The following is a 144,179-nucleotide window of genomic DNA, read 5'->3' on the forward strand; positions in this document are numbered from 1 at the left end:
CAAATGATGGGGTTTTTAAACCATGGGGAAGGAACTGTGATAGGGTAGGAAATAGGAGGAGGTGTGTCTTCTGATTGATGATTGATTGTTGACTGATTGGGGAGTGATGATTCTCACCTGTGAGGGGAGAAGGAGAGAAAAGAAACACACACACACAGGATACACACACACACAGGATAACTGTATCCGTAACACCTTTGTATCTAATTGTTCTCATGGAAGATGAACTTGAGATATGTCTTAATTGCAGATTGGACCCCAGGTGTTTATTTTGTCCTAGTTTAATCTTTTTTTTTTTATGGGGGAATGCACTTTTCTTATGTTGGAGCTAGCTTCCATCCCATTTTTTTGTTGTTCAGAAAACGAGCTGTTTGTTCAGGAAAATTTGAGCAACTTTAAACGTTTCTAATTGTTTTAGTATTATGTATTCTGCTTATAATCTATATAAAACTGATCACATATGACTTTATTGCTTTATATGAAATTAACGTGAGAAAAAAAACATTGAAAAATTGTATCACAGAATTTCTGAAAAGCTTCCACAAAATCAAGCATTTCTGGAAGTAGGAATCAGAAAAGAATGTCGCGAAATCCTGTATTGTGTTGGTAGATTGTCTTTATTGATGTCAGTATAGTCGCTTTAAATAATGCCACTTTAATGTTTACATATCTTATTTTACTCATCTCATGTGTAATTGTGTGTTTGTATGTTATACAATGTATTGCATCGTGCCTATGCCTCTCGGTCAACTCATCCATATATATGTACATATTCTTATTTCATCCCTTTAGATTTGTGTGTATTGGGTAGTTGTTGTGGAATTGTTAGATTACTTGTTAGGTATTACTGCACTGTCGGAACTAGAAGACAAGCCTTTCGCTACACTCGCATTAACATCTGCTAACCATCTGTGACCCATACAATGGATTTGATAGTGACATGAGGATAATAAAGGATAACAAATGCTGTACACTGTTGTAATAATATAACATCACACTGCAGATATAATGTAATGACAGCTGTCTTGTTTTGGTTGAAATATCTATTTTCGTTTTTTTTGCCTGACTTCTTTCCGTCGGAGGCCTGTAAAACATGCACAATGACTACGCTGATACGACGCTCACGAACATTTCCTGCAGCATCTCATAATCCAGACCAAACTCACTCGGAAAGTGGATACATTTTTCCCGCTGCTCTACGAGACCTCACCATTTCCTCAAGTTCTTTTCAGCCAAACAATTAGCTACAGGAAATCAGTTCCAGGTAACCTATTGCTAATGATTATTATTTGTTTTAATGATGCTTGTAACACGGTCTGTAAACCAACGCATTCCAGGATGAAACCGCACTGGTTTCCGCGGCCTGCTTTTGTTGTTCCCCCAGCTAGTTAGCTGTTAGCCTGTTAGCAACACATCTCCCGTCCAACCCGTTTGTGCAGCTAGCTAGCTAACATGCTAACTTTATTTCAGGGTCACGGTTGAAGTGTGACTTTTATTTCATAGTTAGCCAGCTGCCGACTCGCCTTCAATAAAATGACTGTACCGAGGAATTAGCTAACCGGTTGCTCATTGTTTAGCCACAGGCGTTTTGGTAGGCCGTCGTTGTAAATAAGAATTTGTTGTTAACTGATTTTCCTAGTTAAATAAATAAAACACATATTTGGTTTAGCTACTTAGGTAACCAGCTCGCAAAATTAGCACGACTAAACGTTTCAAAACTAACGTTATTCTTAATTTTCTTGCCTGCCGAAATCCCCCCCCCCCTCCTCTCTAATTTCCTCTTTTTTGTGCCTAGAGTCAAATACTTCCTGTGACAGACACTACTGGTCAACACGAGCCACCAAAATCCTGTCAAATACTTTATATAGAACAAACTTCGCAACCGAAATGAATAAATAATGTATGTGTGTTATATTAAATATTAAACATGCCTTCTGGATGGTAGCGGGGTGAACAGGCAGTGGCTTGGGTGGTTGTCGTCCTTGATGATCTTTTTGGCCTTCCTGTGACATCGGGTGGGGGACGTGCCCTGGAGGGCAGGTAGTTTGTCCCCCCCCCCCCCCCACGCATGTCACGTGTCCTACTTATATCAGTACATTCGTAACGACTTAAGGATGACACAACTTCTATTCGATCAAGTAAACCTTGTGTAGGAAATAAGCCATTACTTTTTTTGTTGACCAAAATTGACACACTTATTGACCTCCATACAAAAACTCCCTGCTTGGTGGGCAAAACAACAAGAAAAACGCCACCTATTGGAGGGAGACAGATTTGCAGCCGCGTTGGGCCTCTCTCTTCCTCTTCCTCTGGGTATACTTTGTAAATAAAAGTATTTCTATAAGATATTATGTGATTTATTTGTTTATTTTTTCCAGACTAAATGCTCAACAATGTGTTCTGTGTGTAGACCTGTTAATTATTGTCCACAATTATCAATATATTTTATACTAGTTATCATACAAAGAATAACTAAAATATTGTTATAAAATATTGTTATTATTATTTTATTTTTTTCAAGTCTAAATGGTCAACAATGTGTGTCCTCCTATCATTTATTGCACCTTACACAATTATCTGTATGTTGTGCTGCAGTAACAGGTCCATTCTACCCAGGAACACTTCTAGTTTCCAAATCCACTGAGTCTACACCCCCAGGAACACTTGTAGTTTCCAAGTCCACTGAGTTTACACCCCCAGGAACACTTGTAGTTTCCAAGTCCACTGAGTTTACACCCCCAGGAACACTTCTAGTTTCCAAGTCCACTGAGTTTACACCCCCAGGAACACTTCTAGTCTCCAAATCCACTGAGTTTACACCCCCAGGAACACTTGTAGTTTCCAAGTCCACTGAGTTTACACCCCCAGGAACACTTCTAGTCTCCAAGTCCACTGAGTTTACACCCCCAGGAGCGTCTCTTTTTTCGTAATTGAATCGCAATTGTATATCTTGAAATTGGGGAGAAAAAGGGGGTAAAATACACACAAAAAAACAATTCTAAACAACTTTTAACAATTTCCACTGAAAATTATACAAACACAGTGCAGATTGACAGTTTTTGCTGTTTGGTGCTGTCCTTGTTACCAAACTTTGCAGAATTTTCTGTGGAAATTGTTCAAATTAGTCCTTGTGCTTGGAGTTGTATGGTTTGTTTAACTTTGTATTCATTGGTTTTTCATACATTTTAAAGTGACATCTCTGTGTCTACATCACTCTGTTACCTATAATTAGGGGCAATTCCTAACACATGAAAATTCTTGTGTTGCCTAATAGCCTATAGGCGAATGTTTGAATAGGCTACTGAGGATGGAGTGGTCATTTCAATCACTGTATGTATCATATATTAGTAATGAATTTGAACTGAATATGCTTGTGTTTCTTATAGGGTGATGTTTGAATAGGCTACTGAGGATGGGGTGGTCATTTCAATCACTGTATGTATCATATATTAGTAATGAATTTGAACTGAATATGCTTGTGTTGCTTATAGGGTGATGTTTGAATAGGCTACTGAGGATGGGGTGGTCATTTCAATCACTGTATGTATCATATATTAGTAATGAATTTGAACTGAATATGCTTGTACCCAACAGCCAGTGTGTTTCTTCAGTTATGGCCTAATCTGACTTGCTGTTGCCGTCAATCCTATGTTTATTTTATGGAAAAAGGTTTTCTGCTGGACGGGATGTGTGGTTAGCTAGCTTAGATACATTTTTGCTGTCTTTTCTGGAGCCATACCACGATCGAGGTTTGTGAAAATCACCCTGAACTCTTTCGGTCTTCTCTTCTTTTAGATCCACCTCTAGCCTACCATGTCTGAACCAGGTTCTGGTTGTGGTGTTCCAGCCCAGAGAAGCTCACAGCGGGCTCCAGAGATGCTATTAGTGAAGCTGGGGGACTGCAGTCAAACACTGGAACTCAATGTGATTGTCAAAGAGGAGGAGGAGGAGAGAGAAATCAATGAGGGGGAGGAGGAAGAGAGAGAGGAGGACAGGGCCTCTGTTGACTCAGGTAAATTCAGGCTAAAATCATCTTTGGTTTAGAGAGTTGAACAACCCAAAATAGCTATTGATTTTCTGGTTTATTAAGAAATGTAAACTTAGATATGTTTTTGGTTGTTAAGTCAATTAGAGCATGCCAATTTCAAGTTAATCTTTCCAAAAATATATATATTTCTGAATATTTCGGCAAGTTAGCTGGCTAACTCATTGATTATTTGTATTATACCCCTCAGGCTTCTGTATGTGTAAGAGGGAAGGCGAGTGTCTACCGACCATTTGGCAATGCATTGTAATTTCACAATGCCATTATCTATGTGCGATGCTATGCAACAAGCCCCTTGCAAAGTATTCATCTCAATACTCCTTTAATCCAAATTAATGTTGAATCCTGCATTGGTAAGCTTAAAGCCTTTGTTTCTTTGTCAGTTTCTGACCATATATATGTTCATATTCTTACAGGAGAGATCCCCAACCCAGACTCAGTCAACAAGCCCAGTTCCACAGCATCAAGACTGCCTGGTAGTGGGAGTTATTCGTGCCCTCAATGTGAGAAGAGTTTCAGTTCCTCAACTATTCTAAAGAATCATCAAAGAGTACACACTGGAGAAAAACCTTTCCACTGCTCTGCATGTGGGAAGAGTTTCAGTGAGAAAGTAAACCTTAAGAGACACGAGAGAGTACATAGTGGAGAGAAGCCTTACCACTGCACCCAATGTGGGAAGAGCTTCAATCATTCTGGAAGCCTTAAGGAACACCAAAGAGTACATACAGGGGAGAAACCTTACCACTGTGCTCTTTGTAGGAAGCATTTCAGTCAGCCAGGAAGCCTTAAGAAACACCAGAGAATTCATACAGGGGAGAAACCTTACCACTGCTCACAGTGTGGAAAGAATTTTCGTTTCGCAGGAGACCTAAAGAGTCACCAGAGATCACACAGTGGAGAGAAGCCTTACCACTGTTCTCAGTGTGGCGAGGGATTCACTCAGCTCAGGCGTCTTAAACGTCATCAGAGGATACACATTGGAGGGAAGCCTGTCTGTGTTTTAAATGTGATTGTCAAAGAGGAGGAGGTTGAGAGGGAAATCAAAGAGGAGGAAAAGCGAGAAGTTGAGGAAGAGGAGGACAATAGTGGTATAGTTGACCCAGATACATCAACATTACCTGGTTGTAGTCTTTACCCCTGCCATCAATGTGGGAAGAGTTTCCGTTCCTCAAGTAATCTACAGAATCATCAAAAAGTACACATTGGAGAAAAGCCTTACCACTGCTCTGAGTGTGGGGAGGGATTCACTCAGCTACTACGTCTTAAAAGTCATCAGATAATACACAATGGAGGGAAGCCTGTTTGTGCGTTAAATGTGATTGTCAAAGAGGAGGAGGTTGAGAGGGAAATCAAAGAGGAGGAAAAGCGAGAAGTTGAGGAAGAGGACGACAATAGTAGTGTAGTTGACCCAGATACACCAAGACTGCCTGATCGTGGTCGTTACCCATGTCATCAATGTGGGAAGAGTTTCCGTTCCTCAAGTAATCTAAAGAATCATCAAAGAGTACACACAGGAGAGAAACCTTACCACTGCTCCCAATGTGGGAGGGGTTTCAGTGAGAAGGTAAATCTTAAGAGACATGGCAAAGTACATAGTGGAAAGAAGCCTTATCACTGCACCCAATGTGAGAAGAGCTTTAATTATTCAGGAAGCCTTAAGGAACACCAGAGAATACATACAGGGGAGAAGCCTTACCACTGCTCTCTATGTGGTAAGAGTTTCAGTCAGCCAGGAAACCTTAAGAAACATCAGAGAATACATACAGGGGAGAAGCCTTACCACTGCTCTCTTTGCGGTAAGAGTTTCAGTCAGCCAGGAAACCTTAAGAAACATCAGAGAGTACATACAGGCGAGAAGCTTTACCACTGCTCTCATTGTGGGGGGGGTTTCACTCAGCTAAGAAGTCTTAAAAGTCATGAGAAAATACACATTGGAGGGAAGCCTGCCTGTGCTTTCAATGTGATTGTCAAGGAGGAGGAGGAGGAGGAGGAAGAAAAGAAATAAGTTGAGGGAGAGGAGAGTGACGTGAAATAAAGGTGAAGTGAGAATACATAAGCAACTCTATAGTTATTGAAATTCACACCTATCCTTGCAATGGCATCTTCCGTGACGGCATGGTCATGGGCAGCACCATTTGAGTTTTAAAAATCAGTAAGGGTTTTTCCTGCACAACTGTAAAACCAGACTGTAGCCTTGTCACAGCCAGGTCAGCAGTCGGGGTAATTCCATAACGTAATAGTGTCATCCGTATTTAGATGAGATCGAGACAAGATCGTTAACAACTATAGTGGTTGCTGTAATAGTGCTATTCCCAGGCCTAAAGCCTGGTTTACGTTAACAATACGTGTCTCATTGTAAACCAGGTTGCCAGTCCGGGTCAAAGCCTGTGTTCCTGGCCTTGACCCAAGCATAATTTATTTAATGAATTGTTTCTGAACAGGATACCACCTCCTAATGTGCTACAGTGTGTATAGTCTGAACAAGATCCCTCCTCCTAATGTACTGCAGTGTGTACAGTCTGAACAGGATACCACCTAATGTACTGCAGTGTGTACAGTCTGAACAGGTACAAAGCCAAGGTTGGTGATTTACTGCTACCTGCAGTTATGGAATGTTATCTCAGGACTATAAATTAATTGGTTGACTCCTCCTCCTGACCTCCTCCTGACCTGGATGGAATTATACGACCTGGATATAGTGCACTACATTTGACCATGATTTTTGGAATGAGATGTTGGACGAGCAGGTGTCACACTACATCGGTAACCACTACAAACGTATCTTCCTCTATCTACTACCAAACAGAGAAACGCTCCATTTTCACATCTGCTGATGTTGGGTTGGTGCTTGAGGTTCTGAATATGTAGTAGAATGTTTTTGAAATGTCCCTTTTAAAGGTACGTATGCCCATGTACACGACTAACATTTAAATGTAAAACAGTTGACAGTAGCATAATCTATATTTGACTTGAGCTGAATACTGGGGCTGAGTCTATATATAGTATATACTGGGGGCTGAGTCTGTATATAGTATATACTGGGGGCCGAGTCTATATATAGTATATACTGGGGGCTGAGTCTATATATAGTATATACTGGGGCTGAGTCTGTATATAGTATATACTGGGGGCTGAGTCTATATATAGTATATACTGGGGCTGAGTCTATATATAGTATATACTGGGGGCTGAGTCTATATATAGTATATACTGGGGGCTGAGTCTACATATAGTATATACTGGGGCTGAGTCTGTATATAGTATATACTGGGGGCTGAGTCTGTATATAGTATATACTGGGGCTGAGTCTGTATATAGTATATACTGGGGGCTGAGTCTATATATAGTATATACTGGGGGCTGAGTCTATATATAGTATATACTGGGGGCTGAGTCTATATATAGTATATACTGGGGGCTGAGTCTGTATATAGTATATACTGGGGGCTGAGTCTATATATAGTATATACTGGGGCTGAGTCTGTATATAGTATATACTGGGGCTGAGTCTGTATATAGTATATACTGGGGGCTGAGTCTGTATATAGTATATACTGGGGGCTGTGTCTATATATAGTATATACTGGGGCTGAGTCTAGAGGCCTGAATACTGGGGCTGAGTCTGTATATAGTATATACTGGGGGCTGAGTCTATATATAGTATATACTGGGGGCTGAGTCTGTATATAGTATATACTGGGGGCCGAGTCTATATATAGTATATACTGGGGGCTGAGTCTATATATAGTATATACTGGGGGCTGAGTCTACATATAGTATATACTGGGGCTGAGTCTGTATATAGTATATACTGGGGGCTGAGTCTGTATATAGTATATACTGGGGGCTGAGTCTGTATATAGTATATACTGGGGCTGAGTCTATATATAGTATATACTGGGGGCTGAGTCTGTATATAGTATATACTGGGGGCCGAGTCTATATATAGTATATACTGGGGGCTGAGTCTATATATAGTATATACTGGGGCTGAGTCTGTATATAGTATATACTGGGGGCTGAGTCTATATATAGTATATACTGGGGCTGAGTCTATATATAGTATATACTGGGGGCTGAGTCTATATATAGTATATACTGGGGGCTGAGTCTACATATAGTATATACTGGGGCTGAGTCTGTATATAGTATATACTGGGGGCTGAGTCTGTATATAGTATATACTGGGGCTGAGTCTGTATATAGTATATACTGGGGGCTGAGTCTATATATAGTATATACTGGGGGCTGAGTCTATATATAGTATATACTGGGGGCTGAGTCTATATATAGTATATACTGGGGGCTGAGTCTGTATATAGTATATACTGGGGGCTGAGTCTATATATAGTATATACTGGGGCTGAGTCTGTATATAGTATATACTGGGGCTGAGTCTGTATATAGTATATACTGGGGGCTGAGTCTGTATATAGTATATACTGGGGGCTGTGTCTATATATAGTATATACTGGGGCTGAGTCTAGAGGCCTGAATACTGGGGCTGAGTCTGTATATAGTATATACTGGGGGCTGAGTCTATATATAGTATATACTGGGGGCTGAGTCTGTATATAGTATATACTGGGGGCCGAGTCTATATATAGTATATACTGGGGGCTGAGTCTATATATAGTATATACTGGGGGCTGAGTCTACATATAGTATATACTGGGGCTGAGTCTGTATATAGTATATACTGGGGGCTGAGTCTGTATATAGTATATACTGGGGGCTGAGTCTGTATATAGTATATACTGGGGCTGAGTCTGTATATAGTATATACTGGGGGCTGAGTCTATATATAGTATATACTGGGGGCTGAGTCTATATATAGTATATACTGGGGGCTGAGTCTATATATAGTATATACTGGGGGCTGAGTCTGTATATAGTATATACTGGGGGCTGAGTCTATATATAGTATATACTGGGGCTGAGTCTGTATATAGTATATACTGGGGCTGAGTCTGTATATAGTATATACTGGGGGCTGAGTCTGTATATAGTATATACTGGGGGCTGTGTCTATATATAGTATATACTGGGGCTGAGTCTATAGAGGCCTGAATACTGGGGCTGAGTCTGTATATAGTATATACTGGGGGCTGAGTCTATATATAGTATATACTGGGGGCTGAGTCTATATATAGTATATACTGGGGGCTGAGTCTATATATAGTATATACTGGGGGCTGAGTCTATATATAGTATATACTAGGGGCTGAGTCTATATATAGTATATACTGGGGGCTGAGTCTATATATAGTATATACTGGGGCTGAGTCTATATATAGTATATACTGGGGGCTGAGTCTATATATAGTATATACTGGGACTGAGTCTATATATAGTATATACTGGGGGCTGAGTCTATATATAGTATATACTGGGACTGAGTCTATATATAGTATATACTGGGGGCCGAGTCTATATATAGTATATACTGGGACTGAGTCTATATATAGTATATACTGGGGGCCGAGTCTATATATATTATATACTGGGGCTGAGTCGATATAGTATATACTGGGGGCTGAATGTCCCAAATGGCGCGCTATTCACCCTGTAGTGCACTACTTTCGACTATGGGCCCTATTCTGTAGTGCACTACATTTGACTATGGGCCCTATTCTGTAGTGCACTACATTTGACTATGGGCCCTATTCTGTAGTGCACTGCATTTGACCATGGGCCCAATTCAGTTGTGGATATTTTTTTATACCTGATTAAACTCAGTAGAAGGGCTGGTTTGTAATTGACATAAAATGTATTGTTATGTCATGATCTGGATGGAACCGGTGTTCCTTTCAGGGTTTGGAACCTGAAAGTATTTTCCAATTATTTTGTTCTGAACAGAACCGTTATTGTTTTTTTTGTTCCATTCCAGCAAAGTAAAGTTCTGAACCGGTTCGAACCATGACTCGCTGGGCATCTTGTTGTTATGACACGTATTATCTGTTATGACACGTAATATCTGTTATGACACGTATTATCTGTTATGACACGTATTATCTGTTATGACACGTAATATCTGTTATGACACGTATTATCTGTTATGACACGTATTATCTGTTATGACACGTATTATCTGTTATGACACGTATTATCTGTTATGACAGGTATTATCTGTTATGACACGTATTATCTGTTATGACATGTATTATCTGTTATGACACGTATTATCTGTTATGACACGTATTATCTGTTATGACACGTATTATTTGTTATGAGGTATACCTACGGAGGAGCGGCTTCTATGATGAAACTTTGAATGTCTTTGAACTTCAGAGAGTTGACTCTAACTAACTTTGGACCAGAACTATCCCTTAATCATGACTCTCAGTTCTATTACAGTACAGATAATGCCTCCTAGAGTTTTGGAAAGGTAGACCAGAGCTAGCTAACAAGCTATCTAGCTAACAAGCTATCTAGCTAACAAGCTTGTGTGTGCAGAACAGCACCAGAATTCAAATAAAATCTTACCTTTTTCATAGTTAATGAATCCAATGTGAAAAGTGATAACTATAGTATCCTTAACTAGCATTGAAATAGTTCATCAATGTTCTCTAATTAAACCTCTCTCTCCGTAATGTCTGAATCACGCCTGTAATGTCAGTAGCTACAGTAGTCTATGCATGCTTCGGTGGGAGGGGAGGGGGAATGTAGCCTACACACACTGGCAAATATTTTCAGCAGGCAGACACTGGGATACGTTTCTGAGTGTATAGGGACTGAAATAAAATGCCTGGAATGTAAAAGAACATTATTAACCAGTTCCCATACTTTTAAAATCACTGTTCTGTTCCGGAACAGTATAGATCCCTTTTGTTGTCAGTTCTGGTTCTGTTCCTTGAAATTCCGGTTTTCTTTTCTGTTCCCTGAACTGGTTCCAACCCCTGGTTTAGAATATTGTTCTGTTCCAGAACAGTATAGATCCCTTTCGTTGTCAGTTCTGGTTCTGTTCCTTGAAATTCCGGTTTTCTTTTCTGTTCCCTGAACTGGTTCCAACCCCTGGTTTAGAATATTGCTCTGTTCCGGAACAGTATAGATCCCTTTCGTTGTCAGTTCTGGTTCTGTTCCTTGAAATTCCGTTTTTCTTTTCTGTTCCCTGAACTGGTTCCAACTACTGGTTTAGAATATTGTTAAGTATCCATTAATTAAATAATAAATGCTAACAAACTGTAATCTTCTTCTTCATTAAAGGTGGATGATGTTGGTAGATTGTCTTTATCCATGAAAAGTCAGTATTGTATCATGGTGATGATAAATCACAAGAATAAAAGATGCCAGACATTAATTGTTGGAATAATATAACATCACACTGCAGGCCTGTGTAGGATGATCTACTTTACACACAGTCTCTCCTCTACTCGTTCATCTGCCCAGAGAAGACGGTACTCTGGTGAATGTCTGTGATGAATAAAGAGTGGTGCTCGTTTAATACAGTTAGATCAACGTTTAATACAGTTAGATCAACATTTAATACAGTTAGATCAACGCTTAATACAGTTAGATCAACGCTTAATACAGTTAGATCAACGCTTAATACAGTTAGATCAACATTTAATACAGTTAGATCAACATTTAATACAGTTAGATCAACATTTAATACAGTTATATCAACATTTAATACAGTTAGATCAACGTTTAATACAGTTAGATCAACGTTTAATACAGTTAGATCAACGCTTAATACAGTTAGATCAACATTTAATACAGTTAGATCAACGCTTAATACAGTTAGATCAACATTTAATACAGTTAGATCAACGCTTAATACAGTTAGATCAACGCTTAATACAGTTAGATCAACATTTAATACAGTTAGATCAACATTTAATACAGTTATATCAACATTTAATACAGTTAGATCAACGCTTAATACAGTTAGATCAAAATCAAATTTTCGAGCTCTACCCAGTAGATTTTGCGGTGACGTAGTGTCCCCATGAGTGACAGAACACTGAGCCAATCACGGAGCAACTAGAGAACATTACCAGACCCCTATGCTTCGTATTTTCCGCTGGTTGTCCCACCACCACAGAAGGCACTGAGCTCGGCTGAAACACCTGCATTTTGGAGCTGCCTTACTCAAGAAAGCAAAAAAAAAGAGACCAAGTTTGCATGTGGCTTTTATTAACTCAATGCTTTATTTATTTATTTTACATTGTTTGCAAACTGAAATGTGACACGTATTAATGCCAAAATAACACGCAAAACAGGCAACAATAAAAACATATACATATATATATATATACATACACATACCATACCAGTCAAAAGTTTGGACACACCTACTCATTCCAGGGTTTTTCTTTATTTTTACTATTTTCTACATTTTATAATACTAATGAAGACACCAAAACTATGAAATAGCACATATGGAATCATATAGTAACCAAAGAAGTGTTAAACAAATCAAAATATTTCTTATATTTGAGATTCTTCAAAAAGAACGCAGCACAACTATGCAGTTACCCATACTTGGGACTGGGCAAAAACTCCCTATTTTCAGCCACAGACTAATTTTTTAAAATGTATCTGTCAGATGGCCAAAACATGCACAACTACAACAGCTGATATGACAATCACAAGCATGTATCGCAGTGCTCCATTAATCCAGACCAGACACAGTCAGCAGGGTTAGGGGGTCATGGCAGCAACACACTAGCTGTATCCTATCCACATTAAGACTTCAGGTTTTCGGAATTTGATTTCAAAATAAAAGTCCCGGGGATAAACTTTTTTTGCAGCTTTGTATAGGGCATAATGTTAAAATGATGTTAAAATAATAATAATTAGTCCAGCAACACTGTATTATTCAGTGCCCCATGAAATGACACCATATGTACACTGAGTCTACAGAACATTAGGAACACCTTCCTAATATTGAGTTGCACCCCCTTTTGCCCTCAGAACAGCATCAATTTGTCTGGGAATGGACTCTACAAGGTGTCGAAAGCATTCTATAGGGATGCTGAGCCATGTTGAATCCAATGCTTCCCACAGTTGTGTGAAGTTGGCTGGATGTCCTTTGGGTGATGGAGCATTCTTTATCTACACACAATACCGCATAAAGACAAAGCGAGAATAGGTTTTTAGACATTTTTGCAAATGTATTAAAAATAAAATACAGAAATAGCTTATTTACATAAATATTAATCCTTGAGATGTTTCGACAACTTGGAGTCCACCTGTTGATTGATTGGACATGATTTGGAAAGGATAACACCTGTCTATATAAGGTCCCACAGTTGACAGTGCATCAGAGAGCAAAAAACAAGTCATGAGCTCGAAGGAATTGTCCACAGAGCTCCGAGACAGGATTCTGTCGAGACATACATCTGGGGAAGGGTACCAAAACATTTCTGCAGCATTGAAGGTCCCCAAGAACACAGTGGCCTCATCATTCTTAAATGGAAGAAGTTTGGAACCACCAAGACTCTTCCTAGAGCTGGCCACCCGGCCAAACTGACAACTATCTCTGCTGCACTACACCAATCAGTAAAAGGCACATGACAGCCCGCTTGGAGTTGGCACCTAAATGTCTCTCAGACCATGAGAAACAAGATTCTCTGCTCTGATGAAACCAAGATTGAACTCTTTGGCCTGAATGCCAATCGTCACGTCTGGAAGAAACCTGGCAGCATCCCTACGGTGAAGCATAGTGGTGGCAGCATCATGCTGTGGGGATGTTTGTCAGCGGCAAGGACCTGGAGACTAGTCAGGATCGAGGGACAGATGAACGGAGCAATGTATAGAGAGATCCCAATGAAAACCTGCTCCAGATCACTCAGGACTTCAGTCCGGGGTTGAAGGTTCACATTCCAACAGGTCAACAACCATAAGCACACAGCTGAGACAAAGCAGGAGTGGCAACGGGACAAGACTTTGAATGTCCTTGAGTAGCCCTGCCAGAGCCCGGACTTGAACCCCATCGATGCCTGGAATGTAAAAGAACATTATTAACCAGTTCCCATACTTTTAAAATCACTGTTCTGTTCCGGAACAGTATAGATCCCTTTCGTTGTCAGTTCTGGTTCTGTTCCTTGAAATTCTGGGTTTTCTGTGAGAGACCTGTCTCTGGAGAGACCTGAAAATAGCTGTGCAGCAACGCTCCCCATCCAACCTGACAGAGATTGAGAGGATCGGCAGAGAAGAATGTGAGAAACTCCCCAAATACAGGTGTGCCAAACTTGTAGCGTCTTACCCAAGAAGGCTTGAGGCTGTAATCACTGCCAAAGGTGCTTCAACAAAGTACTGAGTAAAGGGTCTGAATACTTATGTCAATGTATTATTTACGTTTTTTAGTTTTAATAAATGTGCAAAATTTTCTAGAAACCTGTTTTTGCTTTGTCATTATGGGGTATTATGTGTAAATTGATGTGGGAAAAGTCAAGGGGTCTGAATACTTTTACGAATGCTCTGTACACAATCCATGTCTCAAGGCATCACATTTCTTCTTTAACTTGTCTCCTCCCCTTCATCTACACTGATTGAAGTGGATTTAACAAGTGACATCAATAAGGGTTCATAGCTTTCACCTGGTTTCACCTGGATTTATTTCACCAGTCTATGTAGGCCATCATTGAAAAATAAGAATTTGTTCTCAACTGACTTGCCTAGTTAAATAAAGGTTAGACGTGTCAAATTTCACCTGGATTTATTTAACCAGTTTTTGTCATGGAAAGAGAAGGTGTTCCTAATGTTTTGTACAATGGATTGGGTGGAGTAGAAGGCCAGCAACACGCCATATAATTGAGTCTCCCATGAAATAATACCTTATATACATTCTACAGACCCTACTGAGGATTCCCTAGTGCAGCGCCTAGAATAGTTTTCACTCTATCAGCCAATATGTATTTCATATACCTGGTCTGGGCTCGGGGGCCTGATGGGTGTCACACTTTTCCCCTATCCCTAGCGTTTAACACTTTTCCCCTGTCCCTAGCGTTTAGACACTTTTCCCCTATCCCTAGCGTTTACACACTTTTTTCTATATCTCAACTAAATACGGGTTATTGACACTTTTCTACTATTACATGGGGGGGACTTTTATTTTTGAAAGTTTCCGAAATTCCGTGACCCGGAAGTACTTCATTATTGTTGCTGACTAGACGCTGATGTCGAGATGCAGGTGGATGATTGATTCTGCTTGCGCTCTCACGGGATCTCATCAACCAAACACTTAGCCAAAGGAAATCAGTATCAAGTAGCCTACTGCTAACATTTTAAATGTGAGCTTGTAAATTTGGTCTGTACACTAACGCATTCCGTGAATCGTTAGTGGTTGCCGCGGCCTGTCTTTGTTGTTATCCAAACTAGCACTCCAATCCAACCCGTTTGTGTAGCTAGCTAACTAGATTCAGTCAGAGTTGAAGTGTGTCTTTTATTTTATATTTAGTCATCTATCATTGCATTGTGGGTAAAATGTCTAGCGAGGAATAAGATAGCTGGCGACTAGCTAGGTAGTTAGCTAAATTATCTTGACCAACCGTTGCTAAACTAATTGGCTAATTGGTTTGTGTTAATCCCTGTTGGACGGGATGAGTTGTTAGCTATTTTAGATACCTACATATTTTTGGAACTATCCCACGATCAACGTTAGTGAAAATCCCCCAGAACTTGTTGAGGTCTCCTCTTTTAGATCCACCTCCAGCCGACCATGTCTGAGCCGGGTTCTGGCTGTGGTGATCCGGCCCAGAGGAGCTCACAACAGGGTCCGGAGGTGGTGTCAGTGAAGCTGGAGGACTGCAGTCAAACACTGGAGCTCAATGTGATTGTGAAAGAGGAGGAGGAGAGAGAAATCAAGGAGGAAGAAAACAGTGACTCCGGTAAATTCAAGCTAACAACATCTTTGTTTTAGAGCGCTATACAAATCAGGATCAATGAGTTAACCAGCTAATTTTGCTAAACAACCCCACATTACAGTTGTTTTTCTGGTACATTAAGAAATCTAAACTTGTATGTGTGTTTTGGGTTGTTGAGTCAAATTAGACCATGCCAATATCAAGCTTCAAGTTATTTCTGAATATTTAGGCAAGTTTGTATTTATTATGGATCTCTTCCTGAGGTCCAGCAAAATGAAGGCAGTTATACATTTTAAAAACATTACAATACATTCATAAGAGATTTCACAACATATTACGCGTGTGCCCTCGGGCCTCTACTCCACTACCACATATCTACAACACAAAATACATGTGTGTATGATTGTTGCGTCACAGTCCCAGCTGTTCAATAGCGTGTATTTTTAAAAATCCTTTTAAAAATTATTTCAGTTAAATACGGAACCATTCCGTATTTTATCTAACGGGTGGCATCCATAAGCCTAAATATTGCCGTTACTTTGCACAACCTTCAATGTTATATCATAATTATGTAAAATTAGTTGGCAATGAGCCAGGTGGCCCAAACTGTTGCATATACCCTGACTCTGTGCAATGAACGCAAGAGAAGTGACACAATTTCCCTAGTTTAATATTGCCTGCTAACATGAATTTCTTTTAACTAAATATGCAGGTTTAAAAATATATACTTCTGTGTATTGATTTTAAGAAAGGCATTGAGGTTTATGCTTAGGTACATTCATGCAACGATTGTGTTTTTTCGCAAATGCGCTTTTGTTAAATCATCCCCCGTTTGGCGAAGTTGGCTGTCTTTGTTAGGAAGAAATTATCTTCACACAGTTCGCAACGAGCCAGGCAGCCCAAACTGCTACATATACCCTGACTCTGCTGCACAGAACGCAAGAGAAGTGACACAATTTCCCTAGATAAAAGAAATTCATGTTAGCAGGCAATATTAACTAAATATGTAGGTTTAAAAATATATACTTGTGTTTTGATTTTAAGAAAGGCGTTGATGTTTATGGTTAGGTACACATTGCTTTTTTCGCGAATGCACTTGTTAAATCACACTTTTGGAGAAGTAGGCTGTGATTCAATGATAAATTACCAGGCACCGCATCGATTATATGCAACGCAGGACAAGCTAGTTAACCCAGTAATATCAACATAATAGTGATTATGTTAAGATTGATTGTGTTTTATAAGATATGTTTAATGCTAGCTAGCACCTTACCTTGGCTCCTTGCTGCACTCGCATAAGAGGTAGTCAGCCTGCCACGCAGTCTCCTCGTGGAGCGCAATGTAATCCAAAAATGCCGGATTACCGATTGTTAGGAAAACATTCCGATTAATCGGTCGACCTCTAGCATGAGTGTCCGAGCTGTGTGCCAGTAGTTTAAACAGACAGCTCAGTGCTTTTAACATGCCAATACCACTTGAGCTATGAGAGATTGACATGCATATTATTAATACTCTCTGTGTACATCCAAAGGCCAAGCAGCGACTGAACAGTATTCAGGTGCGACAAAACTAGGGCCTGTAGGACCTGTCTTGTTGATAGTGCTGTTAAGAATGAAGAGCAGCGCTTTATTATGGACAGACTTCTCCCCATCTTAGCTACTGTTGTATCAATGTGTTTTGACCATGACAGTTTACAATCCAGGGTTACTCCATGCAGTTTAGTCTCCTCAACCTGCTCGATTTCCACACTATTCATTACAAGATTTAGTTGAGGTTTAGTGAATGATTTGTCCCAAAATACAATGCTTTTGGTTTTTGATTCCTTGCCACCTATTCTGAAACTAACTGCAGCTCTATGTTAAGTGTTGCTGTCATTTCAGACGCTGTGGTAGCTGACGTGTGTAGTGTTGAGTCATCCTCATACATAGACACACTGGCTTTACTCAAAGTCAATTAGACCATGCCAATATCAAGCTTAAAGTTATTTCTGAATATTTAGGCAAGTTAACTGGCTAAACTCATTGATCCTGCTTTGTAGTATAAACCCTCAGGCTTCTGAATGTGGGAGGATGAGCGCCAAAACAAATGACTGTCCAGTAACTCACCAGTGTGCAATGCATTGTAATGTATCTGTGTGTGATGCAAAGCAACAAGCCCCTTGTAAAGTCTGTTCATTGCTCTGTTAATGTACACACACTCCAGCTCACATCCCACCAAATTCATGTTGAATCCTGCATTTTTTAAACCCAAAATCCTTTGTTCCTCTTTCTGGTTCTTACCCAATATGTGTTCATATTCTTACAGGAAAGAGCTCCAACCCAGACTCAGACAGCAAGCCCAGTCCCACAGCATCAGGAAACCGCAGACAGAAGCCCCAACCCTGCTCTAGCGACAGTTTTATTTGTCCAACTCACCTCAAATCATACCAACCAACTCCCAAAATAAATAAGACTTACCTTTGCCGTAAATGTGGGAAGAGTTTTCAGACACCAAGCAAGCTAAAGGCTCATCAGAGTATGCACAATGGAGAGAATCCTTACCCCTGCTCCCAGTGTGAGAAGAGCTTCAATCATTCAGGAAGACTTAAGGACCATCAAAGAGTACATACTGGGGAGAAGCCTTACCACTGCTCTCTTTGTGGGAAGAGTTTCAGTCAGTTAGGAAACCTGAAGACTCATCAGAAAAATCACAAGCCTTACCACTGCTCACAATGTGGGAAGAGTTTCAGTGAGAAAGTAAAACTTACGGGACACGAGAGAGTACATAGTGGAGAGAAACCTTACCACTGTACCCAATGTGGGAAAAGCTTCAATTATTATTCAGTACTTAAGGAACATCAAAGAGTACATACAGGGGAGAAGCCTTACCACTGCACACTTTGTGGGAAGAGTTTCAGTTGGGCAACAAACATAAGGAATCATCAGTTAAGACACATTGGAGAGAAACCTACATGTACTCTCAATGTGATTGTCAAAGAGGAGGAGGGCGAACAGAGACACATTAAGGCAGAAGAGCGAGAAGTTGAGGTAGAGGTGAAGGAAGAGGCTACATAAGCTAACTCCATAGGAATGTAAAGGAACACCTATCCTTGCAATGCTGTCTTCTGTGACAGGGCATAGGCAGCAACATTGAGGGCTATCTTTTAAAGTAATGTCTATTCTACTTCTATAAGTGTATTGGAAGGTAGAAAATCAACTCCAGAAGGTACATACCACCACTTACTTTGATAGTGTACAAAGCCAAGATTGGTGATTTACTGCCAGCTGTAGTTATGGAAGGTCAGCTCCATATAATTCACTGGTTGACCCCTCCTGCTGACCTGGATGGAATTCTGTGATCCTTCCTAAACGCATAAGGGACCACGTTAGAGACAAGTGAGTTTCGCTTTAAACATGTTATCCACTGGGTTGTACTCGGTGCTTGTTTTTTCCTCAGTCAATCAATCAATCAGTAGTAAGTCCCCACCCAGTTGACTACTTTAAAGTGTTGAAAACCCTCAACGGCGCTGCCTGTGAGCCTTCTATCCACCTCTATGGTGGACTGCCTGTGAGCCTTCTATCCACCTCTATGGTGGACTGCCTGTGAGCCTTCTATCCACCTCTATGGTGGACTGCCTGTGAGCCTTCTATCCACCTCTATGGTGGGAGAACAAAGTGCTGCTGGATATATATGACACAGTCCCCTTTAAAAACATATTTGTGTTTTCCACCCTGGGTTTAACTGAGACAGGAAGTAAAGTTGTTTTTAAATTCTCTACTGGCCCTGGTGTATTCCATATACATTGGACGGGGGACAATGGAGGGGGGCGGGACACGAAGTGCAGCTGGATGTATACGACACAGTCCCTCTCAAAAACGAAACATATTTGGTTAGTAGAGACCTTAATGAATTATTTCCAACACACTTTAACTGAGGAGACAGGGCCTACAGACAGGGCCTACAGACAGGGTCCTACAGACAGGGGCCTACAGACAGGGGCCTACAGACAGGGGCCTACAGACAAGGGCCTACAGACAGGTCCTACAGACAGGGGCCTACAGACAGGGCCTGCAGCCCAATATTTCAACATTGTATTTTTCAATATTGGTCCTAAAAAGTTGTCTTTGAAGCAATTTTTTTCCATAAGTAACTTATTGCATTTTCTTATTAGCACAATAAAAGGTGGCCATTGATTAAAATTGAATCTTTTGAATCAGTTATTGATGTTGAAATTCAGGCTTTTATGTTGAAGATTTTTAATAGAAATTGTATTTTTTTGTGAAATAAGGTGTCAAGAATGTGTATTTTAATTGACCTGCCTGATAAAGTTAAGGTAAATAAACGCATTATATGAGAGTGATGTCATTGTTTGTGCTGCTGGCAGAACAAAAGGTCAAACTGTGTGGTTTGTAATGATTCTGTGAACTCTTAGATCAAATAGCCAAAAGGGTGATAAAACATGATTCAATAGATTCTCCACTGGGTCGAGCTGAGGCTCAATGTAAGATCAGAGACATGTTGGTAGATGTGTGGCAGAAGGGTTTGGATTCAGAGACCAAGGGCCGGCATTTATAATCCCTCCAAAGGAAGGTTGGAGGACCAAGATTCCAAGGTCAGACTAGGAAAGAAGAGGTGGCTCCCTCCAAAGGAAGGTTGGAGGACCAAGATTCCAAGGTCAGACTAGGAAAGAAGAGGTGGCTCCCTCCAAAGGAAGGTTGGAGGACCAAGATTCCAAGGTCAGACTAGGAAAGAAGAGGTGGCTCCCTCCAAAGGAAGGTTGGAGGACCAAGATTCCAAGGTCAGACTAGGAAAGAAGAGGTGGCTCCCTCCAAAGGAAGGTTGGAGGACCAAGATTCCAAGGTCAGACTAGGAAAGAAGAGGTGGCTCCCTCCAAAGGAAGGTTGGAGGACCAAGATTCCAAGGTCAGACTAGGAAAGAAGAGTTGGCTCCCTCCAAAGGAAGGTTGGTGGATGAAGATTCCAAGGTCAGACTAGGAAAGAAGAGGTGGCTCCAATACCAAATCGTCCCTTAAGCCCTGCTGCACCCCATGTACTTGTGTAGATCTGAGAGGATTTGATAACACTGTAGAGGGGAGAGACCATTGTTAAGAGACCATTGTTAATTGAATTCATCATTCCATTTGGTTGGCCTTCATGTGAATGGTTTGTGTCTGGACTCTATGGTTTTCTTGTATTGTTCTACATACAGTTCCTACAGTCTTTCAGCAAGTGTTCATACCCTTTGACCATTCCAAATTGTGTGTTACAGCCTGAATTCAAAATGGATTCAAGAACAACATTTCTCTCACCCATCTACACACACTAACCCATAATGACAAATTGAAACCCTGTTTTTGGAAATGTTTGCAAATTTAGTGAAAATAACATTTCAGATAAGCCTCCATTTTGATTTACATGTTGAATGTCTCAGTAGTATAGGGCCAACACCCTGTGTAGCCTACTGAAAGAAGTAGACAAACGTTCACTCTGCTATCATTACTCGGGTAGACTTCCATTTTGTTTTACATGTTGAATTTACTCAGATAGACTTCCATTTTGTTTTACATGTTGAATGTCGCACTAGTATAGGACCAAAACTGTGTAGCCTTCTAAAGTAGACAAGCGTTGATTTGATATAAAACAACAGTTGGTGATGTATACAGTTACATTTCAGATACTTTATTTTGTACATTTTCAGCTACATTTTTTTGACAGCTGACATTGCTAAGCTAGTTATCATAGTAATGGCAGGTGTGTGGAGCGGTGGTGGAGGCTGCTTGGTGGTGGTGCTCGTGCTTCCTATCACTCAGAAGTTATGTAACAAGCTACGGTGACAACAACGCCTGCCATGGACGTCTCCAATGCTTTGAATGACCAAAATCATAGTGTAAGAACACTTTTAAAGCTTCAAGGGATAAGATGATCTAACGTTCAGAACGACCTTTTTTTGGGCTAGCCACTACAGTCAAATAGCTAGCCGCAGCAGTCCACTAGCTAGCCACTACAGTCAAATAGCTAGCCGCAGCAGTCCACTAGCTAGCCACTACAGTCAAATAGCTAGCCGCAGCAGTCCGCTAGCTAGCCGCAGCAGTCCGCTAGCTAGCCACTACAGTCAAATAGCTAGCCGCAGCAGTCCACTAGCTAGCCACTACAGTCAAATAGCTAGCCGCAGCAGTCCACTAGCTAGCCGCAGCAGTCCACTAGCTAGCCACTACAGTCAAATAGCTAGCCGCAGCAGTCCGCTAGCTAGCCGCAGCAGTCCGCTAGCTAGCCACTACAGTCAAATAGCTAGCCGCAGCAGTCCACTAGCTAGCCACTACAGTCAAATAGCTAGCCGCAGCAGTCCACTAGCTAGCCACTACAGTCAAATAGCTAGCCGCAGCAGTCCGCTAGCTAGCCGCAGCAGTCCACTAGCTAGCCACTACAGTCAAATAGCTAGCCGCAGCAGTCCGCTAGCTAGCCACTACAGTCAAATAGCTAGCCGCAGCAGTCCACTAGCTAGCCACTACAGTCAAATAGCTAGCCGCAGCAGTCCACTAGCTAGCCACTACAGTCAAATAGCTAGCCGCAGCAGTCCACTAGCTAGCCGCAGCAGTCCACTAGCTAGCCACTACAGTCAAATAGCTAGCCGCAGCAGTCCACTAGCTAGCCACTACAGTCAAATAGCTAGCCGCAGCAGTCCACTAGCTAGCCACTACAGTCAAATAGCTAGCCGCAGCAGTCCACTAGCTAGCCACTACAGTCAAATAGCTAGCCGCAGCAGTCCACTAGCTAGCCGCAGCAGTCCACTAGCTAGCCACTACAGTCAAATAGCTAGCCGCAGCAGTCCGCTAGCTAGCCGCAGCAGTCCGCTAGCTAGCCACTACAGTCAAATAGCTAGCCGCAGCAGTCCACTAGCTAGCCACTACAGTCAAATAGCTAGCCGCAGCAGTCCACTAGCTAGCCACTACAGTCAAATAGCTAGCCGCAGCAGTCCACTAGCTAGCCGCAGCAGTCCACTAGCTAGCCGCAGCAGTCCACTAGCTAGCCACTACAGTCAAATAGCTAGCCGCAGCAGTCCACTAGCTAGCCACTACAGTCAAATAGCTAGCCGCAGCAGTCCACTAGCTAGCCACTACAGTCAAATAGCTAGCCGCAGCAGTCCACTAGCTAGCCACTACAGTCAAATAGCTAGCCGCAGCAGTCCACTAGCTAGCCGCAGCAGTCCACTAGCTAGCCGCAGCAGTCCACTAGCTAGCCACTACAGTCAAATAGCTAGCCGCAGCAGTCCACTAGCTAGCCACTACAGTCAAATAGCTAGCCGCAGCAGTCCACTAGCTAGCCACTACAGTCAAATAGCTAGCCGCAGCAGTCCACTAGCTAGCCGCAGCAGTCAAATAGCTAGCCGCAGCAGTCCGCTAGCTAGCCACTACAGTCAAATAGCTAGCCGCAGCAGTCCACTAGCTAGCCGCAGCAGTCCGCTAGCTAGCCACTACAGTCAAATAGCTAGCCGCAGCAGTCCACTAGCTAGCCGCAGCAGTCCACTAGCTAGCCGCAGCAGTCCACTAGCTAGCCACTACAGTCAAATAGCTAGCCACTACAGTCAAATAGCTAGCCGCAGCAGTCCACTAGCTAGCCGCAGCAGTCCACTAGCTAGCCGCAGCAGTCCACTAGCTAGCCACTACAGTCAAATAGCTAGCCGCAGCAGTCCACTAGCTAGCCGCAGCAGTCCACTAGCTAGCCGCAGCAGTCCACTAGCTAGCCACTACAGTCAAATAGCTAGCCGCAGCAGTCCACTAGCTAGCCGCAGCAGTCCACTAGCTAGCCACTACAGTCAAATAGCTAGCCGCAGCAGTCCACTAGCTAGCCACTACAGTCAAATAGCTAGCCGCAGCAGTCCACTAGCTAGCCGCAGCAGTCCACTAGCTAGCCACTACAGTCAAATAGCTAGCCGCAGCAGTCCACTAGCTAGCCGCAGCAGTCCACTAGCTAGCCACTACAGTCAAATAGCTAGCCGCAGCAGTCCACTAGCTAGCCACTACAGTCAAATAGCTAGCCGCAGCAGTCCACTAGCTAGCCACTACAGTCAAATAGCTAGCCGCAGCAGTCCACTAGCTAGCCACTACAGTCAAATAGCTAGCCGCAGCAGTCCACTAGCTAGCCGCAGCAGTCCACTAGCTAGCCACTACAGTCAAATAGCTAGCCGCAGCAGTCCACTAGCTAGCCACTACAGTCAAATAGCTAGCCGCAGCAGTCCACTAGCTAGCCACTACAGTCAAATAGCTAGCCGCAGCAGTCCACTAGCTAGCCACTACAGTCCACTAGCTAGCCACTACAGTCAAATAGCTAGCCACTACAGTCAAATAGCTAGCCACAACAGTCCACTAGCTAGCCGCAGCAGTCCGCTAGCTAGCCACAACAGTCCACTAGCTAGCCGCAGCAGTCCGCTAGCTAGCCGCAGCAGTCCGCTAGCTAGCCGCAACAATCCACTAGCTAGCAGCAGCAGTCCGCTAGCTAGCCGCAACAATCCACTAGCTAGCAGCAGCAGTCAGCTAGCTAGCCGCAGCAGTCAGCTAGCTAGCCACACCAGAGAAGACAGAGGAAGTGACAGAAGAGGGTAAATTTAGAGACACCAGAGAAGAGAACAGAGAAAGTGTCATAAGAGTGCAGATGGAGAGACAACAGAGAAGACAACAGAGAAAGTGTCATAAGAGGGCAGATGGAGAGAGACACCAGAGAAGAGAACAGAGAAAGTGTCAGAAGAGTGCAGATGGAGAGGGCAACAGAAGACAGAGAAAGTGTCAGAAGAGTGCAGATGGAGAGGGCAACAGAGAAGACAACAGAGAAAGTGTCATAAGAGGGCAGATGGAGAGAGACACCAGAGAAGAGAACAGAGAAAGTGTCAGAAGAGTGCAGATGGAGAGGGCAACAGAGAAGAGAAAGTGTCATAAGAGTGCAGATGGAGGGGGCAACAGAAGACAGAGAAAGTGTCATAAGAGGGCAGATAGAGAGAGACACCAGAGAAGACAGAGAAAGTGTCATAAGAGTGCAGATGGAGAGGGCAACAGAGAAGACAACAGAGAAAGTGTCATAAGAGGGCAGATGGAGAGACAACAGAGAAAGTGTCATAAGAGGGCAGATGGAGAGACACCAGAGAAGACAACAGAGAAAGTGTCATAAGAGGGCAGATGGAGAGACAACAGAGAAGACAACAGAGAAAGTGTCATAAGAGGGCAGATGGAGAGGGCAACAGAGAAAGTGTCATAAGAGGGCAGATGGAGAGAGACCAGAGAAGACAACAGAGAAAGTGTCAGAAGAGTGCAGATGGAGAGGGCAACAGAGAAGACAACAGAGAAAGTGTCATAAGAGGGCAGATGGAGAGACAACAGAGAAGACAACAGAGAAAGTGTCAGAAGAGTGCAGATGGAGAGAGACCAGAGAAGACAACAGAGAAAGTGTCAGAAGAGTGCAGATGGAGAGACACCAGAGAAGACAACAGAGAAAGTGTCATAAGAGGGCAGATGGAGAGACAACAGAGAAGACAACAGAGAAAGTGTCAGAAGAGTGCAGATGGAGAGGGCAACAGAAGACAGAGAAAGTGTCAGAAGAGTGCAGATGGAGAGACAACAGAGAAGACAACAGAGAAAGTGTCATAAGAGGGCAGATGGAGAGAGAACAGAGAAGAGAACAGAGAAAGTGTCATAAGAGGGCAGATGGAGAGGGCAACAGAGAAAGTGTCATAAGAGGGCAGATGGAGAGAGACCAGAGAAGACAACAGAGAAAGTGTCATAAGAGGGCAGATGGAGAGGGCAACAGAAGACAGAGAAAGTGTCAGAAGAGTGCAGGGCAACAGAGAAGACAACAGAGAAAGTGTCATAAGAGGGCAGATGGAGAGAGAATATAGGTGGGTTGAGTACAGTAACAGTATTACTTCAAGCTGCTCTATAGATTCTAATGAACAAAAAATATGAATGAAACATGTAAAGTGTTGGTCCCGTGTTTCATGAGCCGAAGTAAAATATCCCAGACGTTTTCCACAATCAGATAGACTCTGGCTTGTCTAATGAGCCAAAGTTTGAAGTCTTTTTGGCAACATACTGTAGAGTAAAGAGGAGATAGTTTTCCAGAGTAGAGAGACCCATAGTAGCTCCTGTAATTGGTTGTTTCTCCTGTGGCAGGTGGGAAGGTGCAAAATTACCTGAAAAAATATCTAATCTCTCAAAATGAATCTCAAAGTGCGCCAAATTCATGCTGTTGAAATTCCTTATTTTTCTTGTTGGGGTAGAATGCCTCCGGACTCCCCTACTGGCTTTGGGCTAAAACCCCAATGTCTTCAAATCCTATATATATTTATTAAATTAACCTTTATATAACTAGGCAGGTCAGTTAAGAACAAATGATTATTTACAATGACGGCCTACACCAGCCAAACCTGGGCCAATTGTACACCACCCTATGGGACTCCCAATCACGACCAGTTGTAATACAGCCTGGATTCGAACCAAGGTGTCTGTAGTGACACCTCTAGCACTGAGATGCAAGAGGTTTCACTCTCTTCAACATCTGTCCACTTGGTAATACAGCATTATTCAATGCGTTTCTATGGGCTTTTTTATTTTATTTAACCTTTATTTAACTAGACAAGTCAGTTAAGAACAAATTCTAATTTACAATGACGGCCTACTGGGGAACAGTGGGTTAACTGCCTTGTTCAGGGGCAGAACAATCTAGCAACCTTTCGGTTACTGGCCCAACACTCTAACCACTAGGCTACCTGCGGTGTGTGTTAATTGTAGGCCCATGAGGCTGGGCATCAGAAATGTCCGGTGAGAGAGAGGCAGATTGAGGTTTCCAGGGTTAGATTAGTGCAGAAGTTGTCATATGCTGAGGCAGTAAAGGAAGTAGAGGAAGATGGGTCACGGGGAGGGATCCCGAGAGGAGTGGTGTGAGTAGTAGATCTGTAACAGTACAGAGGGAGGGATCCTGAGAGGAGTGGTGTGAGTAGTAGATCTGTAACAGTACAGAGGGAGGGATCCTGAGAGGAGTGGTGTGAGTAGTAGATCTGTAACAGTACAGAGGGAGGGATCCTGAGAGGAGTGTTATGTTTCAGTAAGATTGGATTTTTAGAATTTATAGCAATGGTTATTAACTGTACTGCAGGGATGGAATATAAGTAGCAGAAAATTGAAGTTGTGGTGGCAGCTGCAGAGAAGTATTTGGTTGAATGACGTTTGACATCATAAGAGTTACAGGGTGTGTTGAGTGGTGGTGTCCTTTCAGGCTGTTGGCCTGAGCGACGACTACATAGATTTAGTGGAGTAGGGTGGTGGGTTTTTAATTAGTGTAGGGTTAGATGGTAGGGTATTTGTTCATTTATTAACTTTTTTTAAAAGCAAACTATAAGGGTGTTTTACTCCAGTCTAGTAGGTGGCGGTATTGCAACATGTGTTGGATGCCACCCGCCGTTAAACCACATCGAAGAAGAAGACGATCCCGTCATACAGATGTGTTTATACCATATAGAATAATACATTGAACGATTCTGATTGCTCCCACAGGATCTCATAATTTGCATTTACAGCCAAACAATTACAGAAAAGTAACTGTTCAGGTATTTACATTTTTAAATGTGACCTTGTAGTTGGGTTTGTAAACTAACGCATTCCATGAATCTGCAGTGGTTTCCGCGGCCTGTCTTTGTTATTGTTTTTCCCAGCAAGTTAGCCATTAGTCAGCTAGATAGTTCGCTAGTTACAACCTCCAATCTGTTACTATAGCTAATGTTAGTTAGTTAACTACAGTTCAGGATAACGGTTTAAGTGTGCCTTGCTTTTGGTAGCCAGCTAACGTCTCATTGTGAGCAAAATGACTTAGCGAGGAATTAGCTAGCTAGCTAAATTAGCTGGACCAACCGTTGCTAATGGCTACCGATTTACGCTAAAGAAAATCCCTGTTGGACGTTATGTGTGGTTAGCTCGTTTAGCAAACGTTACATATGTGTTGTCTTTTCTGTAGCAATCACACGAAAGATCCATCTGTGAAAACCATCCTGAACTTGTTGAGGTCTCCTCTTTTAGATCCACCTCTAGCCGACCATGTCTGAGCCGGGTTCTGGCTGTGGTGATCCGGCCCAGAGAAGCTCACAACAGGGTCCAGAGGTGGTGTCAGTGAAGCTGGAGGACTGCAGTCAAACACTGGAACTCAATGTGATTGTGAAAGAGGAGGAGGAGAGAGAAATCAAGGAGGAAGAAAACAGTGACTCCGGTGAGTTCTGGCTGTCTTTTCCCACGAGCACAGACTTTGCTGATATCTATTTTATGGAGGAGACATGTACTTACTATGATTGAGAAATATGGTGGTCTCACCTACTTAAGATGGATGCACTAACTGCAAGTCGCTCTGGTTAAGCGCGTCTGCTGAAGGACTAAAATGGAAGACTTGCATACTCTTTGACTTGAGTTCAGGCTGTGTTTCGTAGGGAGGGAGAACAAATAGCTTTATCCCCAAACATTATAATAATTTATATATTTCATTTGTGTTATGACTGTGTGATTTAAAGCAACAAGCCCCTTGTAAAAAGCCTTTCTTTCAATGCTCTGTTAATGTACCAGCCCTCTGGCTGACATCCCAACAAAATTAAAGAGCAACTTCAATCAAAAACCAACTTCTCTGGTTGAAAATGGCTTCTGTGGCATCGATATTAGTCAAACATTTATTCCACTTTCAATATTGACTAAAGTGTAAGTAGGATCATATTGGTCATAAACTATATTCCAAAACAGTTGTGAGATTTGTGTAACTGAGGTCATCATGACGTACATGAGGGTTGTGTTTGGATTCCAATCGTCCCCCACTAACACAACAGTGGTAGACCTGATCACTGACAATGATGAGACAGCCTGTAGGGAGGAGGTCAGAGACCTGACCGTATGGTGCAAGGACAACAACCTCTCCCTCAATGTGATCAAGACTAAGGAGATGATTGTGGACTACAGGAAAAAGGCGGACCGAGCCACGCCCCCATTCTCATCGACGGGGCTGCGGTGGAGCAGGTTGAGAGCTTCAAGTTCCTTTGGTGTCCACATCACCAACAAACTAACATGGTCCAAGCACACCAAGACAGTCGTGAAGAGGGCACGACAAAACCTATTCCCCCCACAGGAGACACAAAGATTTGGCATGGGTCATCAGATTTTTACAGCTGCACCATCGAGAGCATCCTGACGGGTTGCATCACTGCCTGGTATGGCAACTGCTCGGCCGCAAGGCACTACAGAGGGTAGTGCGTACGGCCCAGTACATCACCAGGGCCAAGTCTCCTGCCATCCAGGACCTCTATACCAGGCGGTGTCAGAGGAAGGCCCTAAAAATTGTAAAAGACTCCAGTCTCCCTAGTCATAGACTGTTCTCTCTGCTACCGCACAGGAAGTAGTACCAGAGCGCCAAATCTAGGTTCAAGAGACTCCTAAATAGCTTCTACCCCCAAGCCATAAGACTCCTGAACAGCTAATCAAATGGCTACGCAGTCTATTTGCATAGTCTGGGTAGCCATTCCCTTCTCCTAGCTGCCAACCGCCTTGCTCCGAAGCACCTCTCACTCACATGGCTCTCTCAGATATCTCAATTCCTATTAGCCAATTCCCGTCACGTGATCGGGTCCATCTCACAGTCATCGCAGCCCCGAGGTAGGCTACCAGTGAAGAGCGACACATCGGGCTAGGCTGCTAGCGAAGAGCGACACATTGGGCTAGGCTGCTAGCGAAGAGCGACACATTGGGCTAGGCTGCTAGCGAAGAGCGGCACATCGGGCTAGGCTGCTAGTGAAGACCGACACATCGGGCTAGGCTGCTAGCGAAGAGCGACACATCGGGCTAGGCTGCTAGCGAAGACCGACACATCGAGCTAGGCAGTTAGCGAAGAGCGACACATCGGACTAGGCTGCAACGGTCTTATCGGATTCCAAGACGCATATTGAAGATGTTAGAAGAAATGTCCATTTTTTGGTCAACAAGATGAGCAACGAACAGGCTGCTGCTTTTACTACGTCAATGTGCTATCCTCCCCATAGTTCAAAGGTTGACCTCTTCTATTGGTCAGCTTGTCAGCGAACAAGATGAGTAACAAACAGGCTGCTGTTTTTACTACGTCAATATACTATACCCCCCCATAGTTCAAAGGTTGACCTCTTCTATTGGTCAGCTTGTTGTTCTGTGCGAGAAGTAAATATTCCAAACCAGACTCTGGGACAGTTGTGGGGTGATAGATCCCAAATGAATCCAACCACTGTACATCAAAACACCATTTAATAGTAATGAGGCTGATCAGAACGTTTAGTTACAATCATCTTTGTAAAGTATTTTTTCTTCACGTTATAAGCTCAGCAATGTCCACATGGCAGTAGGCTATAAGCTCAGCAATGTCCACGCGGCAGTAGGCTATAAGCTCAGCAATGTCCACACGGCAGTAGGCTATAAGCTCAGCAATGTCCACATGGCAGTAGGCTATAAGCCCAGCAATGTCCACATGGCAGTAGGCTATAAGCTCAGCAATGTCCACGCGGCAGTAGGCTATAAGCCCAGCAATGTCCACACGGCAGTAGGCTATAAGCCCAGCAATGTCCACATGGCAGTAGGCTATAAGCCCAGCAATGTCCACATGGCAGTAGGCTATAAGCTCAGCAATGTCCACACGGCAGTAAATCAAATCAAATTGTATTGTCACATACACATGGTTAGCAGATGTTAATGCGAGTGTAGCGAAATGCTTGTGCTTCTAGTTCTGACCGTGCAGTAATATCTAACAAGTAATCTCACAACAACTACCTTATACACACAAGTGGAGAGGAATGATTAAGAATATGTACATATAAATATATGGATGAGCGATGCCCGAACGGCATAGGCAAGATGCAGTAGAAGTAGAAGTTGTGCAGGCCTTTCTAGGGAGTTTTTCCTAGCCACCGTGCTTCTACACCTGCATTGCTTGCTGTTTGGGGTTTTAGGCTGGGTTTCTGTACAGCACTTTGAGATATCAGCTGATGTACGAAGGGCTATATAAATAAATTTGAAGTAGAGTACAGTATATACATATGAGATGAGTAATGTAGGGTATGTATACATTATATAAAGTGACATTGTTTAAGTGACTAGTGATACATTTATTACATCCAAATGTTAATTATAAAAGTGGCTAGAGATTGAGTCTGTATGTTGGCAGAAGCCACTCAATGTTAGTGATGGCTGTTTAACAGTCTGATGTCCTTGAGATAGAAGCTGTTTTTCAGTCTCTCGGTCCTAGCTATGATGCACCTGTGCTGACCTCGCCTTCTGGATGATAGCGGGGTGAACAGGCAGTGTCCGGGTGGTTGTTGTCCTTGAGGATCTTTTTGGCCTTCCTGTGACATCTGGTGGTGTAGGTGACCTGGAGGGCAGGTAGTTTGCCCCCAGTGATGTGTTGTGCAGACCTCTACCCTCTGGAGAGCCTTACGGTTGTGGGTGGAGCAGTTGCCGTACCAGGCGGTGATACAGCCCGACAGGATGCTGTCGATTGTGCATCTGTAAACGTTTGAGTGTTTTTGGTGACAAGACAAATTTCTTCAGCCTCCTGAGGTTGAAGAGGCGCTGTTGCGCCTTCTTCACCACGCTGTCTGTGTGGGTGGACCATTTCAGTTTGTCTTTGATGGGTACGCCAAGGAACTTAAAACTCTCCACCTTCTCCACTGCTGTCCCGTCGATGTAGATAGTTGAGTGCTCCCTCTGCTGTTTCCTGAAGTCCACGATCATCTCCTTTGTTTTGTTGACATTGAGTGAGAGGTTATTTTCCTGACACCACACTCCGAGGGCCCTCACCTCCTCCCTGTAGGCCGTCTCATCATTGTTGGTAATCAAGCCTACCACTGTAGTGTCGTCTGCAAACTTGATGATTGAGTTGGAAGCGTGCATGGCCACGCAGTCATGGGTGAACACGGAGTACAGGAGAGGGCTGAGAACATATCCTTGTGGGGCCCCAGTGTTGAGGATCAGCGGGGTGGAGATGTTGTTTCCTACCCTCGCCACCTAGGGGCGGCCCGTCAAAGTCCAGGACCAAGTTGCACAGGGCGGGATCGAGACCCAGGGTCTCGAGCTTAATGATGAGTTTGGAGGCTACTATGGTGTTAAATGCTGAGCTGTAATCGATGAACAGCATTCTTACATAGGTATTCCTCTTGTCCAGACGGGATAGGGCAGTGTGGTTGCGATTGCGTTGTCTGTGGACCTATTGGGGCGGTAAGCAAATTGAAGTGGGTCTAGGTTGTTAAGTAGGGTGGAGGTGATATGATCCTTGACTAGTCTCTCAAAGCACTTCATGATGAAAGAAGTGGGTGCTACAGGGCGATAGTCATCTAGTTCAGTTACCTTAGATTTCATGGGAACAGGAACAATGGTGGCCCTCTTGAAGCATGTGGACACAGCAGACTGGGATAGGGATTGATTGAATATGTCCGTAAACACAACAGCCAGCTGGTCTGCGCATGCTCTGAGGACGCGGCTAGGGATGCCGTCTGGGCCTTTAACACGTTTAAATGTTTTACTTACGTTGGCTGCGGTGAACGAGAGCCCGCAGGTTTTGGTAGTGGGCCGTGTCAGTGGCACTGTATTGTCCTCAAAGCGAGCAAAGAAGTTGTTTAGTTTGTCTGGGAGCAAGACATTGGTGTCAGCGACAGGGCTGGTTTTCTTTTTGTAGTCCGTGATTGACTGTAGACCCTGCCACATACATTTTGTGTCTGAGCCGTTGAATTGCAACTCTACTTTGTCTCTATACTGACGCTTAGCTTGTTTGATTGCCTTGTGGAGGGAATAGCTACACTGTTTGTGTTCAGTCATCTTTCCGGTCGCCTTGCCACGATTAAAAGCAGTGGTTCGCGCTTTCAGTTTTGCACGAATGCTGCCATCAATCCACGGTTTCTGGTTGGGGAAGGATTTAATCGTCACCGTGGGTACCACATCACCGAAGCACTTGCTAACCGAATAAGTATATACATCAATGTAATTGTCCGATGCTATCCGGAACATATCCCAGTCCACGTGATCGAAGCAATCTTGAAGCGTGGAATCAGATTGGTCGGACCAGTATTGAACAGACCTGAGCATGGGCGTTTCCTGTTTTAGTTTCTGTCTATAAGCTGGGAGCAACAAAATGGAGTCGTGGTCAGATTTGCCGACGGAGGGCTTTGTATGCGTCACAGAAATTAGAGTAGCAATGATCCAGAGTGTTGCCAGCCCGAGTCGCGCATTCAATATGCTGATAAAATTTAGAGAGCCTTGTTTTCAGATGAGCCTTTTTTAAATCCCCAGCTACAATAAACGCAGCCTCAGGATATGTGGTTTCCAGTTTACATAGTCCAATGAAGTTCTTTCAGGGCCGTCAAGGTGTCTGCTTGAGGGGGATGTACACGGCTGTGATTATCATCGAAGACAATTCTCTTGGTAGATAATGCGGTCGGCATTTGATCGTAAGGAATTCTAGGTCAGGTGAACAAAAGGACTTGAGTTCCTGTATGTTGTTGTGATCACACCACGACTCGTTAATCATAAGGTATACACCCCACCCTTCTTCTTCCCAGAGAGATGTTTGTTTCTGTCAGCGCGATGCACGAAGAAACCGGGTGGGCTATAAGCTCAGCAATGTGCACACAGCAGTAGGCTATAAGCTCAGCAATGTTCACACGGCAGTAGGCTATAAGCTCAGCAATGTTCACACGGCAGTAGGCTATAAGCTCAGCAATGTTCACACGGCAGTAGGCTATAAGCTCAGCAATGTTCACACGGCAGTAGGCTATAAGCTCAGCAATGTTCACACGGCAGTAGGCTATAAGCTCAGCAATGTTCACACGGCAGTAGGCTATAAGCTCAGCAATGTTCACACGGCAGTAGGCTATAAGCTCAGCAATGTTCACATGGCAGTAGGCTATAAGCTCAGCAATGTTCACACGGCAGTAGGCTATAAGCTCAGCAATGTGAACACGGCAGTAGGCTATAAGCTCAGCAATGTTCACACGGCAGTAGGCTATAAGCTCAGCAATGTTCACACGGCAGTAGGCTATAAGCTCAGCAATGTTCACACGGCAGTAGGCTATAAGCTCAGCAATGTTCACACGGCAGTAGGCTATAAGCTCAGCAATGTTCACACGGCAGTAGGCTATAAGCTCAGCAATGTTCACACGGCAGTAGGCTATAAGCTCAGCAATGTTCACACGGCAGTAGGCTATAAGCTCAGCAATGTTCACATGGCAGTAGGCTATAAGCTCAGCAATGTTCACACGGCAGTAGGCTATAAGCTCAGCAATGTGAACACGGCAGTAGGCTATAAGCTCTGCAATGTGAACACGGCAGTAGGCTATAAGCTCAGCAATGTTCACACGGCAGTAGGCTATAAGCTCAGCAATGTTCACACGGCAGTAGGCTATAAGCTCAGCAATGTTCACACGGCAGTAGGCTATAAGCTCAGCAATGTTCACACGGTAGTAGGCTATAAGCTCAGCAATGTTCACACGGCAGTAGGCTATAAGCTCAGCAATGTTCACACGGCAGTAGGCTATAAGCTCAGCAATGTTCACACGGCAGTAGGCTATAAGCTCAAATGTTCCAAATTGCATTTAGCATTTATGGTTACATAGTTTTAAATGTTGACTGCCTCAGATTGCAAGGTGGGTGATGTTGCCGTGCGCAACAGCCTCTCCCGTCTGAATGAACAGCCTCTCCCGTCTGAATGAACAGCCTCTCCCGTCTGAATGAACAGCCTCTCCCGTCTGAATGAACAGCCTCTCCCGTCTGAATGAACAGCCTCTCCCGTCTGAATGAACAGCCTCTCCCGTCTGAATGAACAGCCTCTCCCGTCTGAAGAGCTAGTGTTTTTCTTTTCAAATCAATTTAATTGTCTATTTTGGTTAATTTCCTTGGTGTCCTAGCAGATTGCCTTGGTGCTCTAGCAGATTGCCTTGGTGCCCTAGCAGATTGCCTTGGTGCCCTAGCAGATTGCCTTGGTGCTCTAGCAGATTGCCTTGGTGCTCTAGCAGATTGCCTTTGTGCTCTAGCAGATGGCCATGGTGCCCTGGCAGATTGGGCACCTCTTGGAAGGCCAAATTGCCTTGCCCCTAACATCAGGAAACTCCAGGCCTGGTGATCACTCCAGTCTGCCATTGTTTTGGGCAAATGGGGAATTGAGATGATGCGCACTTGCATCCCAACTGCCACTTGTCAATATTCCAAAATTCCGAACATCTTAGTGTCCCGCCGCAACCTGTTTTATAACATGATTTGCTATGTAACACTGCCAGACTTACAACTTTCTCGCTCTCCATTACCAGAGTGTGTAAGAAACAAAACTGTACTGAAGCACATGTGTCGCCAGTGACTTGATAAGCTGATTGAGCTAATGTGGCCTGCCTGCTCAATGTACCTGCTTCATTGACAAACACAGAGATGGAACTTGGCTAGCTGGCTAGTGATTTTAGGAACTAATAAATGTTGTTGGTGAAGGGTATGGAATCCTGGTCTCTGGTGGGGAGTCTTAAATGTGATTGGTGTAGGGGAGTTTTATCACTACATCAGGGCTCTACGCTAATTACAGATTTCTTGATTGATCTGAGATTATTTCGGACTATTTTGAGGAATTGGTAGGATATGTTGTTGCTACCGTGACTAGTTTTTTAGCCATTATTTAAGGTAAAATCCTGTATTTTTAAGCCTAAAAGCCTTTGTACCTCTTTCTGTTTCTTACCCAATATGTCTTCATATTCTTACAGGAAAGAGCTCCAACCCAGACTCAGACAGCAAGCCCAGTCCCACAGCATCAGGAAATCATAAACAATGCAGACAGAAGCCCCAACCCTGCTGTACCGACAGTTTTATTTGTCCAACTCACCTCAAATCCCTCAAACAGACTCCCAAAATAAAGAAGACATACCTCTGCTCCCAATGTGGGAAGAGTTTCAGTCGGACAGGAGACCTAAAGAGTCACGAGAGATCACACAGTAAAAAAAAGCCTTACCACTGCGCTCGATGTGGGGAGGGATTCACTCAGCTTGGAAGTCTAAAAAGTCACCAGAGAATACATACAGGGGAAAAGCCTTACCACTGCTCCCAGTGTGGGAAGAGCTTTAATCGTTCAGGAAACCTTACAGAACATCAAAGAATACATACAGGGGAGAAGCCTCACCACTGCACCCAATGTGGGAAGAGTTTCAGTCGGGCAGGAATTCTAAAGAATCATAAGAGAACTCACACAGGAGAGAAACCTTTCCACTGCTCTGCTTGTGGGAAGAGTTTTACAAGAGAAGTAAGCCTAAAAAATCATCAAAGGGTACACACTGGAGAGAAACCTTTCCATTGCGCCACATGTGGGAGGGGTTTCAGTGAGAAAGTAAATCTTAATAGACATGAGCGAGTACATAGTGAAGAGAAGCCTTACCACTGCACCACATGTGGGAAGAGCTTTAATCATTCAGGAAGCCTTAAGGAACACCAGAGAATACATACAGGGGAGAAACCTTACCACTGCACTGAGTGTGGAAAGAAATTCCGTTTTGCGGGAGATCTAAAGAATCACCAGAGATCACACAGTAGGGAGAAGCCTTACCACTGCTCTCTTTGTGGGAAGAGTTTCAATCAACCCGGAAACCTAAAGAGTCATCAGCGAATACACATTGAAGAGAAGCCTATCAGTACTGTCAATGTGATTGTCAAAGAGGAGGTGGGTGAGAGGAAAATCAATGATAAGGTAAAGAGAGAAGTTGAGGAAAGTAATGGTGTAGTTGACTCAGGTACATCAAGACTACCTGGTCGTGGGAGTTATCCCTGTCCTCAATGTGGGAAGAATTTTAGTTCCTCAAGTAATCTAAAGAATCATCAAAGAGTTCACACTGGAGAGAAACCTTTCCACTGCTCAGCATGTGGGAAGCGTTTCCGTGAGAAAGCACACCTTAAGAGACATGAGAGGGTACATGATGGAGAGAAGCCTTACAACTGCTTCGAATGTGGGAAGAATTTCCGTGTGGAAGATACCCTACAGAAACACCAGAGAATCCACACAGGAGAGAAGCCTCACCACTGCTCTCTTTGTGAGAAGAGCTTTAATCATTCAGGAAGCCTTAAAGAACATCAAAGAATACATAGTGGAGAAAAGCCTTACCACTGCTCTCTTTGCGGGAAGAGCTTCCATCATTCAGGAACCTTTAAGAAACATCAGCAAAAACACATTGGAGTGAAACCTACCTGTAATCTCAATGTGATTGTCAAAGAGGAGGATGGTGACTGTACTCCCAATGTGATTGTCAAAGAGGAGGATGATGACTGTACTCCCAATGTTATTGTCAAAGAGGAGGATGATGACTGTACTCCCAATGTGATTGTCAAAGAGGAGGATGATGACTGTACTCTCAATGTGATTGTCAAAGAGGAGGAGGATGACCCAGATACATCAAGACTACCTGATTGTGGTCGTTACCCCTGTCCTCAATGTGGAAAGAATTTTAGTTCCTCGAGTAATCTAAAGAATCATCAAAGAGTACACACTGGAGAGAAACCTTTCCACTGCTCTGCATGTGGGAAGAGTTTCAGTGAGAAAGCAAACCTTAAGAGACATGAGAGAGTACATGAGAAGGAAAAGATAGAAGTTGAGGAAGAGGAGAAAACTGGTAGTGTAGTTGACCCAGGGACATCAAGACTACCTGGCCGTGGGAGTTACCCCTGTCCTCAATGTGGGAAGAGTTTCAGTTCCTTAGGTAATCTAAATAATCACCAAAAAGTACACACGGGAGAGAAGCCTTACCACTGCACCCAATGTGGGAAGAGCTTCAGTGAGAAAGCAAACCTAAAGAGACATGAGATAGTACATAGTGGAGAGAAGCCTTACCACTGCACCCAATGTGGGAAGAATTTCCGTGCGGCAGATACCCTACAGAAACACCAGAGAATCCACACAGGAGAGAAGCCTAACCACTGCTATTTTTGTGGGAAGAGCTTTGATAATTTAGGCAGCCTTAAGGAACATAAAAAAATACATAATGGAGAGAAGCCTTACCACTGCACTCAATGTGGGAAGAGCTTCAATTACTCAGGAAATTTTAAGAAACATCAAAGAATACATATTGGAGAGAATCCTACCTTTATTCTCAATGTGATTGTCAAAGAGGAGGAGGAAGATGGAAAAGAGAGAGAAGTTGAGGAGAGAGAAGTGAAGGAAGAGGCTACATAAGCTAACTAGGAAGGGAGAGTTATACCTCATATCTTTGCAATGCTGTCTTCTGTGTCAGTATGGGATTGGGCAGCACCATTGAGAGCGATCTCCTTTTTAAAATAGTCCATATCTTCTACTTCTATGAGTGTATTGGAAGGTAGCAAATCAACTGAAAAAGAACACACCACCACCTAATGTGCTGCAGTGTGTACAGTCTGAACAGGATACCACCTCCTAATGTGCTGCAGTGTGTACAGTCTGAACAGGATACCACCTCCTAATGTACTGCAGTGTGTACAGTCTGAACAGGATACCACCTCCTAATGTACTGCAGTGTGTACAGTCTGAACAGGATACCACCTAATGTATTGCAGTGTGTACAGTCTGAACAGGATACCACCTAATGTACTGCAGTGTGTACAGTCTGAACAGGATACCACCTCCTAATGTACTGCAGTGTGTACAGTCTGAACAGGATACCACCTCCTAATGTGCTGCAGTGTGTACAGTCTGAACAGGATACCACCTCCTCATGTACTGCAGTGTGTACAGTCTGAACAGGTCCAAAGCCAATGGTGATTTACTGCTACCTGCAGTTATGGAATGTTATCTCAGGACTATAATTCTTTGGTTAACTCCTTCTGCTGACCTGGATGGAATTATAGCATCCTTCCTTAACCCACAGGAAGTTTTGACTACTTCAAAATGGTGAAAGTCCTCAATGGTGCTGCTCGTTAGACAATACAGTGGAAAAGCCTCACCATTGCTCTCATTATATAAAATCTCTTATTCACTAAAGCATGTGATAAATATATCTGTATAGAATCTGCGTTCTAGGACACAGATTCATGCTCGGAGTTCATTTGACTGTGGGTTGTCGACAATGCAGCTTTTAAAAAGGCAATTTCCGACTGTGCGAAAACATATGCTGCATTTACCACGAATAAGAAATACGCGATAGTGGGAACATTGCCTTTAAAAGTCCGATTGAATCCCAGCTTCTGTTTAGTCATGGTAAAAACATTACATCTTTCTTCCATTTATTTTCTTCCATTTAGCAGAAGTCTTTATCCAAAGTGATTTGTTCTGGATGTAAAGCACAGACAACACAAACAACAATATCTAAACGCATTAAAGGACCAATCCAAAGTTGAACCAATAACAAAGCGAGGCACCCTTGTTTTGGTATAAAGCTTAGGGATGGACCTGGAGAAGTGTAACCACTTCCAAATTCATAGACAGAGCTATGGACTGACCATTCATGATCTCAAAATGATCTGCTATGGATTGACCATTCATGATCTCAAAATGATCTGCTATGGATTGACCATTCATGATCTCAAAATGATCTGCTATGGATTGACCATTCATGATCTCAAAATTATAATTTTAGCTATGGACTGACCATTCATGATCTCAAAATGATCTGCTATGGACTGACCATTCATGATCTCAAAATGATCTGCTATGGATTGACCATTCATGATCTCAAAATAATCTGCTATGGACTGACCATTCATGATTTCAAAATGATCTTCTATGGACTGACCATTCATGATCTCAAAATGATCTGCTATGGATTGACCATTCATGATCTCAAAATTATAATTTTAGCTATGGACTGACCATGATTTCAAAATGATCTGCTATGGATTGACCATTCATGATCTCAAAATGATCCGCTATGGATTGACCATTCATGATCTCAAAATGATCTGCTATGGACTGACCATTCATGATATCAAAATGATCTGCTATGGACTGACCATTCATGATCTCAAAATGATCTGCTATGGTCTGGATTGACCATTCATGATCTCAAAACGATCTGCTATGGATTGACCATTCATGATCTCAAAATGATCTGCTATGGACTGACCATTCATGATCTCAAAATGATCTGCTATGGACTGACCATTCATGATCTCAAAATGATCTGCTATGGACTGACCATTCATGATCTCAAAATGATCTGCTATGGATTGACCATTCATGATCTCAAAATTATAATTTTAGCTATGGACTGACCATTCATGATTTCAAAATGATCTGCTATGGATTGACCATTCATGATCTCAAAATTATTTGCTAAGGATTGACCATTCATGATCTCAAAATTATCTGCTATGGATTGACCATTCATGATCTCAAAATGATCTGCTATGGATTGACCATTCATGATTTCAAAATGATCTGCTATGGATTGACCATTCATGATCTCAAAACGATCTGCTATGGATTGACCATCCATGATCTCAAAATGATCTGCTATGGACTGACCATTCATGATCTCAAAATGATCAGCTATGTACTGGCCATTCATGATCTCAAAATGATAATTTTAACCATGTTTTAGGCTATACGGGGTTTGTTTACATTTACAATGTTTCCAAACATTGGAGGAAAACAAACGTATATTTTGTGGTTCTGATGGAGTGTGACAGTTGAAATAATCTTATGAGTGATTATAAATGAATAGTTTTCAAGAATCAATAGGGATATACAGTATCATTCATTTATATAAGTCTAAAAATGTATGTTACAACTGCAGAGCCCCCCTTTAAACACTACAGTATCATTACATATTTACATATACCATTACAACTGCAGATCCCCCCTTTAATCACTACAGTATCATAACAACAGTAGATCCCCCCTTTAATCACTACAGTACCATTACAACTGCAGATCCCCCCCCCCCTTTAATCACTACAGTATCATTACATATTTACCAATACCATTACAACAGTTCACAGTAACAGAGGTCAGATAGGCCTACAGTTTACGTTGTTGAACAGTGTCTGTGTCCATCAATGTGAAATCAACAAAACATTTCACCATGTCTTTGGATTTAGGTCAAAATATATATTTTTTAATTAAATTCCCAAAACATTTAAATACTTTTTTTCAAATCCAATCAGTTTTCCACGTTGATTCAACGTCATCGCATTGACGTTTTTTGGTTGAAATGACGTGGAAACGACGTTGATTCAACCAGTTTTTTTTTGCCCAGTAGGATTATGACAGAATTCAGCCATTCTTTTTTAACCTCAGGAGAAGGGCTGGTCTGGATTGACATCAGAAGTAAACAATATGAGTGTATTGTTATGTCCTCATCTGGATGTAACCGGTGTGTGTAAAAAATATATTGCCAATTATCCTTGAATTGAATTATAAATACAAAAGAACAAACTGTCTGTGTAATGCCTCTTCTTCATTGACATTGTATTATGTTGGTTGGCATGGCAACCACAACAATGCCTTTTTGTACACTTTCAGGAAGGTCAGGAAAATGGCATCCCTTCAGAGGGCAAGAAGGAGAGGTTAGGAGAAGTGTAATATAAGGCAGGGTTCCCCAACTGGCATCCCACAGGTGGTTTTATTTGGCCCCTAAGTTAAATGTTTATCAGCTCCAAACTATTTTAATTTAAAATAAAATCTGTTCCCAAGTATTCCCACGCGTCAGAGACGTCCTCGTAGACAAAGGTAAGCAAAGTTTGAAGTTGTTTGTCAAACATCTGTTTGGGCTTCTTGCGGTCAATTTGCAATTATGTTTCAGCCCACAGCTGAATCTAGTTCATGATCCCTGTCATAAGGAGACGGATACTTGAAATACGGAAGGAGGAATGGAGGGGAAAAGAAAGGCAGAGGAGGTCAAAGAGAGGAAGAGGAAGGAAGAGGGGGAGCTTGAAGCGGTTTAAAAATGGCAGGGGAAAAAGGGAGATGGTTTGTTCGAAGAAGAATGATAGAAAGTGTAAGCAGAGTGAGCTGTATGCCGGATCAAACTCTGGAGGAGAAATGGAAGTGAATGAGGGTGAATTATAGGGTTAGGTGGTGAATTATAGGGTTAGGTGGTGAATTATAGGGTTAGGTGGTGAACTATAGGGTTAGGTGGTGAATTATAGGTTTAGGGTTAGGTGGTGAATTATAGGGTTAGGTGGTGAATTATAGGGTTAGGTGGTGAATTATAGGGTTAGGTGATGAATTATAGGGTTAGGTGGTGAATTATAGGGTTAGGTGGTGAATTATAGGGTTAGGTGATGAATTATAGGGTTAGGTGATGAATTATAGGGTTAGGTGGTGAATTATAGGGTTAGGTGGTGAATTATAGGGTTAGGGTTAGGTGGTGAATTATAGGGTTATAGGGTTAGGGTTAGGTGGTGAATTATAGGAGGTGGTAGAGTTCTCGGAGCCTGAAGCTTGCAATGATGAATCTGTTACTGTAGGAGTGATATAATGATGATAATGATGGTCAGGATAAAGATGAGTCTGTTACTGTAGGAGTGATATAATGATGGTCAGGATAAAGATGAATGTTACTGTAGGAGTGATACAATGATGATAATGATGGTCAGGATAAAGAGGAATCTGTTACTGTAGGAGTGATTATAATGATGGTCAGGATAAAGATGAGTCTGTGACTGTAGGAGTGACATGATGATAATGATGGTCAGGATATAGATGAGTCTGTCACTGTAGGAGTGATATAATGATGGTCAGGATAATGATGAATCTGTGACTGTAGGAGTGACATGTTTGGAGAAAGTGGAGCCCTGCCTTTTGGCTGATCCATTAGAGGTTTCAGGGTGGGTGCTGTGGAATCGGTGAGGGTAACCAGAAGTGGTCTTGTGATAATTGTTTGTGTTTCTGCTGGTCAGAGGGAGAAGGCGCTCCACGTTGAATGGGGGCAATAAATGTGAATTGTTTTTGTTCTCAAGAAAAGAGCACCATTGAAGGGACTGATAACTGAGGTAGTGGTGAATGTGGACCAACTGAAGGGGAAGACTCCCAGTGTTGGTGATGTTTGTTGTTATGGTGATTACTGAGGTAGTGGTAAATGTGGACCAACTGAAGGGGAAGACTCCCAGTGTTGGTGATGGTTGTTGTTATGGTGATTACTGAGGTAGTGGTAAATGTGGACCCACTGAAGGGGAAGACTCCCAGTGTTGGTGATGTTTGTTGTTATGGTGATTACTGAGGTAGTGGTAAATGTGGACCAACTGAAGGGGAAGACTCCCAGTGTTGGTGATGTTTGTTGTTATGGTGATTACTGAGGTAGTGGTAAATGTGGACCAACTGAAGGGGAAGACTCCCAGTGTTGGTGATGTTTGTTGTTATGGTGATAACTGAGGTAGTGGTAAATGTGGACCAACTGAAGGGGAAGACTCCCAGTGTTGGTGATGTTTGTTGTTATGGTGATTACTGAGGTAGTGGTAAATGTGGACCAACTGAAGGGGAAGACTCCCAGTGTTGGTGATGTTTGTTGTTATGGTGATTACTGAGGTAGTGGTAAATGTGGACCAACTGAAGGGGAAGACTCCCAGTGTTGGTGATGTTTGTTGTTATGGTGATTACTGAGGTAGTGGTAAATGTGGACCAACTGAAGGGGAAGACTCCCAGTGTTGGTGATGTTTGTTGTTATGGTGATTACTGAGGTAGTGGTAAATGTGGACCAACTGAAGGGGAAGACTCCCAGTGTTGGTGATGTTTGTTGTTATGGTGATTACTGAGGTAGTGGTAAATGTGGACCAACTGAAGGGGAAGACTCCCAGTGTTGGTGATGTTTGTTGTTATGGTGATTACTGAGGTAGTGGTAAATGTGGACCCACTGAAGGGGAAGACTCCCAGTGTTGGTGATGTTTGTTGTTATGGTGATTACTGAGGTAGTGGTAAATGTGGACCAACTGAAGGGGAAGACTCCCAGTGTTGGTGATGTTTGTTGTTATGGTGATTACTGAGGTAGTGGTAAATGTGGACCAACTGAAGGGGAAGACTCCCAGTGTTGGTGATGTTTGTTGTTATGGTGATTACTGAGGTAGTGGTAAATGTGGACCAACTGAAGGGGAAGACTCCCAGTGTTGGTGATGTTTGTTGTTATGGTGATTACTGAGGTAGTGGTAAATGTGGACCAACTGAAGGGGAAGACTCCCAGTGTTGGTGATGTTTGTTGTTATGGTGATTACTGAGGTAGTGGTAAATGTGGACCAACTGAAGGGGAAGACTCCCAGTGTTGGTGATGTTTGTTGTTATGGTGATTACTGAGGTAGTGGTAAATGTGGACCAACTGAAGGGGAAGACTCCCAGTGTTGGTGATGTTTGTTGTTATGGTGATTACTGAGGTAAGCGGTAAATGTGGACCCACTGAAGGGGAAGACTCCCAGTGTTGGTGATGTTTGTTGTTATGGTGATTACTGAGGTAAGCGGTAAATGTGGACCCACTGAAGGGGAAGACTCCCAGTGTTGGTGATGTTTGTTGTTATGGTGCGACGCAGACAGGGTGGCGAAACAGAAGAGTCATCGTCTGTCGTTCTGATATGGAGTCTTTGCCCGACCAAGTGATGTTAGGATATTTCAGTTACACCGTACAAGCTTTTGTGCCAAATACATTATGTTGTTACAGGTACCAAGCTTATGGGCAGCAGTGTGTAGGAGGGAGATTCCTAGGTGGCAGCAGTGTGTAGGAGGGAGGTTCCTAGGTGGCAGCAGTGTGTAGAAGTTTACATACACTTAGGTTGGAGTCATTAAAACTCGTTGTTCAACCACTCCACAAATTTCTTGTTAACAAACTATAGTTTTGGCAAGTCAGTTAGGACATCTACTTTGTGCGTGACACAAGTAATTTTTCCAACAATTGTTTACAGACAGATTATTTCACTTCACTCACTGTATCACAATTCCAGTGGGTTAGAAGTTTACATACACTAAGTTGACTGTGCCTTTGGAAAATTCCAGAAAATGTCATGGCTTTAGAAGCTTCTGATAGGCTAATTGACATAATTTGAGTCAATTGGAGGTGTACTTACCTGTGGATGTATTCCAAATGGACAATGACCCCAAGCATACTTCCAAAGTTGTGACAAAATGGCTTAAGGACAACAAAGTCAAGGTATTGGAGTGGCCATCACAAAGCCCTGACCTCATTCCTATAGAAAATGTGTGGGCAGAACTGAAAAAGCATATGCGAGCAAGGAGGCCTTACAATCCTGACTCAGTTACACCAGCTCTGTCAGGAGGAATGGGCCAAAATTCACCCAAATTATTGTGGGAAGCTTGTGGAAGGCTACCTGAAACGTTTGACCCAAGTTCAACAATTTAAAGGCAATGCTACCAAATACCAATTGAGTGTATGTAAACTTATGACCCACTGGGAATGTGATGAAAGAAATCAAAACTGAAATAAATCATTCTCTCTCCAATTATTTTGGCATTTCACATTCTTAAAATAAAGTGGTGATTTTAACTGACCAAAAACAGGGAATGTCAGGAATGGTGAAAAACGGAGTTTAAATGTAATTGGTTAAGGTGTATAAACTTCCGACTTCACCTGTAAACGGATTTGGTGCACTTTGAGATTAGAACATTGAGAGATCAGATATTTTTCAGGTAACTTGTACCTGCCACAGGAGACACTGCCCGTACTAAATTACAGTAGCTACTGTGGGTCTCTCTACTTTGAAACACTATAGTCTACAGTGTATTGCCAAAAAAAACTCCATACCACTCAACAACTTCAAACAAACTCTGACCTGTCTAACGAGACAAACTGATTAAAGAATCCCACAGTACCCAAACACCCTCTCTCTCTCACATACAGTACCAGTCACAAGTTTGGACACACCACATTCAAGGGTTTTTTCTTTATTTTTCTACTATGTTCTACATTGTAGAATAATAGTGAAGACATCAAAACTATGAAATAACACATATGGAATCATGTAGTAACCAAAAAAGTGTTAAGCCCTCTTCTGTCCCCTAGTCTTCTATGCATTACTGTGTGCACATGTGATTTTGGAGACCCTTCTGGCAAAGTAGTATTTTATAGATTAGAACACAATATCCCAGAATCCCCAGCTCTCATTGTTAGTCCCTGCTGAGACTTTGTGGCAACTAGTGACAACCCAACAGAGTCGGGATGTTTGAGTCTGTGGATGCCGATGTGATAACAGGTATGGATAAGATTGAAAATGATTCGATTACATGTTTTTGCAACAATGTCTCCAGAACAGGTACAAAAAATATTACACACTGGGTATAATTCTCGTTTGCAGATTGTGTAATAAAAACATTTCACCTTGTCAGAGAGAAAGGTAGCTAATGTTAGCATTGTCAAGGTAGCTAGCTAGCTACATAGTTGATGATAGCTACCGTGAATTATTCTAAAAATGGATTAGATTGTTTATTCTCAATCTACACACAATACCCCATACCGACAAATCCAAAAAACATATATTTTTTTAAACATTTATAAAAAATAAATTACAAATACCTTATTTACAAAAGTATTCAGACCCTTTGCTTTGGGACATGAAATTGAGCTCAGGTGCATCCTGTTTCCATTTTATGGTAGTGTGTCCAGACAGAAGCCACTCCTCAGTAAAAGGCCCATGACAGCCCGCTTGGAGTTTGCCAAAAGACACTTAAAGGACTCTGACCATGAGAAACAAGATTCCCTAAATGGCAAGCGTCACGTCTGGAGGAAACCTGGCACGACCCCTACGGTGAAGCATGGTGGTGGCAGCATCATGGTGTGGGGATGTTTTTCAGCAGCAGGGAGACTAGTCAGGATTGAGGGAAAGATGAACAAAGTACAGAGATCCTTGATGAAAACCTGCTCCAGAGCACTCAGGACCTCAGACTGGGGTGAAGGTTCACCTTTCAACAGGACAATGACCCTAAAGCAAACAGCCAAGACAATACAGGAGTGCCTTCGGGACATGTCTCTGATTGTCCATGAGTGGCCTAGAGCCCGGTCTGGAACCCAATCGAACATCTCTGGAGAGACCTGAAAATAGCTGTGCAGCGACGCTCCCCATCCAACTTGGCAGAGCTTCTACAGAGAAGAATGGGAGAAACTCACAAAATACAGGTGTGCCAAACTTGTACCGTCATACCCAAGAAGACTCAAGGCTGTAATCGCTGCCAAAGGTGTTTCAACAAAGTACTAAGTAAAGGGTCTGAATACTTATGGAAATGTCAACAGTATTATTTTTTATACATTTGCTAAAAAAAAATTATCTACAAATATTTTTTTTTTTTTTGATTTGTCATTATGGGGTATTGTGATGTCATTATGGGGTATTGTGATGTCATTATGGGGTATTGTGTGTAGATTGATAAAAAAAAAGTTTCATCCATTTTAGAATGAGGCTGTAATGTGGAAAAACTCAAGGGGGCAGACATGTCAATAGGTACCAGTCATGGTGAGTAGAGACCTCATGTCAATAGGTACCAGTCATGGTGAGTAGAGACCTCATGTCAATAGGTACCAGTCATGGTGAGTAGAGACCTCATGTCAATAGGTACCAGTCATGGTGAGTAGAGACATGTCAATAGCCTCCAGTCATGGTGAGTAGAGACCTCATGTCAATAAGTACCAGTCATGGTGGGTAGAGACATCATGCCAATAGGTACCAGTCATGGTGAGTAGAGAGAGACATCATGTCAATAGGTACCAGTCATGGTGAGTAGAGACATCATGTCAATAGGTACCAGCCATGGTGAGTAGAGACATCATGTCAATAGGTACCAGTCATGGTGAGTAGAGACATCATGTCAATAGGTACCAGTCATGGTGAGTAGAGACATCATGTCAATAGGTACCAGCCATGGTGAGTAGAGACATCATGCCAATAGGTACCAGTCATGGTGAGTAGAGAGAGACCTCATGTCAATAGGTACCAGTCATGGTGAGTAGAGACCTCATGTCAATAGGTACCAGCCATGGTGAGTAGAGACATCATGTCAATAGGTACCAGTCATGGTGAGTAGAGAGAGACCTCATGTCAATAGGTACCAGTCATGGTGAGTAGAGACATCGTGTCAATAGGTACCAGTCATGGTGAGTAGAGACCTCGTGTCAATAGGTACCAGTCATGGTGAGTAGAGACCTCATGTCAATAGGTACCAGTCATGGTGAGTAGAGAGAGACATCATGCCAATAGGTACCAGTCATGGTGAGTAGAGAGAGACATCATGTCAATAGGTACCAGTCATGGTGAGTAGAGACATCATGCCAATAGGTACCAGTCATGGTGAGTAGAGAGAGACCTCATGTCAATAGGTACCAGTCATGGTGAGTAGAGACCTCATGTCAATAGGTACCAGCCATGGTGAGTAGAGACATCATGTCAATAGGTACCAGTCATGGTGAGTAGAGACATCATGTCAATAGGTACCAGTCATGGTGAGTAGAGAGAGACCTCATGTCAATAGGTACCAGTCATGGTGAGTAGAGAGAGACATCATGTCAATAGGTACCAGTCATGGTGAGTAGAGACATCATGCCAATAGGTACCAGTCATGGTGAGTAGAGAGAGACCTCATGTCAATAGGTACCAGTCATGGTGAGTAGAGACCTCATGTCAATAGGTACCAGCCATGGTGAGTAGAGACATCATGTCAATAGGTACCAGTCATGGTGAGTAGAGACCTCATGTCAATAGGTACCAGTCATGGTGAGTAGAGAGAGACATCATGTCAATAGGTATCAGTCATGGTGAGTATAGACCTCATGCCAATAGGTACCAGTCATGGTGAGTAGAGACATCATGTCAATAGGTACCAGTCATGGTGAGTAGAGACATCATGCCAATAGGTACCAGTCATGGTGAGTAGAGAGAGACATCATGCCAATAGGTACCAGTCATGGTGAGTAGAGACATCATGCCAATAGGTACCAGTCAAGGTGAGTAGAGAGAGACATCATGTCAATAGGTACCAGTCATGGTGAGTAGAGACATCATGCCAATAGGTACCAGTCATGGTGAGTAGAGACCTCATGTCAATAGGTACCAGTCATGGTGAGTAGAGAGAGACCTCATGTCAATAGGTACCAGTCATGGTGAGTAGAGACATCGTGTCAATAGGTACCAGTCATGGTGAGTAGAGACATCATGCCAATAGGTACCAGTCATGGTGAGTAGAGACATCATACCAATAGGTACCAGTCATGGTGAGTAGAGACATCGTGTCAATAGGTACCAGTCATGGTGAGTAGAGACATCATGTCAATAGGTACCAGTCATGGTGAGTAGAGACATCATGTCAATAGGTACCAGCCATGGTGAGGAGAGACATCATGTCAATAGGTACCAGTCATGGTGAGTAGAGAGAGACATCATGTCAATAGGTATCAGTCATGGTGAGTATAGACATCATGTCAATAGGTACCAGTCATGGTGAGTAGAGACATCATGCCAATAGGTACCAGTCATGGTGAGTAGAGACATCATGTCAATAGGTACCAGTCATGGTGAGTAGAGACATCATGTCAATAGGTACCAGTCATGGTGAGTAGAGAGAGACCTCATGTCAATAGGTACCAGTCATGGTGAGTAGAGACCTCATGTCAATAGGTACCAGCCATGGTGAGTAGAGACATCATGTCAATAGGTACCAGTCATGGTGAGTAGAGACATCATGTCAATAGGTACCAGTCATGGTGAGTAGAGAGAGACCTCATGTCAATAGGTACCAGTCATGGTGAGTAGAGACATCGTGTCAATAGGTACCAGTCATGGTGAGTAGAGACCTCGTGTCAATAGGTACCAGTCATGGTGAGTAGAGACCTCATGTCAATAGGTACCAGTCATGGTGAGTAGAGAGAGACATCATGCCAATAGGTACCAGTCATGGTGAGTAGAGAGAGACATCATGTCAATAGGTACCAGTCATGGTGAGTAGAGACATCATGCCAATAGGTACCAGTCATGGTGAGTAGAGAGAGACCTCATGTCAATAGGTACCAGTCATGGTGAGTAGAGACCTCATGTCAATAGGTACCAGCCATGGTGAGTAGAGACATCATGTCAATAGGTACCAGTCATGGTGAGTAGAGAGAGACCTCATGTCAATAGGTACCAGCCATGGTGAGTAGAGACATCATGTCAATAGGTACCAGTCATGGTGAGTAGAGACATCATGTCAATAGGTACCAGTCATGGTGAGTAGAGAGAGACCTCATGTCAATAGGTACCAGTCATGGTGAGTAGAGACATCATGCCAATAGGTACCAGTCATGGTGAGTAGAGAGAGACCTCATTTCAATAGGTACCAGTCATGGTGAGTAGAGACCTCATGTCAATAGGTACCAGCCATGGTGAGTAGAGACATCATGTCAATAGGTACCAGTCATGGTGAGTAGAGAGAGACCTCATGTCAATAGGTACCAGCCATGGTGAGTAGAGACATCATGTCAATAGGTACCAGTCATGGTGAGTAGAGAGAGACATCATGTCAATAGGTACCAGTCATGGTGAGTAGAGACATCATACCAATAGGTACCAGTCATGGTGAGTAGAGACATCGTGTCAATAGGTACCAGTCATGGTGAGTAGAGACATCATGTCAATAGGTACCAGTCATGGTGAGTAGAGACATCATGTCAATAGGTACCAGCCATGGTGAGGAGAGACATCATGTCAATAGGTACCAGTCATGGTGAGTAGAGAGAGACATCATGTCAATAGGTATCAGTCATGGTGAGTATAGACATCATGTCAATAGGTATCAGTCATGGTGAGTATAGACATCATGTCAATAGGTACCAGTCATGGTGAGTAGAGACATCATGCCAATAGGTACCAGTCATGGTGAGTAGAGACATCATGTCAATAGGTACCAGTCATGGTGAGTAGAGACATCATGTCAATAGGTACCAGTCATGGTGAGTAGAGACATCATGCCAATAGGTACCAGTCATGGTGAGTAGAGAGAGACCTCATGTCAATAGGTACCAGTCATGGTGAGTAGAGACCTCATGTCAATAGGTACCAGCCATGGTGAGTAGAGACATCATGTCAATAGGTACCAGTCATGGTGAGTAGAGACATCATGTCAATAGGTACCAGTCATGGTGAGTAGAGAGAGACCTCATGTCAATAGGTACCAGTCATGGTGAGTAGAGACATCGTGTCAATAGGTACCAGTCATGGTGAGTAGAGACCTCGTGTCAATAGGTACCAGTCATGGTGAGTAGAGACCTCATGTCAATAGGTACCAGTCATGGTGAGTAGAGAGAGACATCATGCCAATAGGTACCAGTCATGGTGAGTAGAGAGAGACATCATGTCAATAGGTACCAGTCATGGTGAGTAGAGACATCATGCCAATAGGTACCAGTCATGGTGAGTAGAGAGAGACCTCATGTCAATAGGTACCAGTCATGGTGAGTAGAGACCTCATGTCAATAGGTACCAGCCACGGTGAGTAGAGACATCATGTCAATAGGTACCAGTCATGGTGAGTAGAGAGAGACCTCATGTCAATAGGTACCAGTCATGGTGAGTAGAGAGAGACCTCATGTCAATAGGTACCAGTCATGGTGAGTAGAGACCTCATGTCAATAGGTACCAGTCATGGTGAGTAGAGACATGTCAATAGGTACCAGTCATGGTGAGTAGAGAGAGACATCATGTCAATAGGTATCAGTCATGGTGAGTATAGACCTCATGCCAATAGGTACCAGTCATGGTGAGTAGAGACATCATGTCAATAGGTACCAGTCATGGTGAGTAGAGACATCATGCCAATAGGTACCAGTCATGGTGAGTAGAGAGAGACATCATGCCAATAGGTACCAGTCATGGTGAGTAGAGACATCATGCCAATAGGTACCATTCAAGGTGAGTAGAGAGAGACATCATGTCAATAGGTACCAGTCATGGTGAGTAGAGACATCATGCCAATAGGTACCAGTCATGGTGAGTAGAGACCTCATGTCAATAGGTACCAGTCATGGTGAGTAGAGAGAGACCTCATGTCAATAGGTACCAGTCATGGTGAGTAGAGACATCGTGTCAATAGGTACCAGTCATGGTGAGTAGAGACATCATGCCAATAGGTACCAGTCATGGTGAGTAGAGACATCATACCAATAGGTACCAGTCATGGTGAGTAGAGACATCGTGTCAATAGGTACCAGTCATGGTGAGTAGAGACCTCATGTCAATAGGTACCAGTCATGGTGAGTAGAGACATCATGTCAATAGGTACCAGTCATGGTGAGTAGAGACATCATGTCAATAGGTACCAGTCATGGTGAGTAGAGACATCGTGTCAATAGGTACCAGTCATGGTGAGTAGAGACATCATGCCAATAGGTACCAGTCATGGTGAGTATAGACATCATGCCAATAGGTACCAGTCATGGTGAGTAGAGACATCATGTCAATAGGTACCAGTCATGGTGAGTAGAGACATCATGTCAATAGGTACCAGTCATGGTGAGTATAGACCTCATGCCAATAGGTACCAGTCATGGTGAGTAGAGACATCATGTCAATAGGTACCAGTCATGGTGAGTAGAGACATCATGCCAATAGGTACCAGTCATGGTGAGTAGAGAGAGACATCATGCCAATAGGTACCAGTCATGGTGAGTAGAGACATCATGCCAATAGGTACCAGTCATGGTGAGTAGAGACATCATGCCAATAGGTACCAGTCATGGTGAGTAGAGACCTCATGTCAATAGGTACCAGTCATGGTGAGTAGAGAGAGACCTCATGTCAATAGGTACCAGTCATGGTGAGTAGAGACATCGTGTCAATAGGTACCAGTCATGGTGAGTAGAGACATCATGCCAATAGGTACCAGTCATGGTGAGTAGAGACATCATACCAATAGGTACCAGTCATGGTGAGTAGAGACATCGTGTCAATAGGTACCAGTCATGGTGAGTAGAGACCTCATGTCAATAGGTACCAGTCATGGTGAGTAGAGACATCATGTCAATAGGTACCAGTCATGGTGAGTAGAGACATCATGTCAATAGGTACCAGTCATGGTGAGTAGAGACATCGTGTCAATAGGTACCAGTCATGGTGAGTAGAGAGAGACCTCATGTCAATAGGTACCAGTCATGGTGAGTAGAGACATCATGCCAATAGGTACCAGTCATGGTGAGTATAGACATCATGCCAATAGGTACCAGTCATGGTGAGTAGAGACATCATGTCAATAGGTACCAGTCATGGTGAGTAGAGACATCATGTCAATAGGTACCAGTCATGGTGAGTAGAGAGTAGAGACATCATGTCAATAGGTACCAGTCATGGTGAGTAGAGACATCATGTCAATAGGTACCAGTCATGGTGAGTAGAGACATGTCAATAGGTACCAGTCATGGTGAGTAGAGACATGTCAATAGGTACCAGTCATGGTGAGTAGAGACATGTCAATAGGTACCAGTCATGGTGAGAGAGACATCATGTCAATAGGTACCAGTCATGGTGAGTAGAGAGAGACATCATGCCAATAGGTACCAGTCATGGTGAGTAGAGACCTCATGTCAATTAGGTACCAGTCATGGTGAGTAGAGACCTATCATGTCAATAGGTACCAGTCATGGTGAGTAGAGACCTATCATGTCAATAGGTACCAGTCATGGTGAGTAGAGAGAGACATCATGCCAATAGGTACCAGTCATGGTGAGTAGAGAGAGACATCATGTCAATAGGTACCAGTCATGGTGAGTAGAGACATCATGCCAATAGGTACCAGTCATGGTGAGTAGAGAGAGACCTCATGTCAATAGGTACCAGTCATGGTGAGTAGAGACCTCATGTCAATAGGTACCAGCCATGGTGAGTAGAGACATCATGTCAATAGGTACCAGTCATGGTGAGTAGAGAGAGACCTCATGTCAATAGGTACCAGTCATGGTGAGTAGAGACATCATGTCAATAGGTACCAGTCATGGTGAGTAGAGAGAGACATCATGTCAATAGGTACCAGTCATGGTGAGTAGAGACATCATGCCAATAGGTACCAGTCATGGTGAGTAGAGACATCATGTCAATAGGTACCAGTCATGGTGAGTAGAGACATCATGTCAATAGGTACCAGTCATGGTGAGTAGAGACATCATGTCAATAGGTACCAGCCATGGTGAGAGAGAGACATCATGTCAATAGGTACCAGTCATGGTGAGTAGAGAGAGACATCATGTCAATAGGTATCAGTCATGGTGAGTATAGACATCATGTCAATAGGTATCAGTCATGGTGAGTATAGACATCATGTCAATAGGTACCAGTCATGGTGAGTAGAGACATCATGCCAATAGGTACCAGTCATGGTGAGTAGAGACATCATGTCAATAGGTACCAGTCATGGTGAGTAGAGACATCATGTCAATAGGTACCAGTCATGGTGAGTAGAGACATCATGCCAATAGGTACCAGTCATGGTGAGTAGAGAGAGACCTCATGTCAATAGGTACCAGTCATGGTGAGTAGAGACCTCATGTCAATAGGTACCAGCCATGGTGAGTAGAGACATCATGTCAATAGGTACCAGTCATGGTGAGTAGAGACATCATGTCAATAGGTACCAGTCATGGTGAGTAGAGAGAGACCTCATGTCAATAGGTACCAGTCATGGTGAGTAGAGACATCGTGTCAATAGGTACCAGTCATGGTGAGTAGAGACCTCGTGTCAATAGGTACCAGTCATGGTGAGTAGAGACCTCATGTCAATAGGTACCAGTCATGGTGAGTAGAGAGAGACATCATGCCAATAGGTACCAGTCATGGTGAGTAGAGAGAGACATCATGTCAATAGGTACCAGTCATGGTGAGTAGAGACATCATGCCAATAGGTACCAGTCATGGTGAGTAGAGAGAGACCTCATGTCAATAGGTACCAGTCATGGTGAGTAGAGACCTCATGTCAATAGGTACCAGCCATGGTGAGTAGAGACATCATGTCAATAGGTACCAGTCATGGTGAGTAGAGAGAGACCTCATGTCAATAGGTACCAGTCATGGTGAGTAGAGAGAGACCTCATGTCAATAGGTACCAGTCATGGTGAGTAGAGACCTCATGTCAATAGGTACCAGTCATGGTGAGTAGAGACATGTCAATAGGTACCAGTCATGGTGAGTAGAGAGAGACATCATGTCAATAGGTATCAGTCATGGTGAGTATAGACCTCATGCCAATAGGTACCAGTCATGGTGAGTAGAGACATCATGTCAATAGGTACCAGTCATGGTGAGTAGAGACATCATGCCAATAGGTACCAGTCATGGTGAGTAGAGAGAGACATCATGCCAATAGGTACCAGTCATGGTGAGTAGAGACATCATGCCAATAGGTACCATTCAAGGTGAGTAGAGAGAGACATCATGTCAATAGGTACCAGTCATGGTGAGTAGAGACATCATGCCAATAGGTACCAGTCATGGTGAGTAGAGACCTCATGCCAATAGGTACCAGTCATGGTGAGTAGAGAGAGACCTCATGTCAATAGGTACCAGTCATGGTGAGTAGAGACATCGTGTCAATAGGTACCAGTCATGGTGAGTAGAGACATCATGCCAATAGGTACCAGTCATGGTGAGTAGAGACATCATACCAATAGGTACCAGTCATGGTGAGTAGAGACATCGTGTCAATAGGTACCAGTCATGGTGAGTAGAGACCTCATGTCAATAGGTACCAGTCATGGTGAGTAGAGACATCATGTCAATAGGTACCAGTCATGGTGAGTAGAGACATCATGTCAATAGGTACCAGTCATGGTGAGTAGAGACATCGTGTCAATAGGTACCAGTCATGGTGAGTAGAGACATCATGCCAATAGGTACCAGTCATGGTGAGTATAGACATCATGCCAATAGGTACCAGTCATGGTGAGTAGAGACATCATGTCAATAGGTACCAGTCATGGTGAGTAGAGACATCATGTCAATAGGTACCAGTCATGGTGAGTATAGACCTCATGCCAATAGGTACCAGTCATGGTGAGTAGAGACATCATGTCAATAGGTACCAGTCATGGTGAGTAGAGACATCATGCCAATAGGTACCAGTCATGGTGAGTAGAGAGAGACATCATGCCAATAGGTACCAGTCATGGTGAGTAGAGACATCATGCCAATAGGTACCATTCAAGGTGAGTAGAGAGAGACATCATGTCAATAGGTACCAGTCATGGTGAGTAGAGACATCATGCCAATAGGTACCAGTCATGGTGAGTAGAGACCTCATGTCAATAGGTACCAGTCATGGTGAGTAGAGAGAGACCTCATGTCAATAGGTACCAGTCATGGTGAGTAGAGACATCGTGTCAATAGGTACCAGTCATGGTGAGTAGAGACATCATGCCAATAGGTACCAGTCATGGTGAGTAGAGACATCATACCAATAGGTACCAGTCATGGTGAGTAGAGACATCGTGTCAATAGGTACCAGTCATGGTGAGTAGAGACCTCATGTCAATAGGTACCAGTCATGGTGAGTAGAGACATCATGTCAATAGGTACCAGTCATGGTGAGTAGAGACATCATGTCAATAGGTACCAGTCATGGTGAGTAGAGACATCGTGTCAATAGGTACCAGTCATGGTGAGTAGAGAGAGACCTCATGTCAATAGGTACCAGTCATGGTGAGTAGAGACATCATGCCAATAGGTACCAGTCATGGTGAGTATAGACATCATGCCAATAGGTACCAGTCATGGTGAGTAGAGACATCATGTCAATAGGTACCAGTCATGGTGAGTAGAGACATCATGTCAATAGGTACCAGTCATGGTGAGTAGAGACATCATGTCAATAGGTACCAGTCATGGTGAGTAGAGACATCATGTCAATAGGTACCAGTCATGGTGAGTAGAGACATGTCAATAGGTACCAGTCATGGTGAGTAGAGACATGTCAATAGGTACCAGTCATGGTGAGTAGAGACATGTCAATAGGTACCAGTCATGGTGAGAGAGACATCATGTCAATAGGTACCAGTCATGGTGAGTAGAGAGAGACATCATGCCAATAGGTACCAGTCATGGTGAGTAGAGACCTCATGTCAATTAGGTACCAGTCATGGTGAGTAGAGACCTATCATGTCAATAGGTACCAGTCATGGTGAGTAGAGACAACATGCCAGGTTTAAATGTATTATTGTCATAATGTGTCATATCATGCCATACATAATCATATCATCCTGTCAATTCATATCTGACATTAAGATACAACCTCAATAACGTTTCTGTAGAGTATCTTACAGACTGAATAGCTAGTGCTTAGTTGGATGATACAACCTCAGTTTCTGTAGAGTATCTTACAGACTGAATAGCTAGTGGTTAGTTTGGTGATACAACCTCAGAGTTTCTGTAGAGTACCACTAAACTAACCACTAGCTATACTGTCATGGTGAGTGATGTCTAATGGCACATTTAGAGTACAATTACATGGATGCATGTAGGGGGGGGGGGACTTTTATTTTGAAAAAAAACATGTCCTCAATGGGAGCAGCAGGTAAAACCTGCAGCAGGCCTCGACTATTTCTCAATTCATCATTCCCCGATTCCTCTTTCTCTTCGTCTCCTCCTCCAAATGGAGAATAAAGTCAGAGAGGAGGGACCTCGGAACTTCTCCTCTATTACAGTTGAGAGGAGAGTGGAGCGAGGAATCACAGAAAGACAGTCTTTTCCTATCTCCCGTCAAACTAGACGGTAGTTTCTTTCATATGTTTCTGTTGGTGTGTCTTTAGTGCTTTGGGTACAATGAACCCTTTCCCACACAGGCTACAGACGTACGGCTTCTCCCCTGTATGAAACCTCCTCATGTGCACCTTCAGACTCCCAGAGGTGGTGAACCCCTTATCACAGACAGTACAAGGGTACGGTCTCTCTTTAGTGTGCTTGATCTGATGCACTCTCAAGTTCCCCGATTGGGCGAAACTTTTCCCGCAGATGGCGCAGACAAAGGGTTTCTCTCCGGTGTGTGTTCTCTGGTGACTCTTTAGATCCCCGTCCCGCAGGAACATTCTCCCGCAGTATGAGCAGCAGTACTTCTTTTCCAGGCTCTTGTAGTGCATTCTCGCGTGCACCTCCAACCTCTTCATGTCCGGGAAACTCTTCCCGCACTCGCACATGTGATGGCGGACCTCTGCCATGTGTATCCTCTTGTGTTTCTTCAGGCTTTCGCTTCTGGCAAAACGTTGGCCACACACAGAGCACTGGTGCGGTTTTTCCTTGGTGTGGATCAGTATGTGGGTCGCCAAGGACGTTTTCTGAGTGAAGCCCCTCCCACAGTAGGAGCAGTGGAGGAGGTTCTCCCCTGTGTGGATTGACCGGTGGGTCTTGAGGGTGTAGAAGTGGGTGAACGTCTGGCCGCATTGGTCACAAAGGTACGGTTTCTTGTTATTGTGTGTCTGCTTGTGCTCCCTGTACTCCAACAGGTTGCCAAAGCTCTCTGGGCACTTGGAGCAGTGGTATGGTTTCTCTCCTGTATGGGTGCGCTGGTGAGTCTTTAGGTCCTGCAGCAGAGTGAAGGTCTTTCCACATGGTTGGCAGATGTGCTTGGTCTTCTCTCCTGTGTGGATCGTCACGTGAATGTTCAAGTCGTCGAGCTTCAAGAAACTCTCCTCGCAGACAGAGCACTGGTGGGGTTTTTCTGTGCTGGCGCCCTCTCCTGTTTCAATGACAACATTACAAGACAGAGAGGAGAACATTTAATTGGTGCAGAAACAAAGCATTTCTTACTGGAAAAGCTCTGGTAGACCATCCCTGTTTCTGCCTGTTTGCTTCAGTGTGGTTTCCTAGTAAACATGACTCAGGTGTGTGGGTCTCTCTTACCTTTGTGGATCACCTGGTGTCTCTTCAGGTCCTGGTATCGCAGGAAACACTTCCCACAGACGGAGCACTGGTGGGGTTTCTTTCCACTGTGCGTCATTGTGTGTGTCTTCAGGCTGCTGGCTGCAGTGAACCTCTTACCGCACTGGGAGCAGAAATATGGCTTCAGCTCCTGGTCAGGATCCCCTGGACTGTCAGGGTCAGAGCTGGTGCCCTCTCCTGTTTCAATGACAACATTAGAAGGGTTTAACACAGGAGGAAAATGATAAGGATAGCGCAACTCCAACTTGGTGTTCCTCTCACCTTTATGGGTCACCAGGTGTCTTTTAAGGTCGTAGGGTCGAAGGAAGGCCTTGCCACAGACGGAGCACTGGTGGGGTTTCTCTCCGCTGTGGATCTTCATGTGTGCCTTAAGCCTGAAGGCTGCGGTGAACCTCTTACCACACACAGAGCAGGGGAACGGTCTCTCCAGATCTGCTTCCCCTGGACTGTCTGCGTCAGAGTTGTTGCCCCCTTCAATGACAACATTACAGGGGTTCAAATGCTGCACTGTCAATAAATGACAGTTTATTACAGACTAATACACATATAAATACCCAGCTACTTTATGGAAAGAAGCACTGCTGTGGATATGTTGATGTTTCTTCAAGTCACCTGTCTTCCAGCAGAGATCTCAGGGTCCTGTTCATTACTGTTGCAAAATGTTTTGCAAACGGAAAACAAGTGTATTATTATTGGATAGTCCCTCCCACTTCGGGCCCATTTGTTTCTGTTTGGTTCCTAATGAATATGACCCAAGTGTGTGAGCATAGACTTCAGGGGTGTATTCACTAGGAACAAAAATAGAAGCAAACAGAACAAAATGGAGAAGGAACCTGAATTTGTCCAATAGAATTTTTGCACAAAAATTTCCGTTGCAAAATGTTAACAGTGTGCGAATCAGTGTGTTTGAGTCTCTCTCACCTTTGTGTATCTCCTGGTGTCTCTTGAGGTCCTGGAACAGCAGGAAACACTTCCCACAGACGGAGCACTGGTGGTGTATCTCCCCACTGTGAGACTTCATGTGAGACTTTAGTAAAGGCGCTGTGGTGAACCTCTTGCCACACTCTGAGCAGAGGTACAGTCTTTTAGGGTCCGGGTACGGCTTCTGCCCCTGTTCGGGATCCCCTGGGCTGTCTGGGTCCGAGGTGGCGCTCTCTCCTGCTTCAATGACCACGTCACAGGGTTTAGAACACATCGAGACAGAAACAAGAACAGCAAGTACACATACAGTAGACTTACACCCTATGGTAACTGTTCTCTGAGCCTCTATATCCACACCCTATGGTAACTGTACCTCTGAGCCTCTATAACCACACCCTATGGTAACTGTCCTCTGAGCCTCTACAACCACACCCTATGGTAACTGTCCTCTGAGCCTCTATAACCACACCCTATGGTAACTGTCCTCTGAGCCTCTATAACCACAACCTATGGTAACTGTCCTCTGAGCCTCTATAACCACACCCTATGGTAACTGTCCTCTGAGCCTCTATAACCACACCCTATGGTAACTGTTCTCTGAGCCTCTATAACCACACCCTATGGTAACTGTCCTCTGGGCCTCTAATCACACCCTATGATAACTGTCCTCTGAGCCTCTATATCCACACCCTATGGTAACTGTCCTCTGAGCCTCTATAACCACACCCTATGGTAACTGTCCTCTGAGCCTCTATAACTACACCCTATGGTAACTGTCCTCTGAGCCTCTATAACCACACCCTATGGTAACTGTCCTCTGAGCCTCTATAACCACACCCTATGGTAACTGTCCTCTGAGCCTCTATAACCACACCCTATGGTAACTGTCCTCTGAGCCTCTATAACCACACCCTATGGTAACTGTCCTCCGAGCCTCTATAACCACACCCTATGGTAACTGTCCTCCGAGCCACCATAATCACACCCTATGGTAACTGTCCTCTGAGCCTCTATAACCTCACCCTATGGTAACTGTCCTCTGAGCCACCATAATCACAACCGGTTGTACAGTACTCTTTCCGTTGAATTCAACGATGCACCGTTCTGTCATTCCGAACACGATCCTGGGGCTTGCGAAGGTCAAGTTCTACCAACGAGCCACACAGGACGTGTCTTCCAGCAGAGAGATGTTTCTCTCACCTTTGTGCACCACCTGGTGTCTCTTCAGAACACACAGCCACAGGAAACGCTTCCCGCAGACGGAACACTGGTGGGGTTTGTCTTCGCTGTGGATCTTCAGGTGGATCCTCAGGCTGGTCGGCGAGGTGAACGTCTTGCCGCACTCCGAACAGCGGTACGGTCTGTCCGAGGTGACTGCTTTAAATGACAACATCACAGAGGTTAAACCGCTGCAGTACACAAAAGGAGAGAACAGCACCACCAGCGCATACAGTATTAGGCATATATGGGCAATTACATTTTAACTGAATGGAGACAGATTTTTTTTTTTTTTACGTAAAATGTATGCTCTACAAAAAATTAAAAATTAAAGTTTTTCAACAAACATACAACTTTATGCACAAGGACTACATTTACACTGAACATTTGACCCCCCAAAAAAACACATTTACTGGAAGAACTGTGAGGGAGTTTGGTAGGAGTTGTGAGGGAGTTTGGTAGGAGTTGTGAGGGAGTTTGGTAGGAGTTGTGAGGGAGTTTGGTAGGAGTTGTGAGGGAGTTTGGTAGGAGTTGTGAGGGAGTTTGGTAGGAGTTGTGAGGGAGTTTGGTAGGAGTTGTGAGGGAGTTTGGTAGGAGTTGTGAGGGAGTTTGGTAGGAGTTTTGAGGGAGTTTGGTAGGAGTTTTGAGTCAGTTTGGGAGGAGTTGTGAGGGAGTTTGGTAGGAGTTGTGAGGGAGTTTGGTAGGAGTTGTGAGGGAGTTTGGTAGGAGTTTTGAGTCAGTTTGGGAGGAGTTGTGAGGGAGTTTGGTAGGAGTTGTGAGGGAGTTTGGTAGGAGTTGTGAGGGAGTTTGGTAGGAGTTGTGAGGGAGTTTGGTAGGAGTTTTGAGTCAGTTTGGGAGGAGTTGTGAGGGAGTTTGGTAGGAGTTGTGAGGGAGTTTGGTAGGAGTTGTGAGGGAGTTTGGTAGGAGTTGTGAGGGAGTTTGGTAGGAGTTTTGAGGGAGTTTGGTAGGAGTTTTGAGTCAGTTTGGGAGGAGTTGTGAGGGAGTTTGGTAGGAGTTGTGAGGGAGTTTGGTAGGAGTTGTGAGGGAGTTTGGTAGGAGTTTTGAGGGAGTTTGGTAGGAGTTTTGAGTCAGTTTGGGAGGAGTTGTGAGGGAGTTTGGTAGGAGTTGTGAGGGAGTTTGGTAGGAGTTGTGAGGGAGTTTGGTAGGAGTTTTGAGGGAGTTTGGTAGGAGTTTTGAGTCAGTTTGGGAGGAGTTGTGAGGGAGTTTGGTAGGAGTTGTGAGGGAGTTTGGTAGGAGTTGTGAGGGAGTTTGGTAGCGGAATTTCAGTGAAATCTCCCTCAGTTTATTTACGTGACCTGGTTTTCTTAAAGACTGCTTAAAGAACGGCGTGTCGGTTTATGACAGGACACCTTGAGCTTGAAAGAAGTGAGTGAAGTGGATTTAGTGAAGTGGATTTACACCCGGTAACAGATCTCTACAAAAAAGGGTGTAAATATGCAACATCCTCCTCTACATATGTGGGTATCCAACATCCTGCTCTACATATGTGGGTATCCAACATCCTCCTCTACATATGTGGGTATCCAACATCCTCCTCTACATATGTGGGTATCCAACATCCTCCTCTACATATGTGGGTATCCAACATCCTCCTCTACATATGTGGGTATCCAACATCCTCCTCTACATATGTGGGTATCCAACATCCCCTCTACATATGTGGGTATCATGATCCAACATCCTCCTCTACATATGTGGGTATCATGATCCAACATCCTCCTCTACATATGTGGGTATTATGATCCAACATCCTCCTCTACATATGTGGGTATCCAACATCCTCCTCTACATATGTGGGTATCCAACATCCTCCTCTACATATGTGGGTATCCAACATCCTCCTCTACATATGTGGGTATCCAACATCCTCCTCTACATATGTGGGTATCCAACATCCTCCTCTACATATGTGGGTATCCAACATCCTCCTCTACATATGTGGGTATCCAACATCCTCCTCTACATATGTGGGTATCCAACATCCTCCTCTACATATGTGGGTATCCAACATCCTCCTCTACATATGTGGGTATCCAACATCCCCTCTACATATGTGGGTATTATGATCCAACATCCTCCTCTACATATGTGGGTATCATGATCCAACATCCTCCTCTACATATGTGGGTATTATGATCCAACATCCTCCTCTACATATGTGGGTATCCAACATCCTCCTCTACATATGTGGGTATCCAACATCCTCCTCTACATATGTGGGTATTATGATGCAACATCCTCCTCTACATATGTGGGTATCCAACATCCTCCTCTACATATGTGGGTATTATGATCCAACATCCTCCTGGGTATTATTCTACACCCGGGCAATTATTTAAGTCTGCTCCGCAGCAAAACCACATTTGGTTCATCCGAAGCTAAATCTGCACGAATGTTTTACAAGTTTGGATATCAAAGCACAGTAGAGTTCAGTAGAGTATAGTATAGTACAGTACAGAATAGTAAAGTTCAGTACAGTAGATTTAAGTAGAGTATAGTACATTTCAATAGAGTACAGTAGAGAAGAGTTCAGTACAGAACAGTAGAGTTCAGTTCAGTAGAGTACAGTATAGTAGATTTCAGTAGAGTACAGTACAGTTTAGTAGAGTATAGTAGAGTTCAGTACAGAACAGTAGAGTCCAGTAGATTTCAGTAGAGTACAGTACAGTATAGTTCAGTATAGTAGATTTCAGTAGAGTACAGTACAGTAGAGAAGAGTTCAGTAGATTTAAGTAGTGTATAGTACATTTCAGTAGAGTTCAGTAGAGTACAGCATTCTAGAGTTCAGAACAGTAAAGAAGAGTTCAGTAGATTTCAGTAGAGTACAGTTCAGTACAGTACAGTAGATTTCAGTAGAGTACAGTAGATTTCAGTAGAGTACAGTAGATTTCAGTAGAGTACAGTACAGTTCAGTAGAGTACAGTACAGTTCAGTAGAGTACAGTACAGTTCAGTAGAGTACAGTACAGTACAGTACAGTATATTTCAGTAGAGTACAGTACAGTTCAGTAGAGTACAGTACAGTTCAGTAGAGTACAGTAGATTTCAGTAGAGTACAGTACAGTTCCGTACAGTACAGTTCAGTAGATTTCAGTAGAGTACAGTACAGTTCAGTAGAGTACAGTAGATTTCAGTGCAGTATAGTAGAGATCAGTATAGTAGATTTCAGTAGGGTTCAGTACAGTAGATTTCAGTACAGTACAGTAGAGTAGACTTCAGTAGAGTACAGTAGATTAGAGTGCAGTACAGTACAGGAGTACAGTACAGTTCAGTAGATTTCAGTACAGTACAGTAGAGTTCAGTAGAGTACAGTACAGTTCAGTGGAGTACAGTACAGTTCAGTGGAGTACAGTACAGTAGAGTTCAGTAGAGTTCAGTAGAGTACAGTTCAGTAGAGTACAGTCGAGTTCAGTTCAGTGGAGTACAGTATAGTACAGTAGAGTTCAGTACAGTACAGTTCAGTACAGTTCAGTGGAGTACAGTAGAGTTCAGTACAGTTCAGTAGAGTTCAGTACCACAGGACTGTATGGCGCTATACTGAGCTATACTCCACAGGACTGTATGGTACTATACTGAACTATACTCCACAGTACAGGACTGTATGGTACGATACTGAACTATACTCCACAGGATTGTATGGTACTATACTGAACTATAATCCACAGTACAGGACTGTATGGTACTATAATCCACAGTACAGGACCGTGGCGGAGATCTTTGTGGGCTATACTCAGCCTTGTCTCAGGATGGTAAATTGGTGGTTGAAGATATCCCTCTAGTCATGAGGGGGCTGTGCTTTGGCAAAGTGGGTGGGGTTATATACCTCCTGTTTGGCCCTGTCTGGGGGTGTCCTCGGATGGGGCCACAGTGTCTCCTGACCCCTCCTGTCTCAGCCTCCAGTATTTATGCTGTAGTAGTTTATGTGACGGGGGGCTAGGGTCAGTCTGTATATCTGGAGTATTTCTCCTGTCTTATCCGGTGTCCTGTGCGAATTTAAGTGTGCTCTCCCTAATTCTCTCCTTCTCTCTTTCTTTCTCTCTCTCGGAGGACCTGAGCCCTAGGACCATGCCCCAGGACTACCTGACATGATGACTCCTTGCTGTCCCCAGTCCACCTGGCCGTGCTGCTGCTCCAGTTTCAACTGTTCTGCCTTATTATTATTGGACCAGGCTGGTCATTTATGAACATTTGAACATCTTGGCCATGTTCTGTTATAATCTCCACCTGGCACAGCCAGAAGAGGACTGGCCACCCCTCATAGCCTGGTTCCTCTCTAGGTTCTGGCCTTTCTAGGGAGTTTTTCCTAGCCACCCCTCAGAGCCTGGTTCCTCTCTAGGTTTCTTCCTAGGTTTTGGCCTTTCTAGGGAGTTTTTCCCTAGCCACCGTGCTTCTACACCTGCATTGCTTGCTGTTTGGGGTTTTAGGCTGGGTTTCTGTACAGCACTTTGTGACATCAGCTGATGTAAGAAGGGCTTTATAAACACATTTAATTGATTGGTGACCCAACTGAGGTTTGTAACTATAGGTTTGTAAGTATAGTCTATTCAATTGCAGAAATTCTGTTACCGATTTTTTTGGAGGGGGTCAAAGAATTTCGAATTCATAAACAAAATTGATATCAGTAAAAACACTATAGCTAAATTGGTAGGTCTACATTTACTTGTTACATTTGTGAACTTTCATTATCCTCCTTATGGAGGAAGAGACATTAGGACATATCTTAAAGATATGGTGTGGTTTTTAGTAACGAGGCAACGATTCAGTAACATTTATCCAAAACTAAATATAAGAATTGATATTAGTTGGGTTTTTACTTCAATATTATTGTGTTTTGATGTATTTCTTCTAAGACTTTTTCTGGTAGATGTTTATTTAAGAACCCTTGTCCATCCAATAAGCTTATTCACATTTTTGGGGGATGGAAAATGGTTCAAATGTATGTATGCCTTAATTTCTTCAAAATATAGACTCTCTGCTTTCATTTGACAATTTGACTCCAATGAACTTCACGTTGGTGCTCATGGGGTCATTTTACATGGGAATGAACCTACACCGTATAGATCAACTTATTTAACTGATAAACAGGTGCACTGGTGTGGACAAGTTGATTGACAGTGTTCCAATAGAGAGATGTGTTTGAGGAGCGACGCCGTTGTTTGAGGAGCGAAGCCAGTGTTTGAGGAGCGACGCCAGGTGTTTGAGGAGCGACGCCAGGTGTTTGAGGAGCGACGCCAGGTGTTTGAGGAGCGACGCCGGGTGTTTGAGGAGCGACGCCAGTGTTTGAGGAGCGACGCCAGTGTTTGAGGAACGAAGCCGGTGTTTGAGGAGCGACGCCAGGTGTTTGAGGAGCGACGCCGGGTGAGAGAGGAGCGACGCCGGGTGAGAGAGCGACGTCGGGTGTTGAGGGGCGACGCCGGTGTTTGAGGAGCGACGCCGGTGTTTGAGGAGCGAAGCCGGTGTTTGAGGAGCGACGCCGGTGTTTGAGGAGCGACGCCGGTGTTTGAGGAGCGACGCCGGGTGAGAGAGGAGCGACGCCGGGTGAGAGAGCGACGCCGGTGTTTGAGGGGCGACGCCGGTGTTTGAGGAGTGCTGCCGGGTGAGAGAGGAGTGACGCCGGGTGAGAGAGCGACGTCGGGTGTTGAGGAGCGAAGCCGGTGTTTGAGGAGCGACGCCGGTGTTTGAGGAGCGACGCCGGGTGAGAGAGGACCGACGCCAGTGTTTGAGGACCGACGCCAGTGTTTGAGGAGCGACGCCGGGTGTTTGAGGAGCGACGCCAGTGTTTGAGGAGCGACGCCAGTGTTTGAGGAGCGACGCCGGGTGAGAGAGGAGCGACGCCGGGTGAGAGAGGAGCGACGCCAGTGTTTGAGGAGCGACGCCGGTGTTTGAGGAGCGACGCCGGTGTTTGAGGAGCGACGCCAGTGTTTGAGGAGCGAAGCCGGTGTTTGAGGAGCGACGCCGGGTGAGAGAGGAGCGACGCCGGGTGAGAGAGCGACGTCGGGTGTTGAGGGGCGACGCCGGTGTTTGAGGAGCGACGCCGGGTGAGAGAGGAGCGACGTCGGGTGTGGGAGGAGCGACGCCGGGTGAGTGAGGGGCGACGCCGGGTGAGTGAGGGGCGACGCCAGTGTTTGAGGAGCGACGCCGGGTGAGAGAGGAGCGACGCCGGGAGAGAGAGGAGTGACGTCGGGTGTGTGAGGGGCGACGCCGTTGTGAGAGAGGAGCGACGCCGGGTGAGAGAGGAGCGACGTCGGGTGTGTGAGGGGCGACGCCGGGACAGAGAGGAGCGACGCCGGGTGAGTGAGGGGCGACGCCAGTGTTTGAGGAGCGACGTCGGGTGAGAGAGGAGCGACGCCAGTGTTTGAGGAGCGACGCCGGGTGAGAGAGGAGCGACGCCGGGTGAGGGAGGAGCGACGCCGGGAGAGAGAGGAGTGACGTCTGTTGTGTGAGGGGCGACGCCGGGTGAGAGAGGAGCGACGCCGGGTGAGAGAGGAGCGACGCCGGGTGAGAGAGGAGCGACGCGATGTCGGGTGTTTGGGTGTCTCTCTTACCTTTGTGGATCATCTGGTGTCTCTTCAGGTCTGTGGATCGTAGGAAGCGCTTGCCACAGAAGGAGCACTGGTGGGGTTTCTCTCCGCTGTGTCTCTGCATGTGAGTCTTCAGGCTGCTTGGTGCAGTGAACCGCTTACCACACTGGGAGCAGAGGAACGGTCTCTCTTTGTCTGAGCTGGCACCATCTCCTGTTTCTATAACAACATCACAGGGGTTAAACAGGAGTCCCTGGACACAGCCCTTAGCCGTGGTATATTGGCCATATATCACAAACCCCCGAGGTGCCTTATTGCTGTTATAAACTGGTTACCAACGTAATTAGGGCAGTAAAAATACATATTATGTCATACCCGTGGTATACGGTCTGATAAACCACGGCTGTTAGCCAATCAGCATACAGGGTTTCGAACCACCCAGTTTATTATACTGTATACAACACTATGCATTGGTATGTAGGAAGGTAGAAAGGGAAGAAGACTCCTCTTAGACCCCTTTTAATGTAAACTGATCATGAGTTATTTGGTTAGGGGGCACGGTTTAGTACATACAAGATTGACAGCTATAGGCAGTCACTCAGCCCTCTGGGCCCTTCTCAAAAGTAGTGCTCTATATAGGGATCTGGGTTCCATGAAACTGATCTCTGATGTTCTGATCAGGGATTACCTGGTTGGTCCTGTCCCCAACCTCCTTAGTCATCTGAAACTGGTCTCTGATGTTCTGATCAGAGATTACCTGGTTGGTCCTGTCCCCAACCTCCTTAGTCATCTGAAACTGGTCTCTGATGTTCTGATCAGGGATTACCTGGTTGGTCCTGTCCCCAACCTCCTTAGTCATCTGAAACTGGTCTCTGATGTTCTGATCAGGGATTACCTGGTTGGTCCTGTCCCCAACCTCTTTAGTCATCTGAAACTGGTCTCTGATGTTCTGATCAGGGATTACCTGGTTGGTCCTGTCCCCAACCTCCTTAGTCATCTGAAACTGGTCTCTGATGTTCTGATCAGGGATTACCTGGTTGGTCCTGTCCCCAACCTCCTTAGTCATCTGAAACTGGTCTCTGATGTTCTGATCAGGGATTACCTGGTTGGTCCTGTTCCCAACCTCCTTAGTCATCTGAAACTGGTCTCAATATACTGTAGCTCCCTCTGGATGTTTTGATCAGTGATTAATTACCTGGGTTGGTCCTGTCCCCATCCTCCTCCTCTCTGTCCCCAACCTCCTCTCCGTCCTCCTCTCTGTCCCCAATCTCCTCCTCTCCATCCTCCTCCTCCTCTCTGACCCCCTCCTCCTCTTCTTCTCTTTTAACAGTAACAAGTTCTGTAAAACGTCAAACCAAAAGATCTAAAACACTTTATAATATAAATGCCTCCCGTCGGTACTCCACCAGAAGGAGCTCTAACTTGGTTCCCTGTAGAATCAAGAGCTCCTTGGGGGGGGGGGGGGGGGGGGGACACATTCTGGTACTCTGCTGCAGTTCTGTGGAACTGAACCTGTAAAGTGTCACTTGTGGAAATATCTGAAAAGTAACGTAACGGTGTGATTAGGGGTAAGCTATTCTTTCAAGAGGTGACTCTTAAAACGAGCACCTCTGTGCTGTTAATTGTTCTAAGTTGTTGTATATATATTTTGTAATTGATGATACGGTTGTTTTAAAGTGCATTGAGAATAATGTGTAAATCAGGCCCACCTGCCATCTCACAGGACCACAGTGGAAATAATAACCTGCCATCTCACAGGACCACAGTGGAAATAATAACCTGCCATCTCACAGGACCACAGTGGAAATAATAACCTGCCATCTCACAGGACCACAGTGGAAATAATAACCTGCCATCTCACAGGACCACAGTGGAAATAATAACCTGCCATCTCACAGGACCACAGTGGAAATAATAACCTGCCATCTCACAGGACCTCAGTGGAAATAATAACCTGCCATCTCACAGGACCACAGTGGAAATAATAACCTGCCATCTCATAGGACCACAGTGGAAATAATAACCTGCCATCTCACAGGACCACAGTGGAAATAATAACCTGCCATCTCACAGGACCACAGTGGAAATAATAACCTGCCATCTCACAGGACCACAGTGGAAATAATAACCTGCCATCTCACAGGACCACAGTGGAAATAATAACCTGCCATCTCACAGGACCACAGTGGAAATAATAACCTGCCATCTCACAGGACCTCAGTGGAAATAATAACCTGCCATCTCACAGGACCACAGTGGAAATAATAACCTGCCATCTCACAGGACCACAGTGGAAATAATAACCTGCCATCTCACAGGACCACAGTGGAAATAATAACCTGCCATCTCACAGGACCACAGTGGAAATAATAACCTGCCATCTCACAGGACCACAGTGGAAATAATAACCTTCCATCTCACAGGACCTCAGTGGAAATAATAACCTGCCATCTCACAGGACCACAGTGGAAATAATAACCTGCCATCTCACAGGACCACAGTGGAAATAATAACCTGCCATCTCACAGGACCACAGTGGAAATAATAACCTGCCATCTCACAGGACCACAGTGGAAATAATAACCTGCCATCTCACAGGACCACAGTGGAAATAATAACCTGCCATCTCACAGGACCACAATGGAAATAATAACCTGCCATCTCACAGGACCACAGTGGAAATAATAACCTGCCATCTCACAGGACCACAATGGAAATAATAACCTGCCATCTCACAGGACCACAGTGGAAATAATAACCTGCCATCTCACAGGACCACAGTGGAAATAATAACCTGCCATCTCACAGGACCACAATGGAAATAATAACCTGCCATCTCACAGGACCACAGTGGAAATAATAACCTGCCATCTCACAGGACCTCAGTGGAAATAATAACCTGCCATCTCACAGAACCACAGTGGAAATAATAACCTGCCATCTCACAGGACCACAATGGAAATAATAACCTGCCATCTCACAGGACCACAGTGGAAATAATAACCTGCCATCTCACAGGACCACAGTGGAAATAATAACCTGCCATCTCACAGGACCACAGTGGAAATAATAACCTGCCATCTCACAGGACCACAGTGGAAATAATAACCTGCCATCTCACAGGACCACAGTGGAAATAATAACCTGCCATCTCACAGGACCACAGTGGAAATAATAACCTGCCATCTCACAGGACCACAGTGGAAATAATAACCTGCCATCTCACAGGACCACAGTGGAAATAATAACCTGCCATCTCACAGGACCACAGTGGAAATAATAACCTGCCATCTCACAGGACCACAGTGGAAATAATAACCTGCCATCTCACAGGACCACAATGGAAATAATAACCTGCCATCTCACAGGACCACAGTGGAAATAATAACCTGCCATCTCACAGGACCACAGTGGAAATAATAACCTGCCATCTCACAGGACCACAATGGAAATAATAACCTGCCATCTCACAGGACCACAGTGGAAATAATAACCTGCCATCTCACAGGACCACAGTGGAAATAATAACCTGCCATCTCACAGGACCACAGTGGAAATAATAACCTGCCATCTCACAGGACCACAGTGGAAATAATAACCTGCCATCTCACAGGACCACAGTGGAAATAATAACCTGCCATCTCACAGGACCACAGTGGAAATAATAACCTGCCATCTCACAGTGGAAATAATAACCTGCCATCTCACAGGACCACAATGGAAATAATAACCTGCCATCTCACAGTGGAAATAATAACCTGCCATCTCACAGGACCACAATGGAAATAATAACCTGCCATCTCACAGGACCACAGTGGAAATAATAACCTGCCATCTCACAGTGGAAATAATAACCTGCCATCTCACAGGACCACAGTGGAAATAATAACCTGCCATCTCACAGAACCACAGTGGAAATAATAACCTGCCATCTCACAGGACCTCAGTGGAAATAATAACCTGCCATCTCACAGGACCACAATGGAAATAATAACCTGCCATCTCACAGGACCACAGTGGAAATAATAACCTGCCATCTCACAGTGGAAATAATAACCTGCCATCTCACAGTGGAAATAATAACCTGCCATCTCACAATGGAAATAATAACCTGCCATCTCACAGTGGAAATAATAACCTGCCATCTCACAGTGGAAATAATAACCTGCCATCTCACAGTGGAAATAATAACCTGCCATCTCACAGTGGAAATAATAACCTGCCATCTCACAGTGGAAATAATAACCTGCCATCTCACAGTGGAAATAATAACCTGCCATCTCACAGGACCACAATGGAAATAAGCCTTTGGACCTCAGTGTTTTTATCCTGAATAATTGTTTATATTATGTTATATTATGTCATGTCATGTTATGTTATATTATGTTATATTATGTGATGTTATATTATGTCATGTTGTGTGATGTCATGTTGTGTTGTGTCATGTCGTGTTGTGTCATGTCGTGTTGTGTCATGTCGTGTTGTGTCATGTGTCATGTCATGTCATGTCGTGTCAGGTCATGTAGTGTCGTGTCGTGTCGTGTAATGTCGTGTCGTGTCGTGTCGTGTTGTGTCATGTGTTGTGTCATGTTGTCATGTCATGTTGTGTTGTCTTCAGCTGGAGCAGACTACTACTTTTAATTACCTAATCAATATTCACATGATAAGGTCTTGGGATAATACATACATCTAGTCTATACCCTGGCTAGTGTACGTATTACCTGGGTTGGCCACATCTCCTCCTTCCTGGTCCTCCTCTTCTTCCATATCTACTGGAACAAGATCAACATCACACATATTGGTCTGTGTCCGGAATGACACGCTATTCCCTATATAGTGCACTACATGCTGTGCAATACTCTGAACTATAGCAGACCTGGGTTCAAATAGTATTTGAAACCATTCAAATGCTTCATCTGTACTTGATTGAGCTTGCCTGGAGCAATTGAACCAAATGGGATAGTCCCAAAAGTGTCACCCCGCCCCCCTGGCTATTTGGCCCTCCAGGCAGGCTCAACCAAACGCTGAAGGATTTGAATGTTTTAAATGATTTGTTATATATTTTTAAAACTAGATTAGTATGTAACCTCTCTCTCTAAAAACTCCTATTAGGATGTAACCTAGCAACCTAAAACTCCTATTAGGATGCAACCTAAAAACTCCTATTAGGATGCAACCTAAAAACTCCTATTAGGATGTAACCAAGCAACCTAAAAACTCCTATTAGGATGTAACCAAGCAACCTAAAAACTCCTATTAGGATGTAACCTAGCAACCTAAAACTCCTATTAGGATGTAACCTAGCAACCTAAAACTCCTATTAGGATGTAACCTAGCAACCTAAAAATTCCTATTAGGATGTAACCTAGCAACCTAAAACTCCTATTAGGATGTAACCTAGCAACCTAAAAACTCCTATTAGGATGTAACCTAGCAACCTAAAAACTCCTATTAGGATGTAACCTAACAACCTAAAACTCCTATTAGGATGTAACCTAGCAACCTAAAACTCATATTAGGATGCAACCTAGCAACCTAAAACTCCTATTAGGATGCAACCTAGCTCTCTGTAACTCGAGGCAGAATTCTGCCTTCTCCCTATGTTTTAACGTTGAGAAACATCAATAATCACCGCTTGAGAGATAAGGCTTTCAAAACAAATGGCCCTTATCTTTCATCGGCGAGAAAGAATCCTTCAAATACTGTAGTAGTAACAGATCCATACAGCTATGGAGCCTCCATCCTACTAGACTACACTGTAGTAGTAACAGATCCATACAGCCTCCATCCTACTAAACTACACTGTAGTAGTAACAGATCCATACAGCCTCCATCCTACTAGACTACACTGTAGCAGTAACAGATCCATACAGCCTCCATCCTACTAAACTACACTGTAGTAGTTACAGACCCATACAGCCTCCATCCTACTAAACTACACTGTAGTAGTAACAGATCCATACAGCCTCCATCCTACTAAACTACACTGCAGCAGGTACAGCCTCCATCCTACTAAACTACACTGCAGCAGGTACAGCCTCCATCCTACTAAACTACACTGTAGTAGTAACAGATCCATACAGCTATGGAGCCTCCATCCTACTAAACTACACTGCAGCAGGTACAGCCTCCATCCTACTAAACTACACTGTAGTAGTAACAGATCCATACAGCCTCCATCCTACTAAACTACACTGTAGTAGTAACAGATCCATACAGCCTCCATCCTACTAAACTACACTGTAGTAGTAACAGATCCATACAGCCTCCATCCTACTAAACTACACTGCAGCAGGTACAGCCTCCATCCTACTAAACTACACTGTAGTAGTAACAGATCCATACAGCCTCCATCCTACTAAACTACACTGTAGTAGTAACAGATCCATACAGCCTCCATCCTACTAAACTACACTGTAGTAGTTACAGATCCATACAGCCTCCATCCTACTAAACTACACTGTAGTAGTTACAGATGCCTCCATCCTACTAAACTACACTGTAGCAGTTACAGATCCATACAGCCTCCATCCTACTAAACTACACTGCAGCAGGTACAGCCTCCATCCTACTAAACTACACTGTAGTAGTAACAGACCCATACAGCCTCCATCCTACTAAACTACACTGTAGTAGTTACAGATCCATACAGCTATGGAGCCTCCATCCGACCAAACTACACTTCCACTACTCTTCCCGAGTTACACTTACACACAGGTGTTCGGAGCATGCTAGACAGCTAATTGGCACAGGTGGTCGCCTCTTGTATTCCATCAGTTTTCCATAAACAAGCGCTGTAACTTGAAGATATGTCCGTATGGGAACAATAACCCTATCAAGGTGTGTACCAATTTAACCATTTTTTTTTTTTTTGAAAATTATAAAAAGGTCCTTATCCTTCCAAAACCGCACCACAAGCGACTTGTGTTAATATTCAGATTGAGCGTTTGGGCTCTTAACAAAACTCCCCCTGTACAGAAGACGCCTTCATCCAATGTCTTCTGTAATGGAACTGAGAGCTTGGATCGGGGTCTAGATGTAACCCAGTGGCAGGTGTAGGTATCTTAGACTCACCCGAGTCAACGTTACCGTCTTCCCTCTCCTGTTCTACTCCCCCATTCTCTTCCTCGGTTCTTCTCTCATCCTCCTCTTCCTCTTTTTTGACAATCACATTGAGCTCCAGTGTTTGACTGCAGTCCTCCAGCTTCACTGACGCCATCTCTTGACCTGGCTGTGAGCTTTTCTGGGCCGGACTCGGTTCAGTCATGGTATGCTAGAGGCGGATGCTTTTTAAGAAAGGAATATAGATATGTTAATGTAATTAAAATAATATATAAAACACAAAAATATATATAAATCACAATGGGAGGAACCGACTTTCATGCCAGGGAAAGCGCTGCAGATAAACAATTAGCTAAAGGCCATTTCACCAATCACCATGTTTGTATAGGCTAAATGGTGATGTAATGTACGACCGCGCAAAATAATGTAGTCTTTCTACGTACAGTGTTTTCACTCCGACATAATTCATTCATATGGAGTTCCTCCCCTGAACTGTAATGGATTTGTATCGATAACGTTCCTGGCCAGAACAACAACCGAGACAGCCCAACGGACCGTGGCTGTCTACAACCACACTGTTCAACATCTTCCACATCGCCGACCGACAATAAACGTTAACTGTAAGTTTCAGCGTCTGGTTATAGTTTAAATTACTATAATCAAAACACGACAGATTACCTGATATCACTGGTATTTTATTGTTTGATTAGACTCTGAGCATGGAGAATCGGATGAGCCAGTACTGTAAACTTCCGCCTGCGCGCAGGATGGGAAAGGGCGTCATGTTCACGGGCGTCATGTAAGCGCAGGCGTCGGCCATCACACCGACCGATTCGCAACCCTCCTCCCAGTTTATCAATAAAAGACCAGCGATTTCAGGTAATCCGAAAATGCTTTCATGATCATTTAAACGATAAACAACAGATGAACATTACAGTAAACGTTTATTGTCAATCGGTAATGTGGTCGATTGCAGCTGTTGAATAGTGTCAGTTTTGTCGGGCTTGCAGCGGTTGTTGTGGTTTCCGTCTGTCATGTTTATTTTTTTTATTTTTTTTACTCAGGGTCGTTATCGATACAAGCCATTACATAGGTGAGGACTCAAAATGAATGTATATCTGAGTAAGAGTATGGTACTGTGTAAAAAAAAAGTGCTGATTAGTTAAATGCTCCTTATTGTTTTACTGTAGCGCTTGTTGCACAAGCAAGAAATCTGACTCCTCACACCGTGACAAATATAATGAAAAGAGGATACCAAGTCAGTATGTGTGTATATATATATATACTACCGTTCAAAAATGTGGAGTCACTTAGAAATGTCCTTGTTTTCCATTGAAACATACATGAAATTAGTTGCAAAATGAATAGGAAATATAGTCAAGACGTTGACAAGGTTATAAATAATGATTTTTAATTGAAATAATAATTGTGTCCTTCAAACTTTGCTTTAATCAAAGAATCCTCAATTTGCAGCAATTACAGCCTTGCAGGTCTTTTTCATTCTAGTTGTCAATTTGTTGAGGTAATCTGAAGAGATTTCACCCCATGCTTCATGAAGCACCTCCCACAAGTTGGATTGGCTTGATGGGCACTTCTTATGTACCATACGGTCAAACTGCTCCCCCAACAGCTCAATAGGGTTGAAATACGGGGCCTGTGCTGGCCACTCCATTATAGACAGAATACCAGCTGACTGCTTTTTCCCTAAATAGTTATTGCATAGTTTGGAGCTGTGCTTTGGCTCCAATTAAGCGCCGTCCACAGAGTATGGCATGGCGTGGCAAAATTGAGTGATAACGTTCCTTCTTCAAGATCCCTTTTACCTTGTACAAATCTCCCACTTTACCAGCACCAAAGCACCCCCAGACCATCACATTCCCTCCACCATGCTTGACAGATGGCGTCAAGAACTCCTCCAGCATCTTTTCATTTTTCTGCTTCTCACAAATGTTCTCCTTCGTGATCTGAATATCTCAAACATAGATTTGTCTGTCCATAACACTTTTTTTCCCCAATCTTCCTCTGTCCATTGTCTGTGTTCTTTTGCCCATCTTAATCTTTTATTTTTATTGGTCAGTCTGAGATATGGCTTTTTCTTTGCAACTCTGCCTATAAGGCCAGCATCCCAGAGTCGCTTCTTCAATGTTGACGTAGAGACTGGACAGAGGAACTCTGCCTATAAGGCCAGCATCCCAGAGTCGCTTCTTCAATGTTGACGTAGAGACTGGACAGAGGAACTCTGCCTAGAAGGCCAGCATCCCAGAGTCGCTTCTTCAATGTTGACATTGAGACTGGTGTTTTGCGGGTACTATTTAATGAAGCTGCCAGTTGAGGACTTGTGAGGTGTCTGTTTCTCAAACTAGACACTCTAATTTACTTGTCCTCTTGCTCAGTTGTGTACCGAGGCCTCCCACTCCCCTTTCTATTCTGGTTAGAGCCAGTTTGTGCTGTTCTGTGAAGGGAGTAGTACACAGCGTTGTTCGAGACCTTCAGTTTTTTGGCAATTTCTCACATGGAATAGCCTTCATTTCTCAGAACAAGAATAGACTGACGAGTTTCAGAAGAAAGTTATTTGTTTCTGGCCATTTTGAGCCAGTAATCAAACCCACAAATGCTGATGCTTCAGACACTCAACTAGTCTAAAGAAGGGCAGTTTTATTGCTTCTTTAAATAGCACGACCGTTTTCAGCTGTGCTAACATAATTGCAAAAGTGTTTTCTAATGATCAGTTAGCCTTTTTAAAATGATAAACTTGGATTAGCTAACACAGCGTTCCAGGGGAACACAGGAGTGATGGTTGCTGATAATGGGCCTCTGTACGCCTATGTAGATATCCCCATTACAAAATCAGCCGTTGAGCTACAATAGTCATTTACAACATTAACAATGTCCACACTGTATTTCTGATCCATTTTAATGGATACATTGTTTAGCTTTTCTTTAAAAAACAAGGACATTTCTAAGTGACCACTAACTTTTGAACGGTAGTGTGTGTGTATATTATATATGTTTTTCTGTTTGGTTATTTCATTTCTGAACAACACTTAGATTTGAGTTTTTTGATTCAACCACTTTTTTTTTTAAATAAAAAAAGCATCCAGTCCACTTCATACCATGTCTGAACTGGGTTCTGGCTGCCGTGTTCATACCATGTCTGAACTGGGTTCTGGCTGCCGTGTTCATACCATGTCTGAACTGGGTTCTGGCTGCCGTGTTCATACCATGTCTGAACTGGGTTCTGGCTGCCGTGTTCATACCATGTCTGAACTGGGTTCTGGCTGCAGTGTTCATACCATGTCTGAGCCGGGTCCTGGCTGTGGTGATCCGGCCCAGACAAGCTCACAACAGGGTCCAGAGATGGCATCAGTGAAGCTGGAGGACTGCAGTCAAACAGTGGAGCTCAATGTGATTGTCAAAGAGGAAGAAGAGGAGAGAGAAATCGAGGAGGAGGAGGAGGAGGAAGAAGAGCATGAGGAAGATAATGACATTGATTCTGGTGAGTCCAGGTTGGCTACGCCAGCATTTTGGTTCCATCATAGTCCTTAAAGTCCAGATCTGGGTTCAAATAGGATTTAAGTGTCAGCTAGTTCAGTGGGGTGATGGTCACTTTTGAGAATATTCCGTTTGGTTCAAATGGACCAGGCACACGCATTTTCAATTCGAATTGAACCCATGTCTACTATTGTCTAGTGTGGCGCACACAGCATGTGTAGTCCAAGAATAACCCCTAAGCCCCTGTTTTGATGTTGTTCAAGTAGATATGGAAGAAGAGGAGGACCAGAAAGGAGGAGCTGTGGCCAACCCAGGTAATAAGTACACTAGCCAGGGTAATATACCCAGGTAATATATTACAATAGAAAGAGAACTAACCCAGGTAATATATTACAATAGAAAGAGGACTAACCCAGGTAATATATTACAATAGAAAGAGAACTAACCCAGGTAATATATTACAATAGAAAAAGAACTAGCCCAGGTAATATATTACAATAGAAAGAGAACTAACCCAGGTAATATATTACAATAGAAAGAGAACTAACCCAGGTAATATATTACAATAGAAAGAGAATAGAATAAAGCCTATTATATTATTATTACTTTTATTATTATTATTATTATTATTACTACTATTATTACTACTATTATTACTATTATTATTATTACTACTACTATTATTATTATTACTATTATTATTATTACTATTATTATTATTATTACTATTATTATTATTATTATTACTATTATTATTACTACTATTATTACTATTATTATTACTATTATTATTATTATTATTACTATTATTATTACTACTATTATTATTATTACTATTATTATTATTACTATAATTATTACTACTATTATTACTACTATTATTACTATTATTATTACTACTACTACTATTATTACTGCTACTACTACTACTACTATTATTACTGCTACTACTACTACTACTACTACTATTATTATTACTATTATTATTATTACTATTATTATTATTACTATTATTATCACTACTATTATTATTATTACTATTATTACTACTATTATTACTACTATTATTACTACTATTATTACTACTATTAGTACTACTACTATTACTACTATTATTACTATTATTACTATTATTATTACTATTATTATTACTATTGCTATTACTACTACTACTATTATTATTATTACTATTATAATTATTACTATTATTATTATTACTATTATTATTACTACTATTATTACTATTATTACTATTAATATTACTATTATTATTACTGTTGTTATTACTACTACTACTATTATTATTATTACTATTATTATTATTACTATTATTATTATTACTATTATTATTACTATTGTTATTACTATTGTTATTACTACTATTACTATTATTATTACTACTACTACTACTACTATTATTATTATTACTACTACTACTACTACTACTACTACTATTATTACTGCTACTACTACTACTACTATTATTACTGCTACTACTACTACTACTATTATTATTATTACTATTATTATTATTACTATTATTATTATTATTATTACTACTATTATTATTATTATTACTACTATTATTATTATTATTATTGCTATTATTATTATTATTACTATTATTACTACTATTATTATTATTACTATTATTACTACTGATATTATTATTATTACTACTATTATTATTATTATTACTATTATTACTACTATTATTATTATTATTACTATTACTACTACTGATATTATTATTATTATTATTATTATTATTACTATAATTACTATTACTACTACTGATATTATTATTACTATTATTATTATTGCTACTACTATTATTACTGATACTCTACTACTACTATTATTACAGCTACTACTACTGCTACTACTACTACTATTATTACTGCTACTACTGCTACTACTACTACTACTACTATTATTATTATTATTATGACTATTATTATTACTACTATTATTATTATTATTACTATTATTACTACTACTATTATTACTGTTACTACTGCTACTACTACTACTACTATTATTATTACTACTACTACTATTATTATTATTACTATTATTATTACTATTATTATTATTACTATTATTATTATTACTATTATTATTATTACTATTATTATTACTATTATTATTACTATTATTATTATTACTACTACTACTACTATTATTATTACTATTATTATTACTATTATTATTATTACTATTATTATTATTACTATTATTATTACTATTATTATTACTATTATTATTACTACTACTACTATTATTATTATTACTACTACTATTATTATTACTGCTATTATTATTACTACTATTATTAGTACTATTATTAGTACTATTATTATTACTATTATTGTTATTACTATTATTATTATTACTATTATTATTACTATTATTATTACTAATACTACTATTATTATTATTACTACTACTACTACTATTATTATTACTATTATTATTACTACTACTACTATTATTATTATTACTACTACTATTATTATTACTGCTATTATTATTACTACTATTATTAGTACTATTATTAGTACTATTATTATTACTATTATTGTTATTACTATTATTATTATTACTATTATTATTACTATTATTATTACTAATACTACTATTATTATTATTGCTACTACTTCTACTATTATTATTACTACTACTACTACTATTATTATTACTATTATTATTACTACTATTATTATTACTATTATTATTACTACTATTATTACTATTATTATTACTACTACTACTATTATTATTACTATTATTATTATTACTATTATTATTACTACTATTATTACTATTATTATTACTATTGTTATTACTACTACTACTATTATTATTATTACTATTATTATTATTACTATTATTACTACTATTATTACTATTATTATTACTATTATTATTATTACTATTATTATTACTATTATTATTACTATTGTTATTACTACTATTATTACTACTACTACTATTATTATTATTATTATTACTACTACTACTACTACTACTATTATTACTACTACTACTACTACTACTATTATTACTGCTACTACTACTACTACTATTATTACTGCTACTACTACTACTACTATTATTATTATTACTATTATTATTATTATTACTATTATTACTACTATTATTATTACTATTATTACTACTATTACTATTACTACTACTGATATTATTATTATTATTATTACTATAATTACTATTACTACTACTGATATTATTATTACTATTATTATTATTGCTACTACTATTATTACTGATACTACTACTACTACTATTATTACTGCTACTACTACTGCTACTACTACTACTATTATTACTGCTACTACTGCTACTACTACTACTACTACTATTATTATTATTATTATGACTATTATTATTACTACTATTATTATTACTACTACTACTATTATTATTATTATTACTATTATTACTACTACTATTATTACTGTTACTACTGCTACTACTACTACTACTATTATTATTATGACTATTATTATTACTATTATTATTACTATATTTATTACTAATACTACTATTATTATTATTACTACTACTACTACTATTATTATTACTATTATTATTACTACTATTATTATTACTGCTATTATTATTACTATTATTAGTACTATTATTATTACTATTATTATTATTACTATTATTATTACTTATTATTATTATTACTATTATTATTATTACTATTATTATTATTACTATTATTATTACTATTATTATTACTAATACTACTATTATTATTATTACTACTACTACTACTATTATTATTACTTTTATTATTACTACTACTACTATTATTATTATTACTATTATTATTATTACTATTATTATTATTACTATTATTATTATTACTACTATTATTATTACTATTATTATTACTATTATTATTATTACTATTATTACTACTACTACTATTATTATTATTATTATTATTATTATTACTACTAATATTATTACTACTATTATTACTATTATTATTACTATTATTATTACTAATACTACTATTATTATTATTATTATTATTACTATTATTATTATTACTACTATTATTATTATTATTATTATTACTATTATTATTATTACTACTACTACTACTACTACTATTATTACTGCTACTACTACTATTATTACTGCTACTAATACTACTATTATTACTACTATTATTACTACTATTATTATTATTATTATTATTATTATTATTATTATTATTACTACTTGTCACGCCCTGGGGCCTGTTGCACAAAACTAGGATAAGGGATTAAGCCAGGATATCTTGGTGATCCTGGCTCAATTGATCCGTAATCCGGTTGCACTAAAGATGGATAGGGGGCAGGAGACCAGGCTAAATTCCAGGATCTATTTAATCTCATCCCTAATGTCAGTCAGCAGTCACCACAAATGGAAACCAATAGTTATTTCACTGCTCACTATACATTGTTATCACATATAACTAGACCCACTGTTATTATTTAAACGTTTGTGATCATTAATTTCAATGATTTTGGATAAAAAATGATTTTTAGATGATGTTGCTATCATTAGATAATTTACAGTTTCCCATAGACTATAAGGCTATATATAAAATGATAGAATATTAGGGCCACAGAGGGGAAAAAAACACAAGTCATAATATTGTAACCAGTTGTTTTAAAGGAGGACAGTTGTTAAAATGACAGATGTGGGGCATTTCGTGAAATTGTACTTCAGTATGGTTTCATAAACAAAGACATGCTGATGTGCCAGAATATTAAGTATCACATTGTCATAAGTATCAAAACTGTAAAAACAATATGTAGCTTTTCTGCAGAAAGAACCAGCCTCATAAATTTATGACTTTATCCTTTTTCTTCAGTGTGGCCCTAGTACTCTGTCATATAAACAAATACACATTCCATATGAATATAAAAACACAATGTGTAACATTATGTTCCTTTATTGAATAAGGACAAAACAAAGCAGGTAAACCATCAGCTCCTTTCGAAACTGAAGTCACAGTGACTCTACAAGATGGAAAGCACAGAATCCAAGCATATTATACAAAATGATACATACACATTCAAAGGTCTGTATATAACACACCCTGCATGTCTGCACACTAAAATAAATGCAGGACAAATCCATACACATCAACTGAACAGACAACTGAATGGATGCAGTAGCCTCCCTGCAGCCTTGTATTACACACAGTATACCGCACAAACATCATAAGAGGCCAAATTCGTCAAAAAACAAACCCAAAAAAAACCAAATTCCTCTGCCACCGCAGGACATATTTAACCAAAATTGAAAGCACACATACTAACTAAAATAATTCAACACATATTGGTCCCTCAGCAGCCGACCACTGTCGTCATCAGGGAAGATTGCCGGATTGTCCCAGTCCATGGCTGGTGGCACTCTGGGGGCCCTCTCCTTCCTCAGGCAGGCCACATTGTGGAGGACAGCACAAGCCACAGTAATATCACATGCCCTAACAGGGCTGACCCTTAATTTGTGAAGGCAGTGAAAGCTTGCCTTCAGGAGGCCAAAGGTCATTTCAACTCTGGCCCTGGTCCTGGCATGGGCATGGTTGTAGGCCTGCTGTGCTTCCTGGGGGTCTGTGAAAGGTGTCAGGAGAAAAGGCTGGCAGCCATACCCCCTGTCTCCCAGCAACACACCAGAGAATTCACCTGTCAACACAAAATCTCATCATTACTACCTCATAAACACAGTGATATTCTTGACACAGCCATGATGGTTATAAATAGGGGTTGTGTGGCTTACCTTGTGATAGATTTCAGAGGCCCGAAAGATTCTGGAGTCATGGACTGAGCCAGGCCATTTTGCCACAACATTGCTGATCACACAGTCAGCATTGCAGACCATCTGAAATCATAAGATGAGGAATATTACACCAATCAATGCACATCACTGGCAATGCAGAGTGTTCGTCAATGGACAATATCAAAAAGTTATGTTCACCTGAACATTAATGCTGTGAAAGGATTTCCTATTCACAAAATCGGCCTCATGGGCACCTGAGGGGGCTTTTATCCTTATGTGTGTGCAGTCCACTGCACCAATGACATTGGGGAAACCTGTCACACAAAGTAATGAGTATCCTACTATGTGTTAACAGTTGTCCTGTAATTTGTAGATCCTCTTACCTGCAATCCTATAGAACTCCTCTTTGATGTCACAGAGTCTTCTGTGGCCAGGGAAGGAGATGAAGACATCTGCTAATGCTTTGATAGCCAGACACACACTCCTTATTGTGCGGCAAATTGTGGCCTTGTTCAGCTGTTCTGCATCCCCCACTGAGTACAGGAAGGCTCCACTAGCAAAAAAGCGCAAGGCCACACAAACCATTTGCTCCACACTCAGTGCATGGCTCCGTGCAGTGCGGTGCTTAATCCTGGGACCCAGTAGTCTGCATAGATACCTGATGCCATCTGCAGAAAACCTGTATCTTTCATATAGATGGTCATCAGGGAAAGCCAGTGGGTCCAACCGGTCCCTGAAGACCCTTTCTCGCCTGAAGGCTCTCCTCAGCACAAGTGCTTCTTCATCCACCACATCTCGCACCAATGGGCATGCCATTGTCAGAGCAGAAAGGAACACACAATTTTGGGCCTTCATATAGGCTAGTGGCCACACCTGGTGCTGGGGGGGTGGGCAAAAGAGGGCGATGCCTTATAACGATGACTTGGTTGTACTGATTGCTGGGAAAATAAAAAAAAACGTAGAAAGATGCCACCGTCCTGTGTGCTCACAATAAGAGCTCATGTGTCATGGCTCACTTGACTTTACGAGAATATACCTAATTTTTATTTAGAGCTGTGTCATCTTCTTGGAGCTGGGGGAGGAAAGAAAAATAATGATTAATACATTTGTGTTACAGTTAGCATACAGTGTACATTGAAGGCATATCTCACCTCCCTCTCAAGTTTTTTTATTTCAAGGTCCAGTTTCCTAATTGTCCTCTTTTTTATTTCGAACTCCAGTGCAAGATTTTCCATCTTTTTCTTCTTGTACTGAATGTCTATGTCTGCCAGTTCTATTTGGCGCCGGAGGTGGTTGCCATACAACTTTCTGATAGCTTGTGAGCTCTGTGAACACAATACAATTAGCGCAGCTGGAATTTGGCAGGATGTGGTGTCCTTTTATTAATACGCACTATGTTGCCAGGCTGGTTTTCCCACTGTATAGCATCTGGGTCCTGTAAAAGAAATTAGATTTTTTGATTTTGATGAGGACTCCTCACCATTGTAGAGTAAATAGTACTTTCACAGTCTTAACATGATACCTCATGCCTTCTGGAATCCAGAGAGATGGTCTCCTCCTCATCATCGTCTCCATCATGTGCTGTTGCTGCTGCACTGGGGCCTTCACCCTATCACATTTAATCGGATTCATATTGAAGCTAGTAGACAAGACATGCCAGGCCTACAGTATGCCTTTGATGGAGTACTCACTGGATCAGCATCGTCTGGTGCTTGTGCTGGTGGCTCTAACAGGAACACAGTGCTGCCAGACACTGCAAGGCAATAGGTAAACCAAAGTCAGACAGTCCAAATTGATTCAATATGAATGTGGTTGTATCCCATGTAGAGATGGAAGGACATACCTTGAATGAAGCGGGTGGCATCTTGGGAGGAACCTATGCTCGTCTCTTTCCCCCCAGGGATCCCCTCTAAGACGGGCCTGCCTTTATTTAGCTCCAAGGCCATGTCCTCTGCTGGGGTAAGGTCAGCCTTTGGTGACCCACCACCCGTGCCTTGTCTGTGGGTATTCTTTTTCACTGCTAAAACAGTACAGACAATGTGTGAGCAGGCACCTTCTGGGTACAATATATGCTTGTGCTTTGTTAAATATTAGTCAGGGACCATACCATTCTGCAGAATGTTCTTGTATTTGATTTTGACCTGCTGCCATGTCCGTTTTGGCCCGTTCATGTTTAATCTACACACACACACACACACACACACACACATTTAATGGAGTCACACTGCAAAAAATTACTTGGTATTTTTGTCTTGTTTTCAGTAAAAATATCAAAAAAATTATCATAGCTTTATACAGTGTGATGGAGTTACTTTACACAATTTCACTCATATCTGCAGTGCATTTCAATAAAAAATTTAACCGTTTCATAATTACAGTACAACTGCATTTTTGGAGATGTGAATTAAATATTTGAATTGTAATTGTGATGTTTCAGCGGAGCGGTGAGTGTGTAATTGTGCACTACTTACGCATTCAGGCGGTCTGCAATACTTTGCCACGCTTTTTCTCTTTGCTTTATCACTGTGGCGGTGTTGCCTTTCTTCTTAATTATATCTTTTACCTCCTCGTATGCCTCCATGAGGATTTGTGCTTCCGACGGGGAAAAGTACGCGGCTCTAGTTGCCATGGTAAATCAGTTAATCTGTGATCTGTGGCGGGGTCTATTTGAGTGAGCCGTGAGCGCGCACCTATCCAGGATTGGTTTCACCTGGCTTAATGAATCCGTGTCTGCTCATCCTGGCTTGGTCTTTGTGCAACCAATTAAGCCTGGACGCACATGTTTTGGCTTCATTGAGCTCAGCTGAGTCATTTATCCCGGATGTCTTAATTCTACTTTTGTGCAACAGGCCCCTGGTCTGAGTCATTTATCCCGGATGTCTTAATTCTACTTTTGTGCAACAGGCCCCTGGTCTGAGTCATTTATCCCGGATGTCTTAATTCTACTTTTGTGCAACAGGCCCCTGCTCTGAGTCATTTATCCCGGATGTCTTAATTCTACTTTTGTGCAACAGGCCCCTGGTCTGAGTCATTTATCCCGGATGTCTTAATTCTACTTTTGTGCAACAGGCCCCTGGTCTGAGTCATTTATCCCGGATGTCTTAATTCTACTTTTGTGCAACAGGCCCCTGGTCTGAGTCATTTATCCCGGATGTCTTAATTCTACTTTTGTGCAACAGGCCCCTGGTCTGAGTCATTTATCCCGGATGTCTTAATTCTACTTTTGTGCAACAGGCCCCTGCTCTGAGTCATTTATCCCGGATGTCTTAATTCTACTTTTGTGCAACAGGCCCCTGGTCTGAGTCATTTATCCCGGATGTCTTAATTCTACTTTTGTGCAACAGGCCCCTGGTCTTAGTATTTTGTGTTTTCTTTATTTATTTGGTCAGGCCAGGGTGTGACATGGGTTTATTTTGTGTTGTGTTTATGTATGGGGGTTTTATTATTAGTATTATTAGTTTTTTATTACTATTATTATGTGAAGATCTATTATAAAGTTTTAATGAACATTGTGTTCCAGTCTAATTGGTTTGATGTTTTACAGGACTTGTTATTGTTAAAAGAGAGGATGAGGAGGAGAGGGACAGAGAGAAGGATGAAGAGGAGGAGGAGGAAGGTGTGGATAGGACCAAGCCAGGTATTCACTGATCAGAACATGCATCCAGAGGAGGAGGTGGGGGATGGAGAGGAGGAGGAAGGTATAGATGGGACCAAGCCAGGTAATCACTGATCAGAACATGCATCCAGAGGAGGAGGTGGGGGATGGAGAGGAGGAGGAAGGTATAGATGGGACCAAGCCAGGTAATCACTGATCAGAACATGCATCCAGAGGAGGAGGTGGGGGATGGAGAGGAGGAGGAAGGTATAGATGGGACCAAGCCAGGTAATCACTGATCAGAACATGCATCCAGAGGAGGAGGTGGGGGATGGAGAGGAGGAGGAAGGTATAGATGGGACCAAGCCAGGTAATCACTGATCAGAACATGCATCCAGAGGAGGAGGTGGGGGATGGAGAGGAGGAGGAAGGTATAGATGGGACCAAGCCAGGTAATCACTGATCAGAACATGCATCCAGAGGAGGAGGTGGGGGATGGAGAGGAGGAGGAAGGTATAGATGGGACCAAGCCAGGATTTATTTAAACACATGACCCATTCAAATACCCATTAATATACAATAAACACATTCATCTACACATTAATATACAATAAACACATTCAAATACCCATTAATATACAATAAACACATTCAACTACCCATTAATATACAATAAACACATTCAACTACCCATTAATATACAATAAACACATTCAACTACCCATTAATATACAATAAACACATTCAACTACCCATTAATATACAATAAACACATTCAACTACCCATTAATATACAATAAACACATTCAACTACCCATTAATATACAATAAACACATTCAAATACCCATTAATATACAATAAACACATTCAACTATCCATTAATATACAATAAACACATTCAAATACCCATTAATATACAATAAACACATTCAAATACCCATTAATATACAATAAACACATTCAAATACCCATTAATATACAATAAACACATTCAACTATCTATTAATATACAATAAACACATTCAACTACCCATTAATATACAATAAACACATTCAACTACCCATTAATATACAATAAACACATTCAAATACCCATTAATATACAATAAACACATTCATCTACCCATTGAACTACCCATTCATACACATATTAATATACAATAAACACATTCAAATACCCATTAATATACAATAAACACATTCAAATACCCATTAATATACAATAAACACATTCAAATACCCATTAATATACAATAAACACATTCAAATACCCATTAATATACAATAAACACATTCAAATACCCATTAATATACAATAAACACATTCAAATACCCATTAATATACAATAAACACATTCAAATACCCATTAATATACAATAAACACATTCAACTATCTATTAATATACAATAAACACATTCAACTACCCATTAATATACAATAAACACATTCAACTACCCATTAATATACAATAAACACATTCAAATACCCATTAATATACAATAAACACATTCAAATACCCATTAATATACAATAAACACATTCAAATACCCATTAATATACAATAAACACATTCAAATACCCATTAATATACGATAAACACATTCAAATACCCATTAATATACAATAAACACATTCAACTATCCATTAATATACAATAAACACATTCAAATACCCATTAATATACAATAAACACATTCATCTACCCATTCAACTACCCATTCATACACATATTAATATACAATAAACACATTCAAATACCCATTAATATACAATAAACACATTCAACTATCTATTAATATACAATAAACACATTCAACTACCCATTCAACTACCCATTCATATACACATTAATATACAATAAACCCATTTAACTACCCATTCATAAACATATTCATATACAATAAATACATTAAACTCCACATTTATATACACATTAATATGCAAAGTGCTGTACAGAAACCCAGCCTAAACCCCCAAACAGCAAGCAATGCAGGTGTAGAAGCACGGTAACTAGGAAAAATTCCCTAGAAAGGCCAAAACCTAGGAAGAAACCTAGAGAGGAACCAGGCTATGAGGGGTTCTGGGGCCCCACAAGGGTGTGTTCTCAGCCCTCTCCTGTACTCCCTGTTCACCCATGACTGCGTGGCCATGCACGCCTCCAACGCAATCATCAAGTTTGCAGACGACACTACAGTGGTAGGCTTGATTACCAACAATGACGAGACGGATCCATTTATTTATAGATACATATTCTTATTCCATCCCCTTACATTGTGTGTACAAGGTAGTCGTTGTGAATTTGTTAGATTACTTGTTAGATATTACTGCACTGTCGTAACTAGAAGCACAAGCATTTCGCTACGCTCGCATTGACATCTGCCAACCATGTGTATGTGACAAATAAAATGTGATTTTATTTAAACCCATTAAACTACCCATTCATATACACATTAATATACAATAAACCCATTAAACTACCCATTCATATACACATTAATACACATTAATATACAATAAACCCATTAAACTACCCATTCATATACACATTAATATACAATAATAATGTTTATTCTTATTGTTAATATAATAATAATAAGAAATGTTTATTTTAGTCTAAATGCATTCTGTCATTACTAAATCATGTTATAGTTTTTTTTATTATTGTAAAAATAAATAAAAATCACACACAAACATTTAATTAATAACATATTTAATCCGTCTTCTTCCTCAAATGATGGAGATGATGACACACTCTTTGCAAGAGGGAGGGATTCTGATTTCATTGGTCCTCAACTCGCGGTTCAGACTATTCATTCAGGATAGTGTTGGGCAGGTTAGTTCTGAAGGATTCATTCAGGATAGAGTTGGCCTGCTTGGGAGCAGGTTAGTTCTGAAGGATTCATTCAGGATAGAGTTGGCCTGCTTGGGAGCAGGTTAGTTCTGAATGATTCATTCAGGATAGAGTTGGCCTGCTTGGGAGCAGGTTAGTTCTGAAGGATTCATTCAGGATAGAGTTGGCATGAGGTTAGTTGGTGAAGGATTCATTCAGGATAGAGTTGGCCTGCCTGGGAGCAGGTTAGTTCTGAAGGATTCATTCAGGATAGAGTTGGCCTGCCTGGGAGCAGGTTAGTTCTGAATGATTAATTCCGGATAGAGTTGGCCTGCCCGGGAGCAGGTTAGTTCTGAATGATTAATTCCGGATAGAGTTGGCCTGCCCGGGAGCAGGTTAGTTCTGAATGATTCATTCAGGATAGAGTTGGCCTGCTTGGGAGCAGGTTAGTTCTGAAGGATTCATTCAGGATAGAGTTGGCATGAGGTTAGTTGGTGAAGGATTCATTCAGGATAGAGTTGGCCTGCCTGGGAGCAGGTTAGTTCTGAAGGATTCATTCAGGATAGAGTTGGCCTGCCCGGGAGCAGGTTAGTTCTGAATGATTAATTCCGGATAGAGTTGGCCTGCCCGGGAGCAGGTTAGTTCTGAATGATTAATTCCGGATAGAGTTGGCCTGCCCGGGAGCAGGTTAGTTCTGAATGATTAATTCCGGATAGAGTTGGCCTGCCCGGGAGCAGGTTAGTTCTGAAGGATTCATTCAGGATAGAGTTGGCCTGCCCGGGAGCAGGTAAGTTGGTGAAGGATTCGCTGCCATAGAAATGTAACTGACTAAAAGGTGAGCCACATTCATATGACTTTTAATTAATTTTCAAACCAGCTACATGCAACCTGGTCCAGGTCTCAGAATAAGTCGTGTAGTATTTAGTAGTATTTATTGGGATCCTCAATTAGCCCCTCTTTCTGGGGTCCAAACAGGAAATAAAACACAACAAATAAAATACATGATATCCATAAAATATACATAAAACTACATACTCTCCTGCCTCTGCCTCACGCTTCAGAAACAGGAGATGCCTCCTGTCCTATGAGCTGTTCCGGCTTGTACAGGCCAAGGCTTGTGGAAGGCTACTTACCGACATACAGTGCATTCGCAAAGTATTCAGACCACTTGACTTTCGCCACATTTTGTTACACTACAGCTTTATTCTAAAATAGATTAAACACATTTTTTAAAAATCCTCATCAATCTACACACAACACCCCATAATGACGAAGCGAAAACAGGTTTTCAGAAATGTTTGCAAATGTATTAAAAATGAAAACAGAGACCCTTTGCTAGGAGACTCGAAATTGAGCTCAGGTGCATCCTGTTTCCATTGATCATCCTTGATGTTTCTACATCTTGATTGGAGTCCACCTGTGGTAAATGTAATTGATTGGACATGATTTGGAAAGGCACACACCTGTCTATATAAGGTCCCACAGTTGACAGTGCATGTCAGAGCAAAAACCAAGCCATGAGGTCGAAGGAATTGTCCTTATTCACAGATATGGGGAAGGGTTTCCTAGAGCCAACTGGCCGAACTGAGCAATCGGGGAGAAGGGCCTTGGTCAGGGAGGTGACCAAGAACCCAATGGTCACTCTGACAGAGCTCCAGAGTTCCTCTGTGGAGATGGGAGAACCTTCCAGAAGGAAAACCATCTCTGCAGCACTCCACCAATCAGGCCTTTATGGTGGAGTGGCCAAACAGAAGCCACTTCTCAGTAAAAGGCACATGACAGCCAAAAGGCACCTAAAGACTCAGACCGTGAGAAACAAGATTATCTGGTCTGATGAAACTAAGATTGAACTCTTTGGCCTGAATGCCAAGCGTCACGTCTGGAGGAAACCTGGCACCATCCCTATGGTAAAGCATGGTGGTGGCAGCATTATGCTGTGGGGATGTTTTTCAGCGGGAGGGACTGGGAGACTAGTCAGGATCGAGGGAAAGATGAACGGAGCAAAGTACAGGGAGATCCTTGATGAAAACCTGCTCCAGAGTACTCAGGACCTCAGACTGGGGCGAAGGTTCGCCTTCCAGCAGGACGACGACCTTAAGCACACAGCCAAGACAACACAGGAGTGGCTTCGGGACAAGTCTCTGAATGTCCTTGAGTGGCCCAGCCAGAGCCCGGGCTTGAATATCCCAGTAATCGCTGATCAGAACATACATCTAAGAGGAAGAGGAAGGTGTGGGTAGGACCAATTCAGATCAGAATATACATTTAGGAGAAGTCAACTATCCTTTCTACCTTTTTAGATACCGATGCATAGTATAGCATATAAAATAGAAAACAAGTGTTTAACCCCTGTAATGTTGCCATTGAAACAGGAGAGGGTGCCAGCTCTGACCCAGACAGCCTTGGGGACCCTGACCCGGAGAGACCGTACCTCTGCTCCCAGTGCGGCAAGCGGTTTACTGCAGCCAGCAGCTTGAAGATACACATGATGACCCACAGCGGAGAGAAACCCCACCATTGTTCCGTTTGCGGGAAGGCCTTCTTGCGATCCTATGACCTGAGACGACACCAGGTGGTTCACAAAGGTGAGAGAAACACCCATACCCTGATGTTAAACTATTGGTATAAGTACACTATTGTGTAACACAATGAATTTGAAGATGATCTCCACTGTTTGCTTGTTAGCTAGCTATTCCAAACAGCTTAAAAAAATAGCTGCCAACATTCCATTAAAACAATGCAGTCAATCCACAGCCATACACTTTCTGACATCAGTTGTTGATAGGGCTTAGACAAGTTGTAAATGCAAGTACTGATATTGTATCGTATAAAAACACTCACTGCTTTCCAAGAGAGCACACATTGAGACATTGTGGTTTGTTTACATATATTTTAGAGGCTAATTATACGGAAAATGTGTATAAAACCTGTATAAACTATATTTATAATTATATGACCAATATTTTAGGTCGACTAATTCTATTACCCAATTTCTGATGCATCACGTGCCTTTTATTTTCCTGCGCCAGTTAAAGCAGGAAATGCATCACCTACTGCCATTCATTCCAATTAGACTGGGTTGGATTTCTCCCCGACCAAGATGGCTGCCATTTTCAGACCATTATGGAACTTTGAGGGTTTACAACACAGCCCCTCTAGTAATTGAGTAGGATCTCTATGGGTGCAGGTACATGGTATTGTAGCAAATCTGGGGTGTATCTCCGACCAGTATGCAAACTGGGTCCAGGAGACTGTCAACCCAACAGTGATCTGAACCTCTTGACGAGTTTGCTAGGTGTTGGGTTAAGGTTGCTGTAGTATTTTACTGTATGTACAGTATACTGTTAAGCATGCAAGTGATGCTGTTCTCTCCTATCTGTACTAGCAGCGTCTCTAACCCCTATAATGTTGTCATTGAAACAGGAGAGGTTGCCAGATCTGACACAGACATCTCTGAGAAGCACCACCGCTGCTCCGAGTGCGGAAAGAGGTTCCTCACAAAGACGCGGCTGAACAGACATGCGCTGATTCACAGCGGAGAGAAACCACATCAGTGCTCTGTCTGCGGGAAGTGTTTCTTACGACCCGACGACCTGAGGAGACACATGACCATCCACACCGGAGAGAAAACCAAGCATGTCTGCCATCCGTGTGGGAAGACATTCACCTTGCTACGGCACCTCAAGATCCACCAGCGAGTCCATACAGGAGAGAAACCATACCACTGCTCCAAGTGCCCGGAGAGTTTCGCCCACCTGTTGGAGTATAGGAAGCACAGACAGACCCACCGTATTGAGAAACCATACCACTGTGATGACTGTGGCAAGATGTTCTCCCACTTCAGAACCCTCAAGGTTCATCGTCTGATCCACACAGGAGAGAACCTCCACCACTGCTCCTACTGCGGGAAGGGCTTCACGATCAGAGGGAACCTCAACACCCACCTACTGACCCACACCAAGGAGAAACCGCATCAGTGCCCCATCTGCGGACAACGCTTCGCCAGATCCCAGTGCCTGAAAAAACACAAGCTCAAGAAGTTACACATGGAAGAGGTCCTCTACCACATCTGCGACTGCGGTAAGAGCTTCACGGATGTAGAGAAGCTGCAGACGCATGCAAGGACGCACTTGAAGAACCTTGAGAAGAGGTTCTGCTGTTCGTACTGCGGTCGTACGTTCGTACGGGCTGGTGACCTTCAAAGCCACCAGAGAACACACACTGGAGAGAAACCGTACGTCTGCACTATATGCGGGACCCGTTTCGCCCAGTCTGGGAATCTGAGAGTGCACCAGATCACGCACACTAAAGAGAGGCCGTACCCTTGTACTGTCTGTGATAAGGGGTTCACCACACCGGGGAGTCTGAAGGTGCACATGAGGCTCCATACAGGGGAGAAGCCGTATGTCTGTAGCCTGTGTGGGAAAGGGTTCCATGTACCCAAATTGCTGAAGAAACACCAGGAGCATCACACAAGCGAGATGACAGCCTCCTTGGACATGACCTAGGAAAAGCCTACAATTTGTCTGGGGGACTTTTATTTTGGAAAACACATGTCGTCAATGAGACCAGTGGCCAGTACTTTAGTCACTGAGGCCTAATCCTTTCTCAATTCATCTTTCCTCGATTATCTCGCATCCTCAACTGTATTGGAGGAGAATATCTAAAGTCCCTCCCCTCAGACCTTCTCCTCCAATGAGTTTTGAGAAGAAGCTGAGGAGAGAGAATGCAAAGACTCGAGGACTGATGAATTGAGAAAAGAAATCCAGGTTTCAATGGCCAAAGGATTGCTGGTGGTTTCTCTGCTGCTCTCATTAACACTAGCATCGCTGGGCCTCGGGCACGTACCAGTGGAACGTCTACATTTGAAACAGTCTATACATCCATTTAATAAAGGACATGGGGTTTTCAAAATAAAAGTCATCTGAAATTGTGCTCCAAATGTGCTTTTCAACATCTCACTAGTCATGACTGAATTTGTAGTGCTTCATTTAGTGATACTGCCTTCATAAAGCTTCTCTAGGTTAACGACATATATGAAGACAGTAATGATATATATAATGATGTGTTACATCGTGTTGTCCTCTTTAGGTAGCCTAGTGGTTAAAGCATTGGGCCAGTAACTGAAAGGTTGCTAGATCGAATCCCTGAGCTGACAAGGTACAAATCTGTCATTCTGCCCCTGGGCAGTTAACCCACGGTTCCCCCGAGCAAGGCAGTTAACCCACTGTTCCCCTGAGCAAGGCAGTTAACCCACTGTTCCCCTGAGCAAGGCAGTTAACCCACTGTTCCCCTGAGCAAGGCAGTTAACCCACTGTTCCCCTGAGCAAGGCAGTTAACCCACTGTTCCCCTGAGCAAGGCAGTTAACCAACTGTTCCCTGGGTGCCGTGGATGTCGATTAAGGCAGCCCCCCCCGCACCTCTCTGATTCAGTGGGGTTGGGTTAAATGCGGAAGACACATTTCTGTTGAAGGCATTCAGTTGTACAACTGACTAGGTATCCCCCTTTCCATTATTGCCATTGTGGTTATTATTTGACCCTGCTGGCCATCTATGAACGATCTGGCCTTAATGGTCACATGGACTCTTAAATCTCTATCCGGCACAGCCAGAAGAGGACTGGCCACCCATCAGAGCCTGCTTCCTCTCTACCAGACACAGCCAGAAGAGGTCTGGTCACGCCTCAGCGCCTGGTTCCTCTCTACCCGACACAGCCAGAAGAAGACTGGCCACCCATCAGAGCCTGGTTCCTCTCTACCAGACACAGCCAGAAGAGGTCTGGTCACGCCTCAGCGCCTGGTTCCTCTCTACCAGACACAGCCAGAAGAGGTCTGGCCACCCATCAGAGCCTGCTTCCTCTCTACCAGACACAGCCAGAAGAGGTCTGGCCACCCATCAGAGCCTGCTTCCTCTCTACCAGACACAGCCAGAAGAGGTCTGGCCACCCATCAGAGCCTGCTTCCTCTCTACCCGACACAGCCAGAAGAGGTCTGGCCACCCATCAGAGCCTGCTTCCTCTCTACCCGACACAGCCAGAAGAGGTCTGGCCACCCATCAGAGCCTGCTTCCTCTCTACCAGACACAGCCAGAAGAGGTCTGGCCACCCATCAGAGCCTGCTTCCTCTCTACCAGACACAGCCAGAAGAAGACTGGCCACCCATCAGAGCCTGCTTCCTCTCTACCAGACACAGCCAGAAGAGGTCTGGCCACCCATCAGAGCCTGCTTCCTCTCTAGGTTTCTGCCTTTCTAGGGAGCTTTTCCTACTCCCTTTGATTCTGCCTCTGCATTGCTTGTTCTTTGTGGTTTTAGGCAGGGTATCTGCAGGGCACTTTGTGGTTTTAGGCAGGGTATCTGCAGGGCACTTTGTGGTTTTAGGCAGGGTATCTGCAGGGCACTTTGTGGTTTTAGGCAGGGTATCTGCAGGGCACTTTGTGGTTTTAGGCAGGGTATCTGCAGGGCACTTTGTGGTTTTAGGCAGGGTATCTGCAGGGCACTTTGTGGTTTTAGGCAGGGTATCTGCATTTATGGTCATGGTAGGCTATAGTATTCTATTTGAACTGCAATTGTGTTGGTCATTGTTACCAAGTGCAGCATTTATTCCAGTTGAAATAGTCAAAATACTTTACTCAACATTGGAGCTTTTTGTTGTTGACCACATGCCCCCCAAAGGGTCAGAGTTCAGCCCTGGACAAGAGTTACACACATATTAATGTTGTCTATATTAATGATGTTTGTTGTTGACCACATGCCCCCCAAAGGGTCAGAGTTCAGCCCTGGACAAGAGTTACACACATATTAATGTTGTCTATATTAATTATGTTTGTTGTTGACCACATGCCCCCCAAAGGGTCAGAGTTCAGCCCTGGACAAGAGTTACACACATATTAATGTTGTCTATACCCACACATATCAACATTGGGTGCTGGAGCTTTTTGTTGTTGACCACATGCCCCCCAAAGGGTCAGAGCTCAGCCCTGGACAAGAGCACTTTGCGACACCTGCTGATGTGAAAAAGGGCTTAATAACATACACATGATTTGATGTGACACAATGTGACCATGTCAGTATATGTTATGACAATAAACACCAACTGCGTGATGTGTTGTTCTTTGTTTGTGGTTCTCTGAGGGGTGGTTTACCAGATGCAGATTAAGCCTAGTCCTTGTCTAAAAAAGCATTCTCAATGGAGAATTTATAGTGAAAAAAGTGCTTTTTTAGTCCAGCACTGGGCTTGATCTGTGTCTGGGAAACCGCCCCCAGAGACTTTTAACACGTGGAGTGTAGAAATGCTCAAATAAAATGAATGAATTCCTGTCTTGGTGGCAATTTTTGGGGATTATTTCGGTTGTCCAATATGAGGCCTATCCAGCAGTACTATTATCCTTAAAAAATAAAGACATGTAAAAATGTTGAGCTTACCAAGTAGTTTAGACACATTCATTTTCTAGAAATGTTTTAGATTAAAATAAAAAGTCTTGCCTAATTGCACCTGTAAATCGCTCTGGATAAGAGCATCTGATAAATGTATCTCCTTTTTACACCAATACTTTTATTTATTTATTTATTTTATTTTACCTTTATTTAACCAGGTAGGCTAGTTGAGAACACCTTTATTTAACCAGGTAGGCTAGTTGAGAACACCTTTATTTAACCAGGTAGGCAAGTTGAGAACACCTTTATTTAACCAGGTAGGCTAGTTGAGAACACCTTTATTTAACCAGGTAGGCAAGTTGAGAACACCTTTATTTAACCAGGTAGGCTAGTTGAGAACACCTTTATTTAACCAGGTAGGCTAGTTGAGAACACCTTTATTTAACCAGGTAGGCTAGTTGAGAACACCTTTATTTAACCAGGTAGGCAAGTTGAGAACAAGTTCTCATTTACAATTGCGACCTGGCCAAGATAAAGCAAAGCAGTTCGACAGATAAAACGACACAGAGTTACACATGGAGTAAAAACAAACATACAGTCAATAATGCAGTATAAACAAGTCTATATACAATGTGAGCAAATTAGGTGAGAAGGGAGGTAAAGGCAAAAAAGGCCATGATGGCAAAGTAAATACAATATAGCAAGTAAAATACTGGAATGGTAGTTTTGCAATGGAAGAATGTGCAAAGTAGAAATAAAAAAATAATGGGGTGCAAAGGAGCAAAATAAATTAATTAATTAAAATTAAATACAGTTGGGAAAGAGGTAGTTGTTTGGGCTAAATTATAGGTGGGCTATGTACAGGTGCAGTAATCTGTGAGCTGCTCTGACAGTTGGTGCTTAAAGCTAGTGAGGGAGATAAGTGTTTCCAGTTTCAGAGATTTACTACTGTACGCCGAATAGTATACTGCTCTACCGATTAGTAGGCCGTCATTATAAATAATAATTTGTTATTTAACTGACTTGCCTAGTTAAATAAAGGTTAAATATAAATAAACAATAATACAAACAATCCAGAGTGAAAGAAGCGCAATGACTGCGCATACGTGATGCTCGTGAACACGCCTTTTTCCTCACACAGGCGGAAGTTTACAGTTGGATTCCCCGACCCTCCTCCATGTCAAATAATTGAAGAAAACCTATCCCAGGTAATCTGTATAACGTTGAAATGTGTACCCAACATGCTATATCAGTGTTTAAGCTACTAGAACGACTACCAGCCAGGGAAGCGTCAGGTCGAGCTAACTAGGTTGCGCATGTTTTTTTTCTCACGTCCTCCACCTAGTTAGTAGCCACAGAGGATGTATAATCTACAAACATGTGAAGGCTATTCCCGTCTCAGTAACTAGCTAACCTTAACTAGATCAGTGACCGTTGTTGTTTTTCCTCCAATGTTCTGCAAGCAGTGAACTAGCAAGCTTAGACTCATATCTGATACAATAACGACGTTAGATAGCTAGACGTCAGTGTGTTTTCTGAATAGATCGATCACATATCTCTTCATATTTAAGACTGTGGCACCATGTCTGACCCGGAATCCCCGGATGCTAGTGACCCGGCCCAGAGAAGCTCCCTGAGAGGTCCAGAGCTGGAAGACTGCAGTCAAACACTGGAACTCGGTGTAGCTGTCAAAGATGATGACGGTAATGACGAGAAGGAGGCTGATGAAGAGGATAGCGATGATGTAGACTCTGGTAAGTTCAGGTGTTGAGTCAAGTCAATATTGGGCTACAATAAACTCTACTGTGCTGTGTAGCCTTTTCATAGCCTGACTGCCAGCCCTTTTCCCCTATATTGCTCCTTATGGAGTGTGATTTGACAAGAGCACTACTGTCTGTTTTCAGTCAGGCTAGTTTATTCATAGTGCTGATGGTCTTTCATCAACACTACTGTCTGTTTTCAGTCAGGCTAGTTTATTCATAGTGCTGATGGTCTTTCATCAACACTACTGTCTGTTTTCAGTCAGGCTAGTTTATTCATAGTGCTGATGGTCTTTCATCAACACTACTGTCTGTTTTCAGTCAGGCTAGTTTATTCATAGTGCTGATGGTCTTTCATCAACACTACTGTCTGTTTTGAGTCAGGCTAGTTTATTCATAGTGCTGATGGTCTTTCATCAACACTACTGTCTGTTTTGAGTCAGGCTAGTTTATTCATAGTGCTGATGGTCTTTCATCAACACTACTGTCTGTTTTCAGTCAGGCTAGTTTATTCATAGTGCTGATGGTCTTTCATCAACACTACTGTCTGTTTTCAGTCAGGCTAGTTTATTCATAGTGCTGATGGTCTTTCATCAACACTACTGTCTGTTTTCAGTCAGGCTAGTTTATTCATAGTGCTGATGGTCTTTCATCAACACTACTGTCTGTTTTCAGTCAGGCTAGTTTATTCATAGTGCTGATGGTCTTTCATCAACACTACTGTCTGTTTTCAGTCAGGCTAGTTTATTCATAGTGCTGATGGTCTTTCATCAACACTACTGTCTGTTTTCAGTCAGGCTAGTTTATTCATAGTGCTGATGGTCTTTCATCAACACTACTGTCTGTTTTGAGTCAGGCTAGTTTATTCATAGTGCTGATGGTCTTTCATCAACACTACTGTCTGTTTTGAGTCAGGCTAGTTTATTCATAGTGCTGATGGTCTTTCATCAACACTACTGTCTGTTTTGAGTCAGGCTAGTTTATTCATAGTGCTGATGGTCTTTCATCAACACTACTGTCTGTTTTCAGTCAGGCTAGTTTATTCATAGTGCTGATGGTCTTTCATCAACACTACTGTCTGTTTTCAGTCAGGCTAGTTTATTCATAGTGCTGATGGTCTTTCATCAACACTACTGTCTGTTTTCAGTCAGGCTAGTTTATTCATAGTGCTGATGGTCTTTCATCAACACTACTGTCTGTTTTGAGTCAGGCTAGTTTATTCATAGTGCTGATGGTCTTTCATCAACACTACTGTCTGTTTTGAGTCAGGCTAGTTTATTCATAGTGCTGATGGTCTTTCATCAACACTACTGTCTGTTTTGAGTCAGGCTAGTTTATTCATAGTGCTGATGGTCTTTCATCAACACTACTGTCTGTTTTCAGTCAGGCTAGTTTATTCATAGTGCTGATGGTCTTTCATCAACACTACTGTCTGTTTTGAGTCAGGCTAGTTTATTCATAGTGCTGATGGTCTTTCATCAACACTACTGTCTGTTTTGAGTCAGGCTAGTTTATTCATAGTGCTGATGGTCTTTCATCAACACTACTGTCTGTTTTGAGTCAGGCTAGTTTATTCATAGTGCTGATGGTCTTTCATCAACACTACTGTCTGTTTTGAGTCAGGCTAGTTTATTCATAGTGCTGATGGTCTTTCATCAACACTACTGTCTGTTTTCAGTCAGGCTAGTTTATTCATAGTGCTGATGGTCTTTCATCAACACTACTGTCTGTTTTCAGTCAGGCTAGTTTATTCATAGTGCTGATGGTCTTTCATCAACACTACTGTCTGTTTTCAGTCAGGCTAGTTTATTCATAGTGCTGATGGTCTTTCATCAACACTACTGTCTGTTTTGAGTCAGGCTAGTTTATTCATAGTGCTGATGGTCTTTCATCAACACTACTGTCTGTTTTCAGTCAGGCTAGTTTATTCATAGTGCTGATGGTCTTTCATCAACACTACTGTCTGTTTTGAGTCAGGCTAGTTTATTCATAGTGCTGATGGTCTTTCATCAACACTACTGTCTGTTTTCAGTCAGGCTAGTTTATTCATAGTGCTGATGGTCTTTCATCAACACTACTGTCTGTTTTGAGTCAGGCTAGTTTATTCATAGTGCTGATGGTCTTTCATCAACACTACTGTCTGTTTTGAGTCAGGCTAGTTTATTCATAGTGCTGATGGTCTTTCATCAACACTACTGTCTGTTTTCAGTCAGGCTAGTTTATTCATAGTGCTGATGGTCTTTCATCAACACTACTGTCTGTTTTCAGTCAGGCTAGTTTATTCATAGTGCTGATGGTCTTTCATCAACACTACTGTCTGTTTTCAGTCAGGCTAGTTTATTCATAGTGCTGATGGTCTTTCATCAACACTACTGTCTGTTTTCAGTCAGGCTAGTTTATTCATAGTGCTGATGGTCTTTCATCAACACTACTGTCTGTTTTCAGTCAGGCTAGTTTATTCATAGTGCTGATGGTCTTTCATCAACACTACTGTCTGTTTTCAGTCAGGCTAGTTTATTCATAGTGCTGATGGTCTTTCATCAACACTACTGTCTGTTTTGAGTCAGGCTAGTTTATTCATAGTGCTGATGGTCTTTCATCAACACTACTGTCTGTTTTGAGTCAGGCTAGTTTATTCATAGTGCTGATGGTCTTTCATCAACACTACTGTCTGTTTTGAGTCAGGCTAGTTTATTCATAGTGCTGATGGTCTTTCATCAACACTACTGTCTGTTTTCAGTCAGGCTAGTTTATTCATAGTGCTGATGGTCTTTCATCAACACTACTGTCTGTTTTCAGTCAGGCTAGTTTATTCATAGTGCTGATGGTCTTTCATCAACACTACTGTCTGTTTTCAGTCAGGCTAGTTTATTCATAGTGCTGATGGTCTTTCATCAACACTACTGTCTGTTTTGAGTCAGGCTAGTTTATTCATAGTGCTGATGGTCTTTCATCAACACTACTGTCTGTTTTGAGTCAGGCTAGTTTATTCATAGTGCTGATGGTCTTTCATCAACACTACTGTCTGTTTTGAGTCAGGCTAGTTTATTCATAGTGCTGATGGTCTTTCATCAACACTACTGTCTGTTTTCAGTCAGGCTAGTTTATTCATAGTGCTGATGGTCTTTCATCAACACTACTGTCTGTTTTGAGTCAGGCTAGTTTATTCATAGTGCTGATGGTCTTTCATCAACACTACTGTCTGTTTTGAGTCAGGCTAGTTTATTCATAGTGCTGATGGTCTTTCATCAACACTACTGTCTGTTTTGAGTCAGGCTAGTTTATTCATAGTGCTGATGGTCTTTCATCAACACTACTGTCTGTTTTGAGTCAGGCTAGTTTATTCATAGTGCTGATGGTCTTTCATCAACACTACTGTCTGTTTTCAGTCAGGCTAGTTTATTCATAGTGCTGATGGTCTTTCATCAACACTACTGTCTGTTTTCAGTCAGGCTAGTTTATTCATAGTGCTGATGGTCTTTCATCAACACTACTGTCTGTTTTCAGTCAGGCTAGTTTATTCATAGTGCTGATGGTCTTTCATCAACACTACTGTCTGTTTTGAGTCAGGCTAGTTTATTCATAGTGCTGATGGTCTTTCATCAACACTACTGTCTGTTTTCAGTCAGGCTAGTTTATTCATAGTGCTGATGGTCTTTCATCAACACTACTGTCTGTTTTGAGTCAGGCTAGTTTATTCATAGTGCTGATGGTCTTTCATCAACACTACTGTCTGTTTTCAGTCAGGCTAGTTTATTCATAGTGCTGATGGTCTTTCATCAACACTACTGTCTGTTTTGAGTCAGGCTAGTTTATTCATAGTGCTGATGGTCTTTCATCAACACTACTGTCTGTTTTCAGTCAGGCTAGTTTATTCATAGTGCTGATGGTCTTTCATCAACACTACTGTCTGTTTTGAGTCAGGCTAGTTTATTCATAGTGCTGATGGTCTTTCATCAACACTACTGTCTGTTTTCAGTCAGGCTAGTTTATTCATAGTGCTGATGGTCTTTCATCAACACTACTGTCTGTTTTCAGTCAGGCTAGTTTATTCATAGTGCTGATGGTCTTTCATCAACACTACTGTCTGTTTTGAGTCAGGCTAGTTTATTCATAGTGCTGATGGTCTTTCATCAACACTACTGTCTGTTTTGAGTCAGGCTAGTTTATTCATAGTGCTGATGGTCTTTCATCAACACTACTGTCTGTTTTCAGTCAGGCTAGTTTATTCATAGTGCTGATGGTCTTTCATCAACACTACTGTCTGTTTTCAGTCAGGCTAGTTTATTCATAGTGCTGATGGTCTTTCATCAACACTACTGTCTGTTTTGAGTCAGGCTAGTTTATTCATAGTGCTGATGGTCTTTCATCAACACTACTGTCTGTTTTGAGTCAGGCTAGTTTATTCATAGTGCTGATGGTCTTTCATCAACACTACTGTCTGTTTTGAGTCAGGCTAGTTTATTCATAGTGCTGATGGTCTTTCATCAACACTACTGTCTGTTTTCAGTCAGGCTAGTTTATTCATAGTGCTGATGGTCTTTCATCAGTAGTGTAGCCTCGGTTTTTCGGATGACTGCCTTGCCTGGTTCACCAATTACTTTGCAGACAGAGTTCAGTGTGTCAAATCGGAGGGCATGCTGTCCGGTCCTCTGGCAGTCTCTATGGGGGTGCCACAGGGTTCAATTCTCGGGCCGACTCTTTTCTCTGTGTATATCAATGATGTTGCTCTTGCTGCGGGCGATTCCCTGATCCACCTCTACGCAGACGACACCATTCTATATACTTTCGGCCCGTCTTTGGACACTGTGCTATCTAACCTCCAAACAAGCTTCAATGCCATACAACACTCCTTCCGTGGCCTCCAACTGCTCTTAAACGCTAGTAAAACCAAATGCATGCTTTTCAACCGGTCGCTGCCTGCACCTGCATGCCCGACTAGCATCACCACCCTGGATGGTTCCGACCTAGAATATGTGGACGTCTATAAGTACCTAGGTGTCTGGCTAGACTGCAAACTCTCCTTCCAGACTCATATCAAACATCTCCAATCGAAAATCAAATCAAGAGTCGGCTTTCTATTCCGCAACAAAGCCTCCTTCACTCAAGCCGCCAAGCTTACCCTAGTAAAACTGACTATCCTACCGATCCTCGACTTCGGCGATCACATCTACAAAATGGCTTCCAACACTCTACTCAGCAAACTGGATGCAGTCTATCACAGTGCCATCCGTTTTGTCACTAAAGCACCTTATACTACCCACCACTGCGACTTGTATGCTCTAGTCGGCTGGCCCTCGCTACATATTCGTCGCCAGACCCACTGGCTCCAGGTCATCTACAAGTCTATGCTAGGTAAAGCTCCGCCTTATCTCAGCTCACTGGTCACGATGGCAACACCCATCCGTAGCACGCGCTCCAGCAGGTGTATCTCACTGATCATCCCTAAAGCCAACACCTCATTTGGCCGCCTTTCGTTCCAGTACTCTGCTGCCTGTGACTGGAACGAATTGCAAAAATCGCTGAAGTTGGAGACTTTCATCTCCCTCACCAACTTCAAACATCAGCTATCTGAGCAGCTAACCGATCGCTGCAGCTGTACATAGTCTATTGGTAAATAGCCCACCCTTTTCACCTACCTCATCCCCGTACTGTTTTTATTTATTTACTTTTCTGCTCTTCTGCACACCAATATCTCTACCTGTACATGACCATCTGATCTTTTATCACTCCAGTGTTAATCTGCAAAATTGTAATTATTTGCCTACCTCCTCATGCCTTTTGCACACATTGTATATAGACCCCCCCTTCGTTTTCTACTGTGTTATTGACTTGTTAATTGTTTACTCCATGTGTAACTCTTTGTTGTATGCTCACACTGCTATGCTTTATCTTGGCCAGGTCGCAGTTGCAAATGAGAACTTGTTCTCAACTAGCCTACCTGGTTAAATAAAGGTGAAATAAAAATAAATTTTAAAAAAATCAACACTACTGTCTGTTTTCAGTCAGGCTAGTTTATTCATAGTGCTGATGGTCTTTCATCAACACTACTGTCTGTTTTGAGTCAGGCTAGTTTATTCATAGTGCTGATGGTCTTTCATCAACACTACTGTCTGTTTTGAGTCAGGCTAGTTTATTCATAGTGCTGATGGTCTTTCATCAACACTACTGTCTGTTTTCAGTCAGGCTAGTTTATTCATAGTGCTGATGGTCTTTCATCAACACTACTGTCTGTTTTCAGTCAGGCTAGTTTATTCATAGTGCTGATGGTCTTTCATCAACACTACTGTCTGTTTTCAGTCAGGCTAGTTTATTCATAGTGCTGATGGTCTTTCATCAACACTACTGTCTGTTTTCAGTCAGGCTAGTTTATTCATAGTGCTGATGGTCTTTCATCAACACTACTGTCTGTTTTGAGTCAGGCTAGTTTATTCATAGTGCTGATGGTCTTTCATCAACACTACTGTCTGTTTTGAGTCAGGCTAGTTTATTCATAGTGCTGATGGTCTTTCATCAACACTACTGTCTGTTTTGAGTCAGGCTAGTTTATTCATAGTGCTGATGGTCTTTCATCAACACTACTGTCTGTTTTGAGTCAGGCTAGTTTATTCATAGTGCTGATGGTCTTTCATCAACACTACTGTCTGTTTTGAGTCAGGCTAGTTTATTCATAGTGCTGATGGTCTTTCATCAACACTACTGTCTGTTTTCAGTCAGGCTAGTTTATTCATAGTGCTGATGGTCTTTCATCAACACTACTGTCTGTTTTGAGTCAGGCTAGTTTATTCATAGTGCTGATGGTCTTTCATCAACACTACTGTCTGTTTTGAGTCAGGCTAGTTTATTCATAGTGCTGATGGTCTTTCATCAACACTACTGTCTGTTTTGAGTCAGGCTAGTTTATTCATAGTGCTGATGGTCTTTCATCAACACTACTGTCTGTTTTCAGTCAGGCTAGTTTATTCATAGTGCTGATGGTCTTTCATCAACACTACTGTCTGTTTTCAGTCAGGCTAGTTTATTCATAGTGCTGATGGTCTTTCATCAACACTACTGTCTGTTTTGAGTCAGGCTAGTTTATTCATTGTGCTGATGGTCTTTCATCAACACTACTGTCTGTTTTGAGTCAGGCTAGTTTATTCATAGTGCTGATGGTCTTTCATCAACACTACTGTCTGTTTTGAGTCAGGCTAGTTTATTCATAGTGCTGATGGTCTTTCATCAACACTACTGTCTGTTTTCAGTCAGGCTAGTTTATTCATAGTGCTGATGGTCTTTCATCAACACTACTGTCTGTTTTCAGTCAGGCTAGTTTATTTATAGTGCTGATGGTCTTTCATCAACAATACTGTCTGTTTTGAGTCAGGCTAGTTTATTCATAGTGCTGATGGTCTTTCATCAACACTACTGTCTGTTTTGAGTCAGGCTAGTTTATTCATAGTGCTGATGGTCTTTCATCAACACTACTGTCTGTTTTGAGTCAGGCTAGTCTGGGCAACTCCAGTCCTCCAGGGCCTGATTAATGTCACAGTGTTGTCCCAGCCCCAGCTAACACACCTGACTCCAATAATCATCTAATCACGATCTTGAGTTAAAAATGCAATTAGTTTAAATCAGGTGTGTTTGCTAGGGATGGGGGGAAAAGTGGGACACCAATCAGGCCCCAGAGGATTGGAATTTCCCTGGGCTAGCCTGTTAATCACTACGGTCTGTTTTCAGGCTAGCCTGTTCATCACTACTGTCTGTTTACAGTCAGGCTAGTCTGTTCACCACTACTGTCTGTTTTCAGGCTAGTCTGTTCATCACTACTGTCTGTTTTCAGGCTAGCCTGTTCATCACTACTGTCTGTTTTCAGGCTAGTCTATTCATCACTACGGTCTGTTTTCAGGCTAGCCTGTTCATCACTACTGTCTGTTTTCAGGCTAGTCACTACGGTCTGTTTTCAGTCAGGCTAGTCTGTTCATCACTACGGTCTGTTTTCAGGCTAGTCTATTCATCACTACGGTCTGTTTCCAGTCAGGCTAGTCTGTTCATCACTACGGTCTGTTTTCAGGCTAGTCTGTTCATCACTACTGTCTGTTTACAGTCAGGCTAGTCTGTTCATCACTACGGTCTGTTTACAGCCAGGCTAGTCTGTTCATCACTATTGTCTGTTTTCAGTCAGGCTAGTCTATTCATCACTACGGTCTGTTTTCAGTCAGGTTAGTCTATTCATCACTACGGTCTGTTTTCAGTCAGGCTAGTCTGTTCATCACTACGGTCTGTTTTCAGTCAGGTTAGTCTATTCATCACTACGGTCTGTTTTCAGGCCAGTCTGTTCATCACTACTGTCTGTTTTCAGGCTAGTCTATTCATCACTACGGTCTGTTTTCAGGCTAGTCTGTTCATCACTACTGTCTGTTTACAGTCAGACTAGTCTGTTCATCACTACTGTCTGTTTTCAGTCAGGCTAGTCTGTTCATCACTACGGTCTGTTTTCAGTCAGGCTAGTCTGTTCATCACTACGGTCTGTTTACAGTCAGGCTAGTCTAATCATCACTACGGTCTGTTTACAGTCAGGCTAGTCTGTTCATCACTACTGTCTGTTTTCAGGCTAGTCTGTTCATCACTACGGTCTGTTTTCAGTCAGGCTAGTCTGTTCATCACTACGGTCTGTTTTCAGTACTGTATCTTGTGTTCTCCACCAGGGCAGAACGTTGTGAAAGTGGATGAGGAGGAAGGAGAAGCAGTGAAGTCGGGTGAGTAGAGAGTCTTCTGGGTAGTAGTACAGTAGAGTCCTCTGGGTAGTAGTACAGTAGAGTCCTCTGGGTAGTAGTACAGTAGAGTCCTCTGGGTAGTAGTACAGTAGAGTCCTCTTGGTAGTGGTACAGTAGAGTACTCTGGGTAGTAGTACAGTAGAGTCCTCTGGGTAGTGGTACAGTAGAGTCCTCTGGGTAGTGGTACAGTAGAGTACTCTGGGTAGTAGTGGTACAGTAGAGTACTCTGGGTAGTAGTGGTACAGTAAAGTACTCTGGGTAGTAGTGGTACAGTAAAGTACTCTGGGTAGTAGTGGTACAGTAGAGTCCTCTGGGTAGTAGCGGTACAGTAGAGTCCTCTGGGTAGTAGCGGTACAGTAGAGTCCTCTGGGTAGTAGCGGTACAGTAGAGTCCTCTGGGTAGTAGCAGTAGAGTCCTCTGGGTAGTAGCGGTAGAGTCCTCTGGGTAGTGGCGGTACAGTAGAGTCCTCTGGGTAGTGGCGGTACAGTAGAGTCCTCTGGGTGGTGGCGGTACAGTAGAGTCCTCTGGGTGGTGGCGGTACAGTAGAGTCCTCTGGGTAGTAGCGGTACAGTAGAGTCCTCTGGGTAGTAGCGGTACAGTAGAGTCCTCTGGGTAGTAGCGGTAGAGTCCTCTGGGTTGTGGCGGTACAGTAGAGTCCTCTGGGTAGCGGCGGTACAGTAGAGTCCTCTGGGTAGTGGCGGTACAGTAGAGTCCTCTGGGTGGTGGCGGTACAGTAGAGTCCTCTGGGTAGTGGCGGTACAGTAGAGTCCTCTGGGTGGTGGCGGTACAGTAGAGTCCTCTGGGTGGTGGCGGTACAGTAGAGTCCTCTGGGTAGTAGCGGTACAGTAGAGTCCTCTGGGTAGTAGCGGTACAGTAGAGTCCTCTGGGTAGTAGCGGTAGAGTCCTCTGGGTAGTGGCGGTACAGTAGAGTCCTCTGGGTAGTGGCGGTACAGTAGAGTCCTCTGGGTGGTGGCGGTACAGTAGAGTCCTCTGGGTGGTGGCGGTGCAGTAGAGTCCTCTGGGTGGTGGCGGTGCAGTAGAGTCCTCTGGGTGGTGGCGGTGAAAGTGGATGAGGAGGAAGGAGAAGCAGTGAAGTCGGGTGAGTAGAGAGTCTTCTGGGTAGTAGTACAGTAGAGTCCTCTGGGTAGTGGTACAGTAGAGTCCTCTGGGTAGTGGTACAGTAGAGTCCTCTGGGTAGTGGTACAGTAGAGTCCTCTGGGTAGTAGTGGTACAGTAGAGTACTCTGGGTAGTAGCGGTACAGTAGAGTCCTCTGGGTAGTGGCGGTACAGTAGAGTCCTCTGGGTAGTGGCGGTACAGTAGAGTTCTCTGGGTAGTGGCAGTACAGTAGAGTCCTCTGGGTAGTGGCGGTACAGTAGAGTCCTCTGGGTAGTGGCGGTACAGTAGAGTCCTCTGGGTAGTGGCGGTACAGTAGAGTCCTCTGGGTGGTGGCGGTGCAGTAGAGTCCTCTGGGTGGTGGCGGTGCAGTAGAGTCCTCTGGGTGGTGGCGGTGAAAGTGGATGAGGAGGAAGGAGAAGCAGTGAAGTCGGGTGAGTAGAGAGTCTTCTGGGTAGTAGTACAGTAGAGTCCTCTGGGTAGTGGTACAGTAGAGTCCTCTGGGTAGTGGTACAGTAGAGTCCTCTGGGTAGTGGTACAGTAGAGTCCTCTGGGTAGTAGTGGTACAGTAGAGTACTCTGGGTAGTAGCGGTACAGTAGAGTCCTCTGGGTAGTGGCGGTACAGTAGAGTCCTCTGGGTAGTGGCGGTACAGTAGAGTTCTCTGGGTAGTGGCGGTACAGTAGAGTCCTCTGGGTAGTGGCGGTACAGTAGAGTCCTCTGGGTAGTGGCGGTACAGTAGAGTCCTCTGGGTAGTGGCGGTACAGTAGAGTCCTCTGGGTAGTGGCGGTACAGTAGAGTCCTCTGGGTAGTGGCGGTACAGTAGAGTCCTCTGGGTAGTGGCGGTACAGTAGAGTCCTCTGGGTAGTGGCGGTACAGTAGAGTCCTCTGGGGGGTGGCGGTACAGTAGAGTCCTCTGGGTGGTGGCGGTACAGTAGAGTCCTCTGGGTAGTAGCAGTAGAGTCCTCTGGGTTGTAGCGGTAGAGTCCTCTGGGTTGTGGCGGTACAGTAGAGTCCTCTGGGTAGTGGCGGTACAGTAGAGTCCTCTGGGGGGTGGCGGTACAGTAGAGTCCTCTGGGTGGTGGCGGTACAGTAGAGTCCTCTGGGTAGTAGCAGTAGAGTCCTCTGGGTTGTAGCGGTAGAGTCCTCTGGGTTGTGGCGGTACAGTAGAGTCCTCTGGGTAGTGGCGGTACAGTAGAGTCCTCTGGGTAGTGGCGGTACAGTAGAGTCCTCTGGGGGGTGGCGGTACAGTAGAGTCCTCTGGGTGGTGGCGGTACAGTAGAGTCCTCTGGGTGGTGGCGGTACAGTAGAGTCCTCTGGGTGGTGGCGGTACAGTAGAGTCCTCTGGGTAGTAGCGGTACAGTAGAGTCCTCTGGGTAGTAGCGGTACAGTAGAGTCCTCTGGGTAGTAGCGGTAGAGTCCTCTGGGTAGTGGCGGTACAGTAGAGTCCTCTGGGTGGTGGCGGTGCAGTAGAGTCCTCTGGGTGGTGGCGGTGCAGTAGCAAGCTGGAATGGGGTGAGGATAGAGTCCTCTGTGCACCTAACCTTCTGCACTCATTATTGTACACTCCTGGTTACCCATGTCTATATCAAACACTGATTGACAGAAATAATAAACATCAGCAGACACTCAGGCCCCCCGTTGCCTGGTTGCCTGGTTACCTGGTTGCCTGTTATAGAAGTTCTGATGGATATTATCGGTTCTATTCATGTGAATCTGTATTTTAACAGGGCTTTCTATTGTTAAAAGAGATGCAGAGGAGGAGGGAGGTGGCGGAGATGAGACCAACTCCGGTAATCACAGACCACAATAACCATTCATGGGGATGATAAAAGCTTTGGTTGTATCCACTTTATAGTGTATAGTGTTTACGTAAGAGAACATTGATCTTAAAGAGATACACACGGTCCCCTACCGTATTTAACCTGTAGTGTTGTCACGGAAACAGGAGGGGGTGCCAACTCGGACTCAGACAGTTCAGACGGGGAGAATGAACAGAGTTCGAACGCTCAGAGTGCAGTGCAGAAGCCGCACCCTTGCTCCCAGTGTGGCAAGACCTTCATCACCGTGGGGAGCCTGAAGAGGCACACACAGACTCACAGCAGAGAGAAACCCCACCAGTGCTCCGTCTGCGGGAAATGTTTCTCACGCTCAGACGACATGAAGAGACACCTCACCATCCACACAGGTTATTGTGAACAATTATTATTTTTCAGTATTTGGCAAAGACTATTACTAGATAGAATATAGCTGTAAGCAGCCATGGTGGTGCTCAAGCCTTATTGCACCACCATTATGTTTAGATTACAAAATGTTGGAATCGATATACAGTGGGGCAAAAAAGTATTTAGTCAGCCACCAATTGTACAAGTTCACTCCTAAATAACGACTACAAAATCATTGCCTTAATCTTTGTGAAAAGGTTAAAGTCTTGCTTGAATGATCTGATTGACATTCATCAATCAGGGTTTATGAAAGGGTGCCATATACAGTGGGGCAAAAAAGTATTTAGTCAGCCACCAATTGTGCAAGTTCTCCCACTTAAAAAGATGAGAGGCCTGTAATTTTCATCATAGGTACACTTCAACTATGACAGACAAAATGAGAAGAGAAAAATCCAGACAATCACATTGTAGGATTTTTTAAATGAATTTATTTGCAAATTATGGTGGAAAATAAGTATTTGGTCACCTACAAACAAGAAAGAATTCTGGCTTAGATGACAAAATGTTGGAATCGATATATATGGATGCTCTTGATCGACTTTATCAGTACCTCTAACTCATCCCTAGGAGAGAGGGTGAACCACGTCTGTCACCAGTGTGGGAAGACTTTCACCAGTCTGGGAGGGCTGAAGAAACACCAGATGACCCACACAGGTGTAGTGGCTCCTTCTTCCAGGTGTATAGAGGATGATGTCATAGGATGTTTGTTGATGATCAGGGCGCGGCAGCGTAGCCTAGTGGTTAAGGGCATTGGGCCAGTAACCCGAAATGGTTGCTGGATGGAATCCCCCGAGCTGACAAGGTCAAAATCTGTCGTTCTGCCTCTGAACAAGGTAGTTTAACCCACTGTTCCCCGGTAGGCCATCATTGTAAATAAGAATTTGTTCTTAACTGACTTACCTAATTATTATTAAATAAAAATACCTGATGTTAATGATATGATGTAATGTATTATAACAGATATTGATATTATAATTGCCTACAAATGTTCTCAGTGTCTCTATTTGATTGGGCCTCAATGTTATTTTTAAATATGTTATTTGTGACATTGAAATGTGTCTGTCTGTCCATCTATTTATCAGGAGAGAAGCCGTTCCAGTGTTCCGAGTGTGGGAAAGGTTTCACTGCGCAGGGTAACCTCAAGATCCACCAGCGCATCCACACAGGTCAGTTATATAATACATGTGCCGTTTTACCTCTCAGGTTTATATCTCTCAGAAAGACACTAAACGTTTTGTACCGGGTTTTAAATGAAAATGTATTTATGTTCATCTTGTTTCTGTCTTCCATGTCATTGGTATTTATGCTCATCTTGTTTCTGTCTTCCATGTCATTGGTATTTATGTTCATCTTGTTTCCGTCTTCCATGTCATTGGTATTTATGTTCATCTTGTTTCTGTCTTCCATGTCATTGGTATTTATGTTCATCTTGTTTCTGTCTTCCATGTCATTGGTATTTATGTTCATCTTGTTTCCGTCTTCCATGTCATTGGTATTTATGTTCATCTTGTTTCTGTCTACCATATCATTGGTATGTGCTCTGTGTAGAGTTCTCATTCTCAGCCCGACGGTTTCAGGCTTGCCGTGCTGTGTTAAGGGGGGGGGGGGGGACCACTATGGAAGTCTGCCCACCTTTTCAGCCCACTATGTTTCTCTCTCAGCCGCAGGAGTAGCCAGGATTCCAGTATTGGCTGGGCCAGAGAAATTTGTGGCCATGATGAAACTTTTGGAAAAAGTCAAGGGGTTGTGAATTCTTTCTGATGTACAGACAGCGATTTAAGTTGAATAAAATCTCATTGACTGATTATCAGACAAGACACAGGCTTTTGGTTGGGAGGAGGACATGCTGCCACGCCAGAGAAGAGCAGAATCCACTTGTTAAGCTACATAACACGCTGGCAAAATGCTCTGATCACTTAATATATGAGCAAACTGGAATCAAGTTACTCACTTAGCTAACATTTCCCCGGCCTAATTGTTGTCCAATATCCAAACGAACATTCAGCAAATAAAAAAAAATCTGCAATTTTAGTTAATTTATTTATCAAGACGAGTCACCTACACTTTTCTTAAAGCAATGTGGTGGCGCTGTCCCAATCAAGTCAGTGCTGAAATGATCATTTAGGTGACCACACACACACACACGACTATTGCTTTAAATTAGTATAACGGTTGGATATGAGCAAGTAAGCAAGTATTTGATACATGCCTTCAATTGCATTAGCTTATTTTATAGCATTTTTTTTTTTAACATGAAGTTGATTATAACTAAGCGCAGAGAGAAACTCCCCTATCTGTTTCTTCGTCCCCTCCGTCTTCGTCACTCCGCTGCCGCCTGAGCTTCTGCAACGTTGTTCTCAACACCAGTTTAAATCAATATGAAGTTATTCTATTCACAGGGGAGAAACCGTACCAGTGCTCCCAGTGTCAGAAAAGCTTCTCCCGGCTGGCCCACTATAAAGACCACCAGCAGACTCACCGGGAGGAGAAACCGTACCACTGCAATGACTGTGGGAAAAGCTTCTCCTACTTCAAGGTTCGTTGTTGTTTTACGGTCTTAATTTATCTATTTACTCCTCGTCTGCTGTTTTAGTTTTTATCTTCTTCACGGTTTATTGAATTTATGTATGGGACTTGTTTTGTATTTGCACTTTGCACTGCATTTTGTTGCAAGTACTGATCTAAATACATTTTGTTTTGATTCAAGTCGCTCAAGTGCCACCAGATGATCCACAAAGGGGAGAACCTCCACCACTGCTCCGTATGCGGTAAAGGGTTCGCCATCCGCGGCAACCTGAAGACCCATCTGCAGACACACACCAAGGAGAAACCACACCAATGCTCAGAGTGCGGGAAACGGTTCTCCCGAGCCCACGACCTGAAGAAACACAAGCTGCTCCACACAGGGCAGAAGACCTACCACATTTGCCAGTGTGGCAAGGTGCACTGTCGATTAAAGTTACCTTATGTAGCTTTGTGTACGAACCAACAGTTTTCAGATAGAAATGCGAGTTATAGATTTTCCATTCTCTTTGAAAGCAAGTCTTATAAGCTGTAGATCTGTTATATGTGCGATATTTCTCTGTTTCCCCTCTCATCTTTGTTTATGTGTCTTTTTTATCTGTCTCTGATCTAAGAGCTTCACGGAGCTGGGGAACCTGCGGACCCACCAGAGAACCCACACCGGAGAGAAACCATTCTGCTGTTCCTTCTGTGGCCGAACCTTCTTGCGTGCTGGAGACCTGAAGAGCCACCAGCGGACACACACCGGAGAGAAACCATTCATCTGCGCCATATGTGGGACCAGTTTCGCCCAATCTGGCAACCTGAAAGTGCATCAGATCACACACACTAAAGAGAGGCCGTACCCTTGTACTGTCTGTGATAAGGGGTTCACCACACCGGGGAGTCTGAAGCTACACATGAGGACACACACAGGGGAGCGGCCTTTCCTGTGTAGCGCATGTGGGAAAGGGTTCACGGCGTCAGGGCAGCTGAAGAGGCACCAAGAGTGTCACATGAGAGACACTGTCCAATCATCTCCTAGTGAAGACACGGGGGTGGCGGTGGCTTCAAAATAAAAGTCCTCTCTAAGTGGACTACGAAATAAGAGTACTGGAAACGTGCCAATGTGTGTCTGAACTGTGATCATGATGGGAGGTTTTACTGCTTCATGATGTCCCTAATGGGACACCATTCCCTGTGGGCTCTGGTCAAATGGGACACCATTCACACTGGGCTCTGGTCAAATGGGACACCATTCACACTGGGCTCTGGTCAAATGGGACACCATTCACTCTGGGCTCTGGTCAAATGGGACACCATTCACTCTGGGCTCTGGTCAAATGGGACACCATTCACTCTGGGCTCTGTTCAAATGAGACACCATTCACTCTGGGCTCTGTTCAAATGAGACACCATTCACTCTGGGCTCTGTTCAAATGAGACACCATTCACTCTGGGCTCTGGTCAAATGAGACACCATTCACTCTGGGCTCTGGTCAAATGGGACACCATTCACTCTGGGCTCTGGTCAAAAGGACTGCACTATAAAGGGAGTAGGGACACCATTCAGGACCTACACTATTCCTCCCTTTTGCAGAACATCAGTTGTTTATTCTGTGAGCTCAAATATGAGCTTTATAAAGTGTCACAGAATGTGATGTTTGACAAGAAATTGTTAATCTGAGTCCTGAATGACACCCAATTTAGTGCACTACGTTTGCCCAGGGCTTATAGGGTTCTGGCTAAAAGTAGTGCACTATATAATAGGGAATAGGGTGCCATTTGGGACCCTGGTCTTAATGGTAAAATGTCATCCATCCATTTAGAATGTACACGATCTGATATTGATCATATAACATGATTCCCAAATGGCACCCTATTCCCTATATAGTGCACTAATGTTGATCAGAGCCTAAAGTAGTGCACTATATAGGGAATAGGGTGCCATTAGGGACACACAACAGTGTATAGTATACTACAGTACTAATGAACACATTCTCTGGTAAACACAGTTTACTGATTTTGTCTTTTTTATTATCTGAGTATCGATCAGATTTTAATAAATAAACTATTCTAATGCGATTCATCCTGTGAAAACTCAGTTTGAAATAATTAAGTTCCCCTGTCGTCCTGTAGGTGGTGCTATTGAGTCGCATTCACAATGCAGTCCGTAGTTTCCCCTGTCGTCATGTAGGTGGAGCTATTGAGTCGCATTCACAATGCAGTCCGTAGTTCCCCTATCGTCCTGTAGGTGGTGCTATTGAGTCGCATTCACAATGCAGTCCGTAGTTTCCCCTGTCGTCATGTAGGTGGAGCTATTGAGTCATATTCACAATGCAGACAGTGAAGTTTGTTTTTAGCCCATAGCGCTCTGTAGTGCACTGTACAGGGAATAGTGTGCCATTTGTTATGTAGCCTTAGTCCCTCCCTTTAGTTTCACACTAAAGTGTGTTTCCTACTGATAAGGAACTCTTCCTCAGAATAAACATGTATTATCCCCTAAAAAAAAACAGGTGGTTTATAACAAAGAATGGACTAAATTAGTCACACCAAAGACTGGAAACAAACTGGGCTGTCGGGGAACTACATGTAATTTAACTACACTGAACAAAAAATATAAATGTAATAATTTCAAAGTTTTGACTGAGTTACAGTTCAAATAAGGAAATCAGTCAAGTGCCCAGGTGGAATTTAAAAGCGGCTGGGCCAGTGGTCTTGAGAGATGTGGAGGGTCAACACCTTTTTTTTAACCTTTATTTAACCAGGCAAGTCAGTTAAGAACACATTCTTATTTTCAATGACGGCCTGGGAACAGTGGGTTAACTGCCTGTTCAGGGGCAGAACGACAGATTTGTACCTTGTCAGCTCGGGGGTTTGAACTCGCAACCTTCCGGTTACTAGTCCAACGCTCTAACCACTAGGCTACGCTGCCGCCCCTTTTAGTTTGCATCCCGGTTTGATTTCTAGATAATCATTCCTGCGTCTGATCTTCCCAGTTTTGGTTTTGCTTCCTGTCTTTTCAGTTTGGGTTTTTATTTTGTTTGCCTCTTGGGAAAATTTTGTGGATGTCTTTTACGTTCCAGTTGTTGTTGTTGCTAGTCAACTATCAGTGGACACCCCCATGAGTGTCTTTCAGAACCCCTCCTGTTTCGTTTTGGTTACACTTTATTTGGATAGTGCAGATTTGGTATCTATAGATCCTCTACAGTTGGTCATACTATCAACAAACAATTTGTTCATAAGCAACTACTTGCCAAGGTTAGAATAAGGGTTATGGTAAGGGTACGTTTAGGGTCAGGATAAGGGTTAAGGTAAGGGTATGGTAAGGGTACGTTTAGGGTCAGGATAAGGGTTAAGGTAAGGGTACGTTTAGGGTCAGGATAAGGGTTAAGGTAAGGGTACGTTTAGGGTCAGGATAAGGGTTAAGGTAAGGGTACGTTTAGGGTCAGGATAAGGGTTAAGGTAAGGGTACGTTTAGGGTCAGGATAAGGGTTATGGTATGGGTATGTTTAGGGTCAGGATAAGGGTTATGGTAAGGGTACGTTTAGGGTCAGGATAAGGGTTAAGGTAAGGGTACGTTTAGGGTCAGGATAAGGGTTAAGGTAAGGGTATGTTTAGGGTCAGGATAAGGGTTAAGGTAAGGGTACGTTTAGGGTCAGGATAAGGGTTAAGGTAAGGGTACGTTTAGGGTCAGGATAAGGGTTATGGTATGGGTATGTTTAGGGTCAGGATAAGGGTTAAGGTAAGGGTACGTTTAGGGTCAGGATAAGGGTATGTTTAGGGTCAGGATAAGGGTTAAGGTAAGGGTACGTTTAGGGTCAGGATAAGGGTTATGGTATGGGTATGTTTAGGGTCAGGATAAGGGTTAAGGTAAGGGTACGTTTAGGGTCAGGATAAGGGTTAAGGTAAGGGTACGTTTAGGGTCAGGATAAGGGTTAAGGTAAGGGTACGTTTAGGGTCAGGATAAGGGTTAAGGTAAGGGTATGTTTAGGGTCAGGATAAGGGTTAAGGTAAGGGTATGTTTAGGGTCAGGATAAGGGTTATGGTAAGGGTACGTTTAGGGTCAGGATAAGGGTTATGGTAAGGGTACGTTTAGGGTCAGGATAAGGGTTAAGGTAAGGGTACGTTTAGGGTCAGGATAAGGGTTAAGGTAAGGGTATGTTTAGGGTCAGGATAAGGGTTAAGGTAAGGGTACGTTTAGGGTCAGGATAAGGGTTATGGTATGGGTATGTTTAGGGTCAGGATAAGGGTTATGGTATGGGTATGTTTAGGGTCAGGATAAGGGTTAAGGTAAGGGTACGTTTAGGGTCAGGATAAGGGTTAAGGTAAGGGTACGTTTAGGGTCAGGATAAGGGTTAAGGTAAGGGTACGTTTAGGGTCAGGATAAGGGTTAAGGTAAGGGTACGTTTAGGGTCAGGATAAGGGTTAAGGTAAGGGTATGTTTAGGGTCAGGATAAGGGTTAAGGTAAGGGTACGTTTAGGGTCAGGATAAGGGTTATGGTAAGGGTACGTTTAGGGTCAGGATAAGGGTTAAGGTAAGGGTACGTTTAGGGTCAGGATAAGGGTTAAGGTAAGGGTACGTTTAGGGTCAGGATAAGGGTTAAGGTTACGTTAGATCTAGTAGCTAGTGGAAATGTTACTGTCCATCTGTAGATGTTCTACAAACTATCCAAATAAAGTGTTACCTTGGTTTTTGCCCGAGCACTACACAGCTGATTCAAATAATCAAAGCTTGATGAGTTGATTATTTAAAATCAGCTGTGTATGACTTGGACAAAATCTGAAATACACACCCCTTAGGGACCCCAGGGCAGAGTTTGCGAAAAGCTGTCTCACTACAGAAACAGGAGATAGACTAGTGTCCTGTCCAGGTGGTGTACTGTTACATCAAGCTGCCTCACTACAGAAACAGGAGATAGACTAGTGTCCTGTCCAGGTGGTGTACTGTTACATCAAGCTGCCTCACTACAGAAACAGGAGATAGACTAGTGTCCTGTCCAGGTGGTGTACTGTTACATCAAGCTGCCTCACTACAGAAACAGGAGATAGACTAGTGTCCTGTCCAGGTGGTGTACTGTTACATCAAGCTGCCTCACTACAGAAACAGGAGATAGACTAGTGTCCTGTCCAGGTGGTGTACTGTTACATCAAGCTGCCTCACTACAGAAACAGGAGATAGACTAGTGTCCTGTCCAGGTGGTGTACTGTTACATCAAGCTGCCTCACTACAGAAACAGGAGATTGACTAGTGTCCTGTCCAGGTGGTGTACTGTTACATCAAGCTGCCTCACTACAGAAACAGGAGATAGACTAGTGTCCTGTCCAGGTGGTGTACTGTTACATCAAGCTGCCTCACTACAGAAACAGGAGATAGACTAGTGTCCTGTCCAGGTGGTGTACTGTTACATCAAGCTGCCTCACTACAGAAACAGGAGATAGACTAGTGTCCTGTCCAGGTGGTGTACTGTTACATCAAGCTGCCTCACTACAGAAACAGGAGATAGACTAGTGTCCTGTCCAGGTGGTGTACTGTTACATCAAGCTGCCTCACTACAGAAACAGGAGATAGACTAGTGTCCTGTCCAGGTGGTGTACTGTTACATCAAGCTGCCTCACTACAGAAACAGGAGATTGACTAGTGTCCTGTCCAGGTGGTGTACTGTTACATCAAGCTGCCTCACTACAGAAACAGGAGATAGACTAGTGTCCTGTCCAGGTGGTGTACTGTTACATCAAGCTGCCTCACTACAGAAACAGGAGATAGACTAGTGTCCTGTCCAGGTGGTGTACTGTTACATCAAGCTGCCTCACTACAGAAACAGGAGATAGACTAGTGTCCTGTCCAGGTGGTGTACTGTTACATCAAGCTGCCTCACTACAGAAACAGGAGATAGACTAGTGTCCTGTCCAGGTGGTGTACTGTTACATCAAGCTGCCTCACTACAGAAACAGGAGATTGACTAGTGTCCTGTCCAGGTGGTGTACTGTTACATCAAGCTGCCTCACTACAGAAACAGGAGATTGACTAGTGTCCTGTCCAGGTGGTGTACTGTTACATCAAGCTGCCTCACTACAGAAACAGGAGATAGACTAGTGTCCTGTCCAGGTGGTGTACTGTTACATCAAGCTGCCTCACTACAGAAACAGGAGATTGACTAGTGTCCTGTCCAGGTGGTGTACTGTTACATCAAGCTGCCTCACTACAGAAACAGGAGATTGACTAGTGTCCTGTCCAGGTGGTGTACTGTTACATCAAGCTGCCTCACTACAGAAACAGGAGATAGACTAGTGTCCTGTCCAGGTGGTGTACTGTTACATCAAGCTGCCTCACTACAGAAACAGGAGATAGACTAGTGTCCTGTCCAGGTGGTGTACTGTTACATCAAGCTGCCTCACTACAGAAACAGGAGATTGACTAGTGTCCTGTCCAGGTGGTGTACTGTTACACCAAGCTGCCTCACTACAGAAACAGGAGATTGACTAGTGTCCTGTCCAGGTGGTGTACTGTTACATCAAGCTGCCTCACTACAGAAACAGGAGATAGACTAGTGTCCTGTCCAGGTGCTGTACTGTTACATCAAGCTGCCTCACTACAGAAACAGGAGATAGACTAGTGTCCTGTCCAGGTGCTGTACTGTTACATCAAGCTGCCTCACTACAGAAACAGGAGATAGACTAGTGTCCTGTCCAGGTGGTGTACTGTTACATCAAGCTGCCTCACTACAGAAACAGGAGATAGACTAGTGTCCTGTCCAGGTGGTGTACTGTTACATCAAGCTGCCTCACTACAGAAACAGGAGATAGACTAGTGTCCTGTCCAGGTGGTGTACTGTTACATCAAGCTGCCTCACTACAGAAACAGGAGATTGACTAGTGTCCTGTCCAGGAGGTGTACTGGTACATCAAGCTGCCTCACTACAGAAACAGGAGACAGAGCAGGAGCCTATGAGCTGTTCCAGTTCACACAACCCAAGACTTGTGCATGGCTGCTTGCTTACTCAGGGAGGGAGAGGTGGAAGGGGTAAGATGGGAGGGAGAGAGGGGTTGGAGAGTGGCATGGAAGGCAGAGAGAGAGATGGGTTGGAGAGTGGCATGGAAGGCAGAGAGAGAGAGAGTGTGCAGGTATTGTTGGGGAAGGAGTGGCAAGTGAGATTGGAAAAGTTCGAGGAGAGAGAGAGGCGGCGGGTGGAGAGTATGAGTGTTGAATATGTGTGTGGCTATTTCTGGGTGTACACAGTTTAAAAGTGGTTTCAGATTTCTCATCCTACTTCACACGGGCTCCGAATATACTATTGTGTCCGTGAGAAGCAGGGCTATTGCTCAAGTCCATGTAGAATAAGAGCACCTCCTCCCAGCTGCCCACTGCTCTGAGGATAGGAAACACTGTTACCACCAATAAATCCACTATATTTGAGAATTTCAATAAGCATTTCTCTACGGCTGGCCATGCTTTCTGCCTGGCTACCCCTACCTCGGTCAACTGCACGGCACCCTCCACAGCAACCCGTCCAAGCCCCCACCATTTCTCCCTCACCCAAAACCAGATAGCTGATGTTCTGAAAGAGCTGCAAAATCTGGACCCCTACAAATCAGCCGGGCTAGACAATGTGGACCCTCTCTTTCTAAAATTATCTGCCGAAATTGTTGCAACCCCTATTACTAGCCTGTTCAACCTCTCTTTCGTATCGTCTGAGATTCCCAAAGATTGGAAAGCTGCCGCGGTCATCCCCCTCTTCAAAGGGTTAACAAACAGATTACCGACCATTTTGAATCCCACTGCAATCTGGTTTCAGAGCTGGTCTTGGGTGCACCTCAGCCACGCTCAAGGTCCTAAACGATATCATAACCGCCATCGATAAGAGACATTACTGTGCAGCCGTATTCATCGACCTGGCCAAGGCTTTCGACTCTGTCAATCACCCCATTCTTATTAGCAGACTCAACTGCCTTGGTTTCTTAAATGATTGCCTCGCCTGGTTTACCAACTACTTCTTGGATAGAGTTCAGTGTGTCAAATCGGAGGGCCTGTTGTCCAGACCTCTGGCCGTCTCTATGGGGGTGCCACAGGGTTCAATTCTCGGGCCGACTCTCTTCTCTGTATACATCAATGATGTATCTCTTGCTGCTGGTGATTCTCTGATCCACCTTTACACAGACGACACCATTTTGTATACCTCTGGCCCTTCTTTGGACACTGTGTTAACTAACCTCCAGACGAGCTTCAATGCCATACAACTCTCCCTCCGTGGCCTCCAACTGCTCTTAAACGCAAGTAAACTAAATTGATGCTATTCAATCGTTCACTGCCCGCACCTGCCCTTCATCATCACTACTTTGGACGGCTCTGACTTAGAAAACGTGGAAACTACAAATACCTAGGTGTCTGGTTAGACTGTAAACTCTCCTTCCAGACTCGCATTAAGCATCTCCAATCCAAAATTAAATCTAGAATTGGCTTCCTATATCGCAACAAAGCATCCTTCATTCATGCAGCCAAACATACCCTCGTAAAACTGACCATCCTACCGATCCTCGACTTCTGCAATGTCATTATAAAATAGCCTCCAACACTCTACTCAACAAATTGGATACAGTCTATCACAGTGCCATCTGTTTTGTCACCAAAGCCCCATATACTACCCACCACTGCGACCTGTACGCTCTCGCCAAAACCCACTGGCTACAGGTTATCTACAAGTCTCTGCTAGGTAAAGCCCCGCCTTATCTCAGCTCACTGGTCACCATAGCAGCACACACTCGTAGCACGCGCTCCAGCAGGTATATCTCACTGGTCACCCCCAAAGCCAATTCCTCCTTTGGTCGCCTGTCAATGACTGGAACGAACTACAAAAATCACTGAAGCTGGAGATCTCCCTCACTAGCTTTAAGCAGCAGCTGTCAGAGCAGCTCACAGACCACTGCACCTGTACATAGGCCATCTGTAAACAGCCCATCCAATCTACCTCATCCCCACACTTTATTTATTTATTTATCTTGCTCCTTTCCCAGAATCTAATGACTATGCCACTATGACCTATGTATTGCCTTTAACTCCCTTATCTTACCTCTTTTGCACTCACTGTATATAGACTTTATGTTTAATTCTTTCTACTGTATTATTGACTGTATGTTTTGTTTGTCCATGTGTGACTCTGTGTTGTTGTATGTGTTGAATTTCTATGCTTTATCTTGGCCAGGTTGCAATTGTAAATGAGAACTAGTTCTCAACTAGCCTACCTGGTTAAATAAAGGTGAAATAAAAAAATAAAAATGCAAGCCATTTCAATAGACTGTGTCCACACATGGATGTATAAGCAGAAATGTCGGTCGGAACCAGTACCTCACAGGTTCGCTAAGCAGGGAACTTCAGCTCTAAGAAGTTTTACTTCCTATTGGAATCCACCCAAAGTGGGAATTTACTTCCTATTGGAATCCAGCCAGAGTGGGGATTTACTTCCTATTGGAATCCACCCAGAGTGAGAATTTACTTCCTATTGGAATCCAGCCAGAGTGGGAATTTACTTCCTATTGGAATCCAGCCAGAGTGGGGATTTACTTCCTATTGGAATCCAGCCAGAGTGAGAATTTACTTCCTATTGGAATCCAGCCAGAGTGGGAATTTACTTCCTATTGGAATCCAGCCAGAGTGGGGATTTACTTCCTATTGGAATCCAGCCAGAGTGGGGATTTACTTCCTATTGGAATCCAGCCAGAGTGGGGATTTACTTCCTATTGGAATCCACCCAGAGTGGGAATTTACTTCCTATTGGAATCCAGCCAAAGTGAGGATACCCAACAATTGGAATGTTTGTTCACCCACATCTGCATTCAGAATGACTGACAGGGTTAGAGAGATTAATAAATGACACTCCCTTAACCATCTAACTCTAACTACTCAAACAACCATTTCAGTAACGGGTGCAATAAATCCAACTAACAGATTATTAGTTTAGAAAAATGTTTGTTATTAATCTGTGTTTATCTTTGAGTAGCATGAGATTAATTGTATCAATCAATGCACATGTAAAAACACAGAAACAAAAACATTCTAAAAACCAAACTGTACTAGAGCATGCTGGGAAATATGATAATGGTGAGTGTGGTTTTGCCAGCTAGACCAGCTTGGTCACCAGCTTGTCCAGCTAGCCTAACCAGTTAGACCAGCTTTAAAAAAATTGTTTTTAAATGTGATTTGATTTGACAGTGTGACTGTGACTGGAATATCAAACCTACATGCTTCACAGAGGGAGGCCAGTGTCAGAAACAGCTGGACATCACAGTGAGTGATGTTTTTATCTTGTCTTCACTAGTGGGTATTCTTTCTCCCTTTTTCCTGGTATCCAATTGGTAGTCACAGTCTTGTCCCATCGCTGTATCTCCCATACTAACTCGGGAGAGGCGAAGGTCGAAACACAACGCAACCAAGTCGCACTGCTTCTTGACACAATGCCCACTTAACCCAGAAGCCAGCTGCACCAATGTGTCGGAGGAAACACCGTACACCTGGCGACTGTGTCAGCGTACACTGCTCCCGGCCCGCCACAGGAGTCGCTAGTGCATGATGGGACAAGAACATCCCTGCCAGCCAAACCCCTCCCCTAACCTGGACGACGCTGAGCCAATTGTGCGCCGCGCCATGGGTCTCGCGGCCGACTGCGACAAAGCCTGGACTCGAACCCAGAATCTTTAGTGGCACAGCTAGCACTGCAATGCAGTACCTTAGTCGGACAAGTTCTGGCCTGGTTTAGATCTTATCTGTCGGAAAGATATCAGTTTGTCTCTGTGAATGGTTTGTCCTATGACAAATCAACTGTAAATTTCGGTGTTCCTCAAGGTTCCGTTTTAGGACCACTATTGTTTTCACTATATATTTTACCTCTTGGGGATGTTATTCGAAAACATAATGTTAACTTTCACTGCTATGCGGATGACACACAGCTGTACATTTCAATGAAACATGGTGAAGCCCCAAAATTACCCTTGCTAGAAGCATGTGTTTCAGACATAAGGAAGTGGATGGCTGCAAACTTTCTACTTTTAAACTCGGACAAAACAGAGATGCTTGTTCTAGGTCCCAAGAAACAAAGAGATCTTCTGTTGAATCTGACAATTAATCTTAATGGTTGTACAGTCGTCTCAAATAAAACTGTGAAGGACCTCGGCGTTACTCTGGACCCTGATCTCTCTTTTGAAGAACATATCAAGACCATTTCAAGGACAGCTTTTTTCCATCTACGTAACATTGCAAAAATCAGAAACTTTCTGGCCAAAAATGATGCAGAAAAATTTATCCATGCTTTTGTCACTTCTAGGTTAGACTACTGCAATGCTCTACTTTCCGGCTACCCGGATAAAGCACTAAATAAACTTCAGTTGGTGCTAAATACGGCTGCTAGAATCCTGACTAGAACCAAAAAATGTGATCATATTACTCCAGTGCTAGCCTCTCTACACTGGCTTCCTGTCAAAGCAAGGGCTGATTTCAAGGTTTTACTGCTAACCTACAAAGCATTACATGGGCTTGCTCCTACCTATCTCTCTGATTTGGCCCTGCCGTACATACCTACATGTACGCTACGGTCACAAGACGCAGGCCTCCTAATTGTCCCTAGAATTTCTAAGCAAACAGCTGGAGGCAGGGCTTTCTCCTATAGAGCTCCATTTTTATGGAACGGTCTGCCTACCCATGTCAGAGACGCAAAGTCGGTCTCAACCTTTAAGTCTTTACTGAAGACTCATCTCTTTAGTGGGTCATATGATTGAGTGTAGTCTGGCCCAGGAGTGGGAAGGTGAACGGAAAGGCTCTGGAGCAACGAACCGCCCTTGCTGTCTCTGCCTGGCCGGTTCCCCTCTTTCCACTGGGATTCTCTGCCTCTAACCCTATTACAGGGGCTGAGTCACTGGCTTACTGGGGCTCTCTCATGCCGTCCCTGGAAGGGGTGCGTCACCTGAGTGGGTTGATTCACTGATGTGGTCATCCTGTCTGGGTTGGCGCCCCCCCTTGGGTTGTGCCATGGCGGAGATCTTTGTGGGCTATACTCAGCCTTGTCTCAGGATGGTAAGTTGGTGGTTGAAGATATCCCTCTAGTGGTGTGGGGGCTGTGCTTTGGCAAAGTGGGTGGGGTTATATCCTTCCTGTTTGGCCCTGTCCGGGGGTGTCCTCGGATGTGGCCACAGTGTCTCCTGACCCCTCCTGTCTCAGCCTCCAGTATTTATGCTGCAGTAGTTTGTGTCGGGGTGCTAGGGTCAGTTTGTTATATCTGGAGTACTTCTCCTGTCCTATTCGGTGTCCTGTGTGAATCTAAGTGTGCGTTCTCTAATTCTCTCCTTCTCTCTTTCTTTCTCTCTCTCGGAGGACCTGGGCCCTAGGACCATGCCCCAGGACTACCTGACATGATGACTCCTTGCTGTCCCCAGTCCATCTGACCGTGCTGCTGCTCCAGTTTCAACTGTTCTGCCTTATTATTATACGACCATGCTGGTCATTTATGAACATTTGAACATCTTGGCCATGTTCTGTTATAATCTCCACCCGGCACAGCCAGAAGAGGACTGGCCACCCCACATAGCCTGGTTCCTCTCTAGGTTTCTTCCTTGGTTTTGGCTTTACTAGAGAGTTTTTCCTAGCCACCGTGCTTCTATACCTGCATTGCTTGCTGTTTGGGGTTTTAGGCTGGGTTTCTGTACAGCACTTTGAGATATCAGCTGATGTACAAAGGGCTATATAAATACATTTGATTTGATTTGATTTTGATTAGACCACTGCACCACTCGGGAGGCCCCTTCACTGGTGTTTCTGAATGTATACTGCAGTATGACTCTGCACTGTTTAATCAGTGTGTGTGTGTTTCCATTCCTCCACAGAGCTTTCAGACTGTGTGTCCATCAGCTATTTGCTGCAGCCTCCACCCTCTGGTCTAATGGTTGAGGGGGATCAGGACCAGCTACAGTGTGGTGACCATGGAGTTGAGGGGGATCAGGACCAGCTACAGTGTGGTGACCATGGAGTTGAGGGGGATCAGGACCAGCTACAGTGTGGTGACCATGGAGTTGAGGGGGATCAGGACCAGCTAGTGTGGTGACCATGGAGTTGAGGGGGATCAGGACCAGCTACAGTGTGGTGACCATGGAGTTGAGGGGGATCAGGACCAGCTACAGTGTGGTGACCATGGAGTTGACGGGGATCAGGACCAGCTAGTGTGGTGACCATGGAGTTGAGGGGGATCAGGACCAGCTAGTGTGATGACCATGGAGTTGAGGGGGATCAGGACCAGCTACAGTGTGGTGACCATGGAGTTGAGGGGGATCAGGACCAGCTACAGTGGGGTAACCATGGAGTTGAGGGGGATCAGGACCAGCTACAGTGTGGTGACCATGGAGTTGAGGGGGATCAGGACCAGCTACAGTGGGGTGACCATGGAGTTGAGGGGGATCAGGACCAGCTACAGTGTGGTGACCATGGAGTTGAGGGGGATCAGGACCAGCTACAGTGGGGTGACCATGGAGTCTCAGCCTCCAGTATTTATGCTGCAGTAGTTTATGTGTCGGGGGGCTGGGGTCAGTTTGTTATATCTGGAGTACTTCTCCTGTCCTATTCGGTGTCCTGTGTGAATCTAAGTGTGCGTTCTCTAATTCTCTCCTTCTCTCTTTCTTTCTCTCTCTCGGAGGACCTGAGCCCTAGGACCATGCCCCAGGACTACCTGACATGATGACTCCTTGCTGTCCCCAGTCCACCTGGCCATGCTGCTGCTCCAGTTTCAACTTCCACCTGACTGTGCTGCTGCTCTAGTTTCAACTGTTCTGCCTTATTATTATTCGACCATGCTGGTCATTTATGAACATTTGAACATCTTGGCCATGTTCTGTTATAATCTCCACCCGGCACAGCCAGAAGAGGACTGGCCACCCCACATAGCCTGGTTCCTCTCTAGGTTTCTTCCTAGGTATTGGCCTTTCTAGGGAGTTTTTCCTAGCCACCGTGCTTCTACACCTGCATTGCTTGCTGTTTGGGGTTTTAGGCTGGGTTTCTGTACAGCACTTTGAGATATCAGCTGATGTACGAAGGGCTATATAAATAAATTTGATTTGATTTGATTTGAGTTGAGGGGGATCAGGACCAGCTACAGTGGGGTGACCATGGAGTTGAGGGGGATCAGGACCAGCTACAGTGGTGACCATGGAGTTGAGGGGGATCAGGACCAGCTACAGTGTGGTGACCATGGAGTTGAGGGGGATCAGGACCAGCTACAGTGGTGACCAAGGTACTGCTCTCATTGACAGCCTCACTGTGACCTTCTACAGGCGCCAAGAGTGTTGAACAGACAACTATACACACAAACAGCCATTTCATTTGGGGGGGGGGGGGGGGGGGGGGGGTGACAGCTTTTTCTGAGGACTTCTTCCCTCGTCTTGGTGATGATTTGATTGTGACTGACAGGAAGATCAAACCTTCGTGCTTCACAGAGGGAGGCCAGTGTCAGAAACAGCTGGACATTACAGTTTATAGTGACGGCAGCTGTTTCTGGAGGACTTCATCCTTAGTAGTGCTGATGATGAGGCCCTGTTCTGGAGTTCTGGTGTTCTGGAGTTCTGGTGTTCTGGAGTTCTGGTGTTCTGGTGTTCAACCTCAATAAAAAAAAAGCTATTATGCATTGAAACAACTTCACACTCAAACATTACAATGTTTGGTTCATATTTGCTTATGATCAGCTTATATACTACTTCCCCAAGTCAGATTCAGCATGGGTCTACAATACTTCTACATTGTTAGAGTAGTGGTACATAGCAACAACAAAAAACGCTCTGAACCTGCCTGATTAGATATAAAGTCGACATGATAACTTTTCAGCTAGCTAGCTAGAAGGCGTAGTAGACGATGGAATGAACACACATCAGTCCAATCAAAGTAACCGGAGAAAATACGTTGACGTATCAGTGGCTGATGACCTCAAACCTTATTGGACTGGCACTGCCAATGTAACTATGGCAGCAGCCAAGTGCGCAGAAGTTGCCTGTTTGTTTTGTTTTCTAACTGATACGATATAATGTTTGGGGGTGTGACTTGTAGGAGGCGTGGCCTTAAAAATCGCTCCGTGTGAACACCAGTGGGAGGAAGTGTCAACGCCAAATTGTCTGGTATGTTGACAATAAAGATGAAACGTGTACGTTGCCAGTTCTGTAGTCTTAATGAGACTGACGTAAAATCACGTGATACCAAAGAGAATGTTAGGGTTCTATTTTCAAGACAGAGAACATTTTATCACGATATTGTGACACGAATGAATGGCAGAATTTGATGTACTTACTCTTTCTCTCTCTTACCCTCTATCCTTTATCTCTCTGACTTTTAATTTTTTTATTTTTTTTATCTCTCTTACAATAGCTTACAGGGGGGGATATCCGGGGGGATATCCGGGGTGCTTGAGGTACCGGAACGCATGAGAAAAAAAAGTGTCAATCACAAAGTAGCAGCGCAGCAGAGTAAACAGCCAAGTAGCCTACTATATATGGTGGTGAAACGGACAACGCTCTTCAAGGTGATGATTCCTTCAGACCAGTTTAGACGTTGTTAGTAATTAGGTATGTAGACGGACGAGTCGGTCAAGGATCGATTCAGACAAGGTGGTAAATTGTATGACAAGCTACAGTTTATTCAGAGTGAAGATATCTAGAACAGCGTAATTACGGCTCTCCCGCTGGTTCGTACGGAAGCGCAGACGAAGAAGAGACCGTTACAATCAGTACACCACTATTATATAGGAAAGAATGTAGGTTGATTCTGGAAGATCGGATCTTTGGATTGGTTCATCTGGGGTGTAGTCTGTAGTCTTCCGCCATTGGCTCAGTAGTCTGTCCGTCATCGTAGAATCCTCTTCGGGCATTCAACGTTCAGAGACAACGGAGATCCTGTGTGTGTGCGCTGGTTTTGGCCATTAGTGTAATGCGGGAGCTATCCTGTAGGGGACCCCACAGGCTCAACTCTGAGTGGTAGCCCTTTATCAACAATAGTTTGGTCACCTACATAAGAATTAGCATTTCTCTACAAAACCCTCTCTTCACGTCTCACCAGAGACGTGACACAACCTAACTGGATCCAGACACAAAGAGAAACTTCTCCCAATGGGACTATGAAATAAGGCACGGTTTTAAACAGAAATAGATATATATGTATTACATCATGTTCTCCATTCAATCCCACTATGTACTAAGTTGGCTACCAGCCACCTAGGAACTTACAACCCTCATTTAACAGAGCGGAGAACAACAGCTCAAAATAAAAGTAAATGCTTGTCTACATAAGCCAACTTTTTTCCCGCAGGAAAAAGTTGTGATTCCCTCTCTTCACATCTCCAAAGAGATGTGACTTAAACTAGGCAAGTCAGGCGGAATGATCCACTTGCATAACACATACATACATCCCCATAAGGCAACAGCAGATATAATGTAAACCTAAATAGGCACTCTCCTCCTCGAATTCATGTAGGTCTTTATCCAGCAGAGGAAACATCTGGGAAGGGGAGGAAGGGTCAATGGCTTTAGAGATAACCCTAGTGGCAAGGGGACGGATGCATGGAATGCAAGAGCATCCACAGAGAACTAAAATGGCAGCGAACACCGAAATGGATACCAAAATGGAGGACACCAGGGTTTTATATTTACCAAACGCACTCATCCAGGAGTCCCCACATAGAGGTATCCATCCCAGAATGAGATTTCATTTTACCATTAAGCGTCCTCAAACCTTCTAGGGCCATGGTCAAGCTACCATCGGAGGCTGTGTTACTAGGGATGAAAGTGCAACACTGTTCACCAAACATAGTACAAGCTCCACCTTTCTCCGCCAGTAGCATATCTACTGCAATGCGATTCTGGAATGTCATAAGAGAAGTTGCAGCCAGGCTCTCATGCTCCATACCGTTATCACGCACCTGGCTCCTGTTATCTAACAACAACAAAAAAAAACGCTTGTTCTCGCAACCCCACGCTCTGAATGTGCCCTCCCTTCTGTATTTTTCCAGCATGAGAAAGTCCCCTGGCCCTGACACTTTTAACAATGTTTCAAGTCAGCTATGTTGCATAACACTTGCATACATCAACACAAGCCAACAGCAGATAATATTCAATCATATATATGGTAATGGCTAAAATGTAAAACACAGGAACCAATAATCCCTCTTTTTCACACCCCCCAGGGTGTGAACAAAAACTCAGCAATGAATCATATAACAGTCACAGAGTTTAAAATACCTTCATGTCAAAAGAGAACAGCTCATTCAAAAACAGCACATTAAAAAAAAAAATTGTGTGAAATTTAAGTCCCCCTTTTGACACCCACAAGGGTGTCACTTAGTAAAAACAGGATAACACTTTATTGTTTATTGACATGTAAGATACCGGATAAAACTTTGGTCATGGAAAACAGAGTAAAACAAAGCAAAGCATTATTATAAACCATCTGGTCCTCTCAGCTACTCCTATCCTGCACCAGTTGGGCTTCATGCCACCCAGGGACTCAAAACCTTCACAACAGGGAGAACAAACATACTGGAAAGAAAACCCATCATAAAGATGTATAACAAGGAACTGTGGTGGTGTAAGATTTATTCTACTACCTCGCCCACAGCATACCATGGGTCATCCTCAGTCAGTCTCATCCTCCCCTGAAAGCATGCTTCAGTATCAGCATCTCCAACTGGAGCATCAAGCAAAGGCATCATCATGCCTGAAGCCTTCACCACATCTGTAACAGACTTCTTAAAACACGGTATGATGCAAGCAGCACAACACGTCAAATAACAAAAATTAGGGTCAGAAATCCAGTAACCACCATTCTAGTTTACTTACCAAAACCAGGCTCCCACTCAAGAGAACAGGCCAGACTCCTCCACCCCCGCCATGGTCCACATCTCAGCAGATAGTGCATCAAGCCCACTAAGGGCCTTAGATATACTACTATCTGGACTGGTGTTATTAGGAATATACGTGCAACATTGTTCACCGAACATCTTGCATACGCCCCCCTGACTGGCAAGAAGCATATCCAAAGCAAGTCTATTCTGTCTGGCAACCCTAGATATGGCCTCAAACTGTTCAGACATACCAGTGAGTGCATCACGGGGGTAATTAACAAAACGCTGTTGATCATAGTAGATGTAATGAATCCATGCAGTCTGTCTTGCATCCACCATGGCTGGACCTATAATCCATCATTCCTGCCCAAGGCCTGAAGCTCATGAGGAACCCCCACCGGCACTCCCAACAGGTTAGTGTGTATGTCAACTACATCCTCTGTCCATGGAGCACTACTTCTATGTCTCCCATGGGATGGAATGTTTTCCGGTCCCCTGGATACAGAACCCAACAACTGTTCAGCAGTAACATCAACAATGGTCAGTGGAATTATCAAACTGGTCAGAGCACACGTACCTTGCCAGTCTCCTCTAAGAATGAGTCTCAGCACTCTTTTGGGTCCACAGATCCACCACACATCAGCCAGACCACTAGTTTGGTTTAGGCCTGTAACTGGCCAAGTGGAATTAATGGTTATGTTACTACTGCAATCAGCTTCAGGCAATCTCCCATAATCAATGCCATTACCTGTACCCGTGATGCAACTGTAATTGCCCCCATATGCCTCAACACCCCAAGGGGCCCGATGAGGAGGTACTGTAGGAAACACAAGGCTCAAAGAGGAACAGAGAGTTGAATTGGCCTCAACCAGGTATAAACCTCTCAGAATACACAACCACCCCTCTCCTTCTCCTATAGCAAATGGGTGTGTAGCCAGAACAGGTCCATCATGACCAATGTTTCATGTAACTCATGTAGTCCTTTCTTTTCAGGGTCTTAACTGTACCTCATAAGAAAGCCACAAATTGTCCCTACCAATAACACCAGTCTCAGTGCCTAATTGATCAATAGCTGAATAGTCTAACATTAATTACCTGAATGGGATTTTTTAATACAGTGGTGGCAGGTTCGGTCCAGGGGTGGTAGAGGAGTGTGTCTGGCCCTGGTTCATCTGGGACCTCTGGTTTTGGCAGCACCTTAATAGAAAACACACCCATCGTGTCTGTCCCGGTCCTTTGTAGTCCGAGGGTGTAAGTGCCTGCATCAGAGAGCTTAATAGTTTTGATGGTTAGCAAGATTTCATCACCTTTACAAAGTTCAACAGTGCTCCCAGGTTTTCCCATATCATGAAAAGCCTATCCACCTTTGTGGGATCCCCTATGCTATAAGGATACCCTCTCTTCCAATCCCAGAACTGTCCCAAGTCGGTTATCCTGTAATCCCCATACGGACACCCTCCCAATTTAATATAATTTCATTTATAATTTTCGTCCACTTGTTCTGTAGACATACATTCAGCATTCCACGGGTCAGAACCTGGAATCCGCTGGTACATCACCATCTATTTCCATCGATTTCTCCAGAGTCCTGGAAATAAGGCCTCATAGACAGGGAGTTAGACAACAGCCCCATAAAACTAAAACAGTCACACAGGTGAATGTAGCCCATAATACAGTGATCATAATATTTTCCCCATTTTCTAAACATATTATCCAACCCAATTAATCAGAAGTATCCACCCCAGTGTTTTCTGTCAACCCGTGATCCAGGGTGGTCAAACCAGCTGAGGCTTCGGGTACTGATTCATCCGGAGCTGTGTTATTTGGGATGTCACCCACGATAAGACCGCTCAGACAAACAGCTTCCATGTGAAGCCCCACCCTTTCCCCGAGAACACATCACTTAGCAAGAGCCAGACACATCTTCACTTCTATGAACAAAAACAGGGGTGACAGGACAGGGAGGATTTTCTTCATTCGAGAGATGGCCCCCGGAATTCTGTTAATTCCAGTTCTCCTCTCGAACACTGTTTATTGTTCGATAGTGTCAGTGTGTCTTACCCTCCCACCGTGCGATATGAATCCGGGTAGCTCTTTCAGCTAGCTGCCACCAGGAGACCTTGGTATGGTCCCCCCAACAAGCCTCTGGGACTGGATTGAGTGACTTCACCTGCAGTTCACCTATAATGCATAAAATGCTGGACATACAGGCTTGGTTAACAAACAGTTTCTCATGTTTGATCTGATTCTATCTTTAACTTCTATGCCCATTTGTTAACTACATTTAAAAAAATATTAGTTTCTTATCCAATAGGCCCCATCCTATCCTAGACCACAATTTACCTATCCCCCTTTTGATACCTGGCTTTGCCCAGGTAACAACTTTACCTACTCTAAATAATGACTTAGGTAAGATTAGTATATTATCCTTCTGTTCTGACATTATCATGTAGGAGCGCCCCTTTAAATTTCCCACATGTCCAATTCTCCCTTTTGTCTCCACTCAGTGACTGTTATCTACACACTCCGTTATCTTTGCTCGTCCTGGCTCCCTTCTAAAACTTCTCCTCTCCAACCGTCAAGGTCTCTGCAGTGCGGGGGAGGGCTCATCTGTCTGCCTTTTCCCATGTTTCCACATTTTAACTAAATGTCTCACTGTTTGGCTTTATCTAAACTCATGGATTTTTATTTTTTGAAAAACATGTCTATGGTGGCAATTACTAAAGTCTTTATATAGGTTAAGTAAACTCCACTATAATTAAATTACCTTAAAAAATTAAATTTCAAAAAAAAATATATATATTTTTTATTTTTATAAAACAGTATTACCCATGACCACAAATGTATTATTCAAATGGCACCCCCTTGTGGCTGATCAGACCACCCGAGAGAGCCATGAAATCCGGTCACGGGTTACACCATCCTCCCACATTCGTGTTCCATACCATATTAGACATATTAAAGAACCCTTTATCCTTAAAATAAAATAAAAATCACTTGTGTAATTAAAACTCATAAAATAAAAAACTCATAAAGGTTCCATATGTGAGCGTGCCTCTTTAAAATATCATGTCTCTGGGAACATGGAAATCCCCTTAACCCAAACATTTACTACAAAAACAAAACCTAATAATTATGATAATCCCCTCAAACTCAAATAATTTGTCTCGATGTTTCATGTCTTATTCGTGTTTCTCCAAATTGTCTCCCCAAAATACTTCTTAAATACCCAGCCATTAGACAGACACACACAACTGTGATAAATGTGCACTGTCCCTTTAACATAAAAACCTCAGCCTGCAATCCACTCTGCGGGCCTTTCATTGTTCTCCATAATGAAAACAGATTCTAATGTTAGTATACCTTGACCTCCTGTTTAATTTCAATGATGTTATCTGAACAATCAAACCAAAATCAATACCCGGGAAGTACTTGTGTAAATGAATTAAAATAACTAAATAATTTGGTTAGAACACCACTCCCGTCTTACATCGACCACACCCTTCGCCCCGTACCTAGTGTACAGCTTATCTATTACTCAGTGGCTCAATTAATGTTTAACGTAAGTATGTTCAGATGTTGATTATGTAATTCTACAACATTAGTATAGTTCAAACCTCATAATATAAATCCGCAAAAAGAATTTTGCGTTAATAGAGTTTAACACTCTTTCCAACAGTCATGCACCCCCCTCAATATTCTATGATATAACTCTCATCAGCAAGCCTGCGACTTTTTCAACATTCTCACCGGTTCCAGCTCCAACTGAAACACCTCATGTACCACACTCGCTTTGTCCCCGACCTCATTCATATCGATATTAGTCCCCGACTGAATATCAAGCGTGTTTCATGCACAGGATTTGATTCTTGCAAATCTTCATTTACGCCAGTAAGCAGACCAGTGGGAGACGCAATGGCCCCGCCTTCTGTTCATTCTCTGTTTGGTCCCTTGGTTCTTAAATACATGGCTTTTATTTCTTTCAACTTCCTTGTCTCTGGCCTCCTGCTACGTCCCTCTCAACTCACGTTCCATTGTTTTCAGCTGGGCCCCTGTTGGCGGCCACCCCCCTAGATAACCTGCTTGTGTCCATCTTAACTTCAATCCCTCCCAAACTTTCTTTATAGGCGTCCATCGTTCCTTTCCCCCTGATCTATATTCAATTTTTTGTTCTAGGAACTCATTAAACCTCAGCTTTGGAGTATTGGGGTTCGCCATTGTGAATTTGCTTTAAACGTAATTTAATTTAATTCAATCGGAATTTAATCGTAGTTTTAATCGAAATTCTCTCCTTCTATCTGAATATAGTTAGCATATACTTCGCCCGACGTTGATTAATGCCCACGAGGTATTCGAAGAGACACTATTGCTCGTGCTCTGCCTTATCTCAGAGCTTCTCCTTCGTATATTCAGGTTGAGAAAAACCGCATGGGCTGGTATAGCATTTGTGGAGCGCACAACCAAGGGATCTATTCGACTATTTAGTCTCAATATTTAAATATTATATTCAGATATTATTTCAATTATACATCAGTCATTTCATTCCTGATTATACATTTATACATGTACCTATTAACATAGGTACATAGGTACAATATAGAAGTTTCGGATTTATCCAATATCCCTTATTATAATTCTCTCTCTCTCCCTCTATCTAACCACCAACAATCTTAATGGAAACAATTACAACCACATTGCATTTTAACATAACATAACATAAACAGTTACAAATAGACAAAACAAGACAAAACAGCACGTTATATCTCTGACCCCTGAAAGCCGATCCTTATCAGTGAATTTCTATCAGACTGAGCCGTACCGGACCACAGGATAAAATTACAACTTATCCCCATCGGCGCCAGATTTGAAGAATAGTAATTAGCTATCCCCTACTGATCTCTATTCCTGATCCCTATCGAGCTGACCCCTATCAGAATTATTACACATGTCCGACCCCTATCGGTGAATCTCTATCAGACTGAGCCGTACCGGGTCACGGGATAAAATTACAATTTATCCCCTTCGGTGCCAGATTTGAAGAATAGTAATTAGCTATCCCCTACTGATCTCTATTCCCGACCCCTATCGGAACTAACACACATGTCCGACCCCTATCGGTGAATCTCTATCAGACTGAGCCGTACCGGGCCACAGGATAAAATTACAATTTATCCCCCTCGGTGCCAGATTTGAAGAATAGTAATTAGCTATCCCCTACTGATCTCTATTCCCGACCCCTATCGGAACTATCACACATGTCCGACCCCTATCGGTACTATCACACATGTCCGACCCCTATCGGTGAATCTCTATCAGACTGAGCCGTACCGGGCCACAGGATAAAATTACAATTTATCCCCCTCGGTGCCAGATTTGAAGAATAGTAATTAGCTATCCCCTACTGATCTCTATTCCCGACCCCTATCGGAACTAACACACATGTCCGACCCCTATCGGTGAATCTCTATCAGACTGAGCCGTACCGGGCCACAGGATAAAATTACAATTTATCCCCCTCGGTGCCAGATTTGAAGAATAGTAATTAGCTATCCCCTACTGATCTCTATTCCCGACCCCTATCGGAACTAACAAAGACAAAACAGTGATCACTCATCATTGAAAGCTAGCAGACTGTGCTGACCGGACTGATATCTCATCAATGATTTAAATCACACCGGCCGTCGCCGGTTCGTTACTACATATGTTCACATACACTGTTATTTCGACTCGTCAGCAAATTATAAATTTACACAAGAATTCATACTTACTCGGAAAAACTGATAAAAATTTGGACAGACTATTCGACAATATGCAAAGTTTGATTTAACAGGCTTTTGCTTACCTTATTTTTATATGGTGCACCTTGAAATCAGTTTTCCGAGTTGAGCAGAATTGTTGCCCTCCCCCGAAAGTCTTCACCCGTCTTTCTTATTTATTTAATGAATCGTCCTTTCCCCAACTCGCCTTCTCCACACCCAAATCAACTCACTTCGACTGGATCGTTAGTAAACTATACTCTGCTACCATTTCTGTTAGTAATTAGGTATGTAGACGGACGAGTCGGTCAAGGATCGATTCAGACAAGGTGGTAAATTGTATGACAAGCTACAGTTTATTCAGAGTGAAGATATCTAGAACAGCGTAATTACGGCTCTCCCGCTGGTTCGTACGGAAGCGCAGACGAAGAAGAGACCGTTACAATCAGTACACCACTATTATATAGGAAAGAATGTAGGTTGATTCTGGAAGATCGGATCTTTGGATTGGTTCATCTGGGGTGTAGTCTGTAGTCTTCCGCCATTGGCTCAGTAGTCTGTCCGTCATCGTAGAATCCTCTTCGGGCATTCAACGTTCAGAGACAACGGAGATCCTGTGTGTGTGCGCTGGTTTTGGCCATTAGTGTAATGCGGGAGCTATCCTGTAGGGGACCCCACAGGCTCAACTCTGAGTGGTAGCCCTTTATCAACAATAGTTTGGTCACCTACATAAGAATTAGCATTTCTCTACAACGTCACTACTGAACACCCGTCATACACATAGCCTATACCAGGGGTAGTCAACTCTAACCCTACGAGGCCCGGAGCCTGCTGGTTTTCTGTTCTGCCTGATAATTGATTGCACACACCAGGTGTCCCAGGTGTAAATCATTCCCTGATTAGAAGGGAACCATTTTTTTTTTAAGTACGGTGGAACTGGCTTCAAGGTCCAGAGTTGAGTTTGAGGGGCCTATAGTATGCCAACCTACTGGAGTTTAGCTGTGGGGCTTAAACAAGTCTGAATTTCTTATGGCCTAATTTTCAAGACATCAATGTTGAGCAACATGTTTAGACGTTATTGCAGAACAAGGGCCATATGCACATGAACACACACTCAGCTGTGGGCCTTACAACACATCAATGTAACAGAAGGACAAATATCGCAATATCAGAATATAACTTCAATCAATGTAGACTACAGCAGAACACACACTCAGCTGTGGGCCTTACAACAAATCACTGTAGAACAAGGGCCATATGCACATGAACACACACTCAGCTGTGGGCCTTACAACACATCAATGTAACAGTAGAACAAATATCACAATATCAGAATATAACTTCAAATAAAATAAATCAATGTAGGCTACATCAGAACACACACATGAGGATATATCGGCCTCCTTCTGTTATAATATGAAGCACGTTCACGTTAACTTCACAGTACACAACTGTGTTCCTGTCTTAGTTTTCTAAACCTTCCCACAATGCCTTTCCACATGTCAAGTCCATTTAACTCCTGACAGTCAATGTATTGTGTCTGTGACATGTAATCCTCTTTGTAAGTCTGTTCGAAAGACTTCATTTTGAGTGTTTTATCTATAAGCTGGATGTATTGTGTATTTCTCTGTGTATATCAATGATGTTGCTCTTGCTGCGGGCGATTCCCTGATCCACCTCTACGCAGACGACACCATTCTATATACTTTCGGCCCGTCTTTGGACACTGTGCTATCTAACCTCCAAACAAGCTTCAATGCCATACAACACTCCTTCCGTGGCCTCCAACTGCTCTTAAACGCTAGTAAAACCAAATGCATGCTTTTCAACCGGTCGCTGCCTGCACCCGCATGCCCGACTAGCATCACCACCCTGGATGGTTCCGACCTAGAATATGTGGACGTCTATAAGTACCTAGGTGTCTGGCTAGACTGCAAACTCTCCTTCCAGACTCATATCAAACATCTCCAATCGAAAATCAAATCAAGAGTCGGCTTTCTATTCCGCAACAAAGCCTCCTTCACTCACGCCGCCAAGCTTACCCTAGTAAAACTGACTATCCTACCGATCCTCGACTTCGGCGATGTCATCTACAAAATGGCTTCCAACACTCTACTCAGCAAACTGGATGCAGTTTATCACAGTGCCATCCGTTTTGTCACTAAAGCACCTTATACCATCCACCACTGCGACTTGTATGCTCTAGTCGGCTGGCCCTCGCTACATATTCGTCGCCAGACCCACTGGCTCCAGGTCATCTACAAGTCCATGCTAGGTAAAGCTCCGCCTTATCTCAGCTCACTGGTCACGATGGCAACACCCATCCGTAGCACGCGCTCCAGCAGGTGTATCTCACTGATCATCCCTAAAGCCAACACCTCATTTGGCCGCCTTTCGTTCCAGTACTCTGCTGCCTGTGACTGGAACGAATTGCAAAAATCGCTGAAGTTGGAGACTTTTATCTCCCTCACCAACTTCAAACATCAGCTATCTGAGCAGCTAACCGATCGCTGCAGCTGTACATAGTCTATTGGTAAATAGCCCACCCTTTTTCACCTACCTCATCCCCATACTGTTTTTATTTATTTACTTTTCTGCTCTTCTGCACACCAATATCTCTACCTGTACATGACCATCTGATCATTCCCCAGTGTTAATCTGCAAAATTGTAATTATTCGCCTACCTCCTCATGCCTTCTGCACACATTGTATATAGACTCCCCCTTTGTTTTCTACTGTGTTATTGACTTGTTAATTGTTTACTCCATGTGTAACTCTTTGTTGTCTGCTCACACTGCTATGCTTTATCTTGGCCAGGTCGCAGTTGCAAATGAGAACTTGTTCTCAACTAGCCTACCTGGTTAAATAAAAAAATAAAAAAATTTAATAAAAAAAATTCTTTAGCTTGGTCTATAAGGCTCGCTGCCACTAAATGCACCTTGGCCTTGTCTATAAAGCTCGCTGCCACTAAATGCACCTTGGCCTTGTCTATAAAGCTCGCTGCCACTAAATGCACCTTGGCCTTGTCTATAAAGCTCGCTGCCACTAAATGCACCTTGGCCTTGTCTATAAGGCTCGCTGCCACTAAATGCACCTTGGCCTTGTCTATAAGGCTCGCTGCCACTAAATGCACCTTGGCCTTGTCTATAAGGCTCGCTGCCACTAAATGCACCTTGGCCTTGTCTATAAGGCTCGCTGCCACTAAATGCACCTTGGCCTCGTCTATAAGGCTCGCTGCCACTAAATGCACCTTGGCCTTGTCTATAAGGCTCGCTGCCACTAAATGCACCTTGGCCTTGTCTATAAGGCTCGCTGCCACTAAATGCACCATGGCCTTGTCTATAAGGCTCGCTGCCACTAAATGCACCTTGGTTCGGGATGTTCCATTTCTTGCTCAAAGCCATTGTAAGTCTGTCAGGAAGACTGCATATTTTCTTTCTCTCTGTCGGATCTATAATCAACTTCCTGCCGTGCAGATTCACTTCCTCTGTTTAGCTCCCCGGCGACTGGACAAACATGACCGTTACCATGGATACACCGTGAACTTAATTGATCAGGGAATATGAGAATATATCAATAGAATGTGTTTTTCAGGGGTTTCAGAGTGAGAAACACCAATGATTCTTTCATTCTGGTTCTGTTTGATGAAAGACACCTCTAACCTAAACAACACTCCATTATACACTAAATCAAATCAAATGTATTTATATAGCCCTTCTTACATCAGCTGATGTCTCAAAGTGCTGTACAGAAACCCAGCCTAAAACCCCAAACAGCAAGCAACGCAGGTGTAGAAGCACGGTGGCTAGGAAAAACTCCCTAGAAAGGCCAAAACCTAGGAAGAAACCTAGAGAGGAACCAGGCTATGTGGGGTGGCCAGTCCTCTTCTGGCTGTGCCGGGTGGAGATTATAACAGAACATGGCCAAGATGTTCAAATGTTCATAAATTACCAGCATGGTCGTATAATAATAAGGCAGAACAGTTGAAACTGGAGCAGCAGCACGGTCAGATGGACTGGGGACAGCAAGGAGTCATCATGTCAGGTAGTCCTGGGGCATGGTCCTAGGGCTCAGGTCAGTTGAAACTGGAGCAGCAGCACGGTCAGGTGGACTGGGGACAGCAAGGAGTCATCATGTCAGGTAGTCCTGGGGCATGGTCCTAGGGCTCAGGTCAGTTGAAACTGGAGCAGCAGCACGGTCAGGTGGACTGGGGACAGCAAGGAGTCATCATGTCAGGTAGTCCTGGGGCATGGTCCTAGGGCTCAGGTCAGTTGAAACTGGAGCAGCAGCACGGCCAGGTGGACTGGGGACAGCAAGGAGTCATCATGTCAGGTAGTCCTGGGGCATGGTCCTAGGGCTCAGGTCCTCCGAGAGAGAGAAAGAAAGAGAGAAGGAGAGAATTAGAGAACACACACTTAGATTCACACAGGACACCGAATAGGACAGGAGAAGTACTCCAGATATAACAAACTGACCCCAGCCCCCCGACACATAAACTACTGCAGCATAAATACTGGAGGCTGAGACAGGAGGGGTCAGGAGACACTGTGGCCCCATCCGAGGACACCCCCGGACAGGGCCAAACAGGAAGGATATAACCCCACCCACTTTGCCAAAGCACAGCCCCCACACCACTAGAGGGATATCTTCAACCACCAACTTACCATCCTGAGACAAGGCTGTGTATAGCCCACAAAGATCTCCGCCATGGCACAACCCAAGGGGGGGCGCCAACCCAGACAGGATGACCACATCAGTGAATCAACCCACTCAGGTGACGCACCCCTTCCAGGGACGGCATGAGAGGGCCCCAGTAAGCCAGTGACTCAGCCCCTGTAATAGGGTTACAGGCAGAGAATCCCAGTGGAAAGAGGGGAACCGGCCAGGCAGAGACAGCAAGGGCGGTTCGTTGCTCCAGATCCTTTCCGTTCACCTTCCCACTCCTGGGCCAGACTATACTCAATCATATGACCCACTGAAGAGATGAGTCTTCAGTAAAGACTTAAAGGTTGAGACCGAGTTTGCGTCTCTGACATGGGTAGGCAGACCGTTCCATAAAAATGGAGCTCTATAGGAGAAAGCCCTGCCTCCAGCTGTTTGCTTAGAAATTCTAGGGACAATTAGGAGGCCTACGTCTTGTGACCATAGCGAACATGTAGGTATGTATGGCAGGACCAAATCAGAGAGATGGGTAGGAGCAAGCCCATGTAATGCTTTGTAGGTTAGCAGTAAAACCTTGAAATCAGCCCTTGCTTTGACAGGAAGCCAGTGTAGGGAGGCTAGCACTGGAGTAATATGATCACATTTTTTGGTTCTAGTCAGGATTCTAGCAGCCGTATTTAGCACCAACTGAAGTTTATTTAGTGCTTTATCCGGGTAGCCGGAAAGTAGAGCATTGCAGTAGTCTAACCTAGAAGTGACAAAAGCATGGATTAATTTTTCTGCATCATTTTTGGCCAGAAAGTTTCTGATTTTTGCAATGTTACGTAGATGGAAAAAAGCTGTCCTTGAAATGGTCTTGATATGTTCTTCAAAAGAGAGAAGAGGGTCCAGAGTAATGCCGAGGTCCTTCACAGTTTTATTTGAGACGACTGTACAACCATTAAGATTAATTGTCAGATTCAACAGAAGATCTCTTTGTTTCTTGGGACCTAGAACAAGCATCTCTGTTTTGTCCGAGTTTAAAAGTAGAAAGTTTGCAGCCATCCACTTCCTTATGTCTGATCCATGTCTGATGTCTGATCCATCCACTACTGTCCTGATCTAGGTCACTGTTTGATGAAAGACACCTCTAACCTAAACAACACTCTCTCTCTCTCTCTCTCTCTCTCTCTCTCTCTCTCTCTCTCTCTCTCTCTCTCTCTCTCTCTCTCTCTCTCTCTCTCTCCTCTCTCTCTCTCTCTCTCTCTCTCTCTCTCTCTCTCTCTCTCTCTCTCTCTCTCTCTCTCTCTCTCTCTCTCTCTCTCTCTCTCTCTCTCTCTCTCTCTCTCTCTCTCTCTCTCTCTCTCTCTCTCTCTCTCTCTCTCTCTCTCTCTCTCTCTCTCTCTCTCTCTCTCTCTCTCTCTCTCTCTCTCTCTCTCTCTCTCTCTCTCTCTCTCTCTCTCTCTCTCTCTCTCTCTCTCTCTCTCTCTCTCTCATAGATTGGACACCAGTGTCAATGACAGATTTATGTGTGTGACAATGCAGATGTTGGTTGACTGTTTGATATCTGCCCTCCTGCCTATACCCTCTTCCTCTCCACCCCTGCCCTCTATCCTCTCCTATTGTCCCATACAATAATCTATACTCTTATTTATGCTTTGGGCGAGTGCACTGCAGTTCTCCCTCGAGTTCGTGACCCCAACTATGAATACAACTGCTGTAGATAATAGAAGACTCAGAGAGAGAGAGAGAGGAGGGGTCGTTGGGGCGTTTTCCAGTCTAGAATACTTTCACTTCTGCAAAGCAGAACCAGCGCATTTCTTCTTCAGCTCGTCTAACAGAATAGCGGAATACTTCACCGAGGGACGTTCGTTGTTAGTTAGATGGAAAATGGAGATTTTAATTGGTCTACTTATTTCATCATTGTCTCTGTATTGTGACTTCACCGGTAAGTTAGACTTCTGTCTAATTCCACAACTCTGTGACAAGTGCGGAGTTGAGTTTAATAGTTTAGGTCTTTTTTCTGTTTTGTTTCCTTAAATAAATGTTGGTACTGTGCATTTGATTTCAAGTATT

At 43.2% G+C, this 144,179-nt stretch overlaps 7 protein-coding genes across 12 annotated transcripts in view; 6 read left to right on the top strand and 1 right to left on the bottom strand.

The window, feature by feature from the left end:
• Positions 1-1,094: 1,094 nt before the first annotated feature.
• Positions 1,095-7,116, top strand: LOC109883033 (zinc finger protein 883-like). The gene is made up of 3 exons (XM_020475094.2): positions 1,095-1,264; positions 3,796-4,012; positions 4,462-7,116. The coding sequence occupies exons 2-3, from the start codon at positions 3,814-3,816 to the stop codon at positions 6,048-6,050; spliced, it is 1,788 nt and encodes a 595-aa protein (XP_020330683.2). The 5' UTR covers positions 1,095-1,264; positions 3,796-3,813; the 3' UTR covers positions 6,051-7,116.
• An 8,020-nt stretch (positions 7,117-15,136) lies between these two features.
• Positions 15,137-19,187, top strand: LOC116361906 (zinc finger protein 239-like). The gene is made up of 3 exons (XM_031816285.1): positions 15,137-15,285; positions 15,696-15,882; positions 18,163-19,187. The coding sequence occupies exons 2-3, from the start codon at positions 15,714-15,716 to the stop codon at positions 18,909-18,911; spliced, it is 918 nt and encodes a 305-aa protein (XP_031672145.1). The 5' UTR covers positions 15,137-15,285; positions 15,696-15,713; the 3' UTR covers positions 18,912-19,187.
• An 8,072-nt stretch (positions 19,188-27,259) lies between these two features.
• LOC116361904 (zinc finger protein 345-like) lies at positions 27,260-41,227 on the top strand. Its single transcript, XM_031816279.1, has 3 exons — positions 27,260-27,426; positions 27,893-28,079; positions 35,599-41,227. Exons 2-3 carry the CDS (start codon positions 27,911-27,913, stop codon positions 38,046-38,048), a joined length of 2,619 nt encoding a protein of 872 aa, XP_031672139.1. The 5' UTR covers positions 27,260-27,426; positions 27,893-27,910; the 3' UTR covers positions 38,049-41,227.
• Positions 41,228-56,857: 15,630 nt separating this feature from the next.
• LOC116361905 (zinc finger protein 345) lies at positions 56,858-75,257 on the bottom strand. 4 transcript variants are annotated; one of them, XM_031816284.1, is made up of 10 exons: positions 75,075-75,257; positions 74,409-74,620; positions 72,056-72,106; positions 68,530-68,673; positions 67,359-67,553; positions 60,776-60,952; positions 59,576-59,812; positions 58,916-59,125; positions 58,616-58,831; positions 56,858-58,451 (listed from the first exon to the last, which is right to left on the bottom strand). In XM_031816284.1, exons 2-10 carry the CDS (start codon positions 74,599-74,601, stop codon positions 57,484-57,486), a joined length of 2,391 nt encoding a protein of 796 aa, XP_031672144.1. In that variant the 5' UTR covers positions 74,602-74,620; positions 75,075-75,257; the 3' UTR covers positions 56,858-57,483. The 4 variants fall into 4 exon arrangements, with proteins under 4 accessions (XP_031672144.1, XP_031672141.1, XP_031672143.1 ...); XM_031816281.1 differs by having other exon boundaries at positions 59,576-59,815; XM_031816283.1 differs by having other exon boundaries at positions 59,576-59,815; positions 72,056-72,103; positions 75,075-75,256.
• A 2,251-nt stretch (positions 75,258-77,508) lies between these two features.
• On the top strand, positions 77,509-95,309 carry LOC116361907 (zinc finger protein 883-like). The gene is made up of 5 exons (XM_031816286.1): positions 77,509-77,892; positions 78,155-78,202; positions 87,244-87,336; positions 92,500-92,712; positions 93,551-95,309. Exons 1-5 carry the CDS (start codon positions 77,511-77,513, stop codon positions 94,633-94,635), a joined length of 1,821 nt encoding a protein of 606 aa, XP_031672146.1. The 5' UTR covers positions 77,509-77,510; the 3' UTR covers positions 94,636-95,309.
• Positions 95,310-98,571: 3,262 nt separating this feature from the next.
• Positions 98,572-116,525, top strand: LOC109883028 (gastrula zinc finger protein XlCGF57.1). Of its 2 annotated transcripts, XM_031816289.1 has the most exons (10): positions 98,572-98,707; positions 99,071-99,253; positions 107,947-107,997; positions 110,858-110,920; positions 111,076-111,315; positions 111,920-112,006; positions 112,435-112,518; positions 113,752-113,888; positions 114,060-114,293; positions 114,490-116,525. In XM_031816289.1, the coding sequence occupies exons 2-10, from the start codon at positions 99,082-99,084 to the stop codon at positions 114,931-114,933; spliced, it is 1,512 nt and encodes a 503-aa protein (XP_031672149.1). In that variant the 5' UTR covers positions 98,572-98,707; positions 99,071-99,081; the 3' UTR covers positions 114,934-116,525. The 2 variants fall into 2 exon arrangements, with proteins under 2 accessions (XP_031672149.1, XP_031672150.1); XM_031816290.1 differs by lacking the exons at positions 111,920-112,006; positions 112,435-112,518.
• Positions 116,526-143,860: 27,335 nt separating this feature from the next.
• Positions 143,861-144,179, top strand: part of LOC116361908 (vascular cell adhesion protein 1) — a 9,410-nt gene continuing 9,091 nt past the window's right edge. Inside the window, exon 1 of one of the 2 annotated variants that reach the window (XM_031816287.1) lies at positions 143,861-144,051. In XM_031816287.1, the coding sequence (XP_031672147.1) occupies positions 143,994-144,051 (58 nt within the window). In that variant the 5' untranslated portion in view covers positions 143,861-143,993. The remainder of the gene's footprint in view (positions 144,052-144,179) is intronic. The other variant, XM_031816288.1, reaches the window with a different exon arrangement.

Source organism: Oncorhynchus kisutch, unplaced genomic scaffold (genome assembly GCF_002021735.2).
Source record: "Oncorhynchus kisutch isolate 150728-3 unplaced genomic scaffold, Okis_V2 scaffold771, whole genome shotgun sequence".
NCBI classification, from domain to species: Eukaryota; Metazoa; Chordata; class Actinopteri; order Salmoniformes; family Salmonidae; genus Oncorhynchus; species Oncorhynchus kisutch.

What these genes read in the sequence shown, in the direction of transcription:
- LOC109883033 (XM_020475094.2), top strand. Translation starts at nt 3,814, where the DNA reads ATGTCTGAACCAGGTTCTGGTTGTGGTGTTCCAGCCCAGAGAAGCTCA. An exon ending in CAGGGCCTCTGTTGACTCAG is followed by an intron (nt 4,013 to 4,461) that starts GTAAATTCAGGC and finishes ATATTCTTACAG; the next exon opens with GAGAGATCCCCAACCCAGAC.
- LOC116361906 (XM_031816285.1), top strand. Translation starts at nt 15,714, where the DNA reads ATGTCTGAGCCGGGTTCTGGCTGTGGTGATCCGGCCCAGAGGAGCTCA. An exon ending in GGAAGAAAACAGTGACTCCG is followed by an intron (nt 15,883 to 18,162) that starts GTAAATTCAAGC and finishes ATATTCTTACAG; the next exon opens with GAAAGAGCTCCAACCCAGAC.
- LOC116361904 (XM_031816279.1), top strand. Translation starts at nt 27,911, where the DNA reads ATGTCTGAGCCGGGTTCTGGCTGTGGTGATCCGGCCCAGAGAAGCTCA. An exon ending in GGAAGAAAACAGTGACTCCG is followed by an intron (nt 28,080 to 35,598) that starts GTGAGTTCTGGC and finishes ATATTCTTACAG; the next exon opens with GAAAGAGCTCCAACCCAGAC.
- LOC116361905 (XM_031816281.1), bottom strand. Translation starts at nt 74,601, where the DNA reads ATGACTGAACCGAGTCCGGCCCAGAAAAGCTCACAGCCAGGTCAAGAG. An exon ending in AGACGGTAACGTTGACTCGG is followed by an intron (nt 72,107 to 74,408) that starts GTGAGTCTAAGA and finishes ATCTTGTTCCAG; the next exon opens with TAGATATGGAAGAAGAGGAG. An exon ending in TGGGGACAGGACCAACCCAG is followed by an intron (nt 67,554 to 68,529) that starts GTAATTAATCAC and finishes ATGTTGTTATAG; the next exon opens with AAACAGGAGATGGTGCCAGC.
- LOC116361907 (XM_031816286.1), top strand. Translation starts at nt 77,511, where the DNA reads ATGTCTGAACTGGGTTCTGGCTGCCGTGTTCATACCATGTCTGAACTG. An exon ending in AGGAGCTGTGGCCAACCCAG is followed by an intron (nt 78,203 to 87,243) that starts GTAATAAGTACA and finishes GATGTTTTACAG; the next exon opens with GACTTGTTATTGTTAAAAGA. An exon ending in ACACCAGGTGGTTCACAAAG is followed by an intron (nt 92,713 to 93,550) that starts GTGAGAGAAACA and finishes TCATTGAAACAG; the next exon opens with GAGAGGTTGCCAGATCTGAC.
- LOC109883028 (XM_031816289.1), top strand. Translation starts at nt 99,082, where the DNA reads ATGTCTGACCCGGAATCCCCGGATGCTAGTGACCCGGCCCAGAGAAGC. An exon ending in AGGAGAAGCAGTGAAGTCGG is followed by an intron (nt 107,998 to 110,857) that starts GTGAGTAGAGAG and finishes GTATTTTAACAG; the next exon opens with GGCTTTCTATTGTTAAAAGA. An exon ending in ACATTTGCCAGTGTGGCAAG is followed by an intron (nt 114,294 to 114,489) that starts GTGCACTGTCGA and finishes CTCTGATCTAAG; the next exon opens with AGCTTCACGGAGCTGGGGAA.